We start from the raw sequence: 143,380 nt of genomic DNA on the forward strand, positions 1-143,380 counted from the left end.
ATCACCTCTGAGGAGGCTGAGCCATCTCCTGCAGAAAAATAAGGTGGCAAAAGATCAAACACATCATGGTGGATTTTGAAACTGGCAATTGAGTGGGGGGAAAAATGATGTCATTAAAAATCCAGTAGTGTATCCAATACTGACCCCACAGAGGATGAAATGTTCTTTTTAAATATTAACAGTCACAGCAGGAAGGAACGAAACCAAAAACCAAAACAAGCAAACAAACAACCCCCGCTTCATTCCCCCTCCAAGAAAAAAACATTGGTGGGGAGAAAAGAGCCCAAACTGCTGCTCAGAGGAACAAAAACCCCAAAGTGTGAGCAGGGAGGTTTTTGGGAAACCATTGACATTTTTGATGAATGAGCTTTCTGTGGGTGGTTGATGTAGAGGAGAAGAGTAAGAAACGCAGACATGATTTATTCTCAGGCAAAATGATGAGACTAAAGGTCTCCTGACTCAACACTTCTCCTGACTCAAGAATTCATCTTTTTGTTTTCTGCCTTTGCAGATTCTGCTGGATGTGAGGGAAAGCCACACGATTTGCGCACTTCCCATCAACAGCACGGTCTGTTTAGGCTCCAAGGCAACAAACCCAATTTAAAGCCTACCTTTAAAAGCTGAACTAGATGTGCTTAAGATTACACCTTAATTCCATATTTAACTTGATCCAAGATAAGCACAGTGATGAACTGAAGCCCCAGTAAATGTCTACCTACATACGCACATCGAAGTCTTATCATAGATGATTTATTGGAGAGGGAAATCTGCACAGGATGCTTTTGCTGATTAGAAAGTATAAAACCCTAAGGGGAAGCATTTCCTGTGATTCCTCAGGTGCTTTGTTGGTTCTTAGAAATGTTATGTGCTTGAGGAAGTTAAAACCTTTGTGTGTCTGAAAGGCAGAGAGGTGAGAGCAGAGGTCCAGCCCACAACATGAAGGTGTGTGAAAATCAGAGAATCATGGAAATAGAATTGGAAAGGACCTTAAAGCCCATCCCATTCCACCCCCTGCCATGGCAGGGACACCTTCCACTATCCCAGGCTGCTCCAAGTCCTGTCCAACCTGGCCTTGGACACTTCCAGGGATCCAGGGACAGCCACGGCTGCTCTGGGTACCCTGTGCCAGCCTAAGGGGAGTGAATCATTAAACAGAGCTAAAAAGAATTTAGTGTGGCCTTACCAACACCTACTGGATGTGATGATCCAGCTGTGAGGAGATGCCAACAAAGTGTTTTGGAAAAAAGCCTCCAAGAGAAGCTACCACTGACAAACATTTGCAGGCACTTCACATTTCCTCAGGTTTCATAAAACTGACTTTTTCCATGCAAGGCAAGTTTAAATATTTGTTATTTGCACTGCAAATATTAAGGAAAAAACTCCAAAATGCAGTAAGATTTATGCAGTAAGATTATGGAAAATCAGACAGTAAAGTGGGGAATGGAAAGAAGAAACCAGCAGAAGAAAAATTCATTGCCATTGTCAGCAAAGGATTAGTAGGAAAAGCTCCCCAGCCAACTGCTCAGCACTTGTGAGGAAAGACCCCATCCTTGACACAAACCAGTTATTGCTTCTCCCCCTCTTCCCATGCTCCCTAAATCCAAACATTGATTCTTTTTTTATTCAAGGAATGGGAATTTCTAAATCCTAAGTACCACTACAAAACTGCTCAAGGTTTCCATCTATTTATCAGGAATGCTTGTGGGTGTTTCCAGTTGGAGGAAAAAAGAGTTTGGGATGGTTTTTTTTTTTCCCCAAGTGTTTATTCCTGCATATCCACATATGAGGCTCACTGAAGTCTGGGCTGGAGCTGGGCACCAGCTTTTTATTATTTGTTCTTTCTTAGGTAAAAATCAGGAAAGATTTTACTGCAGAACAGACCTGATTACATTAGACCTGACCATCATGGAAAGAATGAGCTTTAATCTCACTTCCTTCACCTCTTACTTATTCACAGTGCATTTCTCTTTATTCACTTGAATCAGGGTTGACTACTTTGCTTTAAATGCAGAGGTGAGGTGGGCCAGACTTCAGTTTCCCCTACAAAACCCAGTACAGTTCCTGTTTTTCCAGGCCATGTTACCGATAGACATTCTTTGTTCCAGTTATTATCCAGCCTGACCTCCTGGTCCAGTGATGAAAACTAACCTTTTTACATATACTAATGTATTTTCCAGTATTCTAGAGCTTTCCCTAAAGGCCAGCTCATGCTTTTCAAGGCTCCCAGAGTTGTGGTTTTGTCCCCTGGGAAAAGGAACGATGCCTCCCCAGCAGACCCAACACAATTCACTTCAGGGGGATTCACCACCGAAAAGGGGAAGGACTAAATCAGATTATTGGGCCTTTTTCTGCCCCAAGGTGCTCAGATTTTATAGCAGGGTATTCCAGGGAGCTGCAGAGAGTCATTCCAGGTTTAAAATTGTATAAACATGCAGGTGTTGCCCTCATGTTTGTGAAGGTACAAAACCCACAGGACACAGACCTGAGCTGTGAAAACACAGGGATTGGGCCAGTTCTGTTTCAAACACAGCTCAGCCTTCTCCTAAAAGCAGATTTTTTAAAAGTCACCCACCTCTAAGCTAACTTGCAGTCTACTTTTGATCTCCTGGAATAAAAACAGTCTTAATGAAAATTAATTGACCTGAAAAAGCAGATCCACAGGACTGTGGCTGTGCCCTCTGTTACATTCCAAAGCCTGGCACCACGCTACATTTCACAACAATTACACTGAATTTTTTCAGCTTTATCAGCTGAAACCTCAAACCTCAGGGAACAGTCCTCGCTCTCCCACACCCTCACAATCCTATTGTTTATTTGTGTTTAATAAAATTACCTAATTAGACCATTCTCCAAGGAAACAACTGGCAGCTTTAGGCAAATACAGGAAGACTTCGACACAGCCCAAGGCAAACAATCTTTAGAGTTAAACCCGCTGGACCAGGTAGGTACAAGCACCTCTGCTGATAAACATCACTAATTAGAATTAACACCCACTAATACAAATCCCAGCTTCACAGGAGACATCTGGGGCCTCCAGGTGTGTGTTTCAGGTCTCAAAGTAAATAGATACATGCACTAAAAACTGAATATCCACGGGAAAACTGAATTTTTAGGGTAAGGCCACTGGAATGTAAAGAACAGGGCTGGAATTTAAGAGATGACTCCAGAAGTCTGGAGTTCCTGCATAGCTCAATGTAATATCAGATATTTACCAACCACATGAGGACAAGCAGGTTTGCTTACAGGCATGGAAAATGAGGATTCCAAGAAAAACCCTGGATCTCACTGCAAACTCCAGCATTAACATTCAGTGAGGAGAGGAGAAAAACAAACAAAAAACCAGACACCGTGTTGTACTTTTTTTGATTTTATAGAATTTTTACAATATATTTCTCTTCATTTGCATATTTTACCCACATCTGTAGCTTTCTTTTTACATGTTGAACTGAACTGGAATAAATCTAAAGGTCTGATATATCTTAAACAACTGATAAAAATTGCAAAGTAGTAAACCCGTAAGAAAAGAAATTATAAAACTCTCGTTTTTAAGTGTTTAATGAAAGCAAGTTAAATGTATCATTAGGAACAATATGGTTTGTTTTAAACACATCATAGGTGATTCAGGCAGGACAACTTTTTTAGTTCTTCTTATATTAGGCACATTTTTTTTTCAGCATACCTGTTTTCCAGACAGTTTTATACAATTCAATAGCATCATTCACATCCACTTGGAACTTCTGCATAATTTTCAAAATGTGATTGATCATGAATATTCATTATTGGTATTCTATTCCTCTTTCTTTAGAGCTACCAGAAGAAAAAAAAATAATCAGTGTTTTTTGTCTGTTAAAAAATCCATAATTAATGATTTGAGTTATAAGGCAGCAACAGATTCAGTGTCAACTCAGGTCACAGTCCTTCAGTTCCATCTAGTGGGTAGAAATTATATTTAGTGGACACTGTTCCTAGACAGTTCCTTCAGGGCAAGAGGACTGACTCACGAGGCCAGTCACTGCTGGTAGAGTAAGTTGAGTGGTAATGCCTAGCAAGGAATTCTGGCCACTCCTGTGTCATCCTTGCAGCCTCATGTCTTCATCCAGAAAGCAAAAGGACAGTCCAACAGAAAAAAAAAAAAAAAAGTGGCTATGACAGAGCTGTGGCAGCTTCTATGAATGGTTTATTTACAGTCTTCATCCCTGATGTGAAAAAAGAAAAAGCCTTCTTTGACTGAACAGGCAGAGCCACAGCTCAGCACAGCAGCCATTGCATATCCACGATTCCTCAGCTGTGGATGCCCAGTGAATCGAAGTCCTACTGCTCCAGAGAAGCAATTTCCAAGTGCTCACCTGCCCCATCCACAAAACTCCCTAACATCATTTTAGGAACATCTCCTTTTGGTGGAGCAACTCCCCGTGCCCAGAATCTGTGCAGACAATTCCAAGGTGTGAAGCAGTTGGTTCCCCAGGATCTCTGACACCCCAGCAGGGAGGCTGCAAACTCAAACACCGTGGGAACAGAATGATCTGTGCATTAAAGGTACACCACAATCTTGGTAATTCCCTTCCCATATTGAGCTCTTTAAGGAAATCAACTCAGGGTGCTCAAGGAGGGCTTGCAGAGCAGCATCTCTCTGCTCCCTTTCAGTCTTTCACAAACACTACACTTCTCCTGAATCCTGGCATTCTCATTTGCTAAGAGAGACACTCCATTCCTGAAGGCAATGGCTTCAGCATGGTGCTTCTTGGTCTTCAGTTTTAATTATTTCAGGCAGAATAATCACATTCAGCACTCACTGTGCACTCACTTGGCTGAACAGAAGTCAAAACAAAACTCTACAGCATTAGATTAAAAAAAAAAAAAAAAAATCCAAGGGATGCATTCCTGCATGTTTCCCTCTCAGAGGGAGATTGGGCCACCCTTAAACAGCAGTCACAGCTGATAAGACCATCAGTTCAGAGGACACTCCCCAAAGCAGGGCTCCTGTGCTCTGGTATTTGGGCACCACTCAAATTTTGGACAAGCAGGGTCAATAAATACATTTCCTTCTGACAGAGCCACTGCTTTACACAATTTGCATTCAGTTACTGCTAGAGCTTTTGGCTGCCTTTTTTTTTCCATACTCCAGTGTTGGGGTAAAGAAGAAAATAATTAGCATTAAAAGTAATCTCAATTTATATTTGACAATGCCAGCTCTACAAACTGTGCAGTGGTACACAAAATACAACCCAAATCTTTCTGTGTTCTTTTTAACTCTTTGGAAAGGGAATAACCAATGTTGCTGTGCAGGAAGAAAGATGATTTATTTCAGCATAGAAGGTCTGCAATTCATTCCATGTTCACTAAGAGAAATGTGGTTATTGCTCTGTAAGATAAGAGTGGATTGATCATTAACCCCACCCTGAGTGCTGGGAGTCCACGTTCCCAACATTGCCAAGGACCTCCACTAATATCAAAATAACTGAAGGAAAAAAAGCCTCTTCATTTCTTGTAAAGATGTGATTTTTGAGAAACATGTAAGTTCTTCAGGTCTTCATATCACCACTGCCTTGTGACTGAAGGCCAGCCTTTGCTCTCTGCACTACAGTAATGGGCTACTTGGAATAATACATTGGAGATAAAGCAAGGTAAGAACAGGTGATCCAAATGAATGAATCAAAGAACAGGAGAAACACAAAGCTCTTGCACGAGGATGCTGTGAAACTGGAATCCTTCAACTGCTTTGCAAATCACCCACAATTTGTTTTACAACCTGTAGTTTGGGAAGAATTGAAATCCTTTTCCTTGGGAAGTAGCCTCCAAAGCAAAAATGACAGGATTCACTGGACCATTGGTGCAGCAGCCAGCAGATTCTGGTTTGCCTGTACAACAGATGCTGCTGATGGCATCACCCCGAGTTCAGCAGCATTTTCTGAAGCTGACACCTTGCATGGATCAAGTTTCCTCAGGAGCAGATGACACAAACGTGGGGGCATTCCATTCTCATACTTCAGCTACCTTCTTTGCTTTACTTCCTCTGAATAAAAAACAATATTGTTCTGTTTACTCTAACATGCTACAATATGTGCATACATAACTGTAGGCGACGCATGAGTTACTTCAAGATGTGCTTTTTCATTGAAGTGAGCTGTTACTTTTACAAATTCTACATCAAGGTGGAAGGAAGGAAGGCTGCAGAGTGCTCATACACTGAAGCTGAAGGAACTTCTCCTGAACGGAGTTAAGATGTTTGTTCCAATGTCCTATGGACAAACTACTCTATCCCATGCACTCAGGCCTGAGCCAGTATTAAACATTCCAGAAACTTGTTGATTTGTTTGGATAGTTAATGGCAAGGCTGATAGCAGCAATGTTCTTCAGGGCCTAGAAGAGAAAAGAAAAAGTGAAGTCACACCAAAAATTCTCCTTAAGCCCAAAGTGTAAAGAAATCGTATGAAACTAAACAGAAGTAGAAACCTGGAATTGTGGAATGGTTTGGATTGAGAGGGAACTCAAAGATCATTTCATTCCACTCCCTGCCATGGACTGGGACACCTTCCACCAAAGCACATTGCTCCAAGCCCCATCCAACCTGGCCTTGGACACTTCCAGGGACAGGGCAGCCAGTGCCAGGGCCTCCCCACCCTCATGGGAAGAATTTCTTCCCAATATCCTAGAAAAGCATTTGTGCATCATTCACTCACAACTTTCAGAGCCCTGTCAAGGCACTGTAATGACCAAGCACATTAATCTCTCTTTTATAAACTCCACTGGGCAATGAGAAATCATCCAGTGTCTGCCACAAAGACCCCAGAGCCCCCCAGCCCTGGGGCTGTGCAATCCTACCTGTGCTGTGCAGCGATGAAGATGATCTTCAGTATTTAAGGCAAGCAAATACTCCTGTAGAGATCCAAGCTCCTGCAGCCAGAAAACATGCAATGAACACCAATGTTTCTACCAAAGGTGGTATTCTACTAATTCACTTTAAAATGCTGACCATTAGAGCAGTTCCCAAGAACCAAAGGTATCAGAAGTGCACACCAGACTCTCCCAGACTGAAACACAGTTTGTGATCACAGAAATGAGCTCATGACACTGCTCATATTTAAAGTTCAAAACCAACTCAGTGAAAGCCACATGCAAATACCTTTAAATTAATTATTAAACCAGAATTCCTCTCAGAATAAACAGTGGCTTTAAGGCCTCAATAGTCAGGACTATTACTTAAAGTCCAGTAATGGATAAGGTAACAGAATTCCCCTCTAATTAGAATTTGCTGCCACACTCCATAAGTGAAAGTTGTTAATATTTCTGTAGCTCTGAAGGATAAAGGAAAACTGCATTTAGTGTAACACTGAATTCTCTGTCATTTCCAGAGGAAAGGAGGGATAGAAACACAGGGAGTGCTTACAGTAACTCTGTTTTCTGTCACAAAGAAGAGCTCTGCCAGTGCACGATGAAGAGGAAGGAGAATACCAGGCTTGGCTGTGTCGTGACATGAATTGTTTTCCATGTGGGTGAAAAGCTGCCAAAGTGGCTTCAATAAGGTGAGGTCACAGTCCCTGAAAAAAAAAAATCATTTATATGAAATCATGATGTAATAGTGAGTAACCACCATGCCCATTTCTGGGAATGGGGAGGTGTGGGGGAAACCAAAACCAAATCAAATATAAGAGAACAAAACCATACATTTGAGTTAAAAACAAAAAATAATCACTTTGCTAAATGCTCTTGCATCTAGAAATACTCATGCCATACATATGTAAGCTTAAGGACACATATCCCTTCTAAAACTCAATTACAGGCTTAGTGATACAACTAAAAATACTAATTTAAAAGCTATTTACTTCACAGAGAATCAGATCATCACTTCACCAGGTTATTACTTCATCCTTACCTTAATTCTGCAGTATAACTAATCCAATGAGAATAAATTTCTAGCAAAATTAATTGAAATCTACCTTTGTCCTGTTTTGTGATGATTTTTTTTCCCTTTACAATGACATTTGAATTAATTAGACTTCTTTAAAGGGCAGGAAAGAAAAGAGAGTAAAACATTCCTGCTATCAAAGCACTGTAAATTACATCTGACAGGCAAATTAAGAATAGCTGCTTCAAATCACAAGGGGTTTTTGGATTTTTTTTGCTTCAAAATAATATCATTTTAGTGCCTTTTTTGTTCCCTTGGCCTTTGCCATTGGTGCAGGATGTGGAGTCACTCACCCCTGGCTGCTGCACTGCACAATTTTCAGGAGCAGGTGGATGGCTTTCAGCCTCTGGTGACCCGTCTGGCGACACGCCACCCCCACCTGCCACTCCCAGATTTTGGCCAGTGGAAGGTGAGGAATTACTCTTTCCTCAGACAGCATCTGCTTTAGAATTTCAAACCCTGGGAAAAAAAAAAAAAAAGAGAAAATTCAAATAGTTGTTCAGTTTTGTAGGGACATATTCTGTTAATATTGTCAGTTTGCTCCATGCACCAATTGAATTAAAATAGTAAACAAAAATCTGAGATAACTCTAGATTACATCCTGATATGGAAAATCTTTTCTGGGGCAAAACTTACATAAAAATTGGAAAGAATCATATCCAAAATTCAATTTTTACCCAAATAAGGCAAAAAACCCACAGGCCCTTCCTATTATATGACATGCAGTAGAGTTTTGCTGATAGCAAATTATCCACCAGCCTCAATTTCATTAAAAATATTTAAACTCGAAAATAAACTACCAAAACCTCTTATGCTAAAAACTAGACCCAGAACCATCTTATTTTAATGGATAACCACTTTTGAAAAATGCAATTACCATTATTTCTGTTTCCAATTACGGCATCCTGGAGTGTTTACTAAATATTCTGTGTAATTACTATGATATAATGAGATTTTGGATGCAAATTACATTACTATAATTGTTATCTCCAAGTCTCTGTGAAGATGTTTGTGTTCCTACCCCAAAGTCACAGGAAGTAAGAGACATCAGTTGAGTTTCAACTTGAACAAAACTGATCATGTTATTTCTAAGACACCCAATGCAAATTCTAAGGAGAAGGGATAACTACAAGTCTCTCAAAGCTCAGCAAAATCACTAAAAAAGGCCCTTTTCAATACATTCTGAACATCTCTTACCTGTCTGAAACCTTCCCAGATGACCTGCTGTCACTGTAAACTTATAACCCCACTCAGTGTTGCTCATGTCAGAAGTAAATCTGTAGTAGAGCGTGTCTCCTACGTGCAGGGAAGGAATAAAGCCCACATTATTATCTTCTGAGTTAGTTTTGCCATCTCAAATGCAATTTAAATGAAAACTCTGAAATTACTTAATTCTAGATGTCTTCATTCAAGAAAGGTGGTCTTTTATTTTTTGGTAAGCATGAAATGCAAAGAACAGGCGACAAAGAGGAGGCTGAAGCAAAACCCACAAAGATCCTCTGTCTAAAGATACTGGATAGGAGGGATAATGGCTTTTACATTTTTGACAACTAAACAGAGGAAATTAAAGAAACTCCATATTCTGCACATGTAACTTCACTTTTCCAATGGTGTTGCTGGATCAGTTATGATTTATGAAACAAGAACCCCTATACAGGCAGCCAAGTTCTTTACAATGACACGTGAATTCATTGCACAAAAGGTTTAAAATATTTGAAAGCAAAATTTTTACAGATCAGAAAATTAAATGGAACATTTTTACCCTAAGGAAGAAAACTGCTCAACTCAATCACTTAAAAACAGAAGGACTATCAAAATATTTGAGCACTTTAATCAGTCAATTATCAGGCAAAAAAACATTCAAAAGGTTTTTGCCATTGCAGCATCCTGAGACACGTTCAGAGATAAATCCTGGTAGCTGGATGTAACACTACACAAAACATCTTCTTACCTACTGTGCTCTATAACACTGGAGCTGTTAAAACTTTAAATATCTTTCCCATGAAAAAATATCTGTCCCATGAAAAAGCCTGTCACCCTGGGACAAGCAGATAAGATTTCACTGGAAAGAAGAATTTTCAAAGTTTAATGAACAAGAAAAAATTTTGAATTATTTTTTAGGGTTTAAAAGGGAATATTTATAAAAGAGTTTCCCTTTTTATCATGAAATGGAGACAATGTTCTCTCCTACTCATAGGAGAAAGCCCTTCAATCAAATGAAAAGCCCAGAAGCCTTTAAATGTCTGGTTTCAGCTAAAACCTGTTTGAATCAAGAGCCTTAATCCAGACAGCCTTGGTTAGAAATAAACTTCTGCAAGGTGAAACTCGAGTTTCACAGCCAAGGCTGCTCTAAACAATGGGCTTCGAAGTTCAGCTCCTTGGAAACCCCAGCAACTATTAGGGAGGAGAAAGAAGACAGACAGAAGTTCACAAAAATCTTGACTATTTCTACAGAACACACATCTGCTTTTAACAGCACCTTGTAACCCAAAACCAGCACCTTGTAACCCAAACTGGTTTGCTAAGAAAGTTCCTAAATCTCTTTACAGGTGCTGACAGTCCTTGAAGTCAAGAGCTTCCTGCAGCACCCCAATGCTCAGTGGTTAAAACAGTTTAACATCTGAAGCAGGGGATCGTGCAGTCCTTGAGCTCCCTGGCATCTGCTCCTCACTGTGCTCTCACAAATGTGCTCACAGAATCCAGAGTGCAGCTGGCAGTCAAACCCTGGGTTTTTTCCAGCTGTGCTCTGTGGCACCAGCTGGAGCCAAGGTGCTGGCACTGGCTCTCTTTGCTCAGAGCAGCAGCAGAGCAGAGACAGAGATAAGGATATTTATATTATTTTTTTTCTTTGAATAAAAAAATGTGCTTCCTGTGGAAAGTAAGACAAGGCATAAACAATGTAAGTGAATATCGTGCAGAACAAGGACTGTGTTGGAACAGGATCAAGATCAAATTTGTTTCCAGTAGCTGAGTGCATGCTTTGACTGAGGGGTGGAAAGAAAAGGTCACAGCACAACAGATAAGCCACTTTTCAGAAACAAATGCAAGAGCAGCACGTCAGAGCAAACAGAGTGGAACAAGGAAAGGATTGGCTTTTTTCCTGCACATCTCAGGAACATCCACATTTAACTCATCAGGAGTTTCTCTCAGGAGTCCCAGCAATATCCTGTATAACCTGAATCAGTGCATATTCACCTGGAAGCTCAAAGTCAGTCCATTTCTGTGGAGAGCCACTGAAGCTGTGCCGATCCTGCTGGAAATCGCTGCTGCTGGACATGAGCAGCTCATCACAGCCCTCCTCTGTGTTACACTGAGAGTCAAACTTGATGGAGAGGTAGATAGCACCAGGAATGTGAACTTTATCCTGAGAAATAAACACAGCAGCTTTGTCACTTGTACTGCCCAGAACCCACTTCACTTTCACCATACAACCAAGGGAGATATAAAAAAAATCTTACAACATCTCTGTGAGTAAAAAATTCTTTTATATTTTCACCCAGAGTTAATTTAACAAATGTAAAGCATGGTCTATTGTTCACATTAGCTGTTAAGCATGTAAAATGAATTGCCAACAATGCTTTCCTTTTTCAAAAGCAGTAATTGTTGCTGATATTGATCTCACTGCCAGAACCTAAGGGGTTATATGCATTTTGAAAATAAAAAATCAGAAGAGTGAGAGCAGCAGGGAAATTAAAAATCCCAAGACTGCCCTGAGGCAATAATTACTTACCGAACTATATCAGAAAAATGCTTTCAAACAGTATCAAGAGAAGAAAATCAGAAACTGTGTCAGAGAAGGGGTATAAAATGAGAAATACAAGAAAAAAGACATCACTCCTACTTTCATCTAACAGCACAAGGGAGCAACAGGCCAACTGAAACAAATCTTTGGAAGGAAGGGTAGAAATATTTGATCATTAAGGCCTTGAAACCATTTAAAAATATGATCTGCTTCAAATACATGCACAGTAAAATCATGTAAGTTATGCACTTTTCATATGACTGAATTAGAATTACATTAAAGTGCCTGATTGGACACATTTCTTTGCAGGGCAAGACTGAATAGACACAAGCACTTCAAGCACAGAAGTCCCAGAGATACCCATGTGGAACTTTGAGAGGCTTCTGCTCCAACCCCTGTGTGATTTCAAGTTCAAGTCAAGCACTGGCATCCACGGCTGCCTTACCTCAAAGTTGGTGTTGTTGTTGTAAGGATGCTGAGATTCCCGCACCTGCACTGCCATCCCTGGCTCCTCCATGAACTGACAGGCTGTCAGGGCCATGGTCCCCAGCATGCTCTCCTTGCAGCCATGCAGCACTTTCTGGAGAATCTGGGGAGGAGAAATGTCATGTAAATACAATTTACTGTCAAAAGAACATTTACAGCTGTAGGTGCTGATGGCTGACATGAGTCATGTCCAGCCACGCGGTATTTTGGAAGAGGGAATCAAGGTACCAGCAAGAAATAAGATAAATTCACAAATGATGCTTACAAGTGTCATCTCCATAAGCACAAGAGACCTCACTCTGTCCTCTGTTCTAGATCTTTCATTCTTTATTTGATAAAAGTGTGATATTGGCTATGTCTCTTCACACAACTGCTAGAATCAAGGCTAATCCATAAAGCAATTAACAGGAAACTAAAGCTGTATTCAAGTAAGATAAATAACTTTGTTAATATACTAAACAGGCACCCTTACCTTCTATACCTACAGGTTTTAATTTGAATAGGTGACATATTTCAACTTTCCAAAAAAAAAATGTACAACTCAGTGCATAAGAAGAAATTATAACGATGGCTGAAGTTTTGAAAGCAGCAGATGCTGTGTGTTTACAACTACCCAAAAATGTCCTTTAATCTGTCAGGACACACTAAATATAATTCAGAACCACCTGAGTCTCCCTTTTTATTATTTTTATAATATTGCATAAAAGCTGTGAATCAGGAATTCTGTTACTTGAGGACCTTTCAGGCCATCAGAGCAACTCATTGCATGTCTTCACCTGCCATCTCCTAACTCCTCCTAAAAAATGTCATACACCAGCCCAGGCCAGCAGGTTCATCCCCAAATCAGCCAAAAACTGACTTCTTGGGAAAAGGAGTTTAAAATACAAAGGCAGCATGTAGCAGTTCCCTAAATGCACTCTTTACCTTGCACTTGCATAACAGCCTAAGACAAAGGCTAGGTTTCTGCATTTAATGTGCCTTAATAGATTTTATTCGATCAGTTCATCCTGCCCTTTTCTGAACCCATAAAAACACCCTGGGGCAACAATTTCCATGACTTACTGTGTCAAGAACCTGTTCTTTTGGTTTGTTTTGGACCTGCCACTTATTACCTTAATCTGACACTCCTTTGTTTTTTTACTGGGAGGGCCAGTGAATAATACTTGCTCTTAACTTTTGCATGCTATTTACTGCTTTAAATCTACAGAGAAAGAGGAACAGACTTTTCCATTACTCCTTCTCCCTTCAATGCCCCACAGGGGAAAGATCCAGAATGAAGAAAAACAGTTGGTTCCTCATACTGAAGTTATTCCATGGCTATAATAATCCCTGCCATTCTTCTCTTCCACTTGTACTGCATCTTAATTTTTTACTGAGATGAGGGAGTCACTGCAGTCCAAAAGAGTGCATAGTATTGGTTCAGTGACATATCAATGCCTTCTGCTTTATTTTTCATTCCCTCTTTGAAGAGTCCCAGCACTTGATTTGCTTTGACTGCTGTGAAGCCTTGAGCTGATGCTTTCATTACAACATTCTACTGTAATTCCAAAATCACTTCCACCACCAGATCATCGGTGGAGTAGCAGGTATTACAATATACCCATTGAAATCTAAGAAAAAGCAGCTTTTAAAAGGCACTGCCTGGATTACCAATTTCTCTAGATTACCATCTAGACTGTCTATTTTCAAACCAGACTGCCTATTTCACCAATTTCCCTTTCATAACTGAAATAGTTCTCTCTACACAGCTAGTTTTTCCAGTTTCTGTTAACAAGATCAGCACATCAAGACATTGACAGATTCCAATGGTTTTTTCAGAACCAATTTAAATTTTGGAGTTTCAATTTAGTTGAAAAAAGGAACTGCAAGTATTTTTATCAGTCAGAGTCTCATGGCATATAGGCACAGGTTTTGTTCACATGTCTGAGTGAAATCCACTTACTTTTTCCCATAACTGCTTCTCCTCTAGCTGCATCAGCATGTCCAGGATGTATGTCATATGGGCTGGCCCACTGAGATCTAGGATTTCCTCATTTATTGCCACATCATCAGGCCACTCAGCTAACAAGGAAGCCAGCACATGCCTGGCATACAGAACTGCAATTGCCTCATTCACACGATACAGGTAGTCCCTCACAGCCTTTTTACTCCTGGAGTCCAACTCCTTGTGCAGGAGAATGGAGCTCTTGGTGCGTCGCTGCTTGGCATAGCTGAGCTGCAGGTCACTCTCCGTGTTGGTGATGAGTTTCTGAGCAACAGGATTGGTTTCTTCTGTTGCTTTATCACAGAGCACAGGCTTTGACTGCAAGAAAAGAAATGCAAGTCTGAAAATATTTACTTGTTTGAAAACATTGCTTATTTGAAAAAATTTACTGCTTTATGTTTGGCTATCTGACCAGTCAACAAATGAATTTGCTAAAAACCCCACAAAAGTGGGATCACTCACACAGCTACAGATTTCCTGAGAAACACTGTTTGTGTCTACACACCTCATTATACACTGATGCATTTGTGGAAACAGCAGTTAGAATTCTAGCCAGAAGTGTTAACTGAAGCTCACCTACACAGGTGAAGCTACCAACTGCCCTGAAATGAAGCAAGTTGGGAGGGGCTTTTGGAGATCACTTGGTCCAAATTTGGTTAAGGCTGAGATAACTTCAAAATCAGAGCTTTGTCCAGTTCAGTTTAGACAATTTCCAGGCGTGGATATTTCACAGCCTCTGTATAAGCTGTTGAAAGGTCTATTTTTTTCTTATACTTATGTGAAACTGCTTCAGGAAGCTCCTTTCCCTTTGCTATGCAACTGATAAACAGCTGTGCTGGTGACACCACATGGGCAGGAGTGAGCCCTCAAAATAAAGCAGAGCTGTGGGTCCCTGCTATTGAATGCAAAACCTACAGCTTGTGAGTGTAGTGTCTACTTTACAAGATAAATTCATTGCTTCCTTGTTCTGCTGAATTCACTGTAAGATAACAATGATATGCTAAAACAGTAGCATGGCATAGGCTTACAGCAATGAGATACAATCTCTCTTGTGTAAGGGGAGGAAATTACAGCCTGCAATCACAATTTGTTCTCCTGACCTGGGAATCAAATTCTTTCACTTCCTTAAGGAAGGAATAACAAGGAAGAAATACTTGCTTCTTGTACCTGCTCATTTATTTTGACATAAAACACTGATAACAGATTATTTCCAATGTATTTTAAAAAAATTCTCAGGTTTGAAGTTACTAAACAGAAGCTACTGAATGCCAAAATTCATTCTTTTCCAATTGCTCCTGTTTGTAGAGGTGTCCATACCAAACAGGGTAAGATGATCATATCTGTATCCACTGCCTTGGAACTCTGCTCCTCCAGCCTCAAGCGTTTGCTGGGCTGCCACTTCTGAGCCAGCGTCCGGATCCTCTCATCTGTTGTGATTACATCTCCATCAAACCTTCAGAGAGGCAAAAGAAAATCAAAAATACAAAAATGTGTTTCCAAAGTAAGGCAAACTCAATTAGGGCAATTAAATGCAAATTAAATCTTCCCACCTTCTGTTTTAGAAAGATTAAGCTCTGCCTATTTTTATCATGTTAACTGTCCCCCTGTTCTAACAAGCCAAAGGATTTAAATGTTATAAAATCACACATTTCTGTGAGAACATGGTGTGTCTGTGAGATGCTTTGAGTACCAGAAGCCACATGTGAGCTCTTGGCTCTTCCTCAGTTCACAGAATTCAGAGCCATAGTGGATCTTCATAGAAAAGAGCATGTGATGTGTTTGAGACGATGGTGACGTGCTTCCATAAATACAACTTAGCAGGAGTTTATTTCCTTACTTCTTCATACATGAAAAACAAATCTTATCATTGGAAGAATTTCTATTCAGCACTGAGAGGATTTTAGATTTTCACCCACCACTGTTTCTCTGCTGGACCCAGGCTTGCTTTCACCTACCTCTTTTGAACTTCCAGGAAAAAAGAATCCGTTCTTTTCATCTGCAGCTCGTACATGGCTCGAAGAATGTGGAGAGGTGCATTAAGAGCATCGTGTGTCATCTGAGCAAGGAGCAAAAAGAAATGAAAAATACCCCAAAAACACATTAGAGGGGGAAAAGAAAGACTGAGTTTCTTTAAGGATGACTTAGGCATTATTTTCCACTTTGTAGGTAGAGAATTAATGAACTTCATTATCTGAATTTAATAATCTGGATTAATAATAATGAGAAGCAATTTAGCAAAACACTGTATAATGATTTTGTAATATTCATTACTGTAGTTCTATTTTATTTTCTTTGAAGAATGATGCATTGAAATCAAAGACCCATGCTCTATAAATTTAGAGGAAAAACAACCATATGAATTACCAAATGTTTTATGCAACTAGCAAATGCACATTTACCCAAAAGGAGGTAAACTAATTTAAATACCAAGAAACATATTTTGGTGGCTTCATCCAGGCCCTCCAGAGGATCAAGTTTGTTCTGCTCTAAGTCAATAGGACCAACTACAGGCTGCTCCACATCTTGATCTTGTTCTCTGTCTTCCAGTTCAGTATCCTCCTGTTCAGCCAGGGAACTGATATCTTGCTTTGAGGAATACAGCATTATTGACAAAATCTGTACAGAGAAAAGGTAGCATATGGTGTGACAGCTGTAGGTATTATTAGTTTGGTTGCAATCAGCATCTTAGAGGAGCATTATCAGACCTAGCACACCTAAAAAATAAAAAAACAACCCCAAAACACAAAACAAAACCATTTCCCACTTCACTAATGAGTTACACCTTCCATGCTGCTGGAAAGACAACTTGAGTTATTAGCTGAAAGTGCAAAGAAAGTTGAGAAAGTAATTATTTAACCATTTCAGTACATCAAAGATTTGAAGATTTCAAGACAAAAACAGAGCAAAGGTGGCTATCACCAAAATGCCAGTGATGCCCCTACACACCCTTCTCCTTTGAAAACAAACCTTTGGCTTCATCATAGTCCTAAAAATGAATTAACACAACTCCTGCCTAAGATAAAACATAACTAACAGTAGAACCACACTCATCTTTCAGCAATTAACAACTACTGTGAAAGAATATGCCCACGTGTGCATTGATCTCCCCACCTGCACTGCAGCAAAACCTTGTGCAAGTCATGCTTTTCTTAGAGATTTTCTAAACTGAAGAATTGAATTTTCAAGAAGAGTCTAAATAAAATCCATAAAACAATCTGAGTAGGTGAGAAATGTCTCATCCTGCAAATTTTTTTCCAAATAAAATCAGATTAGTGAAAATCAGCTCCTGTTTTAAAGATTTTAGTCTATTATCCACATGATTATGATGGGCAGAAGGAGCGAGATTTAGGGATACAGTTAAGTGAAGAGTTTTTTAGAGACTAATTAGAGATAATCCTGAGTCCCCAGGAGGGCAGTGTACTGCCATAACCTTTCATGCCACTGTGTGAAGCCTGACTTTACAAAATGTCACTTTTCTTACCTCCAAGTCTCGGAGAAGCCAAGTCTTACTGAAGCCTGTTCCTTTGCTACACTTCTTCACTAGAAGTTTGAGTAAACCAGACTGAAGAAAGGCAGACTGGATCTCCTTAAAGCCATGAATCTGCACACACAGACACACACAAATAAATAACTAAAAAAGGAAGAATGCATCACAATGCTTGCGAGGCCTCGTCACAAAGCCTCGGGTGAATTTCCTGCCCAGATGAACTACACTGGGAATCTTTTCCTTTTATTTCCCTAAAATAAAAATCCCCACTTCAAATCCCTTAAGGTATCATCTATGATGTGAACAAAGCACAGAGTAGTAACTGAGTATCTGTTTTGATCTGACAGTCAAAAAAAGAAAATAACATTTCCTCTTCAAAAACTTCAGGACTGAGAAAAGTCCATAAAACCCATAAAAATATCCATAAAATGTTATCTCTAGGAATTTCTTCCTTAGCTCTCCTGAATGGCTGGCCCCCACAGAGAAGAAAAGCAACTTCCAGCTCAGACTCAGAAAAGCTATTTAAAGCCCAGCAGCATTTCCCAGGCATAAAGGGATCCAGCTGTGACAGAAATGCCCTTGTGGTAATTCCCCAGTGTGCTCAGTCAATGCCCAGGTTCCCGTAGCACAGGGTAGAAGATGAATTTTTATTTGTCTATCATATTCTGTGTCAGGTACCTTCAGAGTTCTGTAAAGCCCCTTTAGAGCAAGTGACAAGACCCAAGTTGTTTCCACTGCCTCAGCATAGGTGCTGTCCATGCTGGTCTGCAGGAGGTGGGTGGAGATGAGGACAAAGTGCTGCAGGTACTGCCTCAGCTGGGCCTGGGAATCACTGCCTTCTTGCTCACATTTCTGAATCAACTGATAGTCTTTCACTACAAGAGAGAAAAAACACAACTCACTTACTTCAGATTAAAAATTCACTAAATTTAGTTAAAATTACTTCATATTAAATGACGTTGTAGTCATCTCTTAGTAGATGTGAGTAGGCTGAGACATGAGACATCCTTATATCAATTATGTTCTAATAAAGATCTTATACAAAAATTATCACAGATTCCTTGAACAGTCAAGAAAGTATTTAATTTTTCAGTGCAAGTTAAAAATCCCCAGGTCATTTCTGGCAGCAGCACATATTTGCACATTAAAGGTACAGCACACAAAGTGGCACATGTTGTATTGTACAATTAAAATGGGGAAAATTCTGACCTGCAATTGATATGATGAAATAAATATTGCTGATCTTACTGTTAAAAATGTCAACAGTTAAACAAAAAGAAAAGCTTTTATATTCAAATCTTCCTTCAATATCAAAAAGTGGTTTAGTTTGTTGATTTTTCCAAATGTCTTTTATACAACTTCAGTAGTCAAATCTTGGGACAACCTTTGCTTTCTTAAGTTCACAATATTAGGTCATACAAAGAGAAAAGTCCTTGCTCCTAAAAACCCAGCTGATTTGTTATATATTAAATGTTTCACTTGGTCTCAAATTTTAGGGCTATCCAAACTGTTTTTAAGTTAGCATTAAGCACAGGTTTGTAAAGGATAAGACACAAGCACTACACAAATCTTGAAACAGAAACAACTGCTTCATCAAAAGTCTATTTCTGATATTTCTCAATTACCAGAATGGTCTCAAAAGTTTTCTAAATCCTTTTCTGAATAAAGAGAATTGAAATAATTGCTGCAGAATCTTCATAATTTGGCAGTGACCTGCAAGCAGAATTTGGTAACCTGTGAACAGAAAGTCAGGCAACTAACTAATAATGGAATTCAAACTCTGCAGACCAGCACAGTGGTCTAGGTAACATTTGCTTTTGGGTATCTGTAACCAGCTGTAAGGAGATACTCTGTGATTCTCTGATAAAACAAAAATGTTACAGAACCTGTTTTTCTCTTTCTGGTTTTGATGTCTACAACCACTGCCCTGTTTTTCTCAGTGAAGTGCTTCAGGATGATCACGTTATGAGGCTCGTTAGCATTGTCCATGTACACAGAACGAGTGCCCATGCACAGCACCTGAAACAGCAGCAGAACTTCAGTTAGCATCTGGAATACTTATTCACAAATACACAGCCATGTCTTATATTGGTTACATTTGCTTATTCTTGCTGTTATATTTTTCAGCTGAACCACTTCTTGATGCTTGGTATTTGCTGATCTCTAGAAAATGGAAGTTTGAGTCTGTAAAGGAAATGTCTAAACCAACCAACTTAATGTTACATAGGCAATGTATCAGTTATGAACATCAAGATGGAGAATGGATTGGTTTGCCTGTACAAAATCCTTTTAGATACTGAAACAAATGAAGCTGGTTTGCTTGTAGCAGTTATAAGTAACATCCAAAGAAATGCCAGGCAAAACCAGCACATTATTCTTCATTAGTTCAGTGTTAATTGTGCACAAGTGGAAAGATGTGAACTCTGACACACACAGAGGTTTTGAGAGTTTATAAAGGTTGCTCCCAATTGATGGAATCCGTAGTATTTAGAAAGAGATACCTAAAAGCTCTAACCAATCTTGTTTCCTTTAGGACCAACAGGCCACTTACCTCAGGAAAGCCAACCAGCACCAACAAAGTGAAGATGTTGGTGTGCTTTAGCTGGAAGGGCAGCTGCTTGATGCAGTGGTCAGTGAAAGCTGCAATCACATGGTGCCACTGTGCAGAGGAGTTCAGGGACCGAAGGATGTCTGCCATGGAGCTCGCCCAGTCCAGACCTACACGACTGCAAAGCAAGAGCAGGCTGCATTAGGAAGGCTGATTGCTGACTGATCTGAAGCTATTCTTCCTCAAAACAGCATATCACTGGTAATCTGTCACAGCTGCAGCTTTCAAATTATTACAGAACTGTTTTTCCAAATACTTGAAGCTTTCGTGCCAGCTGACACATGAATTCTGCTTTGCTTTCCATAGAGCATAAATACTGTTCTGTTTTCTGAGAGGGTCTACAGTCTCAAATCAAAGTGTGTCTGAATATTGCCACTGTTAACTCTGAATTTCAGTTGAGAACTCAGAAGTTTCTGTTTGCATGGCAGCAAGAGATTTATTTCCCATGTACATGACCACCTGCTCACTCTGTGGATCACACAAATAACCTGCAGGGACTCTTACACTAAAGTTAGTTTTTCAGAAAATCCTTTCCCTCAGCTTATGCTCTGGATATTCTGCCTTGAAATTTCATAATCTTTTCTATTTGTTTATGAACCCTCCCTGTAAAACACAACTACAATAAAAAATAAGTCACATTTAACAGTCATGACATTAATCTCAGAATGCTTGAGAGCTTTCTCAGGATCTTCAATATCTGTCCCTCCATGCTCTTTCCAGTACAATTTTACTATAAAAAACCTCTCTACCAAATACTCTTACATAGAAGGGACACATCCAGAACTCAGCACTGGTGATAGTTATGTGACACACCCTCCTCCTTCCCCAAGTTACACAAGAGATTTCTAACAATGTGAGAGAATTAATGTCAAACAAAAAATAAAGGACTGTATTTTTGGTTTTCCTCATAGGTTTCCAAACCCCACTTCCTTCCCATGACATGCTGTGTAGGTAAGAACAGGAAATTAGGCCACACTTAAGCAACCAGCCTTCTTCTGGAAGGAAATTCAGATTCCTACTGCAACCAAGGCTGCAGATGCTAAGCCCCTTCCATGACCAGGGTACAGGTTTAATAACCTTTCTATTAAAAAGCCTCTATGCACAAGGCACACATGAAAGAAAATTAATGTTCAGCAGTGATTAACTAATTGGGTTAAGGTAAGAAGCACCTGTCTAAACACACAGCTCCCAGACTGAACAGAAGATGAGTTGTCTTCCATCCTTCTGGCACTGTAGACCCATCTCCTGGTACAAACAAATTATGTTTGGCTGAAAGGATTTTAGTCACAGCAGCATCCACCTCTGCAGGCATAAGCCTGAGGATTAACTGGCCCAGGAGTCCCAAGGTTAAATGATAAGTTTCATTCAGGTGACCAGCATTAGAGATTACAACATGAAACATCAGTGGAAGTATTTGCTCCAGGTTGATCAGAGACATTGTGGAGCCCTGTGGAGAGAGGAAAATCTCAGTGAGGCAGGGAAAGAACACAAGATTTTTAGTCAAAGTCAGGACACACAAAAGCTTTTGTTTTGTTCTAAAGGTCTTTCAAATGGGACAGAAGGAATGAGAAACTACATGCCTACTTTGATTTTTGGCCTGTTAGTGTGACCTGCCATGGGAAGCTAAACTGAAGATTTAAACTCTGCTAAACAGTTAACACACTACTTCACAGATACATTAAAATTCCTTTCCTTCTCCCCCCACCCAGGAACAAACCTTACATTCCTCAGTGATGTCAGTGTCTGAAGACATTCTAATTCACATTTCATAACATGTAAGCAACATGGGCCCATATCCCACATTTAATTCCTATGAATTTTATATTCATGTTGTTTGGGCACCTAGAAAACTACCCAGATGGAAGTAAAAGAACTAACTGATTTAAAAGGTGGTAACATAGCTGCCAGCAAACCCAAAATCCTCTTCTGAGAGCATTCAGCAAAAACTTGTTCCTGGCTAGGTATTAAAACCTTCTCTGTTGGTTTTTGGGTTGAATCTTCTGAGAGAGAGTCACCTGCTTTGTAAATAAAAACAAAATAAGAAAATCACCTAAGTGACATTAAAAATAAAAGAAATAAGTGATAGCTTAATTTTTATAATCCAAATTTGAAAATAGACAGAAATTATAAAAATAATTATTACAACTTGAAAATAAAGTCTTTATAAAAGTGTATGGAAACAGAAGGTAAAGAAATTTATGCTATCTAGTAAAATCATATAAAGGACAGTACTACAGACAGATCCATTTAACTATCACAATTCTTACAACCCCAGTCTTTAACAGGATAAGACACTTATTTTCTGGTTCCAAGTGCATCAGAACACACAAGTGTTGTGTTAGACCAACAGGGACTATAATCTCCATACATGGATAAATATTTGTGGAAATCTACTCTGATTTCCAGACTCTTTTAAACAGACTGCAAGGCATTTGTTCAAAGCAATGTCTGGCAGGTTTTCACAAAGCAGACATAGACATTTGAAAATATGCAAAACTGGATTAGGAATAAAAAGGACAGCTGTTTGTTTGCAGAGGAGTGGATATTTCTGTGACAGGGAAATGAGAAACCATTTTTTACCTGCTGCAGGAACATTCCCATCCACAGACAAGTCTGACTCTTGTCTCACAACAGCTTTCTTTGCAGAGACAGCTTTGATTTCAATTTCTTGTTTTCCTACTTTATCTTCTGCAGGAGACTGGATTTCCTTGTGAGTATCTCCTTTCCCCTAAAAATAGAACAGAAGTGCTAAAAGATTAAAACAAAATGTAATACCTGCAGGAACAAGCATGGAAAGAATTCAGTCATCTGCACTTGACAAACATTTTTCATTGACTATCAAAACTTTCTACTGAAGAATTCTTGATGTATTCATGTCTTAAGCTTCCATACAATTAAATTACGTTCTTTTATTTTGCTCATATCTCCCTGCATAAAATAATTACACAATAATTGTTTTAAACACTGTATAAAACTGTAGGAAATTCATACTCCTACTCAACAGTGCCAACAACCAGGGGAAATGACAGCCCTTTCACAAAGAACCAGACATGCCCCTCTCCTGATTCACTTTTGTGAATCAGTTCAGAACAAGAAGTTTTTCATCAGCTGGATCTAATGAAAAAAACAACTGTTCCCTTGCCCCCCAATTTCTACCTACAAATTAAATCATTACTATCCCTTATTTCAGTCCCACATTCAGAACAGGCTGTTTAAACATCTGGAGATGTTTAATATCAGATCACATATCTGATGTCAGGGGATCTGGAAGTAACAGGTACTTACACTACGATGCACCAAAGGGCGTGTGCTGCGTTTCTCATCTCTCCCCTTCCCTGCTCTATCTCCAGCAGGACTTTTTGGAGCACTGTCTTTGGGAGGGCTGCCTGAAACAGTGCCATTCTCTGAGAAGGACTCATCTTCTGGTAACATGGAGAGAAGAGCTAAATTTTTCAGCCCTGGGAGCAAAAAAAGTTATGAAAGTTATTTAGCTGTTGCATGGCAAGACAGACAAAAAGCAGAACTGAAACAATTTAAAAGAGAACTGCAAACTTCTTACCTACTATCTTTTTTGATACATTCAAAATAGGTCCCTATTGTATAACTCTATTTTCTGTAGTAGGTCATTGTTCACAGAAACCCCCATTTCCAGGCTAGACAAATGGACACCACTGCCAGAAATTTATACCACAAACACAAATTAAAAATCTCTTCCCAAGAGATGTAGAACAAAAAAATTTTTCCACCAAGTTATTTGCTGTCTTTCAGCTGTCAGTGATACATTACTAAAAGAACATGAAGCTGTATTGACTGATCCCTTTACAACAGCTAAGATGGAAAAAAAAACAACCAGAGTCTTGCCAAGTTGTCTCCAATGTTTATGTAAGCATAAAATTAGTTTTCTCAAGCACTCTATTTTCCATGTTCCAATGACCCTGAAAGACACTGGTTCTACATTTGCTTTCTACATAAACAGTTATTCTCAGTGAAGTACACAGTAGCTTCCCCTTTCCTTTGGAAACTTTAAAGTCAGTAACCACAGACATTTCTGACACTTGTAGAAAGCATTGTTCAGAGCAGGAGGAGCTGACTCACCTTTTCCGTGCTGTGCTTTCATCAGGCAGTCCCCAATGAGCTGAATGCACTGATGCTGCAGAACTCTGGCATGACTGAGGACCTGGGGATCCAGTTTCTCTCCTTCTACTTCCTCCCCATTTGCCAGATCTGCACTGTAGAGAGTCAGGGCAGCAAAGAGCAGCCAGGAATAATTGTGGACATAGGGCTGGATGAGGCGCTGCCGGTCGCTGATTCGGATGGTCACCATGGGATACACGGTGATGCTGTGGGTGGGCAAGTGGCTGCAAGGAGAAGGGACATCATTCAGGAATGCAGCTGGTTTTCTGCTAACCAACACAGTCAGTCAACACAAAACACCTTCACAGGAAGCCACTTAAAGCCCAACACATTCCAGAAAAAGTGTGGACCTGTTTTTTATGACCTCTGGAGCACTGAAAGCTGCTGCTTTCCACAGCAGTGATTGTCATACAGGACTGGTAACTCCTTCTGCAGCTTTCCTTGCCACATCCAGAAAATAATTTGCTACCAAGTGACTTCAGAGGTCAAGGCAGATTTCCAGACATTTTTGCCAAACTGGTCCTACTTTTGTTTCCCCAAAGGACACCAAGGAGATGTTCTGATGTCAGAAACAGCTTTACAGGAAGCACCATAAGAATGACTGATTGTATTTAACTACTAAATATTGTCTTTCTGCCATGTAGGGGAAAGCAAATCACATTTTTAATACCTGTCAGAGTATTTCTTTGCATGATAGCATCCATAGCAAAGGTCAAAGTCATCACAAACGTTGCAGTTCATTCTCCGACCTATGATAACTCCTTGGCAGTGATCACAGGCATATTCCATGTTCACCATTTCATGGTCATCCTCATGTCCTTCAGGTTTAACTCCACCTGTAAAGAAAGATTTCCCTGTAAATCTTTTTGAGAAAGAACCTTCCCTAATTTCTAGTTCAATTTGAGAAATTCCTATTCGGGAAAGAACAGTTAAACATTTCCAAAGAACCCAGGAGAAAAGTGTTTGACTTTATTTTGTGTATAATTTACGAGATACTGTTTTGGCTTCAAATACAAGGTTTTGAGGGGTTATTTAATGGTTCTTACCAAGGAAACAAGTTTTACACAGATCCATGTCATTGCACTGCAGGCAGCGGTAGCGATGCCACGGCGCAATTTCATCACAGCCATCACAGGATATGTCCACGTTTAACAGGTCACAGTAACGAGCAACAAACATGTGCATCTACAGCAAGAAATCAACACAATTTACTTGAGAATTGTTTTCTGACTTTGAGAAAGCTTCAGACACAAAGCAGAACATTTCCCCTGCCAACAATTAATCGGGATCTTTTAATCATTTTAGACTCCTGAAAGTCTACGGAGATCCAACTAATAAAAATTAATTATCAACCAGACTCCTTTCTCCCCTTTAGGCTTTTAAAGGTGTCTTATTTAACCCCTTCTGCAGATAAATATACAAAACATGAGGTCACCTTTCTTTGCTTCTCTGGGTCAGCTTGAGCTATCTTTTCATACCAGCTCTCAAACATTACATCCTGACATTCATCCATCCATTCACAGTTTTGCTTGTAGTCTGCAATTTCATCTTCTTCACTCCACTGACTACAAGAAAAGCAAGCTTAAAATCAAGTTTGAATGCTATCGGGCTTCTCTTTAATAAACCTTTACTTTTTAATGAAGAACAAAGTGCTATAACATACTAATAAAAACAGAATTGTGAGAGATCCCATTTACCAGTTTACATTTAATAAATGACCATACAGACACCTGCTTCTTGCTTCTGTGACAGGTTATTAAATACATATGGGGACCATAATGCAAAAATCAGGAAAATCTACTCTTACAAAACAGCTTTTGGAATGTTGGCAGATCAGATCAGACATTTTAAGCTTTTTTGGCCTTCACATTTGCTTATGTGCAAGTACAGTTAGTATAAAATTGCCATATCAAGTTGTTAAAAACATTTGACATTCATCAAGCCAAGAAATTGTATTATATACCTCCTGCTACACTTCTAAACAAGCAAAGTGTTGCAGTAGTAACCAGGTTAAACATAAAATTCCAATAGTTTTTGGACTAGCAAAATAAACTTAAATACTTAAGTTAAGCCCTTGGACACTGACCAGAAATATGCCATACTTGTTAATAGCACCCTTACTGCTTGTTCCAGCATGAAGTTCAGGAAGCTTTCTGGGTAAAATGGAATCAGTATTCAGTAGCATGTGAAAGCTGCATTCCTCCTGACTCACCAAATGACACTGTCATGGATACTGATGTTCTCCTGTGATGTTGTCATGAGCAGCTGTGGCAGCTGGATCTCAACAAAGAAGGAAAGATCACTGGGCTCCCAGCTCATATCCAAGAGGTGGAGGAGAGCTGTCTGCACACAGGATAAGGCAGGAAGCAACGACCTAAATAAAAACAAAAGACATTAAAACATGACAGCTCTAAAGCTGACAGACCTTGAGTTGAAATTGTGTATGGGGAGGAAGGGCAGAAAAACCCCTACACGCTGATTTTCAGGTTTTATTATGCATTAAAGTAACTCTGTGGCAGGAACTCAGGTTTATCAAAGTATTCAACTTACACAATTTAGCAAGTACAGACTATGGAATCAAAAATAAAAAAAAATCATATAAATAAAGCAAGCAATGTACTGTACCTGTCATTAATTGTACTAAATCCTTTCACAGAATTTACCAGGAACAAAACAAGCTGATAGTAGGACTCTCGAATCTCTTTGTGTAGCTCAGCACCACAGCCTTCCAAATTTCCAAAGTAGCTGCAAATTAAAGAGTCAGTTTAATAGCCCAGAATATTTCTGTGATATTTTAGGTAGTATGATTTGTGCAAATTTTACAAACAGGCCCTTTTTAACCCCTCTCCACAAGTGGGAAGGATGTCAGTTTTATTTAAAAATGTGGTCTAGAAGTTTCAAACAAAAATGAAGGAGTCCTGTACCAGGGCTCAGAACTGAAAAACCAAAACAGGCAAAGAGAATATTGTCATAGCACTGAGAAGAGAACATTCCTTTAAATTAAAAAGTTGCTTTAAAAAAATTTAATCAAGATCTTAAAGGAAATCAGTGCATTGCAAGATAACCACAGAAAGCTCCTGACAAGTGAGAAGCCAAGTGACAGAGTTCTGACAGCACTGGCAAGGTACAACACAGAAATCAGACCTTAACATGTCCATGGCATGAACAGCTAGCCTGAAAACTAAACCTCAATTCATATTTTTATTATTCACATGGATTAAAAAGCAGAACTTTCTACCCGTGTCAATGTACATGCCTGGAGAAACACAAGAACTAAGACAGTAAATCACATGGCTGAGATTTGCCTAAATAATCACTTACTTTGTAAAATCTTTCTGACAGGCTAGAAGTTCCAGGAGAAAAAGTACACAGGGTGGGTGAAAGCAGTGTGGTTGCCCAAGTGAGTCCAGGCACTGGCGGATGGTCTTGAGCACTTCCATAATACTCTGCCCTTGGGATTTTCTCAAAGCAAGAACCTTTAAAACACTGAAAGAAAAAATATCAGTAAAAATTTCAAAACACTGTGCTTAAAACAACACAAATTAAAGAACGATTCAATAAGTGCCTGACTAGTTACACAGCTGCTTTTCATCTGAATTTCCAGCTCTATTTCAGTGTATTAGTTGGAGAAAGTGATAAAGCTTCAAACAGAATCCAGCTCTTCCTGCACCAATCCATGTTCAAGGGCCCAAAACAGACAAGCTGAGAATTGGAGATGTCTTTTGATTCACATTTTCAGAATACCAGGTAATTTAATGAGAGATGCAATGTGTCTCTATTTGGTACCAAGGATTGGCAATAGTGATGCACCATGTCTTTGCTTTTGTAGATGAAAAGCAAAACGCCTCTGCAAAAAACATCTGAGGAAGCAAGACAATAAATTGCCAAATGACTGTTTTTTACATTCTCTTCTATGTGATAGAAACAAATGAAATAGTATTCTCTGAGTCCCTAGATCCTTGTGAATAACTGAAGTTTGATACATAAGTCTAACAACTGTTTATATACAAAATATTCTGTCATATAATCTTGCTGCTAAAATATTTTATTCCACCTGAAGAGGTGTGAAGACTTCTGTGTATTGTAACAACATTTTCAATTTGCTTACTTTTCATGTGAAAGTGATTGATCCTTAATAAAATCTAATATGTTCTTCAAAATAGGATATTTTTCCTTCACAGTAGGCACAGCTCTTGGCTCTTCCATCGACCTGAACGACAGCAGCCTCAGTCTTCCACGGCCGAGCTGAGACTTCCGTGTAGGAGTGGAAGGAGGTGATGACACATCTTCTTGCTGTGAAACTGTATTTTCAACAGGCTTACTATGAAATGCAGATGCAGCTTCTGCTTGGTGGAGGTCTGGAATTTGTTTAAGTTTCAGATCAGACTGTAATGTTTGACCCCCTTCTTTTGAAACAGGGTGAATTCCTGCACTGGATGACACCGACTGTGCTGCCTGGAAGTCCATGTCCACAGCTGATCCTTGTCTTTGGCATTTATCACTCATATATTGCTGGGGATCATCCATGTCTTGGGCTTCCAGACTGTCTGAGGCAGAATCTTTCGTTTTTGCTCTTATGGGCAAAAAATTCAGTAACAAAAGGCTCTTCTGCACACAGAGTTTTGCTGCAGCAAAAATTGGAAGAGTTAAAATCACGACAATAGAACAACAAATTTGTCTTATGCTTAAGAAGAAAGTGATTTATCTTATTTCTTCTCAGCCAAGACAGCTAGAAAATACTGCTTTTCTTGTTATATTGACCATGATGCTACTGATTGCTTAAGTTCAGATTTCCAAATGCTGAATCTGAATAATCACACTGAACCATATGAGGCACAAAGTAGTCAGTGAGAACACATTTTGTACTAATATCAATCAGCTGATGTTCTAACATCAGTTAAATTTGGTAAGAAGTATCTACAAAACCAGATGAACATAAGCTCAGAACCAAGTGAGTCAAGTGAAAAGTCACTCCCTGCAGAATTTTCTTACTGTTTTCTGCAAAGAATAGCAGAACACAATCCCAGATAATAATGTACACTGGGTTATCTCTTGAGGTATGAAACAGTAACCTCAGTTGCTAACTTACCTTTCATAGCAAAAATAATGTCTTCATGTTTACAAGGCAATGCTTTCCTAAGCTACCTGGAATGCTCAAACATACAAAGCAACACTCACCGAGAGTTTCTGGGTTCACCTCACTTGCTTCTGTGTTCTGCTTCTCCTCAGCATCGTTTCCCCTCCCCATCAGGGATTTCTGCTTCATTTCCAACTGCAGACAGGATGTTAATATAGTTAAAAACATGATTCTCTCTGTGTATCTATACAGCAAGGCAGGATGAAGACTGTAATGACTGAAAGGAATTTAAACTGGGGAATAGATGACAGTAGTTACTATTCCCAGCTGCAGAGCAAACCACCCAGGAGCCTAAAAGAGCAGCACCTGAACTTCAGAGCAGTAACAGCCTCACTCTGAGCTGCTAGAGCTTTGTAATCTGAGACAATTCACTGTCTTGTGATTTGATGTGCATCAGTCCTCCAAGGAAAAAGAAGGCTTCTCATTTACCCTCAGCACTCAGGAAAATATGTACATCTAGTTGTGAGATAAAGTCCTCCAAAAACATGTCACCCCACTAGCAAGCTCTGTCAGATGCAAACATCACCTCTCATGCAATTGGTAAAGGCAATTACTCAACATGCATCTGCACCCATTGTAACTCTAGTATCTCAACCTGCCAGCAATTCTTAGGCAGAAAAGATTAGGGAGAAAATGACAAGACAATGGAATGATGTTTAAGACACATTTCTTTCTGTAATATACCTCAAAAGAACTCCAGCTGCAATGTAAGAATCTTTCTAATTTACAACGTATGTTCTTGCTAAAATATAACACAAATTTAATTAATTTTTGGTCAAATTCAGTCCTAGCTACTCATGATGACACATCTAGGGCTGAGGGAAGGAAAGGAATGTAAGGATGCACTTAAACATTTAAGTCCAAAGTTTCAAAGTAAACATATGTTCTTAGTATAAATAGTTGATGTAGAATAACTGAAGGAAAAACTGTTCCACCCTACTCCTTAACATTGCACTCTAAAGTAAATTACATTAATAGAGATCCTCCTGAGTGTTCTTACCATCCATATTCTAATGGAATCAGCCAGGGAATATACTTGTGCAAATTCATCACTCAAAGGCACCTTGCCTCCACTGTTAACTGGAAATGAAAGAAAGAGAGTCCTGTTTATTTACAGCTCCATTTTTATACAACTACTTAACTACAATTATGCTACAGCCTTCCCTTCATCTCTTAGTCAATACTTGGAATTATACCTGTAAGAAAAATAGAGAATAAACATGCCAACTTTCATAAGTCATAAATACATGAACTGTGCCTTGACTGATTTATTTACAAAGTTAATTTGTGAGTATCTTTCTCATCTCTTCCAAAAATTGATGCCTGAAGCCATGGAAAATGAAATCCTTCCCTCTGCATGCAATAACATTGATGCAAACTTATCAGAAGAATCAACAAATGCTTAGCTGTAACTTGAAGCTCTATAAATGTATTTGTTTCCTCTGCTGTTTTACATTATGAATTTCTGGAGTGGACTTTCAAGACCAATTTGCAAAAACTAAAAGCCTGACAAATCTGTTTCTATTCAAACTGCCCTGACAATGACTATGGAGAAAAAGATTCTTATTCAGTCTTCCCTCTTCCATTCTCCCTTTCTAGTTTTTTTTCCCTGTATTCTCTTCAGCATCCTTTCTCCAGACTTCCCATAGCACAGGTGAACATGGGTGCTGAAATCAGCCTGCCCCAGCACAGCCAGCAGATGAAGATCCTGACAGAACAGTGGGATGGATTTCTTAAACACTCATTAATATTTGTCCAGTTTTCCATGTCACTCAGAAAATGAGCTCAATTGTCAGACAGAGACAAAATGACTAAAGGCAGTAACTACATTAGTCATCAAGTCAGTCTTTGTGTCAGTCATTTTTACTCATAACTTCACTGCTCAAAAAATAGCTCAATCATTCTGGGAAAATGTAAAATGTTTAGTGTCAAAATTATGACAAAAAGTGAAAACCTAAAATTAAATCCTTCAAAACCGAGTAATATCTTATTATCCAATACTTCAAACATATCAATAAACTTATTGGAAGGATGCTGTAAGTCAAAAAGTTGCTCATTTTACCTACTGAAAAATACATAAATTGTAATACAATGGTCAGCAAGTTAAAAGCAAAACATTATCTTCTATTGGAAAAAAAAATGAAATTAGATACGTATTCTGAGGATGGCAGGGTTGATTTCCACAGAATGGTATTTTGGGAGATAATTCACACCTCCTCCAACCCCAACAGTTAATAACAGAAGTTGTTGCTGGCTTTTTAGAAAAGGTACAATGTCAAAAATGATCCAAGAACTTCTAATAACTGGAACCACATTGTTCTGAATTAAAGCCCCAAAGGACATCACTACCCTCTTTAGATATAGCTTTACAGATTAGTAGCTTCTGATGGTTATTAATATTTTGCCAGTGCTCCAAAGACAAAAATATATGTTAATAAAAAAAACCACTCTAGAGAGAAACCTTACCTAGTCTGCCTAAATGACACCTTTCTCCAGAACATCTTTAAATTGCCCCACTAAACTAATTTTTAAATGTTATAAACTCAGCTGTAAGAGAGCCCTTTACAAACTGTAAGTCTTCATTATTAAGATAATCTAATAATATTAGAGTTACCATATTTTTGAAGCTTCTCAAATAAATCTGGAGTGAGATACACCAAAGCAGCAAATGTTGAGTTCACAGCTTGATCAACAGTAGAACCAGCAACTATATGTGTCTTTGGGGTCTGTTTTTTACATGCCTGTATAAGTCCTTTGAAAAGTTCAGATTTTTGCCCACTGAAGTCCTGGGCAGGATCTGATTTTGCAAAGTCGATAAGAAAGTTACGGCAGACGTCGTGGGGAGAGCTCCGAGCCTGCAGAGAAGGGAACAACACATCAGCTTCAATACTGCCTGAGAAAAAAACAGGAGCTGCAACTTGCAGTTTACCCACTGCAGCTGAGCAAACTGATCAATAAAAGACATCCCTGCACCAGGTGGGGAGGGAATTAGATGATCTTTGATGGAGTCTCCAAACCATTTTATGATTCCATGAAAATGGGAGCTAAAAAAGGGCGCAGAACAACAGTTTTCCTCCTTGGTATTTGAATCCAACAGCACAAATGACCACAGGTTTGGCACAGCAGCATGTGCTTAAGGACATTCCAACTCCAAATCCACAGGGATTTCATGGCAAGGGAACACAAGAAGGGGGTGAGTACCTCGTTTTTGTCTTGGTGCTTGGCACTGTTTTGCCTGGCTCCCGGGAGTGCCTCAGGACACATCTGATGCCTGAAGACAGGTTTCCACAGAGGAGAATTAAGAACTGATGTTACTTTCAAAGGAGGTAAGTCTGCTTCACTACCTAATTCTGCAAGAAATTCAGAACAGACCCTTCAGTTACTAAATAATTTTCTTCATTTTTACAGATTAATGAAAATAATAGATGTTAAATATCCAGCAGGTGAAAGAAACTGACACACAACAAAAAGTTAATGCAAATAGACAGAACAAGTAATTTAACAATGTTCTCTATTTTTCTAACATGGTAAAGAAAACTGATGTACCCTTTCATCAATACCTTATCTCATAGTGATGATGTTACAATATGAAAGGATTTTAAATTAAACATTTTCACTGTATTATAACTACAGCAATTTTCTGATTTAAAAGAGTTTAAAAGCTATCTCTCCTACTAAACACCTAATTTGTTATAAGCAAGCATGCTTATGTTAAGAAAGGAAGAAAATATTCTCAAACACTTCAATTCCCTGAATTCACAGGTAAATAGCTGCCTAATTTTCCAAGGTATATATGGACCACCTGATAGGAGCAAGAATTCTTTAACCTTATTTAATTTCTCCTAAGTGGTGGATGGATTCAGATTAAGGAAGCTAGAGAGAAGTCTTCTTGTTTTTAAATGAAACAATAAATACTTTTTCTAAATTTATTTTGCTTATCTTCAAGGTACAAATCCTAAGTTAATTCCTTAATTACTGGAATTAACCAAACTTAATTTGTGACTTCAAATTTCATTCAATACCAAATGCTCATGTGAAACTTAGAATCATTTGTGTCCTAAGCCCTCATTTTTTCAGTTTGTTGGCTCCAAATTCACACTCCCAATATGGGGTGGATGACAGCACCAGGGAACAAGTTTAAATGGCAAAAATAAGAACATACTACTTCAAAAATGTAATTTATGATTACTCCCACGTGTCCACATCTTCCACGGACTTACAACACAGCAAATCCTCCACGTTCACATGAGAGAAACACAAAATAAACTTCATTTTCCAATGGGATTCTCAACATGAAATGACTGGCTGGCAGCTGTGGGCAGGGAGGCACTCACCTCGCAGGGATTTGAGGGCCATGCTCCGGGAAGCCAAGCGCCCCATCAGCCGGGAGACAAGCAGCTGTAAATCCAAGCCCCAAGACACCGCAACGTCTGGGAGGCCGTAAGCAGTGACGGAAAACTTGTAGCCCCACTCATTATTACTGCTGTCAGAGTGAAAGAGAAACTGCAGCCGTGGGCCAGCCTTAAAGGTCACTTTCTACAGAGCAACAAAACAGTCATTTTGCCAAATATACATGACAGGAAAACGTTTCAGGGTAATGAACTCCCTTCAGCAACTCTGGGGTTTCAGTATTATGTTCTGGCCATAACAGATCTAATTTCCCCCACCATCTCAATGAGAAACCCACAGTACTCTAAGCAGGTAAAATTTCTATTCAAGAGCTCAATGAGCAATTTTACATATAATTGAGCTTTAAAAGTCAGACCCACAAAACAGAAGAGCAGCACCCCATTTGAGGACACAGCACAGCCTCAGGAAGGGCCACACTTATGATATAAAAACTTGCAAGGGCAGAGCAAATTTTACCCATGTATTATTGACAGTTAAACATGATTATTCCTTTGCACTTTAACTGATTGTTCTTTTGATAACAGGAGCAAGAAGGGATTCTCTACTTATTCACTCCTTTTATTTGCAGCATTTCAGACTTTCTTCCCCATCTCCTGACTCCCACCTAAGAAACCTAATAAACACACCCATGCACAAAAGCACACATCTTTTTACATAATAGGATTCCACAGGAATCTTAAGGACTTCCTAAGAATGGATAAATAATTTGGTTCAGAATTTTAAAGGTGCTCACCTTAGGCCATTTTTCAGTGCCAACCTTTGTATCGTAACGAGTTTTTGCCCCTCTGGCATCAGTAAACTCCAGGTAATCATACCTGTGAAAATTGCAATTCATTACTTCCAAATATACTTTTTAAGTTTTGTGGGAGAATGGTTTTGGTTTTGGATTTTCACAAGTGCTGTATCTAAATGCACCCTGTCACTTTTTCCTGAACCACACCTTCATGTGACTGCTAAGGAATTGATTTCATGTTTCAATGCAGAAGTCCCAGCAAACACAGATCTGCTGGACTGCAGGACTTTGGAATTGCTCATGGCTGCCAAATCTAACATCTGGCAAATGCTTTAACTAAGCAGTAGCCTGATGTGTTACCAAGAGAAACCAAGCCAGGAGAAAAGGGCAAAATAAATACCACGAGCACAAACTGTGGTGGTCACAGCATTATTATCAAATAGATCAATGCCAAAGGAAGCAAAATTCATGTGAACAGCATGTCTGTACATTTGCCAGCAGAGGTAGCTTTCAGCACCTCTCTGAATGACCTTTTGAAGGTCATTCAAAAATACACATTGTGTATTGCTCTGGACAACGAAGAAATTGAAATGGCATGTGTGGAGTGCACATTAAAACATGAATTGCCCCTCTGCAAACAGATGCTGGAATTTAACACAGCACAAGATTAAATTACCTCCTTTCTGTTTCACATTTTTCATCAAATTCCACCTCAAAGTAAGTTGCCCCATGACACAGGAAGACTGAGACCTCATGGCAATTATTTTCATAGTTATGAGGTGATTCCATTGTCCAGGTTCGCAATACAACAGGCTGCTCCTGCTGCCAGCTTTCCATGTCCATCTGTACAACAAAAATGCATTCTTAGATAAAAAGGTAAGAAAAAACCAGTTTACCACACTAGATTTTTGTGTCTATACTTTTAAGTTGCCACATGTGCACACAAATGGCATTTAAAAGGCTAGAGCGTTGATTTATGCTGAAATTAGTTCTGAGGACATCCCTGGTAATCAAAATAAGGAAGCATTTCCAAAGCAGAACTCACCCAGTCTACTGCAGGAGGAGACTCAGGAGGAGACTGCCTCACCCACAAGTGACTACAAGTCTCCAGTCATGACAGAAAGAGTCTGGATGACTAATGCAGATTTAAACATCTACACTACAGACATACAGACTTTATTTGCATCACCACAAGCAGTCAAGCTAAAAATATTAAGTATATTCTATTTTTAATTTGTTTTCCTCTTCACCCTCAGAATCCTCTCCTTCCTATCTACCTTCCAGGCTGCTCATTCCAGTTGCACTTTCTGGTCCCTCTGCCCATCTCCCATATCAGTTCTCATTCTTCACTCAACATTTCATTACACACCCCACGCTTTCAGAAGCTTTCTAGCTCTTTTCCAATGCTCACCAACAGAATCACCCAAGCTTTCCATGTCTTCCTTGCAATTTTGCTTTTGTTTCACTGTGTTTAATACTGCCTGTGTCTTTAGTTACCTTATGAGGTTCACTACAAAGGCTTTTCAGTGGTTCTATCAAAGTGCTGAATCCCTGTAGCAGAGTACAGTACGGAATGTCTAAAGTGCAAAAATCCAACAGGAAGATGACCTAGGAGCAAACACAGGGGTCATGAATGTGTCAGACTCACAGCCATGCCACCCAGGAATAGGATAAAATCCTATTTGGGATTTTTATTAGGATAAAATCCAGGTGTCACTTACCAGCTGACGAGTTGCCATAGCAAAGACAGAGCTACTTATTTTTTCTACTATTGTTTTGCCACTATATTGAGATAAGAGTGACTGCAAAATTGTTCTGATATTTGACAGGAACTGGCCCACATCTAAAGAGGAAAAAAAAAAAAAAATCATTAATAGCTACCTGAAGGATTGGCTCCCACAATCCACTTTATCAAACATCAGGTGCATGGTGATGTGCACAAGGACAAATGCAGCAGGAAAGGATCTGCTGCCCCAAGGCTGCAACACCCAACATTGCAGAGAAGTTTTCTGTGATATTTCTATTGTGGAAACAAGTCATGCTTATCAACAATATCACTGAAAAAATGAGTGATGAGTAATTTCATCAAACACTCCAAGATTGTTTCAACAACTTCCACGTATCCAGTAGTCTCCAGACACTGCTAAGAAATGCAGCTGAAGTAACAAGTGAGGGTAGGAATTTTTAGCTACAGTCTTACTCCATTTTTAAATGTAAGACAGGAACACAGCAAATTTATTTATACACAAATAACATAAATATGATGTAATTTCACATAAAATTACACCTTTGCTAAGTATTTGGCCCAATTAAGTGAGCACTGAGTTGCTGCATTAAAAAAACCCTAACAATCCCCCCCACAAAAACCCAATAAAACCCCTTGGATGTACTCAGCTTCTTAAACAAGTTCCCTTCTTCTTGCTATTACAAACATCCAAGAAAGCACACATCACCACCCAGGAATTTACAAAAATAAGGGAGGCTAAGAAAATGAAATGTTCAAATGAAAGCCTGTAACTATTTATTGTTTGGGTTTTTTTTCAGTATTTGGCCCCCAAAACTGAAATGTTTTCTGAAGATTCTCCCAAAGTAAGATTATCAGTACAGCTAAAATTCCAAGTTGCTTAATATGCCTACTAATTACTTCCTAGAGAGATTAAAAATGCTATGACAGTTCTGAATGTGCCTCAGGCAACCTTTGGTGATCCCTAATTATACTGCAATTTGCAAAATCACATTTTAAAATCCTGTATTGCACCGTATTTAACTCTGTATTCAATCCCAACACTTACAGTTTTTAAGTATTTCTACTGCAAGATCCTTGGCTGAATTATCAGTGCCTTTAAGCTGCAGATAGCACCAGGAAAGGAGGCTGCCCTGAACAGACCAGAATAAGGAAGACAAGACTGTGCCACTCTCTTGCTGTGCGAGATCCAGCATCATCATTTCACACTGGAAAATAAGGAACATTCATGAATGTAATGGAGCCTCTTCTGCTGCAGCATGACACACAGCATGCACCAAAGCAAACTGGGATGGACACAACCATCCCACTCACCCCAGAAAAAGATGAAATGCAAATGACAAGCAGCATGTAACACCATGTAGCAAGTGATGTGCTTTGTTTTGATATATCACCATTTTAAATAGGAACAGCTACATATGAGTCACTCGATGTTCTCAGCACAGTTTTTCTGCATATGTAAATAACCCTCCTCCATTTCCACCTCCCTTAGTGACATGCCCAATCCTATCCTCTCAAAATGTATCCCAGTGTCTCTCCATAGAGTCTTTTCAATGCTATGGAAAAACACCACATCTTACATATTTCATACTGAAAAAATATTATTCACTTCCTACTCTACTATTAGTTAACTAAATGTTAATGCTTAAAGGAAAACACTCAACTGGTTGGAAAAGCTAATCCTACTGACTTGCACAGCCATGAATAGTTGTATCCAGAAGGACAGGGAAGATGTTTGTGGTTTGAGTGCCTACAAAACTCATGAGAAAGAAGCAGGAGCAAAGCCAGTTACCTCTCTTGCTGCCACAAGCAGAAGGGTGTCCATGACTGATAATACTTCACTTATGTCAAAATCTGGAGAAACTCCTTTCTCTGGTAACAATAAGAGTCCACCTGGATCTTGATCACTACAAAACAAAGATATTCTTACTAACCAACAACAAGGAGTTCCAAACAGTTCCAAACCAGAAATTTAAAATTTTTGTGTCAGTAGAGATTCTACTGTATAATTACAATGAAAGTCGAAAGTTTGTGTTCTGATGACTCCAGACTAATTAAATCAATACCAACCATCAACACTGACAAACAATTACTTAAAGAATTGGAAGACAGCCTAGGAGAAGCCTAAGAGCAATATACTGTGATTTCAGCACCAACCTTGGCCAGTGTTTTATAGAGCTATTCAGTTAATAAAAATATTGAGTAGTAGCATGTCCTTTCTAAACAACATTAGCTGATTACTTCAGAGAGTTATTGTCCAGGGGAGTAATGTTTCAAAAAAGGATTAAATACAAACTTATTAACAAATGTGGGGTATCAGACAAATATTTTCAGTTTCAGGATCCCTCACCTGAAGTGGGTACACAAGGATCTGAAGGCAAGATGTACAGATTGCTTATGTTCTTGCTCTGTGATGTTTTTCTAGAAAAGGAAAAAGATTTATTTTTATGATACATTCTGTTTTCCTCCTCTGTGACAAAGAATTCTAATTTCTGTGCTCTATTATTCATTTTTGGTAAGAAAGGCAGGGTTAGCTCTTCTTTCTTTGGATAAGCTGCAGAGAGAAAAGGGGAAGGGTAAAAAGAGGCAAAGAAAAAAAAAAATAAGGTTTTTTTGAATGGGACAAAGTATGTATTATTTGAGAATAACAACTCAGATTTGTCCTCTTTTCTGCATAAAGAAAGCAGGCACTAAACAAACAATTTCTCATTCAATGTTTACCATCATGGTGAAGAGCTGGTGTCGCCTGGTCTGTCTATCTGGGAAAAAAACTGCTGCTCCACTGAGTAAGGTGTTCTTAACTTCCTCTTTCAGCATTTTCATTGGCATGAAGTTACTGTCCCCCATATCCACTACTGCTCATACAAAAAGGAAACAAAATTACAAGTTCTAATTAATACCCCATCTAATATGTTAGAGGCATAACTGAATTAAATGTTAGTCTACACAACTTCAAGCCCTTGCAATCCCATTACACACACAGAAAATGAGGGGAAACTTTTTAACTTAGAGCAAGAAAGATTTATATTAAGAAAGAATATATCCATTCACCACATAAATGAATTCTAGGAAGATCATAACTTGACACCCATCAAAGCAAATAAAATTTTCAAGAAGTGACAGACTCTATATAAAGTGTTTTCCCTCTAGCTCGCTTTGCAGGAGACTCTTTAAATTACACTTGAATAGAGAGCGTGCCACCCTACTTCCAATGAAATCTAATGTGTAATTCCCGTTCTCTTCACTGGATCCAGAATCTTCCCTGTGCTCATGTAAACCTCACAGTCTACCCATGAGCTCATCTATACTGATATGCAATATCAGAAATGAATAAACCCCAGTAATGCTACAGTCAAAGGGTCACATTCCCTGGTGGTACAAGCAGGTGACAAGTTCAAAAGGAGTTTTCTACTGCAGCTGTTTCCAGACCACATTGCCAGAAAAGTCTACAAAACCATTTTTGGGGGCCAAGGAAAGTTTCTAGTGATAAACTAATTAACATACACTGACCTGAAGGAGAAACAAAGGAACAGGAGCTGACTTGGCCTCTAGGAATGAATATCTTTTCCCAAACTTTAACAGACAAAATAGTCAATATATATTGAATGAAAATTACCTTCACACAAATGTCTATAAAGCTCTTCTGCAGCTTCTGTGTGACCAGCTGTTTTGCTCTGAAGAGTTTCTTGAGGTTTAGCAGTTTTATTATCTCCAGTAAGTACAGAGAAGCAGCTCTGGAGAAGCTGCAACAGCAGTGTTTGAGCAAAGATACATTCTTCCCTTGGGCTGTAAAAAGATATACAACAAATAGATGCAAAAACTAGAAAAGCAGCTCTTTTGCAACAAATAAGTATTGCTATGAAAGTCACCATTTCAGATAAATAAAAACGACTGAGTAGAGACATGTAGCCACAGGAAGTGTTGCTACCAGCTCAATTAATCTACAGCTCAAGCTTCTACATAAATTTATAGTTAAAAGTCCATATGGCAGCAGTAGGGAAATGTTATTTATGTAAATGATGTAGTTTAGGAAGAACAAACTGCTGTAACTAAACAAAGCAAATTTTATTTATACACACACACACACTGATTAGTGCTTCAGCAGACACTAAAGAAGAAACTTACTTTTGGTGCAGTTTATTGTAAAAATTCCAGAACAGCTGCAAATCAAGGCCTGTGAAATCTAAAAATGACTTGTATTTTAATCCACTCTCCTTCTGCTGAACCTTAAAAAGGCAAAGAAAATGCAGGATGGAAAAGTTAACTCTATACAGAACACACTTATGAAACATAAATCCCTGAGTTTAAAGGAAAGCACAGCCAACTTTCCCATAAATTTGTAGCTAATATGAATTCCAGTTTAAGTTCTTCCATGGATATTCTGGTGTCTAGATGTGACAGTTCATGCTGAAACCTTATTCACAGAATCCTCCCCTCTTTCTGCATTTCTAGGAACCCACCCCTTTTCTCCACCACCAGAAGACTTTATAACTTTTACCTCCTCATCTAATTTAATTGGAAGTAATAAACCTTCAGCAAAAATACATAGAATTCAATTTTTCAGCAATATTTTTTTTTTCCACAGCATGCTTTTTAACCCTTGTTAAAAGTACCCCAGCTTTTCTTTGCCCATTCACAGCTACTGATTGCACAGCCTTATTCCTTTTAGCCTGGCAAAGAGAAGCTTAAAAAACCCTAAGAAGTTAAAATACCAGGTCCTGTGCCAGCTGCTGGATGAAATGAAGTGTCTTCAGGAGCAGAGTTGTGCCACAAACTGTGTCATCCTCAGTTTTCTTGCACTGCAGGCAGCTCATGGTCCTGCAGGGTTCATCTCGCAGGGGCCGCAGATACCCCAGAACGCTCAGCCCTTGGACCCCGAGCCGTTCTGCTGAGTCTTGTCTTGTGCACAAGAACTTTATCATCAAGTACTAGGTAGATATAAAAATAGCACAAGATTTGGGTTTAAAAGTTGGTATAAATTGGGCTTTTAAATGGCATGAGTGCATGTAGGTGAGGATTGAGGGGGGAAGCCTTGGTCTCTTGCCTATCACCTCCAGACGTTTAAAATACTGAGCCTGAGATTCAGGCTAAGTTTGATCTCTCCCTACTTCCAAAAAGTCACAGGGATGGTTCTGTGACCTCTACAGGTGCCTGCAAAGTTAATTAATTCATTCCCAGTTCATTCATTCTGCACACACTACTCCTCACTGCCACAGCTACAGTATTCTTGCAGGTTAAGGAATTATTAGCTGCATTTAAAAGCAAGCAGAGGATCAATATGGAATATTTAAAACATACTTGGATCAGTCTGTTCTCAGTAAGGTGCAGAGCACAAAACTGAAGGAACAGCAAGTCCTGCCAGCCACATGTACTCAGTTACTCTGCAGCAGTGACTTAGTAAGCAGCAACAGAGTTAGAAAAAATCCCAGTTGACACAACAGTGCCACCAATTCTCTTAATTCCCACAGTGCAGATGGATGGGGGAACTACAACTGCTGATTCCAGAATCATGATGTGAAATGCAACATTCCCTACAAATGAAAACCATCTTCTGCCATTCTCAAAATGAAGGTCTCCATTCCCCAGGAACAGCAGCCTAACTGATGGGAACACTTTGTAATTGTTTGCCCAGTGAAACATGGACTGAAGAACCTGGCTCTGAAAGAATAAATGCTATGACTACACAGTAGTTAAATGGTTTAGATACTAGAATAAAGCAATAGTCATATTAAAACCAGTAGTCTGCACATTATCACATAACTTGCGTTAAATTTGATGATGAAGCACCACTTAACTACAGCATATGTGCATACAGAGAAAAAGAAAAAATCCAGAGGACAAAAGTTGAATTATTCATTTAACTAGAAGCCTATTAATTTTTTTCTCTATACAGCAGAGTTCTCCCTCACAAAATAGAATTAGGTTTATTTCAGTTGGTACAATAAAGAGCCCCTGTTCATTATGACTGGGCCAAGGGGTTTTTGTGGGCTCTTACCTGGGAAATTCTGCATTGCTGCATTTTGACATCAACTTCATCCCATTCTTCTTCTACTTCAAACCAGCCAATAGGATCATCATCTCCCAGATCATCACATGAACAACTGCTCCTGTGTATAAAAGAATTTTTATTTTATTCTTTGTAAAGAAAAAGTTTAGAGACATTGCAAAGCTGTTGATACTCTACCAAAATGCTTACAGCATGTTATGGCTATAAAGATGAAGGAAGACAACAGGAAGTTTCACAAACCCAAAGCTCTATCACATACAAGGTAATAAAAAAAATCAAGAAAATTTTTTTTTCTCGTGGCCCCTTAACATCCCCTTACTCCTAAGCAACAGTTCTGAAAACTGATTTAATAAAACTTAATGAAAACAATTAATTAATAAAAAATATAATAAATTATATTTATTATAAAAACAATAAAAAAAATTCATATCATTGATCTGCACCCAAAGCAGAAGGTTTGTTTTGCTATATCCCTTTTGTAAAAGGCCTTTAAATCAAGTGGCTGAAAACAGCAGTTATATAAATATTTCATTCAACACATCAAATTGAGGCTCATTAAAATCAAACAAGTAACAATTAAAGGATGCACCATTTTTTACGTCACTTGGAAGAATTCTCACTAATTCGAGAGTAATTCGAATAATTCCCTGCAAAACGATCAAACATAACACTTATTTCCCATGCAATGCATTGCAAAAGTCCATTTCTACCTGGTTTTTAAAAACTGCTTGAATTCCCTCAGCTTCCATTTGTCGTAGCTCTCAAACCTTTTGAAGTGTTCCTCGGCATGGAACTTTTCTGAGGCACCATTGTAGGCAAACACCAGCCCACACTGTGCTCCAATGGCACCTCGCCGCACCTGGAGGGACAAAGCCACAGCCATGCAGTAAGGAAAAAAAAAAACAACTTATGGAAAACAACCAAATCCTGACACTCCTGGTCTCTGGAATTGCACAGGAAAATCAAACATATCTAAAGAAATGTTATGAAAACTTCTGTAAGCTACTGAATTGTGATCATGTACAGGGTTATTATTTACTGTATTTATCACCTTGTCAGCACCCTAACTTTAACTAGAGTTCCACATATTAATTCCCACTGTACTTTTGTTTTCTTTTTACATTTAAAAAAATAAACAAAACTAAGATCATGTTTCCCTATTACTATCACTACACTGCAAAACAACTCAGCTGCCTCTCCAGCTCCAGTTAGAATTTACTTGCCAGAAGTCCATTGATGTTTAAATCTCTTTGACACAGAAATATGCATTGTTGGTCTGAGAATTAAATAATAATATTGCTTTGCCTTAAGTAAATAAGTCAATTCAGCTGCAGAAACCTCACTGAAGTTTTGCCTTGGCCATAAGATTTAATCACAAGACATTCATTTGAAATCAGATAAGTCACATCAAATATTCAAATTACACTGCTGTCTCTAAACAGAATTTGAAATACCTTCATTTAATCTGAATTCATGTGCTTTGTATCTTGATACCTGCTATTCACAGAGTCAAAAAGTCATTTTAAATATAAGATAAAAGACTTTGCATATAAATCTATACACTTCAAAGAGAAACCATAAACCAAAGAGTCTCTGGCTTGAGATATATATTGCAAGATATAGATAAAATCAATATAAAATGTCTTTACTACATGCTTGTGGCTCCCTGGAACAATTTAAGATCTCCGTTTCCTGAAGATCCCTGACTAACCATGAAGAAAAACTCTAAAATAACAGAATTTCATAATCAATTTAAATTTCTGTTCATATAAAAAATATCCAAATTCAATTCCACCACTAGAGGAAAAAAGTAAGTCTTCTACTTCAAAAGCTCACAGCAACTACATACCTTTATTCTAATTTGTGTCACTTGAAATGAAGATTCAGTTCCAGTAGAAAGAATGATACTTGCTCTGGTTTTCCCAGTTTCAGTAAGAAAACCTAAAGCAGCAGTGGGAACAGAGTGAGTTTGAATGAGTGCAAGGTGTTGGAAAGAGAATCCTGGGATTGTGGGCAGAAGGGGAGAAACAAAACCACACAATGCTCTTCCAGTGAAATGCTCATTAGCAAATGCTTCCAAATAAAATATTTTACTTGGAACATTGTATTTTACATAGAACTCTCCAGGCAGTATCTCTCTGGGCACTGCAATATCTGCAGCAGTTTCAAGAATATTTTCTTATTAAAGTTTATCAGTAATTCCCAAATATTACTTTGGCTTGTGGCTCTATTCACTGAACTCAGTGAATAGTCCCCCCCAAACTGTGAACCACAAAACAACAGTAGACAAGCCACAAAATAAGTAAAGAATAAATTCAAATAATACACATGAACAAACAGAGGTGTAAAATAAGCATTTAGAATGTGCCTGGTTTTCTGTCACAATGGTTTTCATTTACCAGTAGCACTGCACAAGACAATAAACTATTTAAAAAAAAAAAGACTAGGTGGCATTTCACTTAAAAAGGAGGTCAAGAAACACAAATCTCTTTGTTTAGGTTGTATATAGTACATAAAAGCATTGCATTAACAAAGAGAGGCTTTAAGGGAGAATTAATAGGCACATGCAGTGAGAATTTAAATGGTTTCAACAAACTCTCTCCCCACCAATATTTGGGAAACTAACAGTGATTCATGACTTCAACCCACAAAGTGTGCTCTAGTAGAATATTCCCTGTGTCAGCTCACTGCTGATTTCCACACAGAATATTAATAACTCTCTCCAAAATCCAATCTTTTTGTTTGGTTGGCTTGTTTTGACAATAAACTGGTTTATGAGAAATCCACAGTGCTGCAAAATCAAAGTTATATATTGTTTTAGTCTGGGTTTTTGTTAGTTCACCTTTTAATTACAAATCTTCCATAACATAAAACCCTCAAGAATCAAATATATATAAGTAAATATGGAACACCACCATGTGTTAATAATCATTATATTTGGTGGACTCATTTGACCTAAATTATTTTATGATTCTAATATTATGGATTTTAAATCCAGGCTCTTACCATCCCCAGTCCATGGCTCTACAAGGAGGTTTTCAGGCCCTGATTTATCTTCTTTTCCCTTTACATCACAGGCTTGCAGAGTCAGTCGTAAAGGCTTTCCTAAGTCAAAAAAATCAACAGGTTTACCAAATTCATTTAAAATGGTAAAATATATTTTCCAAAGTTCTTAGTTCAGAACAGAAAAATGGAAAAAATTACAATACTATGAAATTGTTACCACTGTCAGGCAGAAAAAAGGAGAGGGAAACTGAAATATGAGAGAAACATTAATTTAAAGTAGCTAGTTTTAGATACAGACAGAAGGACAAGGAAATTCATGACAAGGAAATAATGTTCCTTCAACTGTTGCCACACTTTGGAATTCACAGTCCATGAAATACCACTTGTCTTACAAAAGGCATTAGCTACTCTGGGGAAAATGAACCAATTTTTAAAATTTTCTAAAGTGAACACCGATAATTATGAAATAATCCATGTGATCCTTGGCACAAGACAAGAAGTACTGAAAAAATGTACTAAAAGTCAAATAAAGGGTAAAATTCTTCATGAGAGACTAATGAGAATCTCAGAAGTTGATACCTGAATATATACAGATTTATCAAACGAGTACAGCAGATACAGCAAAATCACCACCTGATGCCAGACCATGAAAGCTCTACACTCATGACACACTCAAAATATTAATTTTAACTCATCTTATAAAAGTGAAAAAAAAAAAGAGATGCTAATGACATTACATTTAAAATGCATCTTAAATTTGTACGTGCCTGCAGGAGAGAGCACTCACTGGGGCTCACTCACACAAATGTTTAACTGGAAGAAGAAAAATACTTCCTGTCATTTGCCTTTTAAGCAACACAAACACCATCATCACCATCCTGATACAGGGGTCATGATCTACAAAGTTCATGTTTTCTCTCTTGAGAAGATCTTACGTGGTTTAACTCTTTGATCACAGAAAGCTGATTAATCACCAACTTTTCGGGCAGTTCAGCTGCTAGGTTGTGATTTCAGTTTTGACAGTTTTAAATAAAGAAGATTTGGCTAATTTTAAAACCCAACAAGTGGAACAATTCAAAGCTGTAGCTTTTCTTAAGCCTGTACAGGAAAGGATCCAGGATTGTTGCATTACCGTATTTATAGAGCAGGTTCTGCCTGACTGCTGCCATGGAAGAGATAAGTGAGGAAGCTTTGTATGGAGTGTCCAGATGGTCAGAGATGGCACAAAGGGAACTCAGCACTTTGGCAACACTCCCCCGGGCTAAGGCAAAGGCCAGGAGTGTCAGCTCCACCTCTGGAGTAGTACAACAACTGTGAGGGAAAACAACAGTGTCAAAAGAACATTTGGAACATTTTGGTTTTCATTAAAGACAAGCTGCCACAGAATCTCTCAGGTGCCTGTTTCTTGATGTGTTTGTATTTTGCAAGCTACTTAAAAAAGAACATGTGAGTAAAGATGTAAAAATTTGATTTACAGACTCTTCTAAACCACTTCCCACTGCATCAACCACACAAGCTCACCTTGTTATTCTGATAAGGAAGCTATCAACTTCTTCCAAAACATTTGGTGATAAGAAGCTTGAAAAATCTGTGGAGCCTGGTGTTAGGGATAGAGGTGGCATGTGCTGCAGTGCTTTCCTAGGAAAAAAGAGAAACATAATGTCAGGAAACCAGGCAGAATTGGAGAAAAGAGTCTCCTAATGTGAATTAAACGCTTGAATCTTCATGCTTTGTGTGGGCAGGTCTCTGCAATTTGCTTCTGAATGCACAAAATCTATTTACACAGAGAATGTCTCCAAAAGGGAACAACAGTATTGCATTCTAGGCAGGGAAAGTTCAATGACTGCTGGGTAATCTTGAATCTAGCCTCAATCTCAGATTTAATGAGACAAACATATCAAGGAGTTTTAAATTAAATCTGTGACAGCACTAGAAATAGCTTAGTGTCCAAGCACTGCTTCATTTTAAATTGGTCTAGAATTGAGCAAGAGCTTGTGAATAAAGGGAAAATTGATTTGAAATTCCCTCAGAAGAATTAGAGAAACTAAGAGAGACACTTGTTAGCTCAAATCAGATTTTTCTGATTTACCAAAGATAATGTGAAAACCCCTGAAGTTAGGAATTCTTAAGCAGTTTCACCGAAGTTATTCTAGCCAATACTAAAGTTTTCCCATTCAGCATTACAGCTATTCCATCCAGTTCTAAAGTTTGGCATTTTTGCTTTATAATTCTAAACACTGACTCTATTTCCTGGAAGAGTGATTTTAGTCAGGATTTCTCCATTATAATTTTTTAGTGTTTTATTAGCTCAGTGCTCATGTTATATTTCTAAAGAAATATCTCAACTTCACCAAAGCTGAAGGCCCTCAGTTTCAGCCAAGCCTGCAACTTTGGGCCTGTCTAAGGCGTGAGCATGTATGAAGTTATCTAAACTTTAAAGAGATTTCACAGATGACATAAATTAAAAGGCTTAGTGGACTTTAGCCTACAGGATTCATTAACCTAATGACAGCCCTGCTCTTCAGTGTGGTGACATCGTGCTAACTGAGCTCTACAAAAGCTGATGTGGGCGTGGAGAGGTTTTATTAGGATTCCAATCCTTCAAGTCATCAAGTGTTTGGCAATCAAACAAGGAAATGTTACATAGAAAATGGACAATCACCACAAGCAAACATTTACATGGAGACAGTGCATATACTCAACTATAGTCCCATAAAATGCATGAAAAGGCATTACATAAGCAGAAATCTGCTGAAAATTAAGCTAAATTAAGCTTCAGTCCTAAGGGGAAGATGTTAATTTTATTGATTATTAATACTGGACAAGAAAAATGAATTAATTTTAGGCTGTTCAAAGTCATTACAAGTAAATGGATCAGTGAAAAATCTATTTTTCGGTGTCCATTCAGTCATGGTTTAACAACTAGATTAGATGAAACAGCCAGGAGAATTACACTTGTTCTAGTAGGTGTGAAGTGATAGAAGAAAAACATGAAAAATCTGAACAATGAGACAGAAAAAGATGGTTTAAACACCTGCATGGAGGGAGTGGAAACCAGGTACACATGACAGATTGCTTACAAAAGCCAGAAGTAGTTTTTTTCTTAAAAAAAAATTAACAAGTAGATAAAATCACACCCCACGTAAGTTCGGTTTTTTATTTACAGAATACTTACTGAGTATTCTGTAAAATGGTGTGAACAAATGCTGGGTTTGTTTCCATGGAAGCTGTCACCAGAGAGGTCAGCAGGGACCAGTACCAGATGGCCGAGGCGTCGCACACGGACACTCCCACCTTCTTCACTCTCTGGTACCCCACAGCCCGCAGCCCGTGGATTCTGGTGTCACATCCATCACTAAGGCAACGCTTGATGTTTATCTGTACATCTGCCAAAACACAAAATGGAATTTTTTTCCTTTTTCCCCATTTCTTCTGCTAGATTAGAGCTAGAAGAATCCAGATATTCCAAAGATTAAATTAGGGTAGGACCTCTTAGAAAAGTAACGGCGGATATGGAACAGCACTGACTGATATGGACAACCACAAACACTGTGCACCCTCTGATCTGGAAAATTTAGCCTCTGCATAAACAGACTGTGGATCTTTACAAATGCTATAGCTAGAAACTAGGAAAAATTGTAATAAAATATGGAAAATAGACTGTAGGTTATTTCACCAGTACTGTCCTACCTACATACATACTTGTCTTGGAAGCAAGTGGTTGTGGAGATAATAGGGAAAAGGAGCAAAACCTAAAGGCCAAATTTAAAATTACAAAAAAATTTTCACACAAGTTCTTGACCATCTTGCACAGATGGCACTGTCCTGATTACTTTTGAGGAACAACATCCTTGCTGCCCACTTCTGTGGCAGTGAATTCTCCTCTCAGGGAAAAGCATCTTTTGGAACTGAAGGGACATAATTCCTGAAGCTGCAGAAACCATCTTAGGAAGGAGCAGCTTTTCTTGATTGATTCCAATATAGCACCCACAGAGCTACCAGAATCAAAAATATCACTATTTAAAAGCATAAAACCTGCCTTACATTGGACCAACTTCAGAGTTTCAGTATGAAAGAAAAAAAAAAGATTTTTTGCTAGATACTATCAGCCAACATATGCTTTCACTCTGTGAGCAAGGATATTTTAAAACTGCCCCATGTCTTCACATTGAAAAGCTAAAGCTGCATCTTTAGTGATTTTTTTCTCTTCAACCCTTAGCCCACATTACAGAGCTCACGAGAAAGGCTCGGAAGACTCTCTTAGAGGCTAGAAATGAAACTAGAATTAAAACCATTTCCCTGACCCAAGGACAAGGCCCAAAGCGTCACCCCTGGTGACTGACACGTCAACACATCTCCCCATGATCTCCCCAACCTTTCACCTTCCAAAAAGCACCACACCAGTATCCCAATGGCATCTTTATTGACTCACACATCTGACTAATGTTAGCGTTTTCCAACAGTGTTACGTAGCCAGTGATATTGCTTGGAATGTGAACATCTCGGACCTCCTGGAGACTGCTGGCATTCCTTCCCACTGCCACTGTGACTTGCTGTGGCATGTAACTCTGGTCATTAGCTGCCACTGCAATGGACAGGTGTCTCAAAACCACATCTGGTTTCATCTTTAAACTGAAAAGCAAAGAAGAGAAAATAGTTCTTGCAAAGAGAAGGTAAGTCAAGCATTGTGCTTTTAGCATAGTATTATATATATGTGTATATATAATAGATATTATACTATTTTCCTTCTTTACAATCACAAATAAATCCTCTGAAATTTACCTAATGCTTCAGAGGTGTTCTTAACACCATACCATGGTGAATGAATCAAAAATCTCAATTTAGGAAACAGTTGCATCTGAGAGACTGTAGAATTTTCTATTAATATTTTCAACTGAGAATTTATCCCTCGGGAATAAAAATGCAACATCAATAACGACCAAAATGAGGTTTGGGTTTTGGCTTTTTTTCCTTTGAAGGACACAATCTTAGATTTACCACCACAAAAAAAACATTGAGCTGTTTCATTGAGCGTTTCTGTTGCATGGAATTTCTGGACACTGGCAAAGTGTTATTCAGGTACCAACCACGGTATCTGTATTACAGCTTGGACAGCTTCTCAATACAACAAGGCTGGGTGTCACCACAGCACACACAGGCATTTTACAAGTGACCTTTTATTAGGGAGTCAGGCTTTTAACTTTTATGCAGAGATTAATGACTTCTGCTTTTTTTCTGTATTCATGTGTCACTCATTAATTCCAGCTGTTTCCAGCTACACCTGTATTGGGTTTGTGTGATGAGGTTTTAGCAGCTGGGGGCTACAGGGTGTGAGAAGTTGCTGGAGGTTGGAGCTGTGCCCCTGTGAGGAGAGCAGCATGTACTGGAGGAGGTTTGCTGGCAGGATTTGTGATCCCATGGGGAGCCCATGCTGGAGCAGCCTCTTCCTGAAGGACTGATCCCCATAGGGGCCATTCACTTCAGATCAGGACTGGACAATCCTTGGGGGTCCCTTCCAACTCAGTATTCTGTGATTCTGTAACTGCACCCCATGGGAAGGACCCACACTGGAGCACTTTGAGGGGGACTGTCTCCCATGGAAGGGACTGCAGGGGAAGAATGTGAGGAGTCCTGCTCCTGAGGAGGAAGGAGTGGCAGAGCCAGCATGTGATGAACTGACTGCAGCCCACATTCCCCATCCCCCCACGCCTCTGGAGGGGAGGAGATAAATTCTCTTCTGTTTTTCTCTAAGTGTGGGAAGAAGGGGGAGAGATTTGGTTTTGCTTCTCCTAACCCCACCCCAATTTAATAAATTGAACTAAATTCCCTGAATCGAGTCTATTTTGTCTGTGATGGCTGTTGCTGAGAGAGCTCTCCCTGCCCTTGACCCAAGAGCCTTTGGTTACATTTTCTCTCCCCTGCCCAGCTGAGGAGGGGAGTCATGGAGCACCCAGCCAGGATCAATCCATCACAACACCCCAGCCCTCAGCTCACCGTATCCAGTGGGATCGAGCACTCCCGTCCGACTGCCAGAAGGAGGATGTTTCTCCGTTTGTCATCTTGTCGATATCGGCGGAATTGGAGGAGGTTTCGATGTGTGTGTAGCACTTTGTGACAGACTTCAGCTTGTCTGACTCCTGATTACCATTCAGATCACTGGGGTATTCTGCAAAGAAATCACTCAGAATATTTTTCTTTGGCCTGTTTCGAGTATTGTTATATCTTTGTAAGAGCCATCTCACACAAATTAACTTGATGGCACAAAACACAGCCTCTGAAGGACTGCTTCTGAAAGAAACTAGGAGACAGCAAAGTTTCATTTCAGATGAAATTACAATAATCTCCATCTACCACTCTCAGTATGAAAACACCTCCATTCCCTGGAACTCAATAGCCTTTATCTACCTCTTTCATTACTGGCCTCACCAGTGCTTTATTATTTTTGTGCCCAAATACAGACAGATGAAAGGGAAAAGTAAATTATGATGGAGAAAACTTCAATTCCTGTATTTTAGGGAAAGGACAAAGCCCTCTCTTTCCCATGTAACTTGATCTATTTCAATAGAAGTGCAGAAATCTGAAAATATCTAATCAAGCTGTAAAGAAAAGGAGCCCTCCCTGCAGGGACCAGGCCAGTCCCATCAGATACAGTAAAAGATTCATCACCTCAGTCCAAAATGATAAAGTATCTTTTAATACTGAGCAGTCAACTTCAGGAAATATCCACTCTCACATGGAAACTAAGTTTCTAGCAACTAGTAGAGATACTTGACCAAACACAGAATATCACAAATGAGTAACCATCGATTCTGAAACAGGCTGGGAGAAAGATAAGAACATTCCAGAGCGTTACTCAGAATGCTGTGTAGCTCCGAAATTCATTTCTGTGCTTCAAAAAACCAATAAAAATCCACAGAAGCATGCAGATCAACTTCATAAAACGTGAGGCATCTTAGGGGTGACATGGTAAAGAAAACTTTTCACTTTATCTGTAGTCTCCTTTTCAAAGCCATGGTCATACTACCATCCTGAAAGAGAAGGGAAGACATTGCATACCTCTCTCTTTTAGGAGGAGTCGATCCAAAGAGTCCTTCAGCACGGATGAGCGCATGGTGCAGATGTTGTTGAAGTACTCCAGCACTGGGTAAGGGATGGCAGTACTGGAAATGCGGTTCCGGTGCAAGAACCTCAGGATCATTGAGGCATGAAGGCCCAGGCGCTCTTTCGATTCAGAAAATATATCAATAAACCCTGGAAAGAGACATTATTTCCTTAGGCACCACAGTGTAAGAGGGATATGAAACTATTAGAGAATGTAGCTCAAGTCTCCTCTACAGCAGGGAAAAGTGCAGGAAAATATTTTTGCCAGTGACTTGAAACACCTGAAGGAGTTCCAAACAATTACTAAAAAATCTTATGTTTATTTTGCTACCCCAAACCCGTACCTTTAAAATCTAAGTGAAGCAGTTGCTTGGTTAACAAGCTGAGGTGCTTGCATCACTCACCCTGAGCTATACTGAGTTTTCCCCTTTGGCATTGTGGATTATTCCCAAAGAGGTGCCTAAGGCTTTCCACCAACTTGGTCAGAAATGTCAGCTCCTGCACACAGCCACTCTGCATCCCAGTGCATTTACAAGCAAACACTACTCTCTAAGTCCTCTCCTCTGACTTCTCTGTAGCCAATTCTAGTGTTTCTTGTCTGATCCTTTAAGGCAAATCCCCTTAGCCACTTATCATCAAACACTTGGAAGGAAAGCCAGTAACTGACACTTATCCCAGAAATCAAATTCTGCAAACTGACACTTTCTGAACTATAAATCATAAAAGCCGAATAATGTTTTATCAGGATTTCAAATGCTGAATAACAATATAATAATAATAACAATAAAATATGTGACTCATCCCCTGGAACAGACTCCATGGAGGATTTATTCCTCTAGTTATCAAGCACAAGACTGCATTAGCTGGGCACTCACCAAAATTCTGCAAGACTTTTCTGTCTGTGAGACAAATCAAATAGGAGTAAGACACTCCCCAGTCACACAGAGAAGGAAGCAGTGGTTATTTGTGAAAGGAAGTTCTGCATGTAATTCTGGGAAATGTTTAATTTACAGCAACTCCACTTGCTTGACATTAAAGAACCAAGAGCCTTCTGGAGGATGGTTTTGATAAGATTAGGACAAGCAATGATGTTAAAGCAATTTATTGAAGCAGCACTCTTCTATGGGGCAGAGCTTGGGAAACCCTTTCTTCCAACCCTCTGCTGTCATACCTGGCACCAGTGAACAAGCTTGCAGTTGCCTGATTACATGGCTCAGCTCCCCCTGAAGATTTGCTCCACTAGAATTCTTGAGAGCCTCCAGCATATTCTCCACATCTACAGTGCCATCTCCTTCAGCATCAAATTGTGCAAAGGCCTGAAGAGTAACAAAAAAAGAAAATTTATTCCATCGTATTTCCTTAAAGCAAGGAATTTCATAGAAACCATAGCAACAAACTTTGTAACACTATTAAAACAAAATCAAAAGAATCCATTTCCCAAAGTACTGAATTCATGGTAAAAGGAAGCAGCCTGGCTGGAAATCTGCAGTGTTTAGCAAATTTGAAGGTATTTGCACTGCCTTCCTGTAAAAGTCAGCTGGAGTCATGCTTAGGTGGAGACAGCCCATCATCTACACCAGTGAATCAGCAGGATCCATCCCTGGATAGCTGGGACTGTAAGGAAGGTATTCACCAAAAACCTCCTCAGTTTAAGTGTGGTTTGGTTCCAAAAGCCACACCTTCAATTACTCATCACTGCTGCATCCCTCTCTCACTGCATCCACTCAAATTCCTTCAGGGTTTACATATTTTCTTTATTTAAGAAATTGTCCTAAGAACAGGAATATTTTTCCATTTGATTTTTCCTTCCATAAACTGTACTCCTACACAAAATATCAGTTTAATATAGTTTGTCTAAGCATTTGTGAAAACAGTGGAGAGTTAGAAAAGGGTTGGGGTTTTCTTATTACTGAAGAGAACCACTGGCAGCTTTATTAACTTTGACCTTAATAAAATTTTTAATATAAAAAGTTGTATTGAACATGTTCAAAAAGTAGCTCACACAGCATTTCACAACTTTGAACTAACAAACATACAAGGTATTCTTATTCAGCTGAGCCTATAAAACAGAACTAAGCTCATAAATACAACTTTAACTAGCTATTTCAGAGAACTCATGATCCAGTGACACACTACTGTTAAGAATCTGGCTATATTTTCACAATCAGTTGTAATTTTGAAACAAACTCCTGTTTAATTGCTAAAAATGGAACTTGTTCCAAAAGAGAAATGCAGTATTTCAGGAGCATCCACCTTTTTCATATAAGCTGGGAATGCACTTTCAAAAGACATTTCTTTACAAGCAAGACTTGAGTCTCACTGCCCTGAACTTTGTATTCCAAGTTCAGCCACACAAGCCAAGTACATCTGGCCTCTAAGAACAGATGATCTCACAGGTGTCTGAGTCAAGGGATCACTGCTGCTCAGGAGGAAGCTCCTGCTTCAATCTCTTGGTTTGTTACCTGATTATCAGATTTGAAGGACCATTAACAGTGCTATCCTGGAGAGTAGTAACCTGAAATGATTAGCTCAAAATAACCTGCCAATTAACCATGACATAATTACACCAGTAAAACGAGAGCAAAGTCCTCAGAAGACAACAGTACTGAAACACAGGGTTTTAGCTGACTAAAGCTCTCATGGCAATTCTGTGGCACAGAGCTGCATTTTAGCTTGGAAGCTTTATAAAGTCTTACTATACACACAGCTGAACCCAAGTTAATAATGGTCACCTTTAAAAAATTATTTTGAGCAGCAAAGCTGGTGCTGAGCTTCCAGCACAGCCAGTCCAGCCCAGGCACTGGGCAGATCCCACAAAAAAAAGCAACACCTTTGCTTGAGGACAACAAGCCAGAGGGAATTAATTCTAATAGACATAACTCAGTTGACAAAACAATTTAATGTACAGTTTCAAACCAAACCATTCTCACCATTTTTGCTCATATTTGAAGTCAAACTGAACAACAAAAAAATTGAACAAGTTTTGTGATGTTACTGGTGACAATAAAACACAAGGTAACAAGGCTGAATCTGCTGACACCTACTTTAAACCAATTTTTTATACTCTCACATAAGGAGGGATTACCACATATATGCTTTTCTTCACATCTTAATGCAGTATTTTGTTATTTTATTTTTAAACTCTTCCTATGATCTCAGGAGATTGCACCATAAAAATATTTTATGGCTGTTCAGTATAACTTAAACTCTGCATTTGACAAAATACACCATTTCCACTGCTATCCTGTGTAATGGGGAAGAGAAATAAAAGTGGGGGAAAAAAATGAGAGTGTCAACCTGTACTTAAAGAATTTTTTAGTTATGTGCAGGACTGGGACATGATACAATTCAGCAGCAGCCTCACATAACCCAGCTCATCCTACTCCTAAATAAAAGCAGTAACTCCACACAGTTCAACCCTGACCATGAAGAAGCAAGGGAGAAGCATCTTTCATAGGAAATGGGTGAGAATGTTGCTTGGAAATACGGCACATGGAAAAATCAGCCCCTGATCTCACAGCTCAGGAGCTGGATGGCACAACAAGATATCTGAAAGGTGACTTGGGAGAACTTCATGTTTCACCCTCTGCTCTCAGTAGAATTGCTGCATTAATGCTGACATGACAACAGCTAAAGCTGTACTATGAAGGATTCAGAGGTTCAGTTTATCTAGAAAACAGGTTTTCCATTTAAACATTGCCCATAAAACGTTTGAAGTCTGTGCTCAAAGCCCTGCACTGTGAACAGAGAAACTGAAAGGGCAGCTCAATCCTGGGCTGTGCTGGACAGGACTCTATAGATATTAAAAAGTGAAAGCCCTGCCCCCCCTAAACTGACTTCTCATCAGTGTAAAAGGAAAGCTCAAATACCACAGCTCATGGGTTAGTGCCAGCTACACAAACGATGACATCAAGGTTTTCCAGGGAACTCTCAACATCTCGACTTTGCAGACCAGATGTGACCACATATCGGCGCCATGGTAAATCCTGTGACAAGCTTTTTCCCCACTCCCTAGAGCAGGAAATGAAACCAAAACAAATAGATTCTTCATGCAGAGGAGGACGTGAAATACAGACCATCCTCAAAATATTTCTGCAGCCCACAAAGCTCAGCTGTTTGTGCCAATAGGAAGAACCCCAGTGGACTAATTTCACCCTCGAAATGAAATGGGTGTGTTAGTGGCTCTTGTTGTAAAGGAACTGGAAGTGAAGGCAGCATTTTACCAAGCTACTTAAACCAGTCTGGTAAAAACACACCTATTTCTACATGAAAATGAATCTCCTTCCAGTTTCCAGGAGCCTTGTTCACCTGTCAGCACTGATTTGAGGCGTGTGTGTGTGTGTGATTTAACAGTTTACACAGTTATTCTGCTACTTGGGAGGAAAACAAAGACAGCAGGAAGTGACTGCTGAACCTCAGGAACTGCTTGCAGTAAGGAATTCAGACACAGCCACTTTCTCCAGTGAGCGTGGAATTCCCAACAGGGTATTCTGCTGCATTTTGGATTGCTACAGAGTAAAGCTAAAGCTTAAGTGTTCTAGACATCAAATTCTCTATATCCTTTCCCAAAGAAGAAAAAACTGGAAATCCCAGCAGAAAGGAAACTACTCTCTTCTACCATTAAAACCTGACCCTAACACCTCCTGGCAGGGGTTCTCTGTTATATTAATTTCTTAAAAGTTTTCCAAAAGTCCTACTTTACATAAAAGATGTACTTGACAATTTCACTGCTGGTTTTAAAAGGCTACAATGAAATTAAGTGTGGTAAACTTTCACTTGATGATAACGCTAGTAAGTATCAAGCACAACTACTCAGGCAGGATTTCCTACCTGCGCTCTCGGCTGCACCAACAGTACCAACAGCAGAAACAACGCCGTAAAAATACCCATTTGCTTCTTATGTGGCTGCTGAGCACGATTACTGATAACTGACATAAGTTGTTTGGTTTTTTTTTAAGGGATATCTGCAAGCTGACAGGCTGTATATCAACAGCAGCAGCCGCTTTTCCAAACTTGAGCAGAACCCTCTGGCCTGGCCTCTCCCCACGTACCCGGACGCGTGTCCGGAGTCTCCAGGGTCGTGTGGATGGTCACGGAGCCGGTGCCAGCGCCCACACCGAGGGCTGGGGGAGACCGACCCGCAGCAGAACCCCGGAGGTTCCCCCGCCTCCCTTCCCCCGGTGCAGACCAGCCCTCCGGCCCGGACAGGCGGCTCCCTGGAGGGGACTCCCATTCCTGGAAGTGTCCAAGGCCGGGTTGGACGGCGATCTGAGCGACCCGGTCTACTGGAAGGTGTCCCTGCCCGTAGCAGGGGCTGGAACGAGACGGTCTTCAGCGTCCCTCCCTGCCCGAGCTATTCCATGATCCCTGCGGACGGCGCTTCCTGCCGGCTCTCACCTCCTCGCTCTCCCCGCGGGACCCGGCCGCCAGCCGGGACACACTCTCCAGCACCTCGCAGAACTGCTCCAGGCTCACGGCCTCGTCGCCGCGGCTCAGCCGCTCCTCCAGCCATCGCACCAGCGCGCTGTGGTGCCGCGACACGAGCGGCTCGGGCAGGGCCGCCTCCCGCAGCCGCGCCGTGGCCTCCCGCAGCCGGGCCTGCTCCAGCAGCACCTCGGCCGGCGGCAGCGCCGGCGCGGCCGCGCCGGGTTGGGGAGCGCCGGCCGCCCCCTCCATGCCCTCTTCGGCGCCCTCCTCCTCCTCCTCGCTGCTGTGGCTCGCCGCCGTCCCCATGAGCCGCTCGAGAGCCGCTCGGGAGCCCCTCGCAGCCGCCGCGGGTGCCGCCGCTCCCGCCGGTCCCCGCCCGGCCCGGCCCGCCTTAGTCAGCAACTTCCCGCCCGCCGCACCTGTCAGCGCGGGGCCGCCACACCGCCGGAAAGCGACACCCGAGCCACACCGCCGCAAAGCGCCACACCGCCGTAAAGCGGCACAGCGCTGCCGCAAAGCCCCGCCCCGCCGGCCCCGGGACAGGCGGAGGGAAGAGAAGGGTCCGGCGGGGAAACAGCGAGGATGGAGCGGTGTGGGGCAGCTCCCCCGGGAGGAGAGGCTGCGGGACCCGGGCCTGGTTCGTGTGGAGAACACTAAGGGGCGGATCCCGTTAATTCATAGAGGTATCTCCAAGGGGTGCCAGTAGGGCGGTGCCAGACTGTCTTCAGTGGTGCCCAGTGACAGGATCAAGAGTAATGGCCATGAACAAAAACATGACAAGTATCACCTCAATATGAGAAAAACTCCTTGACACAAGTGTGGCAGAGCACTGGGACAGACTTGGAGGCCATGGGAGTCTCCCTTTCTGGAGAAATTCCAAACCCACCTGGACCTTCCTGTGTCACCTGCTCCAGGTGACCCTGCCTTGGCAGGGGTTAGACTGATCTCCAGAGATCACTAACAACCCTAAAGATCCTGTGATTGTCCTTATGAACAACATCATTAAGAAGAAATTTTTCCCGGTGAGGGTGGTGAGGCCCTGACACAGGGTGCCCAGAGAAGCTGTGGCTGCCCCATTCCTGGAAGATTTCTAGGCGCTGTTGGACGGGGCTTGGAGCAACCTGGGATGGTGGAAGGTGTGGCCGTGTGGAAGGGCAGGGGGTGGAAGGAGATGATCTTTGTGGTGCCTTCCAACCCAACCCATACCATGACTCTATTTCCGTGCCACACTGCCGTAAAGCGCGCCCTCGGGCCGGCCGTCCCGCGTACGCGGCGCTAAACGTGGTTGGCCGCCACGCTGCCGTGCGGCGAGGAAACTGCCGTGCAAGCGCCGTGGTGTCGCGGCGCGATGTGGCGGGGCGCGGCCGCGGGGTTGCTGTGCGTGGCCGCCGCCTGCCTCCTGCGCCGCGGGTTCGAGCCCCGCGCCCGCCTGCTCAGCGCCGCGGAGCTGCGCCGCTACCGCGGGGCGCCGGGCGAGCCCGGGCTTTACCTCGCCCTGCTGGGACGGGTCTTCGATGTGGAGCGGGGCCGCAAGCACTATGGGCCCGGCGGCGCTTACAGCGGGCTCGCAGGTACCTGCGGGGAGGGCGGGCTGGCATGGCCTGGCCTGGCCTGGCTGGGGAGGGGCTCATCCCCCGGCTGGGGGGAGGCAGAACTCACCCCCTGTTTGGGGAACCCACTCCATGGCTGGGCTGTCATTCCAAGGCCGGGGTCGCAGCCCTGGCTGGGGGATTCACTCCATGCCTGGGGGCTCATTCCCTGGCTGTGGAATTCCCTCTGTGGCTGGGGGTCTCACCCTGCTGGGGTCTCGCAGGCAGAGATGCCACCAGAGCGTTTGCCAGCGGCGACTTCACCCCGGCGGGGCTGGTGGACAACGTGGCGGGGCTGTCACCCCCAGAGCTGCTCTCCATCCACAGCTGGTTGAGTTTCTACAACGACAACTACGAGCCCGTGGGTAGGTGTCGGGGTGGGTGGGCTCACACAAGGGATGTCCAGCCCAAGGTCCTGAACCCTGCGAGGGACCAGCTGGAGCTGCAGCCAAGCCAGATCTTCGAGGTCTGCTTCCCTCCAAGGGAAAGTTTAATCGTTTTCCCACCTGGCTGTTGTCTCTGTGAGCAAAAAAGTGTGGAGCCAGCCTGAAACCAGCAGGACTCGGGAGGCTATAGGAGCAGAGGTGCAGGGACACTCTTTTGGGGAATGAGGTGCGTGGGTGGGGATGGCTTCTGGGTAGTGCAGCTGAAACTGGCTTTGGATTTCAGATCTGTAATGACTCTGTGCCTAAGCTTATCCTGCATGGATTTATTAATAAGGGTAAACTGCTACGTGATGCAAGGGTTGAAGGGATGTAAGCTCAGTTCTGTTCTAAAATTGGGCCATGATGACATCTCCTTTTATTTTTGTCTTTAAATAACAAATTAAAACTCCTCCAGAACTATGCGTTTTCCTTGCCTAGAAGCACTGTGGTCTTAATTGATCTCCTCTCCCAGGGAAGCTGGTGGGCAGATTCTACGATGAAAATGGGGCACCGACAGAAGCCCTGAGGGAGGTTGAGGCTGCCATTGAGGAAGCTCTCAAATTCCAAGCAGAAAGTGAGCAGAAGAAGCAGCAGTTCCCACCCTGCAACTCTGAATGGAGCTCTGCTAAAGGCACCCGGTTCTGGTGCTCCAGACAGAGGTAAGCTTGTACCCTTTGGAGCAGAGCCTTTTTTTGGGTGCCCTGTGCTTTGTTCCTGCCTCTCCTGGCAGGAGAGGTGTGGGAAGATGTCCTGGCTCCTGCAGCCACCACACTCATGGGTAGGTGAGGTCTGTGACAACAACTGGAGGCTGTTTCCTCTTATCCTCTTACCCTGTCCCTTGTTCCCTGGGAGCAGAGCCCAAACCTTCAACTGGCTTCAAACTCCTATTATGGAGTTGTAGAGAGTGAGAAGGTCCCCCTGAGCCTCCTTTTCTCCAGGCTTAAGTTCTTCTATCACACTGGAATCAGAGAATTTACCACATGTGCACCTGATCCTCCTGTTCTCAGCAAAACAGGACAGAAATCCCAGTAGGACTGGGATTCAAACAGCTTCTGTCACCTATCAGGAGTACAAGCATTAACCTATGTTTTTGAGACAGTTTCACTGTGATACAACACTTTCACTTAAACCACATAAAAATGAGGTTAAGCTTTGAATAATCATTTCATACTTTCCTGTTAGTAGCTGTCTCCCAGCTTAGGGACTATTTTGTTTGAGGATGAAATAATTTCACAGGCCACACTGCAAAATGCTTGGGCTTCATGAGCACTGTGTACCCCAGGGCTCTGCTTCTCTGTGTGACTGAGCTTGGGGACAGCCTTGGGACCATGTGGCAGTGACTTGTATAAGAAGTGTATTAAAAGCTGCAGTGGTTGGGGACCAGGCAGGATTTGGCCCACAGAGAGACACTTAGACATAAAGACACATGATTAATTAGTTGGGGAAGTACTTTTTCTTCTGCCCCAGTTCTCAAAATCACTGTGCTTAGTCAAGGCACAGAGAGCCTAGAACAGCCTGGACTATTGGAAGGTGTCCCTGGCTATGGCAGGGGGTGGAACTGGATGATCTTCAAGGTCCCTTCCAACCCAAGCCACTGTGATTCTGTGAAGATCTGTGGTCACCTGTGAGCATTTAGATGCCTGCAGAAAAGACATCTTGCTGTGCAACAGAAGGCTATGATTCCTCTTCCAGCAATGGAAATATGGAATGCAGGAGTTGGTCACTCTCAGAAGGGTGGAACCTGTAGCAGCAGTGATGAAAGCAGGTTCAGGACACAGGTTTCTGAAGCACAGCCAATAAAAAGGTATCAGCTGGGAGCAAAGTCCACCTCAGTGTTAGTTCTAGTTTTCCCAGATTGTCTTAAGTTTAATCCTTTTTTTTGTAAGGATTCTCTATTGACTGGAAGCATTTTCACGGGTTTGAATTGTAATTTATTTTCATTTTCCATTCCTAGTGGGGGAGTGCACAGAGACTGGGCCGGAGTCCCTCGGAAGCTGTACCACCCTGGCTCGCCCGGGAGCCGCTGTGTGTGTGTGAGGAGCTCAGGTCCCCCCTGGGGCCAGCCAGACTCCTCCCAGCACAGCGACAGAGGGGACCTGGATCACCCTCACCTGGAGCAGTACGAGGGCTGCCACCCCCTGGCCCAGCAGTGTGTCCTCCTCACGGGCTGACTGCAGCTGCTGCATTCTGGGGCAGGGAGAGTCCTGCAGTGAAACATTGTGCTTTGGGTGGGCAGCTCCAGCTCCATCCCTTCCACCTGTCCGTGGAAGGGAGCAGTAACAATCTCAACATGTTATTTGTGATGCTTTTTAACATATGGAGATGGAGTTGAGAGAAGGAAGAAACACCTCAGCCGGCTTTAAAAAAATCAAGTAACGGGATGCTTTCTTTATTTCTGTGGGAAATATTTTTCCCATTTATCTGGGAACAAACTGTAAGATTCACAGCCTGAATTGTATTTTAGAACAGCTTTCTTGTGCAGTCAGGAAATGGAAGTTGGTGTGCACAGTGGTGGGACAGTGTGCTGTGGTTTAAGGCAGCAAGCACAGGAACTGCTGCAGCACCTCTGCCCACACTTGATGCACAGTCCACAGGTCCTGCTGCAGGGCAGTGCTGATGCTCCTTCCCAAGCAACTGACTCACTCCAAAGTTTAAAGGTAGCAGAGAGAACCCTGAATTTCTTCTGCAATTAAGGTCCAGAGTATCTAGGAACTTGCGCAGTTTAGTTACACACAAGCTTTATCAAATTCTTGGAGTAGAGAAGGCAAAGGCCAGAGCTGTATTTCCACATTCAGTGTTTACATTAAATACTGTGCCAAGATATTGAAGCCACCTATGAGGATTGTTGCTTGATATTAACCTCACCCTCCTGTTCTGTGATTCACCACTTTCAAACTTGTTCTGATCAGGAATGAGTAGTTTTAAATAGCTTTCTTTTTGTTGCCTGGGTGGCAACAGAACCATCCTACTGTAATCTGCCTCCTGTTTCCATTCTGGTATAAAACTTCCTCCCATCTGGTCTGTGCCTATCACACTATAAACTGAGGTGGATGTGCCCTTACAAGACCCAGCACTCTTAAAATCTATAGTTACTGTATCACAGCTAGCAGAATTCGGCACTATGAGCGACTCCCAGAAATGCAGGGCAGGTTATTACCATTTCTGGCTGGGGCTAAAAGGGAGGAAGGAATACCTGCACAGGGTTCAGGCACTACAAACCTCAAGCTGCAGGGAAGCAGTTGCTGGTTTTAATGGCATCTGCTGTTAAAATCAGTTTTGGTGTAGCTGAGCTTTGAGAGAACCACGCAGATCAAGGTCCAGTGGTGGCACCGGTCCCTGATGAATTGTGGTCAGTTCTTCTCCTTAAGGCAGCTGACACCTATATGTAAGCAACTGTAAAAAAAAAAAAAAACTATAAACTGATTTTTAGCTACCACCACCTCTAAAGAGAGGCCCAAAGTCTAAGTGATTAGTTAGTTAATTAGCAAGTTTACTCCCTTGCAGTAGGACACATTACAACACTTCCCACTGACAAAAGCTCAGAGGATGCTCCAGCTGCCAGGGGTGAAGCCACACAGCAACTTCAATATGTACATGCTTGTTTTAACAGTGGGCACAGTGAGGGTTGTGGTTTTATTTTTGGGGTTTTTTACCTGTCATCATCCTGAAGAGAAGCTCTTCCAGGCATTGCCCTGCTCTGCCAGCTCGTCGTGCTGGGGATAGGATGTGTGGCAGAACTGAACCTCAGCCCTGGGCTTGAGCCATCTTTGGGGGTGGAGTGAGCAACTCCTTTCACACGATGCTGAAGATCAAGCTTTGTAAAAGGTGCAGGGAAGAGCTACAAAGCAGCACTTCACTGCCTCCACAACTTTGGCCTTTGCCACATCTAAAAAGACACCACCACTTTAAAAAGAAATTGCATTTAAAGCATCTCCCCAAATAATTAGTGCCTTTTAAAGAGCTTTTTTAAGCTATTTAAAAGTTGAAGTAAATTCCAGACTATTAAATGCTGTAGGAAGTAGTTTGTGAGGGCAAACCAGTCCCAATGAAGGTGGACCAGCTTGACTTTCTTAGCAAGTTTCATCTTGCTGCAACACTCAATCATTGTGCAGATGGTGCTGAGGGGATGGTTTTGATTGCAAGAGCTACACAAAAATCAAATAAACTGCTGCAAAAAGGCAGGGCAGGAAGGGTGTTGGTTAAGTTAAAGTTGATTGAAAACCAGTTCACAGCTTATTCCTCAGTTTAGTTTGGTAACACTGTGGGGGGAAGAGTGTCTTGCACTAGGAATAAGTCATCTATTAAAGCAAACAAGGAGACACCCTCACTGACCTGAAGTGATCCAAGACTGTCATGCTTGTAACTCCAATTCAGCAGCTCAGCTGGATTCTCATGTGGTGGAAAAGAGTGGAAGAAACCAGTGATAGCTACAGAGGGCTCAAGTCACCACAGACAGTGCTCTAATAAAGCTCACCATTCATCTGTACTTCAGTTAAGTTTTATTAATAAAAGACTAATGCATCACAATCTCACCCAGAAGCCGTGGCTGGGTTTGCTATTGCACTGAAGTTTTCCTTTTCCTGAAGTGAAGCTGCAGCAGTTCTCTGCTCTCCCAGGGGCCTGAGCTGCCTCCAGTACACAGCTGAGTACACCAAGTGTTAGTAGTAACTCAAACTGATGAACATGAAGCACCTCTGGCTCGTGGGGAGCTCGGGTTTGTTTCACAAGACTGATTATAGGTAAGTCTAGTATAAGGCATTCAAGATGACTACATGGTACAAACTAGAACACCAGACCTTGACAGCCAAAAGAACAGTTGTAGCAGTTCCACAGCATGAAAATGAATACCTGGACTAATTTCAGAACAAAGAATAAAGTTGTTATGCCCGACTGGATATTGTATCCCTGGTTTTCTTTGTGGTTTGTGAGTATAAGCTTGCAGAGGGGCAGCTGTCTCTACAGGAGCAGATACTTCCTTAGCAAGGTTTCACCTCACGATGCATCATCTAAGTTCTGCATTTTATTACAAGTAGAATCATTACACAACAAAGTAATGCATATTGGAAAAATACATTTTTACAACGACTCCAGACAAACATTGCAGATAAAATGCCATTGTTCTAAGACTTCCTTTTCTATTTCACAGAGGGTATTAGAAGGTTCAGTTATTTCTGTCACTCATACAAGCTTTGATTTTTCTAGAGATGAGTTTGCTGCAGTGACCACCTCTGCTGGTTACAAAAAAAGAGGACTTGCCTATTAACATTTGATCTACAAAACGATCCAGCCTTGGCCTCCCATACTGTTACATGTTAGTTTGTAAGCACTACATGAGCAGTTGGACAAGCTGTTATCTCCAGCATGGGAAGTCATTAAGGCATCTGTCAGCTTTTAGCCAGCAACTTACTCTGCTCTGTTAGTACCTTCAAAAGCAACATTCTCACTCCACTCAGTGGTGTGAAACAGTGACTGCACCTTTTACAGACAAAAAATTTCATCCAGACCACAGTTTGTGCTTGTGTAAGAGTGCTGGACCATGGTATTTGCTTGTGTAAGAGTGCTGGATGACTGCAATCAAAAGGAATCCAGTCTCAGAACAAAAAGCTGCAGCATGAACCACCCAACTTCCCATGCAGCCCTGCTGAAGTGCCTGGAGCCTCGTGTGACAGCAGCACTTCCAGGGACACAAACTGATTTTCCATCTAACCTTTTGTTCAATGCTTGGCAGACTTGAGTCTCGAGTTAATAGATACCATTAAAAGCAGGGGTAAGAGGGGTGGGGGGTTGGTAAAAACTGTATTATGCTACAAAAAGGGAGGAGCAGTTATTTAGAGTTAGAAATGTGTTGACCACCACTACATTACCAAGCACCTCATTCACATTTGTACCCTGTAGTGGAGCATTGCCAGCAAAACTCCCAAAAAAGTCTCAGTGGTCTGAGAGTTGAGACCAACACTAGGCAGAGTGTGTGAGGGATTGAGTCCCACCAGTTGTCTGGTGGGGTCAGCTCCTCAGCTGAACTAGGAAAGAATGAACTTGGGTTTTGGTTCAAGTTGTGAGCTTTTCCCCTTTAGCTCTGGCAGAAAGCTATTTAGAGTTGGCTGGAAGGAAACTATCCCAAAGGCACTTTAAAAGGATCAAATTTGCTCAATTTAGTTGCTTTAAATTTAACTAACACCTCAGGCTGTATTATTTAACAATAACCTTAGCTTTCCCTTCAGACTTCAGTAAGATGGGACACTACTGGCTGTAAACAGCAAACCAGGAGCACTACAGATGGGTTTCCCAGATCTTCCCCACAGTTTTACAGTTGTAATCAATATCCTATTTTTTAGAAGAGCAACTACCCAGCCTTACCTTGCCATTCAGTTAAGCTGAATTTTCACCAGATCCACATTTTCCATCATTATAAAGCTTGCTTATCTGTTAGAGCTGAGCTCCCTGTTCCCTTGCCCTTCCATCAGGGGAGCCACTGAAAAAGTGATGTTTAAATACTTTGGCAATTACATGCTGTGCAGTTTTCCAATGAGGCTGAAGCCCATAGGCTGTGGCCTTGGAAAACCCCTCCTCTGCACTCTCAGCATTCTGAGCACACTCTTACCTTCCCACATCATTTCAGCTCCAAACCAACAACATGTTATCATGGGACTACAGTCAAGACTTCTTTCACCAAATGCACTTTCCCTCCATTGTTATCTTTCACTCCTAGACATCTGCAACCAGTGACACCCTGAAATATCAGAAGTACAATGTTTTTCATCATCTCTTTCACTTAAAAACCCCAATCTGTAGATTGCAGTTAGCTGACACCATCAATTACTGTAGCTAACATTAACTGACACCACTATTTTCCCTCCTTCACCTACACTATTATGCCAGAGATGCACCATTTGCATTAGTAACTGTGTTAGAGACCAGCTGTGTTACCCAGAGCATTCTGTTGGAACATGACAGCAGCAGACATCAAACAGTGAGGCAAGTTTGTATTGTCATCCATTGTTCTTCCCTAGTGGTACAGGGGTGATTCCAGTTACAATATGTGCATATTGGAAGATCAAAGTGCAGATCAAGTGAGACTTGATGTGAAATTAATCATACAAATGTCAGCAATTACACCCTCCTATCCTCTCCTTGTACAAGCTTGAGAAAAACTGAGCAAGTCTCCTGTAACAGCAGCAGTCTGGTTCATCATCTCACTTTACTCTTTGAGACCAAGTCACTGCTCCAAACAGGGCAACACATCATCACCTGTCCACACTGTTCACTGGAGATAACAGTCATTAAAAAATGCACACCAATTCATGGAGTAAAGATGAGGAATGCTGAATTGAGTCTATACTAGCTTTATCTCTTGAAATAAAAACAGCCTTAACATGGCATGTAGTTTTGCTTAAGTACCCTTTTTTTCTAACTGAAGCCTTTGCCCACCAAATCACAAGCTGGTCTACCAGTCAAGTACTTTCCTATTTATCTAGACAATGTGGTGGTAGGTTTCCACAGATTCAGCATGTTTAAGAGAGTACAGCCAGCCTAGATTAAAATTCTGCAGCTTACTCCTAATAGGAAGCCTCCACGTACACTCACCAGCTGAAAATGGACCCAAGTTTAGTGTCTAGAGGTGCAGCACATTTTACACGTGGTAGGGTTACTGACTCTCCCACAGCAGTTACCAGGCCCCTTAAGCCCCAGGAAAGTATCACTCTCCCTCCTGGGATTCCTAATGCACTTCAGCATTTATTGCTGTACTGTGAGTTAGACTTCACCAGTTTTAGTGTTTCTCCTTTAACACATGCTTAGGCCTTTCAGCAAACTCATGGTCATTTATACAAGCGCCACGAACTGGAAGGACCAGCAACATAAATATGAAAGTGCAACGAAGACTGACAGTTCCAGCAGGCAAGAGCATTTCCTAAAACAATCTTGCACTTCTCTTGAACATGCTAAAGCTAATGAGTCATTTGCTGAGGAGGTATCAAGATGTGGATCTGCAATTCTGACTGCTTTGCATCAGATGTAAAGCTTTCTGTTGTAAGGCCACAATTCTTGAGCTATACTTAGAACTAACCCCAGGTCTGAAGAGTTTCTTGAACAGTGGTTGCAACAGCTCAGTTTAGCTTCACAAAAAGTCTTCTCTAGAGAAGGGGAACGTTTATCTTTAAGACAAAGCAAAGAAAGATACCTGGTTACCCTGAAACTTAATACCATCTCTACTAAGTAGCCTGAAAGCCACAGGACTTAATAGAGTTGCTCAGTGCAAAGCACCATGTTGAGGACAGACCTGTTTTATGCCGATTCAATCAGTATAAATTTCAGCTTCCATACCCCACTGCAATTAGAAGAGGGTCTAAATTCTTTTGTCACTTGGTTTCAACAATCCACTCTGATTCCTAGTGAAGTCTATCGCAGCCCGATACATTTACAGTCATACAAAATCATTTATACCAGAGTATATCATAACAGGGTCCTTAATTAGTTCAGTCTATTGCAGAAGACATGTATAGGCCTCCTCTTCCCTATCCAGAGGGCTTGTAAGCAGAGCTGCTGTCAGGAGCACTGACTGGAAATCCCTTTACATCCACAGCATACTAGGAGACTCCTCCCAGAGTCAGGACATCAAAGCAGATGTTGCAAACTCGAACTGGCTTGTTCAGATCAAATTTTATGATAGGAATCTCCTTTGTTGAGCACTTATGGCAGAGCAGGCGTCCACAGTGTCGGCTGTTGATAGAAGAGGGGTGGGAAAAGAGTGAATTCCCTCCTAGTGAACACCAGGATGTTACTGTTTAACACTCTTTATCAATGATAGCATCATTAAATACACACCAACAATTAAAATGCTGATTGTCTTGTATCTTCTGATATTTGTCATGGAATAACTGACTAATGCCAACAGCACATTCTGGTTCTGTACTAGTGAGTCAGCTGGTACTGCTTCACCTGATGCACGTGTAGTTTCTCTAGCACACTGAGCTAAGAAAAATCTTAGTTTAACACCCTTCCAACCCAGCAAGTTTTGTACAAGTTCAGACTATTTAAAAAAGGCAACTCCTATCTACACAAGAGCAGCTCATGTTCATCTTCAGCCATTTCCACACCACAAACAGGATCCCAAATCTGAGTTGTCAACACCTGCCCAAATCTGCCACCTCTTTTGGAGCAGGTCATCCTAACACTGTGCTGGTGGTGGTGTGCTCCCTCCTGTCTTTCCTGTGTAAGCCACAGCCCCAGTGGCTGTCCTCTCTGAACCTCGTGCCTCCACAGGAGGCTCTCCCTGACCCACATCCTCTATGCAGGAAACAACCAAGTGCACCTTTGCCATCAAGTCCTGATAAATCACTGCCACATTTACCATTAAACTTCTGTTAACCCACTGTCTTAATAAAACATACTGTTGCTCCTCTGTGGAGTGAAGTGCATCACACTCTTTCTCTGGCAACTGGGTATTTAAATCCACTACTGAAATTTGGACATGATTTCTCATTTACAACCAATCAGAATATTAAATGCACAAGCTGCTTAAAGCATGATTTCAGTCAGACTACAAGTTCCTGATCTAAGACAGGATGGAATGTTTCAGCTGAATTAGTGATTATACACCTATCTTAACAAGGAGGTTTCCTAAACTCATTTGGGGTGGAATCCATTTCCATGTAAGCACAGCAAGGTGGCTCATATTACCAGTGATGCTTTCTTGTCGTGACTCCGAATTTGGCAGCACATTCATAGCAGTTGGAGCCATCACACCAGGGAGGTTCTTTTGTCAGCATATCTGTTAAGAGATAAAAATGTGAAGGCAAAATGGGCTCAGACACCTCCTGAGCACGCTAAACCTGAAGGCTTTTTCCAGTTCTAGGCTGCATTCAGTATAATTGAATATAACATTTAACTACTCTTGCAGGAGCTGGAGTCTTGCTTGTAGATAATCTATAATTGCTTTCCATCACATTGTCCACAGCAACTGTACAGCACCAGTTAAAAAGCAGTGTCTGTGTTTTAAGCTACATTGGACTACACAACCAGCCAAGAGTTTCCATGCCTATCCTTCCAGAAAAAGTAGCATCTAAAAGTTTGCATTGTACAACTTTTTAGCTAATCACCAGAAAAAACAGTATTTCTACCCTGCACTGATAGTAATGCAAAATTCACAAGTTCCTCCTCTCTGGAACCACTGTCATATAAATCAAATGTCCAGAGTTCTTTCCTCTGAAGTATTCTGGAAGCACAAGCCAGAAATACTTTCCCACCATAGCAAGTGGTGCTTACCCAGCAATCTAAAGAGAAGCTGTTTTGTAGCAACTTGGTAATTGAAGATATTGACTCCTTGGTTATTGTTAACTCCCAGGCGAGCCCCAGCTCTCACTATTGCACGACACAAGTTAGCATTTCCCTTCATGTAAGCCAAGAGGAGCACTGAAAAATAAAAGCCAGACAGTTCCTTGCTAACAGAGCAGTAGATTGTGTTACATTCAGTCCAGACAGGATCTTTAGTTTTTAAGTTTCCATGTATTGTGTGCCTCCTACTGTATTTAGCATATTACTGTCTATTATTCCAGCTTTAAAAGTGACATACTACAAATACAATTGAAGTGACTTCCAAGTTTAATAGCTGCTGAGTCTCACCTACCTGTGTTTCCTTCAGCATCAGGTTTGTCTAGAGGGTATTCTGGCATACACTCCAAGAAGAGGTCACAGATGGCTGCTGCATTATCTTTCCCATATTGTCCCAGAATATGCATTGGTGACTGGCCTCTGGGGAAAAGAGTTTGTTATCCTGATCAAAGTTTGCTTGCTACTGCAGTTACCCATCCAACTCTCCTTGCTTTCAAGCTTGGTTCAGACTTGAACAATGCTGCACCTCAGTACCTCAGTACACCATACACAACTCCCTAAACTTTCTTTCCTTGGTGTATACGTAGAATTTGCACAGAATTTAGACACAGTATCATCTGCACACTTCCAAATTTATGTATAAATAATATAATACATATTAATTATAATTACTATAATACAATGTTTTAAAAAGCCAAATAGATATATATATTTTAAGCAGCACAATAGCACGTATTTTGAAATACAAAGTGGTTCTTTAAGTCTGTTAATAATTACCTGATATTAAAGGCTTCTGCATCTACATTGCACTCTGTGAGGAGGACCCGGATGTTGTTCAGACGGCCATGCATCACTGCCAGATGCAGAGCTGAACAGTAAAAAAAAAACAAGACAAAGAAGGTTCAAGACTCTGAGTATCAGCAATGATTACAGCTTAATAACTAAAGGAAACACCCTCCTTCCACTATCCCAACCCTCCTTCTCAAACAACTCCTTTCATCTGCTTTGATTTCCTGGATTTTCATTCTTTCACCTTTGCAGTGCAAGCCCATTCACAGCGAGCTCTCTGTCCCTAGGAGACATCATTAACAGACCAACTGAAGTGCTTTGCATTTACTTGTGTAACTTGAAGTTTACCGTTATTTCCATTTTCATCTACAGCTGCAAAGTCTACTCCATTCTCCAGAAGGACTGAACAAATGGTGGGCAGGTCTTGCTGGGCTGCTAAGTGAAGAGCAGTCTGGCGGTGCTTGGTCAGTTCATTCACCTGGGCACCTGCAAGCAGCTGTCAGGATGCAAGGAGAAATATATTTCAAAGATGGTTTCAGGGCTATTTTAGCCAACAGTTTATTTCTGTGAATGAAGCACACTAGACTCTACTGTACAGAGATACTTCTAGACCTCCAGAGTGCATAAAATTTTATCATTACTGAGCTCCTATAACTTGTGTTTGTGTTCAAATGTACAGAAAAGGCAAGGAAAGCTTCTTTAAATTGAATCCCACTGCCTAGTGATTGCCACAAACCCAACGTGCTCACGTGAAGGCTACTGTGGTAGCTCAGCTAACAGTACAAGCTAAGGGAACTTTCTGTTTCAGAACAAGTGGTGCCACTTTGATGTGGTTTATCAGCCTGCAGGCACTGTGCAGGAAGGCAGGGTGTACATTTTTAAGCAGAGGAACGGTGAGTGTCCAGCACACACCAGATTGCGCACAATAATCTCCGAGCCAGCCTGCACTGCCAGGTGCAGAGGGGTCAGTTTGGAGGCATCCTGGACCCGAGAGTTGACATTGGCCTGCACGCTGATCAGGAACAGCACGCTCTCGATGTCCGAGTTCTGGACAGCCACATGGAGGAAATTCCGACCTTTATTATCAACCTGTGGCAGAAAGGACACGTGAAATTAATTTATTATTCCTGTAGAACAAGGTATTTTATGTAGCAGGACATTCTTTCACTACGAGACACTTGCTCCCTCTGCTTGAACTGTAGAATCTTGTTCCTTTCACTGGTTGACATTAGTCACATCTATCAGATACATCTCTAACAACCAAACTGAGAAATTATCTGCTGCAACTGCTCAGTCCAGTCTGCCTCACACTACTTTATTTCTATTTCATAACCTTATTATTTCTTGACCACACACTGGGGAGTACTGTTAGACAGACAAAAGGTTAACAGCTGCTGTGGTTAAGTACTGAGCAGCAGTTAAAACAAACTCAGTTAAATGAAACAAGCTTGAGTCTATCTGGCAATTAATCCAGGCGAAGGAAGCAACATGGAATCCTTCCACACTGACGTAAAGTGTATTCACAGAACCACAGAATGGTTTGGGTTGGAAGGGATCTTCCAAGATCATCCCCTGCCTTAGGTACGGACACCTTCCACTATCCCAGGCTACTCCAAGCCCCATCCAGCCTGGCCTTGGACACTTCCAGGGATGGGACAGCCACAGCTGCTCTGGGCACCCTGAGAATTCAGGTTTTTGGCTTAATACCAGGTACATGTTCAACTTTGCCTTGCAGCTGATGTTAAAGCATATTTAAACTGGCTGTATTTGTAACCGTGTCTTAGATATATTACCAGAGCTCTCTAAGCACTCAAATATTTTACTAGTAATTAAACTTACACAGGATAGGAAGAATCTCCTGAACAGCTGCCTGAAGTGTCACACCAGAAGCCTGAAGATACAGTTGGAGGTTTTATAGTTCAGCAGGCCAGCATAGCATCTATTATTCAGTTACTTTAGGTCAGGTTTTCTGTTTTGGATAGCTTTAGGAGAGCTGGGTAATAGATTATCTCTGTACTAGTCCAGCACAAGACAAGAGTAGTGTTAGAATTTTCTCCTTATACACACATATTCCTGTTTCTCAGTTCAGTATTCAAATATAAGATTTGACAAGACACTAACCCTTAATGTTCTTAGACATATCACATACACACCTACAGTTTCCTAATAAATCCTGCTTAAGAGAATTGGCATCTGGCAAACAGATTGCATGTAAAGCCACCAAAGGATAAACTAGAACTGGTTTGTGGAGCAGCTGTTACCACAAACTAGTGCAGTAACAAAACCAGTATGGTTTGAACACTTCCAGCTTACCTGTTCTGCAGCTCCTGGCTCCCTCTTCAAAATTGCTTCAGCTGCTTTATTATTTTTATACGTCATAGCACAAGCAAAGGGAGTCATTCCTTGCCTGTCACGTACATTCAGCTTAATATCTGGATGTGAAATCATCAGCTGAATGATAACATTATGTTGGTTGCTAATGGCAACATGGATTGGAGTTCTTCCTTCTGCATCCTAGAAGGAAACCAGGGTTTGTTATATATATACTCAGTAGTACATAAATGCTTCCCTAATTCTGAAGGGTCAAGGAAACTCAGTACTTTAGTCCTGTGACCTACCCAGTTTCCTTTAGCATGGGCATCAAACAGCTGCAGGGCAAGCTCAAACCCACAGGGTAAGAAAAGCAAATTGAGATTTGTTTCTCCCAAGAGGTTGACCTCAATCCTATGCTATTACAGCCTTTTAAATAACCATAACATCTCCCATTTAGTCAGTCATTTTGGGGGCAGAGTTTAGCATTCAAATTTAATAGCAAAGTCAGCTGAGGTGTTTAAACATTTGTTTACATCACACAGAAGTTTACAGCCAAGGCTGCTTTGTCACTGTGTTTTGTGATTAGCTTTAATGTCACCTTCAACAGCATTGGGACCTAAAAATGTTATCCATTCATTTCTTCTGTTGTTGTTTATAAAGCTTCTGTTTAAGGATTACTGAAAATCAAAAATGAAGTGTAACTAATACTTACAGCACCTCAGTTTACTCAATAACAGAAGACATTTCCCAAACATGCTAACAAAGTAGAGGATTCTGGAGTTTTACACTGTAGCTGATTTAATGACTAATGGCAGCTGTGCTCCTGCCTTTAATTCACACTAGGGACAGAAGACACTGAATCCCACTGTTACATGAGAAAACTAACATTGCAGTAAGTTTTCTGTATCATTTTTCTCCAGCATAGCTTCCTGAATTAACCACCATATGGGCAGATAAGCACTGGGTTTGGTAAAAAGGGACAGGAGAGAAAGCAGAGCTGCACCCAGACATTGCACTGGCTCAGCTCTAAAAGCAAGATTTTCTTTTCTCTGTCAAGCAAAATACACAGCTGCGAAGAAAGTTTGTTTTCAGTACGTTGGAGACAAAGAATCTACTTAAAAAAACTGCATGATTTGTCCACATACCTGAGCATTGACATTGGCACCAAACTCCAGAAGGCACTGGATCACCTCCTCTAGTCCCCAGCAGGCTGCCAAGTGTAGGGGTGTCTGCCCATCATGGGCTTCCTCTTCTCCTTCTCCATTTGGGCCTGGCTTTCTGGGACTATTCACATCACACCCACTAAAACAAACACATTGCAGTCAATTTATTATGTTTAATCCAGATTCAAACTGCTTTAAAAAAGGTGACAGAAAAGATTACAAGAGCTGATCCAGCAGCTGCTGACACATTCTACAAAAGCACAAGTTCCTGGTTTTGGTTTGACTCTTGTCATCAAGAACATGTTGCTATTATAGATAACAGAATGTGTCTTTAGGATTGGTCAGAATTCCACAAGTGTCACCCACCCAGCAAAAGCCTAAGGAAGCACATAGTTGTTACTGATTTAAGATAGCATTCAATTAATTTATTCCAGGGACATCCCTACATGCATGTTTGTATTTTGGAAGGGGTCTGACCTGCGGATAAGGAAGCAAGCAATCTGTTCACTGTTCTCATCAATAGCTCTGTGGAGAAGGGTTTGTGAGCAGCCACTTGGTCCTGACCCCCAACACGTTGCATCACAGCCATGCCTAACCTGGAAGGAGAAGCCCAATGACACAGTGAAGGTTTTTTTTTCAACAGGCTCCTACTACAGTCTCTGACTAGTGCTTCTGGAACATTAACCCCTAGAGGTAAAAATTGAGATGCCTTGTCTATTCTTGTGACAGTCACTGAACTTCAGGAAGGTACTTTAAAGTCTTCCAGGACAATACTTTATTGGTTTACTGTGTAATCCTTAATTAGGTGGTATTTATTAACAATTTAAGTATTTGTCCATGTATTTTGATAGACAGATCTAAAGCAGGTTTGACAGCCACCTCACTTTCAGCAATGACAAGCAGCTACAGTAAATCAAGCAGCATTAGCAGATGTTGCCTTTGAAGGTCTGGCCCATTTACCTGCTTTCTCAGACATTCAGCTAAACAGAGAGTGTTTTTTTCCAGGAATTGTATTGCTAATATTTGCATTCTTCAACCAGAGAACTACATACTTGAGCAATGTGGCACTTAAGACTTGTTCTACTCCACTTTACAAACTATTGACAAGGTTTAAACATGAGCAGTTAAGAGTGTTGACTCCATAAATGTTATTCAATACCAGCACAGTCAAGATCAGTTACAAGATGTATTTCTCAGGTCAGTAGCAAAGTTTTTAAATAGTTGTCTCTAGCAGACAACTGGACAAAGCTTTCAAATAACTTCCTTATGAAGAAGACACAAGGAGGTCTACTTGTGTCTCCTAGGAAATCTCCTGCAGTATCACCCATGCCTCAAAGTAAACAGTATTTTAAATAAATATAAGCCTTTAAAGGCCTTCTTGGTTCAATTTTAAGCACATACACTGAAGCATAAAATGAGTATTCAGTTTTATTCAGAAAGCTGATCATTACACAAGTTGTATATGCTACAGAATGATCTAAGCAGATCCTTACTCCTTCCAGATCAAGAGTCCAGACAGCAGAAGGTATATAGAATATATATTTTTATTAAAGTGGCTGCAAGGTTATTTGGTTATGCATACTACAGTATTTATAAGATTCCTGCAGTAAAGAGGAATTTCTGATGAAGAAAAGACCTCCAGAAATTAGTAATACTGGATTGGTTCTCTTCATGCATTGAGGTTTTTTTTGCTGATGAAGCCTTTTGTTGCTAACAAGGTGAACAAAAGTGAGACTAAAGCCAACTGACAGTCTTACCAGAGTTGATGCAATATCTTCCAGGTTGTTTTCCAAGGCGAGCCATAAGGGAGGATTTCCTTTCTCATCTGGCACAGACATGTCTGCTCCCCTGGTACAAATGGCATCCACCACGAGTGGGAGCTGGTTTTGGATGGCCAGCTGTAGGGCTGTCTCTCCATCCTGGGTCCTGCAGGAGGGACACTTCCAAGTGTTACAGATGCATTATAAAGTTCAACAACATCACTTTATTGGCAGAGCCAAGAATTAACTCCTCTCGTATGTATTTTTGCAGTGGTAAGACCATTACAAACACACTGTGTATTTCATCACAGCTCTGGTGTCTACCTTTTTTCTCCCTTCACTTTTACCAAGTGATTGATTTCTCAAGTTGGAAAAACTAAGTTCGTGTTCTTAGCTCAGAGACACTGAATTCCTTCAGTGCAGCCACTATTTGAACGGAGTTCCTTCTGAGCCAGCCTGCTGCCATAGAAGCAAACAGCTTTGTCTCCAACATGGCAACACTTCAAGCAACAGTCAAATACCAACTGTTAAAAAGTTGAAGTTAGAACAGCAGCATTAGGCAGTTTGTACCCATGACATTCATTACAGTACAGCTTGCCAAATTTAACAGACAGCCTGTCAGTCATGTAAGCTGACAAATGTTCTGTTAAGTCTAATGTAAGTTGTCTAGGAGATACTGAGGAGGCTAGTTTATCAGACTCCTGTTGCTGCATCTGTATCTAATTATTTCAGATGGTAGCAAACATGCAGTTCTAACTCCATTACTAAGCTGGCAAATGGATGAGACAATAGAATTCAGTGCCTCTAGGCCTGTCTCTAGGACTTCAGTCAGTTACAGAGGATGCTGTTTTACCCAGAATTAGGTAAAATTCTTCTGCAGCCTCAAGAGGAGGTACTGACCAATGGAGCTACACATAGGTCCAAGTTCACATAGATAATACCTCACCCATAACTAGTGCCACAAAACAGTGCCAAACATATGTAAATCACCATCTGAAACAAATCTCAAGCCATTATACAGAGGCAGTCACCACCTGCTCCTGTCTAAGTATATGGGTGAGAGCTGTATCAGTTAGAATCTTACCTGACATTTATATCTGCCTGATGTTCCAGCAGGAAGAGGGCACTCTTACTGTCCTGTCTCTGGATTGCCATGTGCAGGAGCGTCTGTCCGTCTGACATGGTGTCATTGATGGATGCCCCAGATCCAAGCAGCTGAGCTGCTATTGTGTGCATGCCTGAACAGTTCAAGCTCATTAGTATTTTACCTTCAGTTCTATAAAACAGACACACTGAGACTAATAGAATGGAGTTAATGTGCACAGACAATACAGTGATCTGTTATGAAAACTACCAGGGAGCTCACAGAGGAAGAATTCCACTGAACTGCAAGTACAGTTCTGGGCAGAAGCTGTAGCACCAGAAATCTTCCACTAAGTCATATGTGAACACTAATTTTAAAATGTGAAGAACCATCTAAAGCTCTCCTTGACAACTCCTCCCCAGCAGCACAAGCCAGAACATGAACAAACACCAGCTGTTTTATCTTTAAGAAAATCTTGTTCACATCATAGCTTCCCTATCATTGTAAATTCTCATCCTGAAGGCACATACCTGTCCAAAGAGCCAATCCCAGCACAGTCTGGTCTCTTGAGTCCTTTAGACTAAAGTCAGGAATAATTTGCAAGTTGTTGGTAGCATGAAGAGCATTAGCTGCAAGAGAGCAAAAGGAATTAGGGCATTCTTGTACCTGACCTGCAGTCACACACTGAAAGCTGTGGCAGCAATGTCACATTTTGTAGTGGGCTGCTCTTTTAGGAGTCACTTTGTAAGATCTGAGCAAAAGTACCTTCAGCTTCCCTGATGTGACACTGCCTAGGATTCAGACCATATTGCCACTACTGCCTGATCTTAACACATATACTAAGAAAAAAATCAATTTTCTAGCGAAGAGGATTAACCTGCCCCTTTCTAGCTGCAATTCCAAATAGAGTGGCATATAAAAAGCTCTGAGAATGAAGAGTGGAGGCTCCACAATATGGGGTCACATCCCTCCTCCCCCATTCCCTGGGATGGACAACATTTGCCCCAGTTCACCAATTTCCTTCTAAATCCCATTTATGGTAGGAGACAAAATTGGCCCTGCTTCAGCTATCAAATGCCTGCTGTTGTATTTAATGAACTCATCAGTTGGTATTTGAGCACTCAAATCCCAACTCTGCTATAATACCAGCATTGCTCTGTATAAAGTCCTCTTACTAAGGAGTTGAGGGAGGCAGAAGTCATACCACAGAATGATGCCTTTATCCAAAATTGATTCCAGCATTCACCTGAAGCAAATGCCTTGGAGTGATTTCACTTTTACAGGTACAATAGAACCCAACTAATTGTTCAAGTCCATTATCTACAGTGGAGAATTTACAAAGACAAAATAATCTTGTTTTAACAAGTAGATGATTTGAGTTTAGGACTAGGTAGCCAGTCTTACTAATTGCTATACTTAAACACTGTTTACAGGAAGACAGGCTTAGTAGTTTGTCAAAACAGCTTGGATGACATCCTGACACACCAATTCATTGCAGCATCAACATTCTGGACACCTACCTTTTTGTTCTAGGATGACTGACACCACATCTGGGTGATTGTAAGCAATAGCCATGTGAAGGGGAGTTTGCAGATGAACATTCTCTGCTGATGGAGGAGCAGATGCATCCTTCTGCCCAAGCACTGCCTCTGCTGTCTGGATGTTGGGGTTGGCTCCTTGCTGCAGGAGTTCTGCTGTCAGGTTTGCCAGGCCATGCCTGCAGGCTGTGTGCAGTGGGGTTTCTCCCTTTAATAAAAAGAGTGCTGGGTTAACAGCTTGAGACATGCAGAGAACCAGCTTTTAAACTATTAAAACTACAAGAGCTGGTGTGAAAAGTTTCACTCCTAGTAGCTGAAGCTTGTTAGGAGTTCCAAACTACATGAGTTAGCTTTTGCTAAGGATTTTATTATGCCAGGCACTGCAGTGCTAAAAGCATGTTAACAACTGGTGATTCTGCAAGAACAGTGCCACAAGAATGCAAGTGGTCACTAGAAAATACCTGATAATATGCAAAGGTTCACAAAGTGCTCCAGCTTGCTTTAAGCTATGGTTTAGCTATAAGAGATCCCTGCTATATTATTTCTGAAGAGAAGTAAAGAAACTTTCAGACTAAGTTTCTGCTTTTACCCATTTGTTTTGGTGGTTGACTTTTGCTCCATGAGTTGCTAGGAAGAGAGAAGCTGCCTCATTTCCTGCACCAGCTGCTCTCTGAAGCAAGCAGTTTCCTAAAGAAAAACCATGAACACTGTTATTCCAACCACACTTTGATACTAACAAGAGTGCTAACACCTTCCCCACTACCTTACATTACACTTTGAGGTCAACAAGGAAAACCTTTGGTACTAGGGTTACTAGTAGCTCCCAACACTGGATTGTCACATGTACTTCCATTTACTGACTACACATCTTGAAATTGTAAAGAGGATATTAGAGCCTGGCAATGAGTCCAGATTTACTATCACTTCCTGCAAGTCCATCTCAGCTTGTCAGTACACCAGCTCTGGGTAAAGCAACTACCACCTAGCATTTATTATGGAGGAAATGCTGCTGAAACCTCCTGCAGTTCCTCCAAGTGCAGTCAGCATTAAGCAATTAACACACAAGCCTTCTGCCTACAATGAAATACAAACCTCTGGTTTACCTGTTACTGTGTCTGGAGCATCTGTATTGCTGCCTCGCTGGATCAACCTTGCTGCAAAACTGTTCTCATCAAATGAGGTTCCATTCACAACAGGGGCATCCTCAAAAGGGTTCACAGACTGATCAGACGATACAGTGATATACTGGACTGCAAGCCACAGAGCTGTGCTTCCTTCATGATCCTTCAGCTCCAAGTCTAGTCTAAAAATAAGAGTTAGTGTACCCAAACTTACACTTAAAAAGTGGTTCCCCAACACAGCTGAAGTTTCAAGTGTCTGAACAGCTGTACTAGTTCATCTCATACCCCTCTGACAACTTTTGCTTGTCAAGAAGCCTACTGTAGCTCCAGTTACTTCAGAGAGTTTGTGAATACTCTGAAACAAACACAGCACCTTTCAGTGACTACTAGATTCAAGCTCATTGCTCCTAGGGAAGTGTAGAATCCCTGGTAGATTTGGGCTCCCACTAAGTGCAACAAAGACACAAATCTCCTTGAGTAAGCCTTGTACAAGAACTGCAAATTCAGCTGCAATGCAACTGAGTCAAATGAAGTATTCTGCTTCACCACCCTAAGAATCCACCTCTAAGCAGAACCCAAGTTGAACTCAAGACTATACTGAGATATTTCAAATATTATTATTCCTTTTAGCTCCACTATGAGCTTCCTACATTACTTCACCTCTGGAATTACTTCAGCCTCTTTGAAAAACAGAGATGCAGTTCCCTGCTTCTTTACAGTAGGGCAAAAACTTACACACCTTCTGATATTGTTTTAGCATCTTCACTTATGCAAATCCTTTACACTTTTGCATCCCAGGTTATTATTAATCTTATTATGAGGCAAAAAGGCACGTAAGAGTTGTTAAACCAGTTTTTACATCTTCACTGTACAAGGTAACCTCAGTGTATTTTATATTCAAGTGAGACTTACTGCTTGCACTGCAGGAGCTGACTGAACACAGGCTCGTTCCTGACCACAATGGACACATGTAACGGGGTCCTGTAATTGGAGCAAGAAACAGTTACAACAGGGAGCAGTGAGACACTTCAGACTTTGGCCCCAGTCACCAACATGCCCCTGCAGAGCTAGGGGCTTAACTTTCATCTCTGCTTAAAGGAGAAGGGCACATGCACTTCTTAAAAGCAAGAGAAATCTAAACTTTTAGTGAACATTACTCCAACCACATTGGTAGTGAGGAATTCAATATAAGAAGTAACTTTAAAGGAAGAAGCACAATAGCTTCACCTATCAGAACTGTGCAGCTGATACATTCCAGGTCTTGTATATAATTTTACAAACTTGCTTGCCAGCCCAAACTAACCTGTGAAAAAGCTTACAGACCCTACACTTCAGATAACCACACTGCAGAAAGTGGAATTTTTGGAGTATATTTTAGTTTCCCTGACAGCTTCGGGTATACTATTTGTCATCTCAGTTAGCTTTCACCATTCAGTGACTCAATAAAGGCAATTTAATTGTGTGCCATGTGTTCTAACACTATCAACTAACCCAGCTTTCTGTAGCTGGGCTATGTTTGATTGGCCATGACAGGGCATCATTTAGCCTACACAAATTTCTACTTTGAGTGCTATCATCATGTCTCAAACTGGGTAAATGAATTCCTGCCTCTAGTATCAGCTGTACTTCACTGAAAGACCTGAACAGGTTGATAGGAGGTTGCATCTGATCACCAGAGCACTGTCTGTTACACTGGTAACAGACTTTACTTCCCCCAGTATTTACCTGCCTTTGCTGTCTTGCATGTTTGGGTTGGCTCCTGCCTGCAGGAGGGACTGTGCAATCTGTGCCATCTCTGCCATGACATCTGGCGAGTGCTTCTTGGGGCTGTACGATGCCACAAGGTGCAGAGGAGTCTCCTGGTCTCCCAGTGTAGCGCTATTCACACGGGCACCATTTTTAATGAGGAAGTTTGCAGCAAATTTATCTCCTTTTGTGAAACAAAACAAGGTTATTAATGGATACCTGCAGTCTATATATTTTATACTCCAGGAAAAAGATACACATGACTTCACTCCATACCATACATTCATTCCAACACAAGTATCTGCTCCTAGAATACCTCAGCAACAGGCAACTTCAACAATGCTTCACTGCAAAGTTAGGATTAAAGTATTTTGTAACATGCCCTTGGAAAAAGAGTTCTGTTACTCAAGTTCTCACATCAGCTAATTGTTATAGAGATACCGACTTTGCTCATTCCTCTAACAAGATAAATCCATTGTTGCTTTAATAAAACTTTGGACAAGCTGTGATACTAAACATCCAAGTATTTTTTCAACAAAAGGCACTAGTCAAAAGTTTCCAGTTCAAGTCAGTCTGTTGAGTCTTACTACATCAACAAGTAGTAACACTGCCTTTGCTCTTGGAAATTCAGGCCCTCATACATACAGAGGGTAAGGGCTTTAGCAGTGCAGACCCACCATGCACAACACTCCCAAGAATTCCTTCTTGAGAGCTTCTCAGGAGTCCAAACTTAGATCTACTTCAACACATGAAACCTTGAACTTGAAACACCAATGCAAAGAATAACTTCAGGAAAATACCAGCTGCCCTTGCTTCAAAGGCTACTTTGCATAGACATATTCACATTTTGCTTGGCCTGAATGAGACTGGAGAACAAAGAACAGTGCTTCAATCTATATTGCTGGATTATCTCTGCCAACAAAAAACAAAAATCCCTTTTTCTGATTTCCATATCAGACATTCCCCCACTTTACAGTGATCATAAGTAGTAAGAATCATGTGGTAAGTGCAGACAATTTGCTTTAGCTCCATTTCCAGAACATGTGATTGTTAACTGTGATTAATTCACTGAAGCTGTGGTTACTGAAAAGCAAGTGTTCATTCTCAGAGCTCCAGCTCAGACTGAAAGCAGACATCAGGACTAGGGACAAATGCCAGTACTAAGAATGAAGAGCAGCCTGCTGCAATTTTTCCAGTGTTTTATAAGGCTGCAGCCATCACAACACTGACCTATGCCTACAATGTCTCCTGTGGCTGAAGCCTCACTCACAGGAACAGATGCCAGTATTACCCTGTTTAGACATGTAGGAGATTAATTTAAATTTTGTGAGCTTAAAATAAAGCTCCCAATTTCTTCCTTTACTTCTAGGGGTCCGAGACAGTTTGGTGCTAGAAATAAACTTTCTGGAACAGAGCTGCCAAAGACATTGCAGAAATAACGAGCAGCACAAGGTGTTTGCTGCAGATTTTTTACCACACTTTGACCACAGGCCAAGATGCTGCTGATCCAAAGCCTTCAGAGTACGGTGGCCATGGCAACCAGAACCTGCTGTGCTCCAATTCTCATAAGATACATTTTCCACTCTAAGGTGGAGAACAGCTCGATATAATAATATAGTTGTACTCAGACTCCACTCTGGTAACTGCACTGGAGCTTTGAAAATATTCAGGCTGGACAGAGGTAACTCCACTTACTCCTCACATTCTTGCAGTCAGATTTTCCTCTTCTGAAACTGTACAGTAGTGAGGACCCTTACTGTGAGCCATACCTCAAAGAAGCATATGCTGCATTCAACCCAGGTCCAGAAAAAGACTTCATCTTTGTGACCCTTATGTTGTCATGCTCAATTCAACTATTTGTCAGAAAGAATACTGTCAGATTAGAATATTCCCAGTATCTCCCTATATTTCTTCTCTTAGCAGGAAATGTTCTACTAGATTGCACCTGGATGTCACATAGCACAGGCTTGCCCAGCCAGCAGACTGGCTCTCAGATCTCAAATAAGTCTGTTTGCTTTTATGTCTAAAAAAAAAAGAAAAAAAAAAAACAGGACAAAGTTCATACTTCACTGCAATTTTCTAACTGCAGTGTCAACTACAACATGAGACAGGAATAGACTTTGAAATATATATTCCACACTGGGAACAAAGCTTCACATCTCATCTACTTACCTCTCTGGATGGCTTTATGGAGCAGACTCCAGCCTCTCTTGTCTGCCCTATCTACGTCAGCCTTGTAGTTGACCAGTGTAGTTGCAATACTCTCCAATCTTTGGGCCAGGGCTAGATCCAGAGCAAGATCTCCATTGTGATCCAACTCGTTGAGCTTCCCAGGAAGCTACAACACAAATAAAGCCAACTGACATTAGAAGTACTTGAATAATTCTTCCTTGTCCTTTGTTGAGGGATGATTCATTTGCTAGTTGTTTGGAGTTTTCATCCAAGCAGAACAAGTACCTGTTACTTCAGCTTTCAACAGAAAAGTTGTTCAAGAAAATGATTCTTACTGAACTGCCATGAAGCAGCAGACCTGTCTATTACAACCATTCAGCTTTAAATGTGCATAACAATATCAGGTAATGGTTTTATTAGATATATTCTGTTGTATGCAAGATGTTTTAAGTGTTATGAATTACTTCTAAATTATGTCCTCATGGAGCTACTGCTAGACAGACCTTCATTACAGACACACAAGTAGCTGTGGCAGTGCTAAACATGCAAATAAGAATTAGGAACAAAAATCAATAGCAAGGTCCAGACTGGTCCTTAGGAACTAGTTGTTACTTGAAACAGCAAATTCTAGAAGATAGATCAAGTCAGTCTCACTATACCTGTGAATCCATTTCAATAAGATACAAAAAGACTACATCTTCTCTCTCAACTTTAATGGCCTTATGCAAAGGATATTCTGTCTTTGACTTGAACATTTTATACAATAGCTGAGCACTCATGCTGCTGAAGTCTTCTTTACGCAAGTCATCCTAGGAGCAATAAAAAAAGAGAAGGGTGAGCAATACTCCTGTTTTATTTATAGACAAGGCATTGCACAATGTAATTCTGAAGTTCACAGAACAAGTTCAGTTAGAAGTTCAATTTTGTAACATTTTGCCAAGATCAATCCCAGATAGTCTTTTAAGATCAGGAAGAAACAATCAGGAAGCTTTAAATCTTACATTTTAGTTTCAGTATCAGTTAGTGAAATTTTTATTCCTTTTTGTCTACAGACATGGAAAACTAGCACTTTACTAGACACTGTGGTGGATTAACATCTAGGCTTTAAAATAATCCTCTACTAACTTATTCTTAATCCTGACAAAAAGTCTTACAATTATTGAAGACTGATTCATAAAATTATGAATAAAAGTGAACTGAAGCTTAGGAATAACAAGATCTTAGTTCTGAGTTAGTGCTCATTTGACTAAACAGAAGCAACTTCATTTTCAGGAAGAAATAAGCGTCAAAAGTTAGGAGTCAAGAAGAAAGTCAAGAGTTAAAACTGCTGACCTACAGGTTTGCATATAATAATCATTTTTTATGGATTAACATATCAAAACACTTCCCTCTGCCTTAGAATTAGCCAAGGAAAGAAACCTCCACATCTAGAGTATGCATTTTAGATTTATAGTAACCTAAAGTCCCCCCTCAAGTCTACTGTTGACAACTCTTATTTTAAAGGCTAATTCATTATTCAGTTAATCAAACTTTCTTCGAAATAAGAGATCAGAGTTTCAAGTGAAACTTCTAAGTTGGTTACAAGACTGTCTGCCTCTCCCTCCATTACAGAAGATAAATTTCCTTGGCTTCCATGAATTATGCTGGCCTGGGATTTGTGATCTGTATAGACAGAGACCAACTATGGATGAACTTCTAAACACTTGGGAGCCCAGATTTGATAAACAACCCTCTTGCTTATTAGAAGACAGTCCTTTCTATCTTGCTCTTGTTTAGGAAACTGAGACACTTTGTACAGTGGAGTATTTCCAATAAACAGAACAAGTCTTCAGGTAGAAGTTACTCCACCCCCACCAAGACATTCTCAAGACAACTGACCAACTAACTGAGGTTAGACAGTGTGGGAGGGTAAGCAAAATTATACTATTAAGTTTTATAATATGCAAACATTTTCTGTCTTGCTTCCTTGTGCCAGGACTCACCCAGTGGCTAGCAATGATCTCAGCACAGTAGTTGAGGAGCGTGCTGGCACTGAGCTCCTCGGCAGTCTGATAGAAACGGATGCAGTTCCTGACATTAACGAGTGACATAACTCCTTTTTCACATCTGTCAAAACCGAAAGCCAGTGGTCAGTAATCAAAAAGCTTTACTTAATCACTCTCTCATGCTGCAACAAAGACCTACTATCTTCATAATATAAACATACTTCAGCAGCAGCCCTAGAAGACACCTTCCCTGTGAGCAAACTTCTGTAAGAATCCACCTAGTCAAGGTCTCATGATAACACCTCACTGCAGGAGTCTGCAAGGAGAAATCCATCCCAGTTCTGCCAAGGGCACAAACTGCAGCTCATTCACTGCTATGAAGTAGGGAAGATGTACTACAGTGATCACAGGCAGGGGTAGTTGAGGTGGGGTATCAGGAAAAATGTCTTCACTGAAAGGGCAGTCAGGCACTGGCACAGTCATCATCCCTGCAGGAATGTAGATGTGGCACCTGGGGATATGGTTAATGATGGACTTGGCAGTGCTGGGCTGCTGACCACTTAGTGCTCTTCTCCAGCCTAAACAATTCCATTATTCAGTGATTCTATACCCAAAAAAAAATATCTCATAATTATGAATGGCATCCTACACATGGACCTGTCACTGGACTACTATGACCAGACAACTGCCAAGCTCACAGTACATTAGGGCAGTTTTTAGGCTGGTACAAGGCTTGAAGCAGTTTTAGCATTGGCCTTACATATTTCAACTTCTCTAGTCAGAACACTTGATAGCAATTTAGTTGCTTCACGTTGATGGCATACAAATCATAGATTATGAATGTCATGTACTGCTACAGACAACCCTTGGGCAAAGGATTATTCTATCAAAGGGCACTTTGATTAAATTGAAGGCTTTGAAGATGTACAGAACTTGACAAGGTTTCAATGTGTACATTCAGGCTTCTCACTAACACTAAAGGATTTAGAACACTCAATAATTCAAGATAACAACCTAGCCCCTAGTGCCACAGTGTAATCATAGTCTCAGAATGGGAAAGCATCATACTCTTATATTAACCTTATTTCTGAAGAAAGGTTGCACAAGATGTACAGAAGTTACAAAAATTTCACCTGTGCCACTTAATACTGCAAACTAATTGCCACAATTGAATCTTCCTAGCATTTTCTAACAATTCCTTTCTTGCAACTCTCCTGAACCTGATGCTATTCTACTGATCTCTTCTCAACACCAGATTTGGGTTATTAGCTTGACTGGGAGAAGAACTGAAAAGTAAACATAAAACTTAAGAGAAGTCTGCTACAGTTTAATTCTAGTGCAATGCTTCACTTCCCCTGATAAACTGAATGACATTGCTGTATTATTAAAAGCTCAAGACTTTGAAAAAGCATAATTTTATCCTACTGCCAGCAGCTATCATCTTATTTCTGTTCAAACAAGGTTTAAGAGTTCAAGTATATTTACCAAGACTCACCTTTCCCTAAGCAACTGGAGCTGAAATTTATTAGCTAATTTCATGAGCTCTGTCAAGAAGATATCATCTTCTCTTAGCTCAAGTTCATCTGTGTAGATCCACCGCAGCATTGCCATGGTTACCTCTGGGTCAGCATCTGCTACAGGGAGCAACAGGATTAATAAAATACTTAAAACCAACCACCTATCCTAGTAGCTGCTATTCCTCTGACTTCAAAAAGTCACAGCTACCACAAAAAGAAAAATACAGTCTTGTTTTTGAAACTGTACTTAGTTAAAAATGTCAAAACTGGTAAAATTGGTCAGAAGTTGAAACGAGTGCTGGCACCAAGCAGGAAAACCTTACACTGCAACACTGTGCAGAATGCAGGGAGCCCTACAACACCCATCTGCTACACCAATGTTGCATATTTAGGGGCCCTTATAAAGTCCTTAGTCCCTCAGATATGACCTAGTGCACATCCACACCTGACAAGAATAAAGCCCCTTTTTAATTTAACAGCCATATTTTATGAACTGCTGCAATCCAACAAAGGTACTTACACCTTGTTACACTTAATCACACTATGGGACACTACAAGTCCAGTGGTCAAGGACCTTTGTCACTCACACACAATTAAAATGACAATCCATCTTACAAGGATGGGCATAAGAATAACTTCAGAAGATCACATAAACTACAACAAAAATACAATTCATTTAAAAAATTAACCTTAGTCCTTTAAGATGTTTTGTTCTTTAAAAAAAAATTCAATCAAAAACCTCAAAGACACCAAAATACCCATCCTAAAACATCTCCTTTAGATGGAGGGTTGGCCCAGATTATCTGCAGAGTAGTAGCAGTACTTGGCATGCAGACTGCCTCCCAGGAATCACAAGGTTTTAGTCAGACAAGTATTTTTTGCCAAACTTGAAGCAATCAGAAAGCCTACTTGAGATGTACTATCAGCTCTGCCTTGGCAGAGGTTAAGAGTGCATCTTCTCCCTCTCAATAAGAGAACATGTGTCCATCTCTTTCTACTCTTTTAAAGATTAGAAAATTCTACAGATTACATGAACTCTAAAAGCATTCAATCTCAAATGCTGCCTGCATTCTGAAGATAAGATTCAGGCAATCTTAGCTTGCAAATTCTTAAGAGAACCCCTTAAGAAAACCATTTCCAGGGAATAGCTTGTTTCTTGCTTCAGCTACTTCATAAGCTAGTCCTTGTGCCATTTATCAAATTTAAAAAAAAAAATCAATAATGCAATTTTACAGTATAAAATATCATTTACTAGCATGTATTTAAGCAGTGTTTGCATTGTTAAATGTATAAGACTGCAGTTACATTCGAGATTCTCAGACTAGCTTAGATGTGGAGCTAGAAATGCTTTGGACTGCCACTTGTAATGACACTACAGTTAACATAAGAGCATTTTAGTAATAATTTTTGTTAGCATAGCACTCAATTTAAAAGCTCCTTGGCATCTGTTTTCTTGTTGCTGCAGAATGATCCACAAATCATGTTGCAAGGAAGCCCATGCTGTCCTGTAAAACCAGCTTGCTGTGACTTGCTACTTTCCAGTTTGTCTGCACTTAGAATTCAGGATAAGATTCAGTGCAGAATGTGAAGCCAATTCTTAATATTCAACAGGCCAGTCAGCAAGCCTACTTCATATCTGGTTTTATTGCTCACAAATTAATTGTATAAGACTCTCCTACACTGTTAAGTACAGAAAAACCTGTTCAGAGGTTCAATCTGCAGAAGCACTGCCCAGTGTAAGTACATGCAAGAAAACAGCTACAACAGAACAAAACGCTCATGTAGAAGATGGTCTTTTAGAAAACTTCTTTTCCTCACCTGTTTTACAAAGGTATCAAAGTGCCAAAGCAAACAATTTTAATAACACATCAATACTTGCATTCACTTCCCACACACACTATGTTAACAAGCAGCAAGGTACTTCCATGACACGCTTCAGAGAAATTATGCACACTACCTCAAAAAGCCCTGTCCTTCCTCAAAAAGGAAGAAGTCAAGCTCCTCCATATAGATTTGTTTTTCATTATGTTTAGTTGACTCTAGAAAAGACAAACAGGCCACCAATCTCAACCCCTGTTTGTTAAAGAGAAAGAAGGAAGGTTATTGATTTAACTACCACTAGCACCCAGTTCACAAGCTATCACTTTCCAGAGAGAGAGCTCGGTAATCAACAGATTAAGCACCACTTTTCGTGGACAGCACTAGACTGAAAGGCACTTAAATAACCTTCTCCCAGCAGGCCCTTTCACAAGTCTCCCTAAAGACAATCGAGGCATCACATTACTCAGCAGTGACTGACCTGACAGATCCAGCTCCTCTGTTGAGGCAAGGTTGGCAAGACTCCACGTATCGCTGCGTGCCGCCAAGACAAATTTGTGAGCGCTGATGTGCTTGTCCCCAACCTTTATCTTCAGATCACTGATACAAGAAAAAAGCACAAACATCCATCATGGAGGCTTCTCCTGCACTTAGGTACGTAGAGATTCAGCATCTCCATGGTATCTATGTCCAGGTATTGACATTTAGGTTCAAGTTGTTTGAGATAAAACACAATTGGTTAAGTAGAACATGTTGTCAAATGACAATTTGTATTTTTCTAGGGAGAAATGCAGTGAGTCATTAATATTTCAAATGCTTGGTTGGGTTTGGTTTTTTAAACCACTTGAGAATAAACAGCAAGAGAATTATTGTAGAAGTTAGGAAAAGCCAACAATCTTGAAGTTAAATATTTATGTCACAGTGCCCATACTAATACTGTCAGATAAGCACCAATGCTTTCAGGCAAGAGCAGCAAGAGAACAATGCTGTTTGACAGTAGTCTGAGTGCAAGGCAGAATCCCCAGCTCCCAGGAGACCAGCTGTCAAGAACACCCATTTCATCCTCACCCTTTACACCACCTTTCCACTGCAGTTAGAAAATACTTGCCCTGCTCATTTTGAAATCCCATGGCTTGCAAATGCTTTCCAGACCATTTTCCAAATCAAAACACTGCTATAAACTACAACACAACACAGAGATGTTACTTAATGAAGCCTGCACTGGGACTTGCTACCTTTCTCATTCTGTAATATGTAGGCCCTTATAGACAACTATTCAATGCCTTTAAAGCTAAGATGCTGAACAGAAATAAAGTGCTCCAACTCTTCTGACATTTACTACCTATCAAATCCTCTACCCAGCAAGCTACAGTAAGTTCTTGCAGGCACAGAGCTTTTTCTCAGGGAGGCTCATGAAGAGATGCTGGTGCAAGGAAATTTTAACTGAAAGAGATTTTCTCTTACATGACTAAACTCCTTTACTATATTGGCATTGCTTTCAGTAACAGCAAAAAAATTGATAAATATCAGAGTACTCTCAGAACTTAACCAGCTCAGAGATCTAGACTATGGAAGGGATCCTTAGTGTGCCTGTGGAAAAGAAACTCTTAACCATAATTTTGTGTTGAGATTCAAAATTACAGTGTATCACTAAGTCACATACATCACAAATACAACCAGACAAGCCAAATTAATCAGGCTTCCTCACACACAACAGGAATACAGAACTGAAAATGTTTTAGGACAGAGCCTTTCAAGAAAGGAACAGTTTTTCCAGACACATTGTGCAATCAATCCATCAGCTAAGTATGGTTCAGTTCAAAATTCCTTCTGTTCAAAGGAAGCTTACTGCTGACAGTGATCATGGTTAGTTTTCTCTGAACTTGTCTGAGAGATGAATTTCTGCTTAGAGCTCGCAATTCAAGAATGTGATTCAGTATGCCATGACCTTAGCATGCTCTTCCATCCACAACTTCATCTCAGGTCCTACTCACACCAGGCAGCGAAGCATTTTCTTTGTCTAAGACCAGGACCTAGTACAGTCAATAAAGTCAAAGGTTCCTGTAATTCCCCTTTCCCCAGAGGGGTGCTCCTTACCTGTACTGCTCCTGCTGATAGAGTTCAGCTACAATGGCGAGAAGTCGACTGATGAAGGTGTCGCTGGCATTGTCCTGGTTGGCCTCAACGGCCAGAAGGTTGCATCTCCTTTCTGTATCAACAAGTTTCTTCTGCAGCTTCACATACTCCTGGCGGAGGAGCATCAGGTGCTTTTCCAGCTTGGCCACCTCCTCTGCAAGGCACACAGTGTTACTGCAAGGCTGAGACATGCACACCTTTGTTTGGCATCTGAGGGTAACTTAACCCTCAGATTACACATGTTGTTTAATTACAACGCTCCAAGGAGAGTCTCTCCTCATCCAAATACCAGAGCATCTGACTCCCAATATTAAAACTTCTACTTTGTATCATTTTCATAAACACATTGAAAAATCGTGACACAGGGATAAAAGCCACGTACAAAGAAAGCTCTGAATTCTATTTGGTCAGAAATGTCATAAAGTTCCTGAAGCCACGGGAGTCCATTTCTGTGAGAATTATGGTGGGGCAGAGAACTAAGTCTTTGGTTCTTATCCATTTTTTCAGTCTAGTTAACATGCTGTTTGACTTTACAGCTGATACTTAAATCACAAGCGAGCATTGGAACAGTTGCTGATGTACCATACCTACCTCAGAGCATTTAACTGACCTGTTTAGAACTCCTCAACCTGTCAGCTAAGAAACCCCCCAAAAAATGGCCAGAGTGGAGAACAGATTGTCCCCAGAATCTGTTCACTGAATTCAACCCAGGCCATCACTACGAAAAGCCCCTACACTTCACTGCTGGAAAGAAACATCTGTAAAGGTATTTAAAAACAATCCAACTTATGAGTGCTTCTTTATGGATTAATTGCAAAAGCTTTATGTTTGCTATCAATCACAGTGCTTCATTATTTTCCCCCCCTATCATTAAGTTTATTTTTCAAGTAAGGCCAAATTCCCAACCGCTCCTAAAATAAAGAGGGGGCAGGGAGGATAAATTTTGAAGCTAACCAGTGATTTTAGGTGGGAAAGTTCCTACACGATTACTCCCTACTAGCCAGGAATTCATATTTCAACGACTTTTCTAAAATATTTACTAAACATCACTAATACAAACAACGAGAAACTGAGCTCTGTTGATCAGTGTTTTCTTCTTGCTTCTGTAGAAAAGTTCAACAGCACAGCTGACCTTGGCCTTGCTCTGACACAGGTCCCCAGGGCAGAGCATCGGTCTCTGGCTCTGCTGCAGACAGAACACCTTGTTTAGCCTGTCCTCTATGGAGCCTGCAGCAAATGCTTCATCTAAGTCTTTTAACTTAACAACTACTGTAATGGATAAACAAAAGGCAACACATCCCATTTTATTTTTCAGTTAATGCTATGTAAGCAGGTTTGGCAGCTACTTCCTTCAACAGCCTTTTCATTAGCCTCATCCTTCAAAATTTCACAGACACCATCTCCTTTGGGATACCTTTCTTTTTCTATTGAAATTACTCTGGTTTCAGAATTGTGCCATCAGCACCACACCAAGCCTCAAAAAGGGTTTGAAATCCTGCTGTGGTCAGTGTTTCTATGTGAAGATGAATGCAGTTTTGCTGTTCCCAGAACTAGAAGGACACGTCCCTTGAGCAACTACTCCTTCCTCATTTCTCCATTAGGATAGTGTTGGAGGGGCACAAAACAGGGAGAGCAGGAGTCTGACAGGAGCCCGGAGCAAAAAACACTGAGAACTGCACCAAGAATGAGTGTATGAACAGCATCATCCACTGTTCATCTAGTGACACTTTTAGATGGCATACAAATTCAAACACCAGGAACAAGAAGCTGCCTAATGATGCTCATTGCATGCATCACATTACAGAAATATTGCATCTTTCAGTCAAACCATGGGAGTGCAAGGGTCGGAATAAGGAATCTGGACCAGAGGTAACATTGTAAATACTGACATGTTACCAAAGTCAGCTCACTAGCTCCAAATTAGCCTGAAATCACTAGGATACATTGCAGAACTACCTTAAACCCCTCAACAGCAGTAGTGAAGCTTCCTGCATGACCAACAATCCAGCTTGTCAGTGCTGTTTTCAGGGCAATCCCAGACAATCCCTACTAGCAGTGAAAGTACCTCAAAGAACCAAAGCTTTGAGAACTCTTGTTTTCAGATTGACACCATATGCTTCCTGCAAACTCAGAGAGAAGGACTGAAAGGTATTTGCTTACTGTACCAATTACAAGAATTGTAAAATAAAGAGTTTCTCTTACTCTACAGGACAACCTGCACACATGTTGTGTAGTAGCCACACTTGAGGACAGTATTTGATCTTACAGCACATTTCAAATGCACGTTCAAGAGAGTCCTCAATGTCCAGTTAATCAACATTTACAGCACAAGAGCAAAGCCTCAGTTTTCCTTATAAACTGCTCACTTAAAAGAGTGAACAAACAAAATCCACTTACTGCAGGCACACATACACACACACACACACACTTAATGAGGGCCTTGCCTCAAGACATGAAAGGACAGGCTTAGTAAGATACCAGTAAGCCTCTGGCTAAACAGCAATCCAAATGCCTCAGTGAAGAGGATGCCTGGGTTCAGCAGAGCAGAAAAGACAAAATGCCTCTTCTTCTGAGCCCCAGTCCAGGTAAATAAAAGCAGCTTTTGTTAACAGCTTTCTGGCAGATTGATCAGCATCTCATGAACCAGCAGAAGTTTATATTCCATATCAAAGACTTTGAAGAGGATTACAGGAAAGGCTTTCATTTTCTTAGAGGAGAAGGCACAAAAGTAATCAGGAACAAATAGATAGCTGAATGCAAGTAAGGAGGCAAAAGGCAATGAGAAGACAGCACATATCAAAAATCAATGGGAGGGTCTAGTGGAAGCTATCACATAGTCCATTCCACACATCAAAAGCAGTCCCAGCAGCCATACAGACAAACTTCATTTACTTACAAAGTGGACCTGAGTAAAGTATTTCAGAAAACCAGATTATTTTCTTACCCCCTCCACTGCTCCACACTGACCCTTATCTCCCCAAGGATGTACAAGTCACTGCTTTCTTGTTCCTCCTCATTTTGATCTTTACCCTGCCACAACCCAAAGCTCTACAGCTACTACTTCTTTACACTCAAGCATTAATCCAACAATTCTTACCCATGCCTGCATGTAAACCTCCAGAACCCAGAAATTACAAATGCCAACTTGGTTCTTGTCTTACTAAGATGTTCAGTCAATCTTGAAGGTAACAATTGCAATAAATCTGATGTAGGATTTTTCTAGACAGAGGCAACACCTCCTTATGAGAAAAAGCACTTGGCTTCTGAGCTAATAACCAGAATTTGACAAGCTCCCTTCCTTAACAGGCCTTCACCTTTCAGCTGACTCAACTGTAGCTCTTAACCAGAAAAGTGTGGCTGCAGGTAGGTACCTCGTTAGCAGGGACAAAATGAGCCACTCTTCCAACACATCCTAAGAAACTGAGAAGGGTGACAACTCCAGCTTGTTATTCCTGTTCACACAGGATCATTCATTGGTCATGTGCTTTTTTCAGCCAAAAGATCAGAGAATTACTTAAGTCAGGGAAGAATCTCTGAGAAGCACAGATTGTCTGGAATGGGGCTTGCTTGTATCAGCTGCAGGTTAATTCTGCAAAGGAGAACCGTAAACCAGAGCCTCACATCCTTGAGGGTCTCATGGGGGAAAGTTTCACTACCTGAAGCCAACTTGGACATCTAAAGCTCTCCAGAACTGGGTCACCAAGGCTTAAAAGCAAGCATAAGAGGCTGGTCAGCTAAAAAAGAAGCAGTGGTATTTCAGCACACAAGAAGTTAGGCATTTCTCTAAGGACTTATCAAACCAACTTGACTGCAGCATCCTCTCAGCTGATCCATCTCAATCAATATTCTACAAATGTTCCTAAAATTTCACCACTGTCCAAGAGCTGCACTTCAAGAGTTGAAGGCTCTGCTTTCACGACTCTAACTTCATTTCCTTTGTAACTTGGAGCATTTTAGCTCCGTTTGCCTAATCAGTTTCCTCCAAGAAAAAGAGGAAGCTTGTCTTGCAGAGATGAGTGGAACTGCAAAAATCCAGGCGTATTTTTCAAATCCCATTAGGTTAAATTAATTTGAATGGTGTAACTGACAGTCTTCAAGCACAACAGCAGCACTCCAGGAGCTCTGCAGATCTCACCTGAGCCTGACAAAAGGACTCCAGCACAGGGAGCCCGCCCTGCTCCAGTGAAAGCCGCCGCCCGCGGCGACCGGGGCAGGGCACGCCGGGATGAGCCCCCGGACAGCCCCGGGATGAGCCCCACGAGCCGGGCGGGATCCCCCTGCGGCTCTGCCTGACCCACCGCCTGCGGGGAGGGCTCTGCGGAGGGTCCTGGCCGGCTCCCACCGCCCACGGCCACCCCAAGCCCCTTCCTGAGAGGCAAAGCCGCCCGCGCCAGGCCGGCCCCGCCCGGGGGCGTCCGCCCGCGGCCCCCGCCATCTCCCGCTCATCCCGGGGGCGGCCCGCCCCACCCGCCGCGGGCAGGGCCGAGCCCGTCCCGCACGGGAGAGCGGCGGGAGCCGCACACTGCAGTGCCCCGCGAGCGGCGGAGGTCCCCGGCCCTGCCCGGCCCCTCACCCGGGCTCCCCCCTCACCTTCCGCCATGTTGGCTCCGGCTCCGCAGCTCTCGCGAGAGCCGCCGTCCGCCCCAGCGCCAGAGCACGGAGATCTCGCGAGAGCAGCGGAACGGCGCCGCCACCGACCGCGCCGCTGGGACGGACCCGCTCGCTCCGCGTTATCCCGAGTTATCCCGCCTTCTCCCGGGTTATCCCGCCTTCTCCCGGGTTATCCCGCCTTCTCCCGGGTTACCCCGCCTTCTCCCGCCTTTTCCCGAGTCACCCCGCCTTCCCCCGCGGCTTCTCCCCGCCGCTCCTGCGGCACCGAGAGCCGGCTGGCGGCACGGCACAGCAGCGGGCAGCCGGGTGTAGCCGCCCCGGGGATGCGCGCGGTGATCCCGGCCGGAGCGCTGGAGGCTGTGAACAGCAAGGCGGAGCCTGGCACGGCTGGGGAACGCTGGAAAAAATCCACCCAGCACCGGGGGAAACGCACCTGTGCATCAGCTCCGTTCACCTGCCCCAGGACCGCCGTCCCGCCCCTGCCCAGCCAGGAGGCTGCAGGAAGCACGGCCAGGGTGCTCGGGCCGCGGGACTCCACTGCAGCATCGTCACTTCAATTCCTGCTTTTGTTTCAGAGCCAACCATCCTGGACACTGAATCTGTGCCCTGTGGACACTGGACTAGTGCCCGGTGGGTGGAAAGTGGTTGCAAGTCGACAGGCAATGACCAAGTAGCAATAACAGGATCATTTTCCCAGCCACGTGTACAACATAGCTGCCCCCTCGGCTGTTGTTCATCATCCTTCCTGCTTAAATGCAAACAGAAATGACAAATGCTCGATGCTTGTCCAAAGGCAAATTTGTTGCTTGCTTTGAGGAGCAATTTTCAATTAAACGGTTGAAGACTTTATGCACAGTATTGCTTTACAGACGTAATTTTTTTCTGGACTCCACCCTGAAGTGACCTTTGAAAAGTTGCTCTGCATCATATTTATTTTGGTGTTGGATAAAACAGCAAATCCAGGGCTGGGCCCAGGAGGGCCACAGACTGTAGTTTTCTAGACATACCATGAAAGAACCTGTCTCATTTTGCACAACTCAATGGCAACTGTGTATGACTTTGCTGTATAGCAAATTACCCCACTGCTCCTGGTGCTATTGATCCTCTTGAGAAAATGTGTGGGAACAAGTTATTTCTCCCTGATCAGATTTAGTTTAATTTCTCAGTAACAACAGGGATCAGATTTCAAATCACTACTGTGTTTTACATCAAGGGAATTGTAATCTCCTCTAAGGATTTGCCTGGCAGGAACCTGTTGTATGACAGTCTCTCTCAACCCCAAGCAGCTTCTGATTTGGTTCAAATCACTCACGCTGCTTCTGAAGGGACTCGAGTTGCTGCTCTGTGTGCAGTGATGGCACTGCACCAAGAGCAGTGCACCAGATGGTACAGACACAGTGGAGTCCACCCCACACCGGCTTACCAAAGCCCAAAATACTCTTCTAATCACTTCAGAATTCATGTGCTCTGCTTATTGATCATCCAGTTCCAGCAAGTGTTTTCAGGCATTGCAGCAGAAGGAATTCTAGAGTGACAGCTGACAGTCCTGAGTTTTAGAGATCTTCTCTGGTGCAGCAGCATGGAGAAATAGAAAATAGGATTAAGATGGCCACACTGGTTAGACATTCATTAGTATTTGGTGCTTTTTCTCTTCCCCCACTGACACAGTGATATCTCGGAATGCAGGGCAAACCACGATGGGGCAAAATTCAGCTCAAACCCTCAGCCAGGATAAGAAACCCCTGGAGAACCTACAGTGTTAACTGAGCAGCCAGGATGCCAAGAACCTGCATGAACCAAACCAGATACAAAGCCTTGCTACAAGGAAATGTGAGGAATGCTGGTTTCCTTCCTTATTCACCACGAATCCTCATACTACTTGTCAATACTGCAGTTCCTCAATGGTGTTCCCATCTGGTTTTATCACTAACAGCTTCCACCAGTGCCCCTTTCAGTGTGGGGCAGGAACAAAGAAAGAGCCAAATGTGATCACAGAAAAGTGAAATGGGCCATTTCCTTGCCTGCCCAAGGCTTCCTACAGCCTGGACACTTGGCACCAGCCCCTGAGATGCCTCTTTCATTCAGTCACTGGGCATTAGCCATACCTGCAGCTTGTAGATCTTAACAGTATCCCATAGTAACGCTCCTCCCTGGGGAGTATCTGGGTCAGGTGGGATCACAAACCATCTGGGTAAGCTGAATATATATCTGAATTTACAAAAAGGTGAATGAGCAGTGCTGCAGTATTCCCACTTCTTCCATACCACTGAAGCAAGACAAACATTTCCAAGCCTGCCCCCTAAAGAACAAACAAGCAACATATGCATGTTGCACAGCAACATAAAATGAAGTGCAGCCAGCAAATCAGGACTGAAGGCTTCTTAAAAGCTGACTCTTTAACACTGGTACTCTTCATTTATTAGTGGGTTATGCTGTGCTGTGGAAAGAAAAGAGTTGAGTAGTTTCAAATTCTTCTATAAAGTTTCTTTGGTCAAAGGCTCAAAAACTCTTGCAAACAGATACTCTGAGATTAGTATTTGGTCACTAGAGGGCCAAAGATTATTACAATAGGGGTAAAGTTGTGTGCTTTGTTTGCTTTTTCATTATTCAAGATGAAGACACAGCATGTCCAATTCCTCAGGTGCTTGCTAGTGTTGTGTTGTTGATGATGCTCAGCTAAGTTGTGTTCCAGCTACAGGTACCCTTCCTACTGCAATACTCAAGACAGCCAGTTTGACACATTATTATTGGAAAAAATTATATTTTGGAAGAACTCACTACAGAAGGTGACAGAATTCCAAAAATCAAATTACATGAAAATATACATCGCCATTTTCTTTGTACATTAGGTGAGGAAAACTCTGAAGTAGAAGGCAAAGCAGTTGAAGGACCACAGAAGAGAGTAAAGGAGGGAAACTATTTTTGATACCAAACCCAGAAAGTTAGTCATTTGAAAGCCTACAGATGTGCATGCTTGAACTCAACCTTGAGAAAAAACAAGCCTCCCCCACACACACCCCACCCCACAAACAGGCAATGAAAAAGGCAAACCAAAAATTTCACCCATAAAAAGCAGCTCATTCCTATCTTGGACTAACTTAGTCAACCAAACTTCCAGGTGAAAGCACTCAAGTCCCTGGAAGTTAAAAATCCATCAGGCTGCTCAAGGGTGCTCCATGGCCAGTTTTATTGCTATACCAAATTCAAGAAGAATGAATAATTGGGTTTAAAAAAGGGGTGGGAAGAAATAAAAGCACCTTTGAGACTACAAAGGTCATCATAAAAGAAGACACAAGTAATTGATAGCAAATCCTTTCAGGGTTTAATTAGGAAAATTTTAAGTTCTGATGGGGGAAATAAAAGGGACCACATTTCCAAAAAAAAAAAAAAAAAAAGGTACTAAACTTTAATAAGCAAGAAATTTTAATTAAGCCTTGGTGGGTCAAAGGAAAATTAAAGTGGGAGGAAAAAAAAACAAAACCAAAAAAACCAACTTAGTATCCTAATTGGTTTTGACATGCTTCACAAGTTGCTGTTTGTTTTTTTTTAACTCAGGAAACAATGAATAGGGAGAGAAAAAACCTGCTAAAATCTTTAGAATTTACACAATTCTATCCCTAACTACAGACAGCATTATTTGGTACAATGTGTATTTGTGGATGTACATGAACAGTATATATATTATCCGGATCATGTTGTGCTATGTACACATCTTTACAATTTTTCCTGAAGGTTAAAGCAGTTCATTAGATTTCAAAATGCGTAATCATCTTGTGTTGGCACTTGTTAGGCTCTTGTCAGCATTGATAACTGGCATGTTTTATTGCAGCCCAGTTCCAGCCAGTGTTTGCCAACTTGTAACAACAGAAGTCCAGCAAAAGGTGGGTAGAGTGCAGGAAAAAAAACAGTGCCATGTTTCTCAATTGGAGACCTGCAAAGAAATCACAGGTGTTAAAATAAAACCCCTCTTCATCCTTAATTCTTTTCAAGATGTTAATTAGTTTTTCAAGCTGAAGAAGATAATTATTACTTGTTCAAGAGCTTCACATACCTCCAAACAGAAGATGGATAAATCCAAACTCATCACCTGAGAAAGACTGGAGTTAGCTGAGCACACTGTATATCCAAGCTCAATTATCAGACTTTCTGGCTCCTGTAACTTGCTTGTCGAGTGCACAGTGTGTAAAGCTTTGATTATTCACACAGAGGGCTAAACACTTCAGATTTATCACTGAAAAGTCTGTGCATTACTTACTGTGAACGGTAGGTACAAATGGCACAGCAGTGCTTAGCAAGCACTGACACCACAGCCCCTGTCACACTGGGCTGGTCTGAAACCAGCTGTGGCCCCTTCTCATCCAATTCCCTGCCCATGGCTCACTTGGGAGGAGTCACCAGACTTAGAAAAGCTCTCCCCTTCCAAAAAAGCAACACAGCCAATTACTTAAAATATTTGTCAAGAGCATTGTTTCACTATAGCTAAGTTCAACATGGCAACAGAGCTGAGGTTAGCTAAGGATACTCTGGAGTGTTACTCACAGTTACTCCCTTTCTCCAAGACAGGAAAAAAAAAGTCAGCTGCGTTAACAATTCTTGCACTCCAGTTATAGGCAGTTGTACAAGACTTTCTGTTCCTTTGCTTAGTCTTTTGATCAATATTAAGCATTTTTCATACTTAATCCGTGCTGAAGAAAGTTCCTTTCAATCAAAACATCTCTGCAAAGAGAGACTGCAGAACGAATTTGTCACAGATGGAGCCCTCCCCCAACCCCCCCAGTTTAGAAAAGGGTAAGAAAGGAACTCTCTCCTGCACAACTGTGATTAAAAAAACTACCCAGCAGTAGAGCATAGTAAGCTGCTCTGGTTGAGTCAGTACAACCCCTCTGAACTACATACAGTGCCATATTTCTGTCCCTGTGAATTATGTACGGTGTAGATAACCAGTAAATAAGGATTTGGGGTTTGCCAGCCAAATGGGTCAGAGCAGTTTATTTGCCAAACCAATCATTAAGAAAAGGCAGCTTCAACATGAAGTTCTGTTTTGCTCTGAAAAGCGAGAGTGGGAAATGATTATCTCATGGAGGAAGTTTTTCCTTGGCATACCCAAGATAAAGTGACCAAAGGCCATGGATTTAAGGGCCATGCTTTAATACAGAGCTTGCTATGAGAGGTTATTTAAAAAAAAAAAAAATAGTGCCATTAAAACTGAGATGGGATTGTGTAAATTAGAGTAAGTATCTTGAGTCAGAAGCTCTTTAACAGGGTGGCAAAAAATGCAAATATCACGTCAGCTACTCTCAGGTCAAAACTTGTCCAAGCTCTCAGATATGCCACAGTTCAGTTTCCAAGCAGAACACAACTGTTTTTATGAAGCTATTCCCAAGCCTTCCTCATTAAAGATGTTTTTTGGGCTGCTGAAGAGAACACCACCTTTCTTGATATTATTGATGGGTAATATCTCAATTTGATGCTTTCTGCTGTACCAGAATTTCTGTTAAAATTCCCACAGATACCTGAAGCAAACCCTTCTCAGTGGTTCCTATCAACCTCAATGAAGTCTCATTTAACTCCTATGTGCAACATGCCACCAACATCTGCAAGATAATCTGCAACTCCTGAGATAACAAAGACTTTTAAGATGCTTTTAAGACTCTAATAAGTGTTCTTCACAACAATGAATATCAAGGAATTATCACCCCCTTCTATTACAGCTCCAGTAACCTCTAAGCGCCATTAATAAAGCGGGATGAATTCTGATAAAGAGAAGTTCAACTTCTGAACAGCATAAAACATAAGAATACAAGAGAAGTTCCCCAATTTTGGCAGAACAGGCTGTCAAGTGCACTTAACTTCTTTTAGTCTTTAATACTGCATACAGCCAAAGAGCTCCACTGAGATCATGCAGCTGAGAAGAAAGGTTTTGGGGTTTCTTTTTCTTTTGAGGGGGAAAAAATAGTTCAGCAACACTTAAGCAGGAAATCCTCAGCTCAGGTAACTGACTTGTCTTGAGAAGGATACTTACCCTGAAAAAAGTGAAGCTACTAGCTGCTGAATAAGTGTCACTCAAAAGCAGTTTCTTGGCTTTTTCTTACACAGCGGGCAACTTTTCTTTTAAATTCTCCATTTCTGTCTTCTCTCCATTCTTTCTGTAATTGAATAGACAGCTTTCAGATGTCAGTCCTACAACAAGGAGTTGTACAAGCTCTAGGAAGACTCTTGGTGTTTATGTTTTCAGACATTAGCCATCTAGTCAACACCTAAATTTGCTTACAATCATTGAGCTACTCACTGAAAACCTGTGATATTCAGGACTTTTGAAAGTTTGCTCTGGGTTTCTGTGCCAGCCACTCAAGACAGAGAGGATGTAATTTTCCCCTTGGATTTTAGGCACGCTCCAAGACTAACCTGGTGGCTTACCAGTAATTCACACTGTCTGTGCTAAAATCTATTTGCTTTAGCCTGCAAAGTAGCAGCAAACTCAACTTGTAGACCACAAGCTGTTATGTGTTGGAAACAGTGTCTTTAACTGCAGTGGTGAAAAAGGTACACAGGTGCTGTGAAGCCAGCAGTTCATCAGATTTTTAAGACAGTTTCAGCTCCCTTCAATCTAATCAGGACACTCCAGGACAGAAATACAGAAGTCACAGTATCCAGAAGAGGCACAGCAGTGTCCTTCGAAAGCAAACACCTCCTAGTTAGATATGGCTGTAAGATATTGGCTCTGTGAGAAAGACCTTAGGAGAATACTCAGCTCACCTACAGGTCTCTGTGACAGGGATCTGATTTCAGAGCTGCAGAGATGAAGAGCCAAGATAAAGATGAGCAGAAAGACAGGTAAGAGGGAAGTCTGAACCCAGAGATGCACACACATCAAGGTATCACAAAAACCTACATGAGAAAGTGCAGCCAGGTTTGTTTTGTGCCAGGCTCACAACAAGCTCAGATGAAAGCACAGGAGCATCAGGTGTGGTTAAGACTGATGTGCTGGGTACTGCCTTCCAGTCAGAAGTGGTGGGGAAAATATAAAGAACCCCTTATTTCATGAAGTTCTATAGTTCTTAGTTTCTGATACAATAGATTCTTACTGCAGGGGTGAGGGAAGGGGTTAAAAACCCCAACACTGTTTCACCTGATGCAATCTAGCATACACCACCTTTTCACCCCCACTTGGAGTGAAGGTTGTAGTACATTTGAGTGATAAATTGCATATCCTAACATTCATCACCTCCAAGCTCACTTAAACAATCAGCACATTGGAGAGCCCAGCATATCTTAACTTTCATATGAAAGCACAAATAAGGGTACTAATTAGTTTGTTCTTTTTCAGCAATTCATGCAGCAAACATTTGGTTCCTTGGATTGGGACACAGGACAGCTTACACAAGATGGCTTAAGGCCAAGAAAAGCACTGAATTTGTGCCCTCTGAGCTTCAGAGCCTTAGATTTTGTTTCTACTTTTTGTGTCTGTAGTTCTATGAATTGTTCAGATTTGAATAGCAAGCAAAGTTTCCAATGTGACAGCTGAATCTCCAAAAATGTATTTTTAGGTCATGAACTGTTCTATTTGCTTTTCAAAATATCTATTCAGGTTCTTGATCCTCATTTTTCTCCCACTCCAAAAGACAGTACTCCAACATGCACAGTTCATTTTTCCTGAAAGCAGGTATATCCCCTGCTCCTATAATCCTGTGAACTGCCTGTAACACCTTATTCACTAGACTCACTTAAAAGCAGAAACTAATGACAGCAAAGTATCTTACAGTAACTGCCAAATTTTATTGCTGTGATAAACACAGGAGCTGCTGATCCTTCATTGCCCTGATGAGTATGTTTTTTGCTAATATGAAGAGATCTACAATCCAGCAGGAGATGCCAACTGCTCGAGCAGCACTCTAAAAGTTCCTTGAAACATGTAATGCCACAGTCAGAAAAATAGTTTCTAGCATCCAAAGTGATGCCTCACTACTATCTTCACAGTCAAATCTAGATTTTTTTGTTCTTTCATGCTGAGCTAGAAAAAACTGTTTTCATTTTTGACCTTTACCCTAAGGCAAGTTCATTTTGTGTATAACTTTCCTAAGGAAAAAACAAAAAAAAATAAAAACCCTACTCCTGAAGTAGTAGTCAGAGTGGGGCACAATACAAAAAGTCTGATGTCAGGAAGGTGACAAGCACAGCTAAAAGCATGTGCTTTTTCCAGGGTACATTCAACATACATGTGTTTGTGAAGTGAGGAATTCTAACTGCACTTCTAACATTTCATTAACAACTTGCTCCTTCCAGTGCTCTCAGCAGGAAATGTCCACATTTCCCGGGTGTCTGTTTCCGCCAGTAACATGACACATAAAGGGGAGGTCCAATGCTTTAAGGTTAAATGAGGAAATTGTTCACTACAACTTTCTGTTTGTTTTCTGTTTTCTTCCCATTAAATTTGTTCCACATGAGTCTCTTCCCATGATGATTTTTCAGCAGAGCTCAACCAACCACCTTTGAAAATACAACATAGCAGATCAAAGGCTCCAGAAAACTACTAAATTCCCACCCACTCTGGGAAGATATAGCTTGGCTGACAGAGCAGGTTAACATGCCTTTACAAAACTCTGCATCTCACAATTGCCATCTCCCTTCCTCACTCCCACAGTTTAAAGAGCTAGAACTTGTCTTTTGTGAAAGGACAACACTCAGTGCAATTTAAGAGCACATCAGTGTTGCCAAATGAGCGGGGCCTGAAGTCTGTCCCCCGATGCCCTTCCAGAACTGAGACTTTTTTCTCTCCCTACCACAAACATTTCCTCAGCCTCACTGTTATATTCTGCTCTAAACACAGCTCTTCTAGAGAGCTGATAGCACACAGCACAGGCCACGCTCCAGAACACTATGCTACATCAAACACTTGCATCTCACCCCTGCAGATTCACCCTGGTCTTTGTAAATCAGACCATTTTTCCTCACTCCTGAGCCAGTCAGTCTAGCCTGGGACAACCCTCCCTGTTGAGCTGAAGGTCAGATGCTCAGTGAAGCCTTTGAGTACCTTCTCAGAGCACAGATTTACACAGTCAAACCTACTGCTCTAATCCATGGGACAGGAAGACTATTCTAGAGAAGTGAAAGAAACTTCCCAATGCTAATTAGTAGTTCTGTCTGACAACATCACTGCTTTTCCCAACGCAGTGGTAGCCTTAGCCTGTGATAGAAAAGGTTCTTCCCAAAGTTACTGTTTGCTAAACTAGAAACAGAACTCCATGGCAAGGTTTCTGCATTGAAGACAATTGGCAGACCAAGGAAAGTCTTACCGCTGCATCAACATTAGCAGGAGAATCACCATTGGGATCTGCCAGCATAGAAATAACACTAATCATTATAGTTTCCACTGTGTGAATGGGAAGCCAGCGTTCCTCAGGTTTTTCATAGCCATATTTGTCTTCTCCAGGCTCATGAAGAATTGAAATGCAGACATCACCGTTCTTGTCAACTACAAAATAGAACAAGGCATATTTCAGTCATGAACAACATGCTGGCATTTCTTCAGGACAGTCATGGAACTGTGCATCTTCATTCCAGCTAGTCTGAAACACGTTAGTGAAGACACTTTATAAAGAAGGAAAGTAATTAACTATTGCAGAACTTAAACTGTAATAAACAGGGCTTGCTGCAAGTCTGAATGTGCCTGGACTCCTGACAGAGAGGGCACATGGGGAGGAAGGACTCAGTTTAACATCATGCTGCAACTCTCAAGACTATTTATTTAGACAGGCTTCCACTACAGCTTTTTCTGTTAAGTTCAGCAAACTCGAGACTTTTTTCCACAGCAACAGCATCAGCTGGATATTACTGAAGCATACTGAAATATGATTCAAACTGCTGGAATTAGAAAGTGCCTGACAAGTACTCTGATATTTCCAGAGCTGAAACTGACACAGCATTAAAATATTCCCTGTCCTTTTGATGGGAGCACTGTCTCCTCCCACCTTTCAATATCTACAGTTTCTGAAGTTGAAGAACATTTCTCTTTCCCAGTAAAACAGTCCTCCATTTTGTTTTACCTTCCCATCCAATCTCCATCAGTCCACAGGTAAATGAGACATTAGGAGAAATCTCCTTTAGAGGGACTAAAAGATTTCTTTTCATGCTTCACTAGATGAGAACAACCTTGGGCCTTCTATACTGAACTGCCAAGTCAGTAACAGCACGATGAAATATTTGAATGTATAACAAAAGGCAGTCAAATTCCTCCTCAGACTAGAATTTTTCACTTAGGAAAAAAAATTAAGGAAAAAAAAAACCTGAACAATTACCAAGAATGGAAGAACCTACTCTGAATAGCTTCTGAAAATACTTTGAGTATTTTATGCTCTCAGAGCAGCACTATTAAAAACTGTTATTACTTCTCTATTAAGTGAGGATGGCAAAGTAAAAGCAGAGTTTCATATTTCTGACACGAACAGAAACGTATCTATTTGTCTTCACTGCATTTTAGCTCTGAACTGCAAAAAGAAATTGAAACTTTGACATTTCTTACCATTCGGATGCCAGATTTCTGTGATGAATTTCATTTTTGGCGGCCTCAGTGGGTAGTCTTTTGGAAAAGTAAGATGAGCCTTGAAAACACCACCTTCACTGGGGAATCAAAAATATCTTAGTAGAGTTTCTTGTAAGCTTAAGCTGAAGATCGGAACTTACTGATGTTCTAAGTTTACACCTCACACAACATCATGTTGGTAATTAACAGCATCAACACTTCCATATGCAATGTAAAGAGTTTCTACATTGAGAAGATCCTTTCACAAGATACTGCCAGTTCCCCAACATGATCTTTTTTAGAACTAAGATGATGTTCCAGAGGGGAAAAACCATGGGGGTGGGGGGGGAAAAAACTAAAAAAGCTGCCAAGGAATTTACCATCTGGAATCACAACTTACTTTTTTTTTTTCCTCCCAGTACATTTATTAACAGGAAAAAAAAGGTATTGCCAATAACTTCCTTTCTCGAGTCCAGCCTAGCAGACACCCAATTTACTCTGTTAGAGACCTCAGTCCTAATTTTGTGGTCTCAGTCTGCAGCAGTGAGCCCCAGGGAAAAACTGCAGAAAGCTCTGTCTCGAGCATTAAACATAAGAAGACTTCCAATGCCACCTTTTCAAAACTAAGCTAAAATGACTCAGGCATGACAGTGAGGTGTTCTGCATTAGTTACCCACTCAACTGGAAAACAATAATAAACAAGAGACATCCAGGTTTTATGTGGAGTTACAGACCAGGAATAGTGCCTTTTGAAAAATGTGAAGGCCTGTGCTAGATGGAAAGGTTTACAGCTGGAATACTTTGCTAATGTTAATAATGTAACATTTGTCCTGCTACTGTCATTTGTTCTAACAGAAGGTTGTAACAAAATTTGGAACTGCAAAGGCAGAAAAAAACTGGAACATAAATCTCGCACTGGCTGCTGAGAAAAATAACATGTTTTACCACCACTAACCAAAGAGGTGCAGTTCCAGCAAGTGTCTCAAAAAAAAAAAAAACCAAACCCAAAGAAACAAACAAAAAAATCCCAAAAAGCACTGCCTTTAAGTAACTTGGCTCTTCGAAGCAGCTGAGGGCATCTGAACCCACGGCATTTATTTTTCATAAGTTTTAGAAAAGGCAGGCAGTTTCCAAAGAATCCTTCATCCCAGGAGAGGTAAGAATTCAAGAAACATTATTTTAACATCCATAATGTCAAGACAAAGGAGAGCTAGATTGCATTTGCTGATAGCCCCAAACCAGTTGAACCCTTTCTTTCAAACTGAAAAATTCCTTCTTTTCCTTTTTAAAGAAACAGATCTTAAAGCTACTAGGCTGCAGGGCATCCCTGGTTGCCCCATATCAACTGCATACAGCAGAGGTTTTAAAGTGGATATATGTTAGGTATCAGTTAATGAAATACAGCTGTCAATTAAGGGAGATCAATGCCATTTTTAGCAATATTCCTGATAAAAGGGTTTCTGTCTGTAGAGTAATGCACTAAGTCTAAAGTCTTTTCAAGTAAACTCAGAAGAAATAAAGTGGGACCAGGAATGAGACTGATGTTTGAAAATTGTTCAAGCTAAACTATTACATATAACTGTCCTTATCAAACAGCCCAGGGAATAAGGATTCAGTGTAATAGTATCCTGAAAAACAGCAACTGGAAACAGTTGTTTCTTACCAAAGAAACAACTCTCTGAAGAGAGTTCCTTACCAAAAAGCATCAAAAAAAGCTCAGAACCCTACAAAAGCTGATTTAAAAAAACCACCATCTCAACTTTTAATGCCTAAGATGACAATCAATTAGAAGCAGCATTTCTTTATTGACAGTATTTATAAGATAGCCATGAGAATATAACAGAACCACAAGACTGCTCAGAAAAGGTCAACAGAAGTTGGAGAAACCATCTCATGCAAGGCACGAGAACCACAGTGCAGTGAGCTTGTGGAAAAGCCAAGCAATTTGATTACTGGGTTTAAATACTTATTCCAAGTCTGCTGACAGACATACACAACTTCATGCTGCAACCAAAACTGACCTCAAGTAAATGTCACTAGGCTTTTCGTACCAGTAGTTCACTGCAGCAGCTTAATGAAGAGAACAGAGTTCACCTCCAGGAATACACTTTAAACTGACCTCTCCTGGGCACAGAATCCTTTCCCAGAAACTGGAGTAGATGACCACCCCAAAGTGCTCCAGGATCCATTTGAAAGTTCTCCCATCTCAAACTGACAGGATTTGAAGCTAATTCTATGGACTGCTGCAGTTTCCTCCAACTACATCCTGCTTGAATTGAGTATTTTCCTACCATCACAAGCATGAACTTGTAATGGTTTAACATAGCACTATCAGCTGAACTACAGCCTCCCAGCAGTAACAGCAAATAGTGCATTTTATCTGCCTTACATGTGAAAGAAAACAGAAGCTGCCTCTAAGTGTACCTATTCTCTTTTCCATAAAAGTACAAAGAGGTCAGTGTTGCCTTTTCCCATGGGAGCAAAACAGTTTAGAACTACACAGCAAATCCAGCTATTTACACGTATTCTGCAAGCAACAGAAGAGCATTGCCTAACTGAGCACAAAAGTTTTGGTTAGCTTCTATTCACTAGGAGCAAACTGGAACTAGTAAATCCAAATTCACTTAAGTTTCTGTATAAGTATCAGTACTTACTATAGTGTATCTGGAGGACCAATAATAAGGACTTCCCATCGATAAAGATCATTGTCATCTATTAAGCCCGCTGAAAAGCCTTCCACTGGATTTTTGTTGAGCTCTGTGTAGGAAAAAGAATTTAAGAGTAACTTTAGGTGTCTATAATACACATTGCTGGTTTTGCTCCTGTGTCCATAGATGACCAGAAAACCCCGTGACATTTGGCGCTTGCTCATGGACTTACAGCCTGAGTGAGTACCCTCAGCTCCCCCACCACAAGCACTTTTGCCAGAGCTGGGACCATGTCTGACCCTAAAACACCAGAACAACATATAACTATGGGACACTGTTTTCTAAACTAGATACCAACAAGTGTTTAAGTCAGGAAACAGGCTTTCTAATAATAAAAAAGATTTACAAGAACCCCAAGGAGCCATCTTAAACTAAAGTCTGTCTTTTAACTCTAGAAAACGTTAACAGAAGACCTAAGTCACACTATCTTTTTATTTAAAAGTAACATTCTACTTTGTTTAATTTATTTTTTTTCCAGAATCTGAAAGCACTTGAGACTTGTGCCAGTAAATTCTGGAGATAATGATTTATTATATTTTGAACTAGTACAAGAGACATAGAAGATAAGTTGCTATGCTGCTCAGGAATGGGGTTGTGTGTTTTTATTTCCTCCTTTTGCTTCATAGTTTTTTCCATCAGTGATAAGCAATAGAGCACTCTAAGTGTATTGGCTACTACAGTTACTGCCAGATAGAGGCTTCTCTGGAAATAGCCATACTCAAGTCACAGCTAACTCTAGACTCTACTCAACTTGTTTTCAGTCTGCTCCAGGCAAAAAAACCCTAAGATTTGGAACTAAACACTTCAAATAAGTTTTGCCTATAATCCAGTGGTGGGGGTAGGAAAGTGAGAACATTTATTAACTGACACCTTCATTAAATGCCATATTTATGCCAAATTCAAATTCTTCATCCAGTATTTCCAACAGTATAAAGTCCTGACAGATCTTGGGTACTTAGGATATAGGAAGGGGGAAAGAAGTTACTTGTTCAACCAGTCAGTAATTCCCAGATAAAATTACGAATGGTAGTTATTGTGGAAAAAAAAAAACAGAACAAAAAACCAACCATACTTATAACTTGTCAGACACTGCAGTCCTCATTATTCTGTTCCACAACACAGTTTGTCTACATATTCCCACTTTATAAACCTAAAAGCCATAAGGCTTAAGTTCAGAGGGCTTTATATATGCCCTCAGGTACATGCAGAGGAACTTCAAGTGAGAACCATGTACCTTTCTGGAGAAAAAGCTGCCATTAAGTCCCAAGTGATTTGCCCATAAGCTTGCAATCACTGGTGGCCAGTTAAGTTCTGAACTATTTAAAGCGTGGCTGAAAAAAAGGCAAGAAGAATCCATTCAAGCCCTACACAGAGGAGTCTAAGTCCACACTGGGAAAACAAAGTGCTCAGCTCACGTGAAGGACCAAGGTCCTGAAAAGGGAAACAGCAGGATCAACAACTTTGGTCATTACTAATTTAGTCAAACTTATCCACAAAGATGACACTGAAAGGGGCTTTCCTAGGAGCTGCTCAGAAGGGTGTAATCAGGAGGTGAGGTCAGCCATCCTGTCCCCAAGGTGCAAGACAAAGACTTGGGTGCTGAGCCCAACCATGTTTTTTCCAGACAGTGCTTGAAAGAGAAGGCAAAATCACAGGCTCTCTAACCAAGATGCAAACCTCAAACCCAAAAGCCACAGCATGGCCATGCTTCCTCTAAGTAAATCAGTTTTCAGACACTGGCAGCTATGAAACTTTGTGGAAAGAGAGTAACTATTTAATCTTAGCTGAAAGGGCAGATAGCCTAGGTGAGCATGTCACATTAAAAGAGAGCTTCACCAGTCCCTTACACTACCTCCTTAATACAAACATTTCTTTGGGATGATCTATTAAAAGTTCCACCACATCAGTAGTTAAATATGACCTGCTTTTTCATGCAGGATTACATTTAAAAAATTGTTTACTGCTTGTGAAAAAAGCAATCTCTGCTCAGGACATTTACATCACCCTTTCAGATATTATTAGTACTGTAATGCAGAATGCCCACCGTAATAACTACAGAAGTCAGACTGCAAATACTAGGTTTGACTATCTCACCTAAAACTATCAAACTTGAATTTAAGCCTGTGAAACACAAGTCCCATCATTTCTGCATTTCCACAGAGAAAAAAGGATTTGTGCCAAGTTCTGTGTAGAACATCTGTAAATTGTATGAAAGGGACAATCATTAACAAAAATCTTCAGTTAAAGCAGTTAAAGAAGTTTACTTAGTATATGCTGCCTGTAAAGCAAATGAGCACATTACTTCTTTTACAGGAGGTGGCATGAGTCTCAGCTTGTGAAAAGGTTATTTTCCTTCCATGACAGGAATATTGAAGCACAGCTCAAACAGCTGCTGATTGCAGAAATACTCTGAGGAAAAACAGTGAATATAAGCTCATACACCTTCTCCACAAGAGGTACGCCAAGAATTACCAACAGCAATTTAAAAATGAGCTTTTCCATCCAGATTATTTATGCTAAACTAAACAACATGGCTGGCAGGCAGACAAAAAAGGAAGTCTCAGGAAAGTTCTGCACTGAGACATGAAAAGCATCATCCTTGGCTGCTTTACCATGGATAGCCAATAGCTGCTACTCATTAAAACCTGCCAACACCAAGGCCCAAGGTTTGTTTGGCTTTGTTATTTTTCCCTGGATATAGTCAGTGCTGTGTATCAGGCAAGTTAACCAGTAGTACTACCTGTCTCTTGCCTCTCTCTTCGCTAGTTGAGCCTCACACAGTAGTGAAATCCATGCACCAAAATCCCAAAGGAATAGCAATGCAGGCAGGGCACGAAAGGAACACACACACACTGCTGCCAGGCCGGTGTCACTGGCCACCGAGCGAGTGACACTGACGCTGCACCCAGAGCAGGGACACCTGCTCCCTGTGCCCGTCAGTCCCCACCAACCACAGCACTTAACTGCTTGCAGCCTGAACAGGAGCTTCCCAAGACAAACACGTGGATAAAGCAAAGGATTCCATTCCCTTTTCCAGACAGGAAGAGGGGAACAAGCTCTTAGTGCAGGTCCTCTACAAAGCCCTGCTGAAGAACTGCCCTGAAAGTCCTGGAAAAGCAGAGAAGCCAGACACACCTATGAAGAATTGGATCCTTCCACATAATTTTTCCAACGGCTTTACTTTGAGATTTCTTGTTCAGCTAAAGATATGCTGTACTTTTTAAACATAAATGAGTACATTAACATATTTCCATCATGCCCATGCCTAACTAAATGCAGTTTACTTGCAACTACTATATATTACAGTCTGTGGTTTAGCATTTCTGACAATATTTTTTGCATTTATGATTATTTAAAATAAAATAAAAAACCCACAAAACATTCTTACACACAGTCTAGAAGCAGTTTCAGGTAGAGCCTTTTGCAGACCAAGCAGCAGCTGACAGCCAAAGCAGCACACACCTGGACAGCTGCCAAGCAGCAACATACTTGGAACAGAATCCAGTGTCTGCTTATAAATTAGACATTCAGTTCCTTTAATCCCAGTCCTGAACCTGGGATTAAATCCAATACCTGATTTGGGAGGCGAGGAAGACTAAAGGCCCATAATCCAACAGCATTGTTTAAATCCAGAACAGATTTTAAAGCCCCATGGCTCCCTTTCCACATGATCTGTCACACAACACACTGTCTGTCCCTTTAGCTCTTACCAAAGCAGAACTAAGTTACCATTGCCTTAAACTTGAGCCAATACAGTACCATGGGCTGCACTTCCAGTTTCAGTGTTTAGTTTACACCAAGCTACTGATGTTCCCACACTCCCTGAAACTGCCTTTATATAAGCCAAGAGACTTCACCAATCCCAGAGCAAAACAGCATCAACAAAAATGACTAAGCAGAAGGAGCCCCATAGCTCCATGGAACAGCTATGTACGGCATTCAAACTTTTCCGCCTGACGTCTAGCCCAGCCAGCCACTGAATATGAACTCTTTGAGTATTTTAAGCTATATTACAGTACAAAGCCATCAAAAATATGAGCTCCTATATTTCTTTTTCATAGAAGCCTCTTTTTATACAATCTATACACACAGTGTTTGAGTTTTGTGGAGCCAGTGGATAGAGTACAATACAAAAATAAGACTAGGGAGCCCAAGTCCTGGTTAAGGCTTCTGGATAAACCACCTAGCTGGCTTACACAACTCTCAGAGAAGCAGGCCCTATCAGCACTTTCTATCTGCTGCACCTCAGACTTGTGTCATCTCTGTTGCTTTTTGTGAGGTTCAGCACTAGTCCAGCAGCTTCTAACAACTGTTCACACTGAAAATCCTCATTCTAGACTCTCCTCCTTCTCTACCCCACACTGTGATTTCCATATAGTCCTATTACTTCACTGAGGTCAGTTACAATTTCCAAAACTTTGTTACCTGCAGGACCCAGCTGTACATCTCTGATCCTAGAGAACTAGGGCCGAGATTATGACAAAGTAACATGATCTCTTTGTGGAGATGTATTCCCCAAGCTTTCCATTTTATCTGCTTTCATCATGTTCTGTCTTGCTCCACAAGCTCACCCAAGAAGTTTAGACAAAACGTAGCACAAAATATGCACACACTCCTGATAGCCACTGAGGGAGTGACAAATAGACAACACTTATGACAGAACAGATTAAGCCTCTGAAGGACACAAATTATTTTGAAGGGAGACTAAAGTGGTAAAGACATACCTGTCTTAAGCAGAGATTCTATCAACCATTTCAGTAGAAGGTTTAGGTTTGATTTTACACTGGCAACTAATTTCCAGTGCTCCAACATCACTCCTTCTTAATAAGGGCAGCATTTCAGACTTCTACAAAACAAATTTTCTGAGCTCAGAAAATTTATAAGAAGGGTTGCACAATTAGCATTAACAGGCAAAGCCACATCTCAGTGTGGTGCTACACACCTTTGTGTACTGCTTCACTCACCAGCTCCTCAGCTATACCTGTGAAGTCTTCCTTAGATTTGCACAGTGAAGTAGATTTTGAAAGGACAGGGGACAAGGCTGAAGGTTTCTTGTTTGATTTTTTGTTTTATTCCTAGTCAAATTCCTAGCCATTGCCACAGTTCAGCTTTGCAAACAAGTGGAGAACAGCATTAGCCCGAAGTTCCCAAAACTGCTGCTACAGTTATGACGATTAAGGTACCAGAAAAACTTGAGTAAATAGAGATTAGAATTATTTTATGGGTAAACTATCATATTATCCTAGAATTACGCTAAAAACTGAGTTTCTTGATTCTGTATATTCTGTAGCTCCATGGTAATAGGAGCCATAGCATACCTGGAGACAGACAACTGGAAGTGCAGGTATTTAGTGGAAAACTGAGTTTTACCACACCAACCAGGAGCTTGCAGGTCTTTGGTACTGCCTTGGTTCTTAAGGAATTCCCTATAATCCCTTAAGCCCATGGAGGTGGACATCAGCAGACACTGTTAATGTTCCTTTAGATTTCTTTCTCACAGGTCTCAAAACCAGCTCTTAGCTTCAACTAGAGCACAGATACCCAGCAACTGATCTAACCTGGCAACCCAGTTTACCCAGCCCACAGTCTGTTCCCGTGCACCATTTCACCTGAGAGTCCTGAAAACAGGCAAGAACAGTCACAACTTACTTTGAGCCATTTCCTCTCTGCAGCACTCCTCATACATGCACCCTTCTGCATACACACTCAAACCAGCCCTTTTCCAACATCCCACACTATAGAAAGAAGGTCTGCTTCCCCCTCCCCTCAATGTATTTGCCATTAAGCAAGTATCTAAACTCAGTAACTTAAGTTTCTGCAGAACACATTGTACCTACTAAACCCACAAACCTTTTCTTTCAAAACAAATGTGGTGTTCAACTTACTTTCCTGTCTGAATCACTGGAAATACAAAACATACTCATCTGATGAAAACCTTTGAACGCCATAGTAATGTTTGAAGTTTTGGAAGTTATGCTTCCAGAACTAAGTTTCTCAGCAGTAAATTCAGAATATATGTTCAAATTATCATCAGTCATGTAATTTTGATAGAAACCAAGATAAAATGTTTCCTGGACAATCTTCTTTGACTAAACTGCTAGAACTATGCTGTGTATCCTATCAGACCAGAATCCAGAGTTACACCACCTGAGAGAGTTAAAATGGAGGTTGAATGAAGTCTGTTAAAACCGTTCCCAGTAAGTTCTGAATTTTGAAGTGAAGTGTTATCAGGAAGGAAAAAACAATGATAGCAAGAAGAACTGGAAGAACCCTGATTCAGAAACCCACATGTAAAAGGAAGCAATTATGTCATCAGGGAATATTCAGTGCTTTGCCCGTAGAGTCAACTGCAACACAGAGCCACATTCATCTGTCACACTCAGTTCACAGAAATGCCACCTCCACCTTGTCCTCCATGACTGGTGCCTGTTTCCACTCTTCAGAGTTAGACAAGTATTCAACAGGTATCTGCATCTATCTGTATTTGAGATGGTCACCCTCAGCAGCATTCAAGAGATCTTATCAGGGTAAGTAGTTTCTGAGACACCATAATTAACTCATCCCAAAGCAGGTGTCAGAAACAGGTCAGGTGAATCACACTCTACACACACTTACTTCTCTCACCTACAAAGGAGACTACAAGTTTCAGGTGCCTTCTGTACACATCTGCTGGAATTTGGCAAGACAGGTGTCTTCCTAGGTGCCATTAATGTAGCTGAGTTTACCACGGACAGAGGTTGATTAACTTCTTAAAAGCTAATTACCAACAGACTAAAGCTAAGGAAAAAAAAAAAATCCATCCAACTATCTTCTGAGCAGTCAGATACACATAAATCATGAAACAGCATTGCTGCACAGAGGCAATGATGTTGTAGGATGTGTGTGGTTCATACACAAAACCAGACCACCACTAAAAATCCACTGAAAAGTCTCTATGGCCTGCCTATGCCACAGGGAAACATTAACATCTGAGGGAGATGTTAACATCTAAGTTGTTGTGCAAGTCAAGGATAATCTTCCAGCTTGTTTTCTCTCCTGCTCATAATATGAATAACAGGTTTGCATATCCTAACTTGAGCCACATTGTTATTTAGAATTGTTCTAAGACATTCCTTTAAATGACTCTTGACAGCACCATCTTCCAGATCAGCAACAAATGCCAGCCAGCTAAAAAAACAGCCAGCTTGACCTATGAGGTGTATGATGACACCACAGAAATATATTTCCCTTAACAATCCACAAACAGAGAGACTGTATGTGAAAACCTTTACAGAGGATTTCTACCAAAAAGTCTTTATTATTATTATTACTCTAAACCTGTGCAAAAACTGCAAACGCTTCAGTCCAGGAGAGCAGATATTTTTGTGGAACACCATTTCAATTAGATTGCTATACTTAGTGTTCTTACAGGGCCTGGATATCTGATCTCTGCTCCAGCTGATATGCCTTGGACTTGAGAGTAGGAAAGAAAAGCAAGCATGAACATTGACACTTGCAGGGTGGCCTAAAGCTCAAGCCTACTAGAGACTGTAAGTGAAAGATCTCATCAAGACCAGACACTGACAGACATGCACACAGCACTCAAAATTGAAGCACAGAGTAGGTGCAGCTTGGTGAGAGTAAAGGCCTGCATGTGAAATGTTGCCCTGATTCTGTTCCCATACATTGGAACAAAAAGTGGACAGGAGAGTTTCAGGAGTCACATGCCCTCTTCCTCACACAAGCCACCTGCTCTCCTTTTTCCAGGCACCCAAACCCAAGCCTGCACACTCATTTTAGTATTTGGTTAGTTCTTGCTTTCAGAACAGCAGCCACCTTTCAGATCAGTTCCACTTCATTAGAAACCCATCTCTATGCTGGGAACAAACTGTTGTATTTTACATCAAAACAGAGGTTGATTAAACACACTACAGGAAGAAAAATTAGCAGAATGCCTACTTGAGGCAAACAAGTTTCATTTACAAAGGTCACTTATTTTCAAACTGTTTAACACAGGGCTTTGGGGGAACAAAAATACAACTTGTACCAACCACAGAAAGGATCGAGTAATCTTATATTAGTTGAATTTGCCCATATTGTTTCAAGTCTGTCTTGCATTAAAAAGAAATCACAACAATATACAGAAAAGTCAAGGCAGAATCAGCTGTAATTACACGTGGTTTCATCTGAAGACCATTCACTCTACTTGATTTATTCATATCAGTTACTCTTAAATGTATACATATATAGCAAATCAATAAATCCTTTGCAGCTCTGCAGCAAATAACTACAATAATGAAGTTGGAATCAGTATCAATGACACAATTTAGTTGGTTTTGCATGATTTAACATCTCCAAATGAAGCTCTTACCAATGAAGCAGAAATTCTGATGGAATTATTTTCTCAAATGGTATTAATTTTGCTCCTTATTTCAGAGGATCTCCAGCAGTGTTTTCCCATTCCACTATTCTCAAACAAAACAGGAATAAATCGCTGCTGCCAGATCCAGATATGCCCTTACTTTGGTATAACTTACAATGCCTTGTTTGGAGGGGAGCAGAGAAGGAAAGAACTCAGAGTTCACCATAAGTTTGCCTCTTTCCCTGAAAGATTAGTAAGCTGACCTAGGCAGAGCCAAGGCAGTGACTCCTTGGTGAGGCAGGTTCTTGCTTCATCCTGTTTAAGCAAGTGGTTGAGTCATCAAACATTTCCATTCTGTAGTTTAGCTAAACCTCACTTTCCAAAACTGTCAGCATCCCTGAAATTTTGCTGGTGGCTGCTGTTATAAATATTCTTTTCTTTGAAGATGCAAAGTTCAGATTATTTCTGCCAGAGAAGCATTTGGAAAACTAACACGTAGCAGGCAAAGTTTGCCATTAGTCACATTTATCATGTTATTTACAGTGCAACAGAAATTCAGGCTGCTTGTGCTGTTGTAGTGACTGGAGTCTGAGCAAGGCCTGTATTTTAGCAATGATATTGTCTATAAAGTCAGCTTGAGAAAGGGAGCTTCGATAATTCTGTCAGCACAACCTCACATGAAACACGACTATCTCATCTGCTGTAACAGGGGGTTAAGGTGTCTGCTACACATATGCTGTACCTAAGTACCCCAAAAAGCATTAGACCAAAAAAAATGGATGGTTATCTAAAAACATGCAAGAGTCTTCTTAAAAAATATGCAGGGGTCTTTATAATTTTAGGACCACTTAAAATGCTAAGTTTTACATGTGCAGGACCTTGGAATCCTAATTATTTGGGATAATACAGAATATTACTGTCCATATGAACAAACCTTCACAAAGGAGTTAACAGGTAATCTAGTACCAAATTAATACTTTGCATCAGTGCCACTAAAATGACTATCTTATAGACAAACTTACTGTAAGCCAATGGTCAACAAAAAGGTTTCTTATGCTTCAGCCACCCCAGAGATACGCATCTCAGCTTTGATATATAAAGTCATCTTCACTCTGCAATTCCCTCTCCATTCACCACTCAAACAGATTTTTTTAAAAAGTCCTAATTGCCAAAAATTCAACTAGTTCAACATTACACAGCAAGATTCTTCCACAGAAGAAAGTAAAAACTGTTCAGCTGTCACATTCTGCTGTATACACTTTAAACTGAAATAATGTCATGTTTCTCATGTTTAAGAAAACCATTACTGTGGCTTTTTCCTGTATCCTAAATTGGAGATTATTTACAACCCAGCTCAACTTCAGCCAACAAAGGCATGGTTATTCCCATTTCCAATGCTCCATGTTTATGTTAAAGAGAACTCGCACTTCTAGTTCCACTGTGCACTACTGATTTAACTGCACCCTCTCTATGTGATTTTGCTGGTTGAACTAGACAAGTCTGCCTAGTCTGAATATCTGTGTCAGCAAGAATTTGGCAGAAAGATGAAATAAAAGTATTCAGAGACATACCTCAAAACCTTTGGGCCTGACAGCTCTGGAGACTGGAAGAGAAGCTTTACACCCTGTTGTCTGTATCTCTTTTTGAAGAACACAAAGTTTTGGGGCTGTAAAAAGAACAGTTTATCCTCCACCAGCTCCCCGGAGGAGTGAACTCTGCTACACCAATCTACATGTTTGCCATAGACTTTTTTTTTTGATGTTCAGGGGCACTTTCTTTTTGTTTTTTCTGCATCCTTCCTGGAAGAAGTGGACAAGGCACGGCCTCTATTTCACATTGTTATCAACCCACAAAGCACTCCTCTCCTCAAAAAAGAAAAAATACCTTTGAATTTTAAGATATTTCCAGAAGCTGCTACAGCTTACAATTAAGTTGATTTGAGAGGGAATAGCATTTAATTTTACAGATGTCCATAGATATCTGATCCACCCACTCTAGTTAGACTACCTTTTTAAATGGCTTTGCTATTAAGAGATCCCAACTCACCACCTCCTTCAGACCTAAAAACCCCCAAAAAACTTAAGACCATAAAAACTGCTGAAGTTCTTACTACCTTGAATTGTTCTTGTGCCTAATGGGGACAAGCACATGTCAATATAATAACAGCTACTACGTTTAATCCCTGGGGATCCAGCTCAGTATTTCATTTGCAAAGGCACTGTGAAGCCACATAGAATTTGGGAGATTAAAAAACAACCCACATGCAACTTGAAGTTATATTTTGTGACTGTCATTGAACGTCCCTTCTCTCTGAGCACTATCAGCATCCAGAACACGCTACTGAAGTGCACAAGCATGTTGTACATGGTGCTGTGGTACCCGCTCCCTGCTCAAGTTACAAGCCAGCTTGCTTTCAAAAGTGTCTGTCTTCATATACTCATTGGAGCAACTTCACGTTATGTTGTCAAGCCTTGCTCTGTTTGGTAAGACCCGTTGTTTTACATCTCACTAACAACCAACAGCCTCATCAGTTGACCTATACTTTGGCAAAGCACTCAGGAATTAAAACAGCTCATTAGAGTGCTCCAGCCAGACACCTTTCCCCATAATTAAGAACCAAAGCATATGCAGGACCAAACAGGTAGCCACTCTGAGAACTATTGTTTAACATTCCTCCCTCCTCCTGCCATTGTTTTTTCTTTTGGACATTGAAAAGAGATATCCAGGGTCTCAGCATTTAAGAATTTTTACAATCCTCAACTGCTCCATTGTACAGGTTTCAGATTCTTGCTTCAACCTCCCTTTTTTTCTGGATGTCTTGCTTCAACTCTAGCTCTCTTGTCATTACTGAAGCACAAGTGAATGATCTAAAGCCATATAAACTAGCTTAAATCACGTAACTCATATCAGCTGTCTGGTTTTACTATCCTCCAAAACCCATGAGGACTTGACATCACCACACTTGATATAGGCAAAAACTGCATGGAGCAGAGACTGAATAGCAGTACCACCAGGGCAAATACCACCAGAGTAGTGACTTTTGGTTTGAGGTAGAAGAAACAGTGTGGGTAATCACAAAGGGACACGTTGGAGCAGGTGAGACTTGGAAGAAAGTCAGCTGTAGGGAAGGAAGATCACGAAGCTCAGCCTCTGCCCTACGACTTCAAACAGCACGACACCAGAAAAAACAGTGTCAGTCCAGTGCCAGCTCAGTTCAGATGTCACAGAGAAAATAGTTTCTTCCATATGTGATAACTTTCTCAGGTCAATTATTCCACGTAGGACTTTTGAAGAGTTCAAGACTCTTCTTCAATGCTCACCATACTTCATTCACAAAGGCACTTTTAATATGGTTTCAATTTCTTTTAGTACATCTAAAGGGATACCAAAGGTATTGATATTACTTTAAACACAAACCTCCCACAATAGCTGCATGGTGCAAGAAAATGGCTGCACTCAGTACAGCTGAATCAGTAATCGGGGCAACTAGAAAAGCTCACCAGTTTTTACCAGTACACATAAAGCCTTCAGATAAGAATGAACAGAAAGTTAAACAGAAGTTAACCCCTAGACCTAGTAGTCTACAAATGTACTTACATATCCAACCAGTCTGTGCTTACACAGGGTCTTCAGACCTCACAAGATTAAAAAAAAAAAAATACACCACAGAAGCTGAATACCTCCTATCAAGAGACTTCAACTAAAAGTCCAACTTTCTTTTGTGGAGCACAGTTAGTAGATTAAAAGAGAAATTCCAGACAGCTGAACTATTCTAGGTTACCAAATGCTTTTTTTTATCAAGTCAGAAAGCAACTATTCTACACTATTGTTTCCTTTACGGGATCATATATAAGGGAGAGAAGCTTCACATCACATCCAGTCTGGAGCTCCTGCAGTAAGCCCATACCGAGGCGTTACTACCTTATCTGAAATGTGCAGATCACCGAGTGTCACTAATAACTTCAGCAGTTACCAGGGCAGTAACAGGTGCATGCTGATGTTCAGGACTAAGGCCACAGTACGAGATTTTTAGCCACGGTGATTATTAGTATTCTTTTTTAAAAGAGCTTCATCTTAAAAAGGTAAAACATTCTTTGATAGTAGTTAACGATATTTAAGTTTCTCAAACTGATCAACCAAACCCAGAAAACAGTGCTGGAGATGCACAAACACACCATCCAGCTTGCTATACCCGGTTATGCAACCTCATCTCCTTACTGCTAACAATGCTGCTTTCCACCCTTAGGCTTCCAACGACATTAACTGAAGTTTCGGGCCAAAATCCTCCTCCGGGAATTCCTGTGCCACCCAGTGACCCTGTCCCTTTGTATGGCTACTCGGCCAACTCCAGCCAGCGCTGTAACTGCCCGAGTTTAGGTACACCTGGCGCACATTTCCTTAAGGGGGTACGAAGCAATTTTTACATAAGGGACGAAAAAGGCGACCCGATTCTCCCACGGTACCGTGCAGACCTCCCGCGGTCCCTCGAGTGGATCCCCGTATCCCGGCCCAAAAGGCAGAGGATGCGGCGAACATGTGCAAGTGGGGGAGGGAGGAAGGGAGCGCTGCCGGCTCGTTTCCCTTTAAGTGTGGCAGCGCACACATGGAGCCGCATTGTGCGGCCCCGCGCATGCGGGGCCCCTCGGCGGGGCCGGGCCGGGCCAGCTCGGCCGCCCGCCCGGGGACAAAGGGAGGGGGCGCGGCGACACCGAGCCCGTCTGACACCCCGCTGCCCTCCGCCGCCGGCCCGGGCGCAGCACCCAGGCCGTGTCCGTCCCCCAGCCCGGTCCCCAACTCCTCCTCCCCCGCGCCCGTCCCGCCCTCTCGCCCCCGGCGGACCCCCCCCCCCCGGCCCTCCCGGCGGGTCCCCCCGCAGCGCTCCCACCCGCTCTCCCGCCGGCACCCACTGCTGCCCGGTCATCTCCCCCCCGCCCGTGCCTGCGGAGCCCCCGCCGCTCCTCCTGACAACAAAGGGGCCAGCGGCCTCCCCCTCCCGGGCACGGGAGTTGAGGGGGAGCCGGCGAGGGGAGGCGGGACGAGGGTACCGCAGGTCCCCGCGGAAAGGGGTGCGAGTGCGGGGAGTCAGCCTGGGCCCGGCGTGCCTCGTTCCGTGGGTGGGGGCACAGTCCTCCTTCCTCCCCTTCTTTCCGGCGCCTCAGAAACACCCCCGAACATCAGCCCGCACGCATCCCCCGCGCTGCGGGACGAGCTCCGGCTCGTTTCTCCCCCCCGCCCCAGGGAGACGGGACCGCAAGGGGAGGGGACGAGAAGTCCTCCAGGCTTGGTACCGGGGGGCTGGGGGGGTCGACGAGCGCGGCTAGTGCCACCCCGCGCTCCCCCGGCGAGACGGGGGCAGCCGAGGGGACGCTCCCCCACCGTGCCGGCCCCGCTCCCCTCCCCCGGCTCCCCTGGCAGCAATCGCCGGTCGGGCTCCCCCTCCCCCGCTCGGCCTAGTTCCCTCGGCTCCCGGCTGGGCACAGCACGGCGAGGGGGGGCCGTAATCTCCCCTTCCCCCTCACACACACACGCACTCCCGCCCGCCCCCTCCCCGAGCCGGCGCCCCTTCCTTCCCCCGCTGCGGGCCGCGGCCCCTCCGAGGCCGCCCGGCCGCTGCTCCCCCGCGGCGGATCACCCTCCGCCCTCCGCTCCTTCCTCCGCCGCCGGCCCAGGTACCTGCTAGTTGTCTCCGCAGTAGCAAGGCGGACTGGAGCTCCGTCATTCTCCCCCGCTCTGCCCGGGGAGGGAGTCCCAGCGGCGGCGGGGACGGCGCGGCTCCTGGCGCTGCAAGAGGTGGCGGCGAGCGTCCCTCAGCCCGTCCGCTCCGCGCCCGCCGGGGGTCTGGCTCGGCGCCGGCCGCCACAGCACGCAGGGTCCCGGGCAGGGCAGCGCGGCCGTGGCTCCGAGCCGCCCTCCGCCTCCTGCTCCGAGCCCTCAGCGCCGCCACCTCCCGCTCCCCCCGCCAGGAATTTCACCGCACTCGGGCCCGCGCAGGCGCACCGGGGCCGGCCGCCGGCCCTTCCGCGCCGCCATCTTGAGAGCGGCTGAGGGGCGGGGAGCCGTGCTTGGCCGCCATGTTGGGAAGGTCCCTGCCTCCCCTCCCTGAGTCAAGCTGGAGTTAGCGGGGAGGAAGGGCGCGCTTCATGAGGGGAATCTCCTCACGAAGGACATTTAGGGACGTAAACTAAAGCACAACAAGTTACACCTCAACTCGAGGAAGAACTTTACATGAGTGTGGTAGAGCACTGGGACAGACTTGTCCAAGGAGGGCATGGAGTCTCCCTCTGGAGAAATGCCAAACTCACCTAAACCTTCCTGTGTCACCTGCTCCAGGTGACCCTGCCTTGGCAGGGGTTAGACTGGGTGATCTCCAGAGAGCCCTTCCAGCCCTAACAATTCGGGGTTCTGCAAAGGCCCTCATGAAAGACATTATTAGGAAGGAATGCTTCCTTTTGAGGGTGGCGATGCCCTGCCACAAGTTGCCCGGAGAAGCTGTGGCTCCACCTGGATTCCTTGAAGTGTCCAAGGCCAAGCTGGGCAGGGTTTGGAACAAACTGGGATGGTGGAAGATGTCCCTGACCATGGCAGGGGGTGCAACAAGATTCTGCTGAGGTACAGCAATCCCCAAATACATCTGTCCCCATCACCAGGCTGCACAGGATTGTCACATACAGGGAGTCAGTAACAACAGCGTCTGTGTCCAGAGCCCTGCTGGCCCTCAGGCTGCCGCCATCTTCCGACCCACTAAATACGGGAGGTTTTGATGAACAGCTAAAAAAAGCAGCCTTTTAGAACCTTTTTAGAACAGGTTAAAAGAGTTACCAACTGCCAGGTAAAAGTTAACTCACACAGGATTGCTGCAAAATACACATTTTTATCTGTGTGTGTGTTGGGGATGCTTTGAAGTACTGTGCCACTGCACTGAGGATACACCCAGGGAAGAAAAAGAGAGATAAAAAGCCTAAATCAACCCTTACACTTAAGAGGTGAAGGGGCTTTCCTGCATTAGTGTATCCCTGAAGGGCAACCTAGGCTTGGGTTTGGATCTCCAGCAAAAATGTTCAAAAAAAGGGCTTTTGAAGGATGACTACACTGTCTGAGGACAGTCACTGCAGAGGGAAACAGCTAAAAATTAAGGTAGTTTATCCCAAGGAACTAACTAAATCACCAGGAGAAGCCTGACAAAAGTACAAATTGTCTGTAAGCTCACATGTTGACTGTGAAAAATATAGTGTGATAAATAGGTGTGTGCAATTCTAAAATAAAACATATGGGCTGCTCTGCTTCTCTGGCTTTAAGCATTTTGTTGGATTCCCTAATTTTACATTTCAGTTCTCAAGTATATGCAGTTTCTGGCTAATTGGATGAAGCATTATTACCAGTGATAGAAAGCAAGAAACTCCCTGCTCTATTGCAGGAAGAAATTACTACAAAGGGATTTATCCTGTATCAGTTTGCCAAAATGTTCAAATCCTTTATAAAAAGGAATTTTTAAAATTTATTTTACAATTTATATACAAGGGCTTTATTTTGTGAGCACCAAAATTGGCTTGCAACAAAAGGAAAGAGAATGAGCAATGGTAACGTCATTTCCTGTGCTCCAATTTGGAAGGCCCAGTATAGTCTGAGAGTTTCATTACTGTGCTAGTACAATTAATCAGAATACTATTCCCAGATATTCTTGCAGTTCTGATTAAATCTATGTCCTTTTCAATGATTAAACTGGGATGACAGAAGACATCCCACAGTGTATGATACTATTGCCGAAATTCATCTCATAAGGGTGTCCTTAGCCAAAAAAGAAAGTCTTTGTGAAAGCCTTTCTCCTTTGTAGGTTGACTCTAATTCCTAAATGTATTTTGTATTTGTATTTTGTATTGCTTCAGTCAGGTTCATTCAATCTTAAAAAACAATCTATCCATAGGAGGCTATCATGTGCAAGTGCATTTTGTAAACTTATTATGCTAAGAGACAGTTACCCAGATTGGAATTCAGGCATGCTGATGGGAAGTGACACTATTGTGGATGGTATTTCTCTTTCAGGAATAAAAAGTAGGCTTTGTTCACAATGTCAGTTAAGCCAGTGCTAAATTCACTCACTCAACTTTCTGTACCTGATGTCAGTTCAGGCATGAGTACACTTTCTGACAGTTCTATTAATAGAGGACCTAACTGCAGCACTGAAGACTGAAAGGTTATATGAAACAACTCTATTTCTGTTACATTCTGTTAATCAAAATCATTCTGTATTGTTCACCGTTAGGTCACTCGGTGGCAATTACCTGACTTAAGAAAGGAAGGTCTCCTATACTTTGTGTATGATTTTCCTTGTATGGAACATAGGAGACTGTAGGTTGGAAAAGAAAGGATTTGGTTTATGCTGGCACAAATTACCTGGATTCCTTTATTCTGGCAACAAATTCAACCATAGTTTATAAAAGCAGTATGTTTCATTATGGGAAACATTGGCAGTTTGAAGTGCTCTAATGCTGCCCTGTGAAATCACCTTGTGTGCAGCTGCAAAATGTCCAACATGGCCATGGTGGTGAGGGCAGATGTGTGACTGAGGCATAAACTAGTTTAATGTTTCCTTGCAGCAGTAAAGACTCTGTGGAATCCCATCATGAAAATGGAGCTGTCATGCCACAGCAGAGGGGAACTCTGTTGGCTTGCATCTCATGTTGCCTGTCCTTAAACACACCAGGCTGTGTGAAAAGAGGGAAAAACATTTCCCTGCTAGATTAAGTGATCTTCTGTTCTGTTAATATCTACTTTCCATACTGCCTATGCACAAACACCTTGTCCTACTGTTTGTTGAAATGACATGCACCACATTTGAGGAAAAGATCTCAAGATAGGTGAGATAGTTTTTTTGAATTTGTTTTACTGTCCCTGGCATGCAGCCTTTCTGCAGCTGTCTCTCCCATCTCTGCATTGAGTGGAAGAGCAATAAGAATTTAGATTACTTTCTCTTTTCTGAGACCTTTTCTGGTATAATGACTGTTCAGCTCTGACAGCCATTTGCTGTGGTCCTTACTGCATTAATCTTTCCCTTGGCAAGGGTATATTATCATAATAATTCATCTCATTATTAGAATAGGAAATCCTGGCACTTTCTCTGTCACCTTAAAAAGGATCAAAGCTTCACATTCAGCATCTTACTTCTCTTGAATATGATGTCTTTTATTTGACTCTCTCCCCAGTTCCTCCTTCACAACACAAATCACAGATTACACTATTAGATTGTTTCTGTTCTGTAGAGTGTTCCAGGTGGATTCACACTGTTAACATCATCTGGTCCCCTACTTCAGCTTCTTGGCAAACTCAAAAAGCTGATGCTAAGATCAACACATCTCCCTGTAACACGTTCTGCAAGGCTCCTCTAATTTTACAATGTAGAGTCGGTGAGGAGACATTTTAAATGGTGGCATTGTGAGGTACCAGTTTTTAGGCTTAAAACCAGTTCCTGTTAGACAAAAAGGGACCATTTATATGTCCTTTATAACATTTGCAGGCTTGAGTTTCTTGCTGTTTGTATCTAGCAAACAGTAAAGGCTAAAGTGTTTTAAAGGCTTATACTCTGGATCCAAGTTGTCACCAGGAAATAATATCAGTTTGCTGAGCAGTTCTGTGTTCCTGTCTACCTCCTAACACTTGGTTTTGCTGTGCTTTTATTGATACATAAGTAGTTTGCTCTAAGGAATCTCTTTTTTGAATAAGCCTTGACTGAGTTTACCTGTGAGTAGTAAAATCTAAGTTATTTCTTCAAATATAGTATGTAGAGGTAACAGTTGGCCATTACTGTGGATATGCATCACAAAGAAAAATGCTTTGAAAACTCCTTGTGAAGAGAGAAATTGGGAAGAAGGAGATAGCAATTCATTGCATTTTTTGTTTGATTCATATCTCCTTGCTGGCTTGAATAAGAGAATAACAAAGACTAAAAGGTGTTTTGTTCCCAATCCAGTGTGACCTATAGATAAACTGGGGACTAAACTTGGGCTGAACACATCTGTCTGGCCTCAAGTATTTGTGCTGAGTTCAAGGCTACTCCTACAGAACAGGTTCAAAAGTTTAACTGTTACTCAAATGTTGTTGGGCTCACGTTTCACTGGAAGTGGGTGTGTGTGTGTGAAGAGGTGTGATTTCCTGGAAAATACGGACCAGTGAATCAGTAGCATGGCAAACAGAGGGAAGCCTGGTGCAGCAATTGCTGCAGCTGCTGCAATGCATCTCTTCAGAACTTGCCTCTGTGCAGGGCATGATGAAAATATTTACGTTGACTTGTATTGTAGCAGTGCTCAGCTTCTCCAGCTCTGATTAGGGTCCTGCTGGGTTAACACTAATCCTTGATGATGTCCTGTAGAGGTAAGAATCTCCCTTCTTCCCTACCAGTCCAAATAGTCAGGATGGACATGCATGGCAGTCCATGGTACTTGATTTTCTTGTTGGAGACACCAGAGCAAGCCCTGGAGCCAGAAATAAGAGCTAATCCTGACTTACATTCCCTGATAAATTAAACCACAATGACCCTAATGTTCAAACTTCACCATGTATCTGTCTGTCATACCTTAATAAATCCAGCAGTATTCCCTCTAGGTCAATGACCACAGATAAAGGCTTTAGTTGTGGCATGAAGCGTGGACAGTGATTGCTTGAGTCAAGGAGAGCAGATGTAGATGTAGACTAAGCTGTTCACTGAAGGGTGACACCTAAACAAAGTGTTTTGACCTGACTTTTGGGTAAGATTTCTGGTATGAATCAGGCTTGACAGGAATGGTTGTGGTAAAACAGTCTCCAGAACTGCAGGAAATCCTTATGGATACTTATGGTGGTGTTGATTCAGGCTTTTGGCAGAAAGGTGCTGTTCAAGACCTAGGTAAACCAGAATGACCTTGTTCCAAACTTTATTTGTATAAGCTTAAACTATTACTTAAACTGATAGCGTTCTCAGCTGGGAAACAGAGGCATGCCTAGTCATTAGTGGTAGGAAAGGGTAAAATGGTCCCTGAGAGGTGTTCATGTTACACAACATGGACATAATTTCTTCAGAATTAGATTTCTTTCCTTATTATTAGTAAAAAACAACATCAAAATAAATCTGCAAACAAAAGCAGCAGAAATTAATGATGAAACACTGTCTTAAATCCAACATAGTTATGGGGACGGTTAAACTAAAATGAAAGTTGCAATTTTCTAACTTGTATTTCTAAAGAATTGATTGTAAGAAATCTTTGCTCTGCAATCTGAAAGCCTGACCTAATTGACAATCAGTTTAATATACCTGATGGAAAACAGTCATGAGACCCACTGCTGTGTCAGTGTTTAGTCCTTGGAACAAACACAAGGATGTGAAATATGAGGCAGGTCATAATTGATTTGCCTTTTCTGAGATGCTGGCATGTTGCTGGAAGAAAATAAACATCAGAATTCTTTCTTGAGGAAAAAAGGACATATACTCGAGAATGGTTATTTGTATGTAAATTTGATGCCAGAAGTTAAAATACTGTTTTCACTTCTTCCTTTTTCTATTGTTGGCTTAAACAAGAGAGTTGAACACTTGATTCATGGTTTAAAATGGCGAGCTGGGAATACTAATTTACATAATTTATTTTATATTTATAATTTTTAATTACATTCTTAAATAGCAGATTCCATGCACTTGGTATGATGTTACTTTTTGACAGTCAGTAGGACTGGAGTCATTGATTTAAGATATGTGAACATATTTATTTTCAAACTTCTGATTTTGTTCTTTAATCTGTTAAGTATTATTTTGTTTATTAGATGCTGTGAGCTTTTAGCTGATAATTTCTGTTAGGTTACATTTGATGGGTTTTGGTTAAAATGCACAGAGGAATCATTAAAAATGAAAAATTAAAATTTGGATTTAGCTCCCTCCACTTCCAAGATATTCATACTACCAGATCTCATCCTCCCACAAGTTAGATCTAAGCATCCCACACCTTGATTTTGCACAAAGTTTGGAAAAGGAAAAATCTAGCTGGCTTCCTTTTCCAAATCCATGTTTGGTTCCCATCTCTTATGAAGCAGGCATCAAAATGAACTTGTTGAATAAACTCAGATGAAGAAATTTCTTTCTGCACCTGCAGATGAAGCTCTGCTGTAAGGAGCTGGTTCAGCACTCCACATGCTATTTCCAGCCACTTACTCAGTAACACCCACCAGTTCGGTGTTTTGACTTTCTCTGAAATTTCTGCAGCAAGCCTGAACTACTGGTATATTCTGTACTTTGTAATGCTGGATTTCATGGTGTGTGGGCTGCCCTTATTTCACATTTTATTTTAGATAGGGCTGGTTTTAAAAGAACAGACATACTTGGTTTAAAATAAAGAATTACACTTTAAAAGTTGTTTTTCCTTTTAACTTACTAAATTCTTTAGTATTGCTCACATTTTATAAAATATATCCCAAAAATTCATTTTGCAAAATGTATCCCAGTTGATGCCTCTTACCTCAAATTGTGGCCGGAAATTGTTGATTATGAGGTATATAAAGGGCTTGCCAAGAAAGTTAATTTTTTCCTGGAACAGTAAACTTGCAGTTCTTTGAGATATGCTCATATTTGTACCTGACACATTCTGGTGCCTTTGTGAGTACAAAATTAGTGCAGTGCACAAAAGGGAAGGAAATATGTCAGCATTCAGGGAGGTATTGGATAGAAATTGCCCAGAAATGAAGGGAACAGGGAATTCAAATGTAACCTGCCAAGGGATCTATGAGAGCACGAGCAACACGACCTGTACTGCACAGTTCAAGTGCCAAATCCCTTAATGTGGATGCACTTAGAGATGTTACATGGGGATTAATCCCCTCAAGGAAGTAAAATAGGTTAAGATAGTGTAAATCCAGCCATCAATGGGCTATAGTGTTATCATATAATACAATATTTGCCTCTACTAGAAAAATATACAAGTGAAATTCATATATTGTACACGGGAACTCTGGAATTGCATTTAATTTCACCTGAAGCCCAAAGGAAAAGCTGGGCTTTGGAGCACCAAGCAGGCCTGTTGTGGAAATAGGTGGGTGGGAAAAAGGGATGAACCTGTGGAGTCTGGTTATCTCAGAGATAAGATGTGTGGCTGTGTAGGACTGCTTTGGTTTTCTGTCAGGACTAAGAACTTGTTGGAGGAGGAGGAAAGGGGGAGGGGGAATGGAGGCAGTGAAGACACAGGTGGCTTCAGTTATATTTGGCTTTTTGAACAGATTAATCACTTTCTTGATTTACACTGACCTTATTCTGTACTTTTAAATCATTTCTTAAGGAAGCATTTCAATGAACTAAGTCAGAAGATATTCTATTGACATAAGTTGTGTTGGAAGGTAAGAATTTTTATTTTTTTTTGATAGTTTGAAAAATTGAATGATTGCATCCATGACTGCCAGTTAAACTCCTGCAACCATTCTGGACTTTGAAACAAAGCCTCTTCTTAGCTTCATTTAACTTCAGGATTTACAATAATAAGTCTCATAACACTTTTTTTCAATAAAATGTACCAACTGAAGTTGATATTAATGCTCTATTATGAGCAGTATCCAAAAAGCTACTTTCAAGTGTGGAAAAGAGACTTTGCTGCTTGCTGCCTCATAGGAATAAAGAGATAATAGTTCTTCCCCTGGTACTGAACTTGTCTTAAGCAAAAGTAGCTTCTAAAATCATGAGAATAAAATTCTTTTATTAGCAGCCTGATATTCTTTGTTCTTATACTTTATCTAAAGTGTGCAAATGCCAACATGACTTCAGGAAAGAACAAAAGGCCAGAGTTTATTCATATACCTTATCATTTTATATGTAAGACATCCTGAGACCAACTTCAGATCAGGTAAAATTCCAGGTATAAAGAGTGGATGGAAGGAGATTGTGAATGAAATTAATAGAATGATGTTTAATTTCTATCTTTTTACTTCAATATTCCTAAGTAATTAATAAATTATCCATATAGTAATTTTATTACTGTAGTTTTAAATTTTATGAAGAACATTGTATGCAAACCAGAGTTTTAAGAACCAGGTGCTGAAGCCTGAAAGCATCTTGTACATTAATTAACAAGAATCAGATGTTAAGTAGAACTGTCCAAGTGTTTCAAAGTTTTAATGTTTATTGTTTTCTTTCTCCCTTTAAATTATTTATGGTACCATTTGCTTTAGTCTTGAGGTCCATTTTCTTTAGCAAAGGAAGGTAGTAGCAGAGCAAGGAGTTCTTCCCAACTCTGTTCTCCCAGATTACCAATATAACAATTTCCTTCATGTTTTTTTTGCTCCATGTTAATTGATTTTATTTTTTTTTTAATTTTGCTTCAATAAAAGTAGATGTTTGACTGGTAAAGATTTTTGCAGACTTTTTTACCTCTAGTGGACTAAAATCAAGCAGAAGATGCCCAGGAAAAGAGTGACTGGACATTTTCTCCATTTGTTCTCTTGTTGCTGGACTGGGAGCTGCTCTCTGCCTAAGGTGAGTACCTATCAGTGTAGAATATAAATGTATCTATATCCAGGTATATATTATATATACACACACACATATACATATATATACACATACATATATGTGTATAAATGGATATGTGTATATATATATATATATGTGTGTGTGTATGTGTGTATATATATGTGTGTGTATGTGTGTGTAGGATATATTTTATATTTTAATCCCAATTCTCTATCTAAATTGCATTATAACTTTAAGAACTTCCAAATATTTGCATAATAACTGTCATAAAAATCAGCATCCTGGGGTTACTGCTTAAAGATGACCAAGTTTTTCTTTTGTTGCTGGCAGAATTTGTTTCACAATGCTATCAATTAAGCATGGCTATAGTGAATTCATGTACCTACCCTTCCCAAAAGGGTGAATACAGCCTCACTTTGCCTTACTGGAAGCACTGAAAGTGACAGTAAATCTCTTTGTGCAGGACTGACTTCTGGGAATTAAAGACATTCTCAATACTTAGACTATTTTTAAATCTATGTTTATTCAAATTTTTAGTTGACCCTGGCTGTAACATTCTCTGTAGTGATTAAAATACTGTGTTCACTGCAGTTCTCCCCTTTCAGTCTGGAGGTAGTGAGGCTGGAAAGAGAGAGGCCTCATAGGGAAAGGCCTCCATTTTTGTTCTGTCAATGCTTGCCTGTTTGTCATTTCTCATAATAAATGGCTCTTATCTGCTTTGCTTTTGACTTAATGAAGAGGACTCTGGTGTATCACATTGAAGACTGCAGTGGTCAACTAATGATTCTTCTGGGGATTAATGTTTCACTGTGGTAGAAAGGTCAAAACATAGGTTAAATAGACATTTAATTCCACAGTTTTCTTCCAGAATCCAAACAGATGTCACAGCCCTTCTCTGCTATAATTGTGTCAGAAGCATCCAGAACCCCAAAATGTAAGAAATTCACTTATCAGCTACACCAATAAAGATGAGTTTGAGCTAAAAAAAAAGGTAAAAGCCAAAGCAGATAAACTGGTTGGGGAAATAGTATCTTTGGTGCACAGTTACTATAATTCCTCTCTTCTCTTGGCCTCCACGAGCTGCTCTGTGCTTGACTAAGTCCCAGCTAGAAGAGGCAGCTGTTCCAGCAATGTGCAGCTTTCTCCTTTGTCTGATGGTAATGCAAAATGTTCTCATTTGCAAAGGAGGTCTTTGCTTTTCTTTTTGTATTCCCAGAGAAGAAGAAGAAGAAGAAGAAGAAGAAGAAGAAGAAGAAGGGAGCAGCTAATAGAATTGAAGTGTGTTCATCTTATGCTGCTCTGTGATTATGTGCTGGAACTGTAATTTCTTCTGCTATACCTTTTGGAACAGAAATATATGGATACAACCAAGGAGAATGTCACCTGTGAGGTAAGTTATCTAGGTAAGTGCCACAAGAAATTTTTTGTAAAGCTGCAGCTTGTTTTGTAATTTAAAAGACGAAGGAGAAGAATCTGAAGTAGCTTCCCTGCGAACCAAAAGCATGATCTGCATTCCAGGAAGTAGGAAGTCATATAGAGCTTATTTGTCAGTAATAATGAAATAGTCAGTTTTCTACTTTCGTGTGTGTAAATTTTATTTGCTGTTATCACAACACTAGAATATGTTCCAGTGAATCCACCCTGGGTTTTGTGCTATTACTCAGGCAACAAGAAAGAAAGCATTTTAGATGGAAATTCAGGGTGAGGGGGTAAAAAAAGGATGTGGTGACTAAAAATGTAGCATTTATTGAAACTCACAGAATGAGAATTTTCCTAGCAGATATTTTCCAATTAAGTGTACAGTGTATCAGATGATCCAGCTGGTATTCTTGAAGTTTTCAGCTGTAGTGGACTACTGTAAAAATTGTTAGTCTGGATGGTTGAGGCTGTTGTAGCATATTTGTTCCACAAGATATGGACAGAGATGCAAATTAAATAACAAGTCACACATGCAGTTCTGCCCACAAAGGTGAAGAAAAACTGTTGGCAATCTAGTTTTGATTATTCAGGTACTAAATTTCATGCTAAAATTCAAAATATTTCCTAACAGCTTTTGACGTCATTGGCAGTTGCTACCTGAGTGTTAATCATGTAACTGCAAGCACCACGCAGAGAGGGAGCAGATTCAACAAAGTACAGGTGCAAAATTTCTCAAACTTCCCTCCCTCTCAGCTGTGTATTCCAAAGCAATAACAGCTTGGCAAGTGTGCATCAGTCTGGAGGGCTGAAAGGCAAGAAAAATATACACGTTAGTAGATGAGTCATCTCTGGAGTTTTGTATTATAGACTTCTATGAGAACAGGATCAAGTGCCGATTCTGTAATAAATCTGTAACTGAAAATTATGCTACTTTTATACATGAGTACATTTCTTGAGTCATCTGCCCTCCTGTCAGGCTGGTCACTGCTTGGTTTAAGCTGTCAAACTGCTGCCCTTCCAGACACGCAGCCAAGGTGTTCATGTCTGAGTCCAAGACTGTCTTTGTGTTTTAGTACTGCAGACTGGATTCAAAACCAAAGTGAGTTATTGTACAGCCTTGGTAAAAATAGTGACAAACCTTAAACCCTCACAGCCTCTTACCTGAATCGCTGTCACTCTGCAGCTCTTTTGCAGTCACTGTAATTGTCTTTGAATCTCCTTGGAGTGGAATATTTCAAGTAGGTCTGGACATGCATTTATTGAGCTGTCTGTCTACCAGAATGATATTAAATTTCACTTTTTTTATCTTTTCAAACACAAAAATTATTAAGTTTTGCACCAATCCAAATGTCAATTATTTGCAGAATCTCATGATTTACGAATTTCCTTCCCTCACAACAAATTTAAAATACATATACCTCAAAATGCAGACCATTCATATGCTCTGCATTAAATACATACTTGTTGATTCTAACTATATTGCAGAAATTAAATATATATTTGCAAATACACACAAGTGTGTATTTTCTTTTGGTTACTTTATGTAATGCATGAGAGAGATACCAAAAGCAGCTTATTTCTCTCTTCCTAAAATCAGTTTTGTTAGACCTCATCAACAATGAATATTATTTTCATATTTAGTTTTTCACAGCTTTTGTTGCTGTTTGCTATTCAGCAGCTTAATAATCTTTTTTTTACATGTATGGAAATGCTTTGGAGTTAATCAGGATAACAATAAAATATTTTCAATTTATATCTTTCTGACATCTTAGTTCACAATTAATGCCCCTTCTGATGTATCTTTCTGGAAAAGCTCTGGCAAACCTCCAAAGCTGTTCACGGATGTGGCAGTATCCACCATTAGAGGATATTTGGATAAATAAATACATTCAGAGGCATTTTGTAGTAAACACTTGGAAATCCTTTCAGGGAAAGCTGGGCACTCTCACACTGGTGGTGTGGAAGCAGTCCTACCAGGATTCAGGGATAGCACAATTGTTGGCCTGCCAAGGATCAGCCAGCCAGTTTAACTCTCACCAAACATCTCTGTTCAGCTGGGGAGTCTCAGTTGCCTCTGCCGGGTTCAGCCATCAAAACAATTTTTGGTACCACAGCCAGATTCCAAATGGTGTAAGGAAACACGTTGCTCTGTGGCTGGGCTAGTGCCAAACATGAGAATAAAGAGGTTCTGACTTGCTGCTCTCCTGAGAGGGTTTAACTGCATGGCACAGCTATGAGATCTCGTGCTGAAATGAACCACCAAGAGAACAGAGCTTCTGAAGGAGTGTGACAGGGATAAAAAGCTGCTTTTTATATCACATGGGCACCTGGCACTGACAGGGTAAGCTGTGGAGGCAAACACTACACTTTGTTCCAGGAAAGGAACTACCTGACTGACAGAACAAATAAGGAATAAATTTAATTTGCTATAAAGAAGTGAGCTGTGATCTTGCTTAGCAAAAGTTGACTTGTATTGTATAGTGACATTCTATATACCCACAATGCAAAAATGGGTTGTCACAAAATTTTGGTGGAAGTTTTTAGTGCAGTGTGGTCTGGACAAACATGAAAGTTGTGCTTGGAGAACAGGACAAGCACGCTGTTAAGGCAGAGAGGCTATCAAGGAGTGATGGAGGTGACAGAAGGCAAAGTCACAGGAGCCCTTTGAAAAAACCATTTGTACCCAGCAGTGAAAGCCAGAGTGATGGAATGAGGTGGCTTTTGACCTTGGGGGGAGGGAGAAGGGGGATGTTTAGACAGAGGTGATGGCACCAGTGGCCAGGTAATACAGCAACAAAAAGCATGAAGTGGTATCTGGAAACTTTAATGAAGGGCAAAAAGAAGTGTTTAGAATTGATGGTTTTGTGTTTGTGGGGAACATTTTGTTTAATCTGATTCTATCTTTGGAAAATTTGGAATTTGGGAATTCTGCTCTATGAAAGCAGAGTCGTGTTCTTGCCACAGCAGTCATAGTTAAAAACCTGCTTTTGGCCATCTCAAAACATCAGGTCGAGCAGTGAATGGCAATTGAGAGCAGTATGGGATGTGCCCTGGATACTCCGAGGACGCTTGGATCAAGACACATTTAAACTACCCAAAGTGAGAGTTAAACCCTGTTGAGCTGCCCGTGAGGCCTCCCTTACAAGGTCTGGGCTGTGGCTGGGAAGGAAAGATGGAAAATATTCCCGGGAAAGGATGCGGAGGCCAGGAGGGAGCGGGCTTGGGGCACCACCCAGCGGCGCAGCGAGGCTCCGACTCGTCCGGGGAGCTTGAATTGGGAACGTAAATCGGCATTTCGGGATTTCCTTTGTCCACGGCTGGGGTTGGAGATAAAAATCTTAATTTCTACAAAATTGTGTTGATTCTTTATTGCTTCCAAGAACTTCCAAGGAACTCTTGACTTCGCTGGTTTAGTTAAGCACTGGGATGGTACAGATAAAGTAACATTGCTCAGAGAGCATTCTGTGGTCTACAGCAGAGAAAAAGGGAGATAAAGAGAAGATAGAATTAAATACTAGTGTTGAACACGTGGAAGAAAAGGAGTCTGCATTTGCAAGAGGGCCAAGAATAGTAGGTGCTATTTTGTTTTTCAGTCTAAAGTGTGAAATACCCAGTTCTTAAAAAAAGCCCAACCACAGACCTGTGTCTTCATACATGAGTCATAAGCCATAAGCACTCTTTATTCAAATTAACTGCCTCACTCTTAAACTCATAGAGTTTCCTGGTAATTTTCACTTTAAATTTTCTTAACAGGATGCAAAAAATAAATTAGCTTCTGAAATTGGTAATCCACAAACTAGCTCAAAATACATGTGACTGAATACTTTTTAAAATGTGAGTGGACAGAGAAAGAAGGCAGATAAAGGTGTCTGTATGCACCAAAAGAACAAGAATGCCTTCCTGTGCCCTCTCCTCCTCCCCCTTTGGACCTGATTTTTGAGGCAGAAAGGGGAAGCCACAGCCCTGTTTTAAAGGCTGTTGGTGCTCACTCTTTCTTTCTTGCTTTCTCTCTCTCTTTCTTTCACTTTCTTCTGTAGAAAAACTTTCTAGCTCTGGTAACTCACTGACAACAAAGAATATTGTTATTTTTGCATTTGTAGTTGCTGTGAGATCACTGCAGAGTTGTTTTAGTTCTTGGGTGCACAATGGATTACTTTGCTTTCATTTACATTTACTTTTCCTTGTCTTCAAGGCCATGGTCTTCAGCACTTTTGCAAAACACAGCACTGCAGCTTTTTTTTTTTTGGTAAATTCTTCTGACTGCAAGGAACATTTAATTTCAGTTCTTCGTGGCTGTGCTTCGGTGCCGGAAATGACCATAGTGATTGAAGTTCCTCATAGGCCCAACACATCAATTGTGTGTGAGAAAATGCTCCATCATCCCTGCTGAGTGTCTGCACTGCAAACATGCAACCCCCCTGTGAAGATGAGGACACAGACTCGCTGCTCCAGGCACTACTTGAGGGACAGAACTATGGAACTGCTGCAGCAGATGGAACACAATCTCCATCAGTGTCTGTGTCAAAGAACAATCCAGCAAAGAGGGATTGCCTGGTAGTTGCCGTGCTGTGCTTTGGGAATTTAATAAATTTCATTGATTGGTTCATTGTGCCAGGTGAGAACCCATTTTACTCTTCTAAAGAAAAAGAAATTTAAGTTCTTAACAGTTCTACAAATGTTGCTAAACTCTACAAATGTTTCTAAAGTAAGGATATGCTTTAGGTCTTTTTACTTTTTCTCATTTATCTGCTTTAGCCTGTTGATCATATTCTTAATGAAATTTCCAATTATAAATCTGGAAAGACTTAGGAGTGATTTATTAGATATTAACAGTTACTAGAATGCTTATAAAAATAAAATAATACTTTAAAATCTAGGTCTCTCATAAACAGACTTTACCATACAGAGCAACTGGTCCATTTTTGTGGCTGGATTCTACAGAGATTTGACTCGGGAGCTTCTCTTTACTGTACACGGCAGTTTACAAGGTTTTCTTTGCTAGTATCTGGTAGATTCTATATGGTATTCCTTTATCTGAAGGATACTGATGCTATAACCTCCATTACAAGTTCAAAACCTATGTCATCTTTGTGATAACTTAGTTATCCATGTTAATTTGCTTTGGGGAGGCTGAACTTCCTTGTGAGCTGCCAGCAGTAGTGTGATTTCTGCAATGAAGAGTGGAACATGATTGTGGAAAAAGAACAGAGATTCACTTCCTTAAGCCTTCCCCTACCCAAGTTATGACTTGTTATCTAATAAATAATGTCCTTCCTCCAAAATATGATTTTTAATGATTTTTTTCCCTAGCTGAAAACAACCAAGAGTAGCTTAGAGTAAACTGGAGGAAAACTATGGGGTTTTTCTCCCATACAAATTGTGGTCTGTGTAAATTCTTCTATTTAGTATTACTCCTAAGCATCTACCATGCTTCCAGGGATCTGATTTAGAAAGCAGGGGAAGCACATGTGAGCTTGCTGTATTTTACTTCTGAGTAAAATATGAGGCCTGAGAAACAGAAATGTTTTAAAACCTTGAAAAAAATGAAAGGATGTATTATTAAATTTGGAATTAATACAGATAGTTACAGTACACAAAGTGATTATTTTGCTACTTAGACCATTCAGAAATTTAGGACATTCAGTCAGTATCTTTAAAAATGGAGACTGTAGTGGGTTTAGGAGTTTGAGCTTGGTTTTTTGAGTACCTTTTAACAACACAAGAGGGAAGGAAGCAAGTAGGAGTGCAGTAGGAGTGCATGCTGAATGACTCTGCAAGGCTGTCAGTGAAAAAATTCTGTGTATGCCTTCTGTTGTCAAGTAACTTTTCTTGGAGAAGGGCAGGGGACAGAAGAGGATGAAAATATCTTCACCGAAGAGCTTGGATGCTAGAAGGGATCCTCTTGGGAGGGTTAAGATCAAGAAGCCATTTGGCTCTTTCCAGGCTTTGAACTGTTCAGGGACTCCTGAACCTGCTAAGAGCTTAAAATTTTCCCAACATGCTCTTATGAGTGAGGTACCTTCAGGGACAGGAATTCAAGAGCAGAGGCAGGAATAGTGTCCAGGCCTTCGAAACATCTCCTTTAATTATACCATATGACTAAAGCACTTTTACTTAGTTCTATGACCCCTGGGCCATGGGGAAATCTGTAAGCTGCTGTTTATACCACAGCAATACACTGTTCACCTGCTAGAATTCAGTGCCACTGCAAAATTCCTGCAACAGTGCATTTGAGTTTGGCTGTCCAAGTGTGTGACCATGTTGTCAGATACCAGCTAACAGGAAAGGGAGGAAGGGGAGGTGTGAGTATCTCCTTAGAAGTAAACTGGCAGCAGTTACAAAGTTGTGGTTTCCGGATAGTTTTGTTCACAGGCTTTGACAGTCTTTGCATCACAGAAAACAAGTTCTTCCCCTTAATTGCCTGCTGATTTCAGTTTGTTGAAACTAGTGTCCATGCAGACCTTTCCCCTTTTTTCTGTCCACCAAGCTGTTCAAATCAATGCTTTGTAATTTGCCAGGAAATAGCAGGGTTAGTTATTTTAGTTAGGTGGAGGGGATGACATTTTAATGGTGCTCAATGTGAATATTAGTTTGAGATGAAGTTGTGGTTCTGTTCAAGTCTTGTTAGCTGTGATTTGTTCTAAATACTCTGTGAGACCAAACCTGAATTCCTGTGACACAGTATTTCTGAGCATTGATCACTGGCTGCCAGAAAGGAAGGATACAATTGATTGTCCTGTTTTAATGATGCAAAATGTTTGAATTAATTTGTTTAAACTTTTGAAACCATTAGGAAACGCCAAAATATAAAATATGTTCAAGAATCATTGAAAAACAACTGTAAACCTCTGGAGCTGCTGTTAGGCTGGACCTTGATCTACAGTGACTTGAAGTCACATCAGTAAATAGTGAGTGGACTGATGCTGCAGCCATGGGGACTGTGGGAGAACATGGATTTACCTTTAAATCAGCTGTTTCCACATTGCTTTTAAGTGGCTGGAGCAGTGTAGTTCATAGCATAACATGTAAAACTGTGGGAGAAGAGCTGCCTCTTGCTGACCTCACCCACTCCCTTCTGCTCCAGATGAGCTCCTGTGAGCACAGCAGGGAAATTACACAGAACTTGTTCTCTTACATGGTGGTGGTTTCACCCTGTTAACAATGCTATGACTTTATCTATTTTGGCAAAACTGAAGTGGCATGAGAAGTAAATGTCTTTTTTAATTGATATACTTTCTGGAGTACAGGTATGTTTTTTCAAAGCAGTATCTTCCATTTTTAATTGGTTTTCAGTGTAAATTGTAAATACAATGATGATGAGGAATGAGAGGAAGATCTGCAGCTCTGGCATGGTATAGAGAAAAAAATGACCTTTTTGTCTTAACATCCACTGTTTTGTTCTACATTGTGTCCATTAAACTTTGAACTGCAAATTGTTCATGTACTTAGGTGCTAATGGTGCAAAAGAAGCAGAACAGATGTGTAAACTGACTCTCATAAAACCCTTATAGTGGAAGATCATTAATTTTATCTATAGTGATAAGAATTTTTAATTTTCTGTACATCTTGTGGTAATGGCTTACACCTAAACTAAAAACTGAATGTAGTGCAGTTCTTGCATGCCCTGTTTTTGAGTTGGCAGTCAGCAGGGCTGAGCAGGATACTTTGCTGCTGTTGAATGTCTGCCTCTGTTGCAGGGATCCTGTTGGATATACAGAAATACTTTGGGCTTAGCGATGGGAAGACAGGTCTGCTGCAAACAGGTAAGAAAACGTCCTCATTTCAGACAGTTGGCTTTGCCTTACCCCTCTGTGCTCCTAAAACACAGTCCAGTTACTTACCTCTTCTAGTTCCTCCTTGTCTGTGGTATTGCTCACTTCCACTTGTGAGCAGGCTGACTACAATGCAAAACTGAAATTCAGACTCCAGTCAGGTCTTTCAAAAATCCCACGGTATGTGAATCACAGAAGACAAATGATTTCTCAAGAAATACAGAAGTTGAGTAATTCACACACATTTTATTGTTGTATAGATATTTTGAGTCTGCATTTGTCTTTTTCCAAATATCAATTCCCCTCCTAGTCCTACAAACTCAGCCTGCCTTTAATCCCTGCCCTAAAAATAACCTGAGTTTATCTGAGGGGTGAGCATTACATATGACAAAAATAATTGGACTAATATTGTCTTTATTCATTGTTGGATTTTCAGTCTTCACTTTGTGTTACATGCTGGCTGCCCCCATCTTTGGGTACCTTGGAGATCGCTACAACAGGAAAATCATCCTTGGAGCTGGTATTTTCTTCTGGTCTGGTGTGACCTTAGGGAGCTCATTCATCACTGAGTCGGTATGTTGCTTTTTTGGAGGGTGCTATGAAAATAATCTGCATACAACTTGCAGGACTTTATAGAGTCCTTCTCTACTCACATTTGGGAAAGCATCAGTGACACACTCATTTCCCAAGCCTTAATCCTGGACTAAATATACTCCTTGCAGGAATGCCTTATAGGACACTGGAGTCCAGCCTAGGCAATAGAGAACCCACATATTATTGTTGCAATTGATGGGATTTTATTTTTGGTTTGTTGGTTTACATATGCTCTATCCACCCTGTCTTGAAATTCCCTCTGAGAAGTCACTGCTGTGCAGAAAAAGCTGAGCAGTGAGATGTGAGGGGAGCAGGTGTGAGTGGAGGAAATACAGACAAAGGCAAAAGGCAGTTCAATTCTGATTTCATCTGGTAGATTTCATCCACTAAAATTCCCCTCTTTAACAGCAAGCTTTCTTTCTTGCATGGATTTCTTTTGACTATGTCTTTTCCCTGCAGCATTACAAGATATTTGTTCTTTCGCGAGGACTGGTTGGCATTGGCTCTGCCAGTTACTCCACTATAGCACCCACCATCATTGCAGACCTGTTTGAGGAAGGAAAAAGGACCACGGTGTTATCTATCTTCTACATCTTCATTCCAGTGGGAAGGTTGGTTTTCTTACAGTGGCCTTTTGAAATTTCTGACCACACCTGCAATTCAATATACCCTGAGCCCTAATCAGATTTATTTTGATGTATTTCTACATTGGCTCTTGCAAAGGGATTTGTCACTTCCTCACAAGTTTGAATAGAGCTGATTAGGTGTATTTCGCTACTTACCTTAAAAAAAATTTACTTTTTCCCCCTAACATTTTTAAGGAGAATCTAGACTCTGGAAACTCTGGCTTTGAATAAAATATTGAATGCTAAAAAAAACATGCGCATAAGAGTATGTAATTTATTTCTGTGTTTTGGAAGACAAAAGCTTTTAGATATTAGTTTATTTGACAGATTTTTCAAGAAGCCTCCATTAAATATCTCCCAAGGAAGAACTGCACTCCCCTCTCCTCTCTTAGTTAAATTGACATTGTGTCTGAAGAAAAGGTGGAGAAGAGCTTTTCAAATGGTTTAGAGGCATACTCTGTATCAGAGCAGGCAGCCTAGACTGGGCCCAGAAGGCAGATTAAAACTAAAGAAATTCCTGCAGGGCATAATTCCTGTGGCTAGCACAGAAGGGAGTAGGTAATAAAATGTTTTATGGGCTCTTTGATCTGAGTTTGCAGTGTCATTCTACAGAATATGTATTCCAAGGGGAATCTGGGACATTACTGTCATCATCTCAAGTCTGCTCTGAGGAAGTTAGACTCTCTTTTTAGTACTGGTTGGCAAGCAAGCTAGCACAGACCATGAGGGTTATTTCTCTAAGAAATAAGAGAAAAAAACTGAGACAGAACACTTCTGTGTGTTCTCCTTAGCTGGCCAGACATGTCATTTCAGCCACCCAAAATTCACTGGTGCTTACTGATCATTCCTTTCTGTTGTTCACAGTGGTTGTGGTTATATGCTGGCAGCTGGCATGGCAGAAAGCACAGGTGACTGGCACTGGG

The 143,380-nt window shown here is 41.2% G+C and overlaps 5 protein-coding genes across 14 annotated transcripts in view; 2 read left to right on the forward strand and 3 right to left on the reverse strand.

Annotated features, from left to right (window-relative positions):
- Positions 1–3,351: 3,351 nt before the first annotated feature.
- On the reverse strand, positions 3,352–58,297 carry ZZEF1 (zinc finger ZZ-type and EF-hand domain containing 1). Of its 3 annotated transcripts, none has more exons than XM_058854296.1 (55): positions 57,883–58,297; positions 53,657–53,801; positions 52,441–52,635; positions 51,379–51,550; positions 49,817–50,016; positions 48,560–48,770; positions 46,906–47,022; positions 46,517–46,695; positions 45,385–45,483; positions 44,228–44,319; positions 43,089–43,237; positions 42,367–42,478; positions 41,084–41,299; positions 40,497–40,597; positions 39,988–40,157; positions 39,093–39,226; positions 38,722–38,792; positions 38,164–38,278; positions 37,420–37,579; positions 36,349–36,470; positions 36,125–36,235; positions 35,304–35,470; positions 34,628–34,709; positions 33,819–33,987; positions 32,686–32,834; positions 32,099–32,339; positions 30,485–30,564; positions 29,526–29,619; positions 28,456–28,972; positions 27,669–27,833; positions 26,973–27,092; positions 26,560–26,721; positions 25,783–25,912; positions 25,394–25,532; positions 25,018–25,183; positions 24,309–24,571; positions 23,499–23,671; positions 22,794–22,941; positions 22,092–22,231; positions 21,383–21,660; positions 20,157–20,331; positions 19,492–19,624; positions 18,284–18,480; positions 17,600–17,719; positions 16,546–16,734; positions 16,074–16,174; positions 15,436–15,571; positions 14,077–14,436; positions 12,094–12,237; positions 11,102–11,270; positions 9,104–9,202; positions 8,200–8,365; positions 7,388–7,538; positions 6,823–6,894; positions 3,352–6,360 (listed from the first exon to the last, which is right to left on the reverse strand). In XM_058854296.1, exons 1-55 carry the CDS (start codon positions 58,216–58,218, stop codon positions 6,286–6,288), a joined length of 8,877 nt encoding a protein of 2,958 aa, XP_058710279.1. In that variant the 5' UTR covers positions 58,219–58,297; the 3' UTR covers positions 3,352–6,285. The 3 variants fall into 3 exon arrangements, with proteins under 3 accessions (XP_058710279.1, XP_058710278.1, XP_058710277.1); XM_058854295.1 differs by having other exon boundaries at positions 22,092–22,228; positions 33,819–34,020; XM_058854294.1 differs by having other exon boundaries at positions 33,819–34,020.
- A 149-nt stretch (positions 58,298–58,446) lies between these two features.
- Positions 58,447–62,112, forward strand: LOC131586931 (neuferricin). The gene is made up of 4 exons (XM_058854272.1): positions 58,447–59,483; positions 59,726–59,866; positions 60,399–60,585; positions 61,881–62,112. The coding sequence occupies exons 1-4, from the start codon at positions 59,261–59,263 to the stop codon at positions 62,095–62,097; spliced, it is 768 nt and encodes a 255-aa protein (XP_058710255.1). The 5' UTR covers positions 58,447–59,260; the 3' UTR covers positions 62,098–62,112.
- A 280-nt stretch (positions 62,113–62,392) lies between these two features.
- Positions 62,393–96,712, reverse strand: ANKFY1 (ankyrin repeat and FYVE domain containing 1). 6 transcript variants are annotated; one of them, XR_009279273.1, is made up of 26 exons: positions 96,442–96,712; positions 91,359–91,551; positions 89,743–89,861; positions 87,422–87,560; positions 85,924–86,047; positions 84,601–84,750; positions 83,942–84,107; positions 81,749–81,953; positions 80,936–81,004; positions 80,006–80,205; positions 79,492–79,589; positions 78,885–79,110; positions 77,895–77,993; positions 77,365–77,518; positions 76,278–76,446; positions 74,998–75,116; positions 74,503–74,659; positions 73,358–73,558; positions 71,957–72,133; positions 71,393–71,540; positions 71,033–71,123; positions 70,551–70,675; positions 70,190–70,336; positions 69,605–69,695; positions 62,562–68,644; positions 62,393–62,523 (listed from the first exon to the last, which is right to left on the reverse strand). XR_009279273.1 is itself a non-coding variant. In XM_058854270.1 (25 exons), the coding sequence occupies exons 1-25, from the start codon at positions 95,995–95,997 to the stop codon at positions 68,512–68,514; spliced, it is 3,510 nt and encodes a 1,169-aa protein (XP_058710253.1). In that variant the 5' UTR covers positions 95,998–96,155; the 3' UTR covers positions 62,534–68,511. The 6 variants fall into 6 exon arrangements, 1 of the variants encoding a protein (XP_058710253.1); XR_009279271.1 differs by lacking the exon at positions 96,442–96,712 and adding an exon at positions 95,988–96,155; XR_009279272.1 differs by lacking the exon at positions 96,442–96,712 and adding an exon at positions 95,988–96,154 and having other exon boundaries at positions 87,422–87,557.
- A 2,040-nt stretch (positions 96,713–98,752) lies between these two features.
- UBE2G1 (ubiquitin conjugating enzyme E2 G1) lies at positions 98,753–123,571 on the reverse strand. 2 transcript variants are annotated; one of them, XM_058854425.1, is made up of 6 exons: positions 123,250–123,571; positions 109,182–109,284; positions 106,528–106,625; positions 105,302–105,480; positions 102,031–102,154; positions 98,753–99,939 (listed from the first exon to the last, which is right to left on the reverse strand). In XM_058854425.1, the coding sequence occupies exons 1-5, from the start codon at positions 123,293–123,295 to the stop codon at positions 102,068–102,070; spliced, it is 513 nt and encodes a 170-aa protein (XP_058710408.1). In that variant the 5' UTR covers positions 123,296–123,571; the 3' UTR covers positions 98,753–99,939; positions 102,031–102,067. The 2 variants fall into 2 exon arrangements, with proteins under 2 accessions (XP_058710408.1, XP_058710409.1); XM_058854426.1 differs by lacking the exon at positions 123,250–123,571 and having other exon boundaries at positions 106,528–106,620.
- A 14,210-nt stretch (positions 123,572–137,781) lies between these two features.
- Positions 137,782–143,380, forward strand: part of LOC131586988 (protein spinster homolog 3-like) — a 22,296-nt gene continuing 16,697 nt past the window's right edge. Inside the window, exons 1-5 of one of the 2 annotated variants that reach the window (XM_058854385.1) lie at positions 137,782–138,080; positions 141,163–141,228; positions 141,674–141,810; positions 142,291–142,442; positions 143,322–143,380. The exon at positions 143,322–143,380 is cut by the window's right edge and continues 8 nt beyond it. In XM_058854385.1, the coding sequence (XP_058710368.1) occupies positions 137,873–138,080; positions 141,163–141,228; positions 141,674–141,810; positions 142,291–142,442; positions 143,322–143,380 (622 nt within the window). In that variant the 5' untranslated portion in view covers positions 137,782–137,872. The remainder of the gene's footprint in view (positions 138,081–141,162; positions 141,229–141,673; positions 141,811–142,290; positions 142,443–143,321) is intronic. The other variant, XM_058854386.1, reaches the window with a different exon arrangement.

This window comes from Poecile atricapillus, chromosome 21, assembly GCF_030490865.1.
Source record: "Poecile atricapillus isolate bPoeAtr1 chromosome 21, bPoeAtr1.hap1, whole genome shotgun sequence".
Classification (NCBI taxonomy): domain Eukaryota; kingdom Metazoa; phylum Chordata; class Aves; order Passeriformes; family Paridae; genus Poecile; species Poecile atricapillus.

What these genes read in the sequence shown, in the direction of transcription:
- ZZEF1 (XM_058854294.1), bottom strand. Translation starts at nt 58,218, where the DNA reads ATGGGGACGGCGGCGAGCCACAGCAGCGAGGAGGAGGAGGAGGGCGCC. An exon ending in GCAAAGAAATACTCTGACAG is followed by an intron (nt 24,572 to 25,017) that starts GTATTAAAAATG and finishes TTCTCCTTGCAG; the next exon opens with CCACTTGCCCACCCACAGCA. An exon ending in CCACCAAAATATGTTTCTTG is followed by an intron (nt 16,175 to 16,545) that starts GTATTTAAATTA and finishes CTCCTTGCTCAG; the next exon opens with ATGACACACGATGCTCTTAA.
- LOC131586931 (XM_058854272.1), top strand. Translation starts at nt 59,261, where the DNA reads ATGTGGCGGGGCGCGGCCGCGGGGTTGCTGTGCGTGGCCGCCGCCTGC. An exon ending in CGACAACTACGAGCCCGTGG is followed by an intron (nt 59,867 to 60,398) that starts GTAGGTGTCGGG and finishes CTCCTCTCCCAG; the next exon opens with GGAAGCTGGTGGGCAGATTC. An exon ending in TTCTGGTGCTCCAGACAGAG is followed by an intron (nt 60,586 to 61,880) that starts GTAAGCTTGTAC and finishes TTCCATTCCTAG; the next exon opens with TGGGGGAGTGCACAGAGACT.
- ANKFY1 (XM_058854270.1), bottom strand. An exon ending in AGAGGAGCTGGATCTGTCAG is followed by an intron (nt 87,561 to 89,742) that starts GTCAGTCACTGC and finishes TGCTCCCTGTAG; the next exon opens with CAGATGCTGACCCAGAGGTA. An exon ending in TCAACCACCAAAACAAATGG is followed by an intron (nt 79,111 to 79,491) that starts GTAAAAGCAGAA and finishes TTTTTATTAAAG; the next exon opens with GGAGAAACCCCACTGCACAC.
- UBE2G1 (XM_058854425.1), bottom strand. Translation starts at nt 123,295, where the DNA reads ATGACGGAGCTCCAGTCCGCCTTGCTACTGCGGAGACAACTAGCAG. An exon ending in ACTGCGGAGACAACTAGCAG is followed by an intron (nt 109,285 to 123,249) that starts GTACCTGGGCCG and finishes TTTCCTACACAG; the next exon opens with AGCTCAACAAAAATCCAGTG. An exon ending in GGTCCTCCAGATACACTATA is followed by an intron (nt 106,626 to 109,181) that starts GTAAGTACTGAT and finishes TTGATTCCCCAG; the next exon opens with TGAAGGTGGTGTTTTCAAGG.